At 36.2% G+C, this 140682-nt stretch overlaps 3 protein-coding genes and 1 pseudogene across 3 annotated transcripts; 3 read left to right on the top strand and 1 right to left on the bottom strand.

The window, feature by feature from the left end:
• Positions 1–823: 823 nt before the first annotated feature.
• LOC134744212 (putative inorganic phosphate cotransporter) lies at positions 824–12360 on the top strand (annotated as a pseudogene).
• Positions 12361–28480: 16120 nt separating this feature from the next.
• On the top strand, positions 28481–51064 carry LOC134744232 (putative inorganic phosphate cotransporter). Its single transcript, XM_063677971.1, has 9 exons — positions 28481–28818; positions 38267–38475; positions 40127–40369; positions 43641–43850; positions 44254–44421; positions 46277–46493; positions 46812–46933; positions 48272–48388; positions 49254–51064. The coding sequence occupies exons 1-9, from the start codon at positions 28710–28712 to the stop codon at positions 49485–49487; spliced, it is 1629 nt and encodes a 542-aa protein (XP_063534041.1). The 5' UTR covers positions 28481–28709; the 3' UTR covers positions 49488–51064.
• A 1805-nt stretch (positions 51065–52869) lies between these two features.
• On the bottom strand, positions 52870–115836 carry LOC134743990 (coiled-coil domain-containing protein 96-like). Its single transcript, XM_063677621.1, has 11 exons — positions 115555–115836; positions 115383–115443; positions 100029–100215; positions 85327–85506; positions 58887–59058; positions 58270–58396; positions 58004–58150; positions 56265–56466; positions 53807–53982; positions 53402–53506; positions 52870–53007 (listed from the first exon to the last, which is right to left on the bottom strand). Exons 3-11 carry the CDS (start codon positions 100207–100209, stop codon positions 52870–52872), a joined length of 1428 nt encoding a protein of 475 aa, XP_063533691.1. The 5' UTR covers positions 100210–100215; positions 115383–115443; positions 115555–115836.
• Positions 111825–138607, top strand: LOC134744231 (protein I'm not dead yet-like). Its single transcript, XM_063677970.1, has 15 exons — positions 111825–111966; positions 118876–119023; positions 120627–120779; positions 122496–122611; positions 125997–126111; positions 126897–127002; positions 127330–127390; positions 128822–128947; positions 130670–130784; positions 131446–131561; positions 132610–132701; positions 133324–133416; positions 134396–134595; positions 136986–137123; positions 138467–138607. Exons 1-15 carry the CDS (start codon positions 111866–111868, stop codon positions 138584–138586), a joined length of 1800 nt encoding a protein of 599 aa, XP_063534040.1. The 5' UTR covers positions 111825–111865; the 3' UTR covers positions 138587–138607.
• The last annotated feature ends 2075 nt before the right edge of the window (positions 138608–140682 follow it).

Below are 140682 nucleotides of genomic sequence, written 5' to 3'. Positions count from 1 at the left end.
GAACTATAATACTTAGGAAACATTGATATGATATCGTTTTCTAAAAGTTTATTCTTTTTTTGTATGTTTAAACAAAATGACATGCTTATCGGACATGTAACCAAAATCTTTATTGTGGTTCCGTAATAGCCAACATTATAAGTACATATATTTTCTAATCTAATATAAGGTCAGTGCCTACGTGTTACTGTGGCAGAGGGATAAGTGTTTTGTGCCAGCCTTTATTTACAGAGGCCTGTGTACACATTGATTAGTGTTTAGTGCGAGTTCATAGAATACATTTATGACTAAAAGTAAGTATCAAATGTATTCACACATTAACTCGCAACAAAATCTAATCAATGTGTAAACAGGAACCAAAGTGACGGCCAGCCACACATATCCGACAGCCACACTTACCCATTTTTGGTCAATGGTCATGACTATTTTTACGTATAGTTATCATAGTCTGCATACTTTGTGACAGAAAACTTCTTCTATGGACTTATTGAGACTGATACCTAGATTACATGCGCTCACAACCTCACGCATCTCTGAAATTTAATAAATATTTACCTTATCATGTGTACGTGTAGTGTACCTGACTTAATCCTACGTGTAAATAAAGCAGTGAATATATAAACCCACATAATAAAGTATGTTTACACGGAGAGTGCCATCAGTTTACAGGTTGATAATGGATTGGATTGTTTAGGCTTTGATTTGAATGTTATACAGGTAATTTAATAAACATACAACGCAACTGCCGCGTTTGAATTACATTCCATGTACAAGAGTTTATTAACCTATACAGAAGTGTGGTATATTTATATATAATATCAAGATGCAAAAAGAAGACATAAACCAGGCTCAGGCTCTTAATAGTTTGCTAACTGAAAAGGTACAGACTCAGACCGATTTGAAGACGAATGCTCTTACGAGAATACTGAAATCATGTAAGTTTTGAAAGTACATTTTAATTTACTTAAAGCGTAGAGACGCGTAGAAATGTAGAGAGAGGTGATCATGGGGTTGGTCATGGCTTGGATATGAGGTGGTCATGAGGGAAATGGACGAACGGAAACTGACTAGACGAAAGGGTAACTGGACCAACTAGGCATTTGACGAATTAGGAATTAGACGAATAAAGCAACGGACGAACCAGGTTATTAACGAACTGGGAAATGGACGAACGGAGGCTGACTAGACAAACGAGGAAATGGATGAACGGTGCAGAATTGGACTACAGATAATAAATACATAATTGAACATCTAAACGTCTCCCTTACATGTATGTTTTAATTTTTATGCAACTCCCTTGTAACTGAAACTTCCTGTGTAGTTTTAAAATCTAGTTGACAAATGTATTGTATTAGGATGACGCACTGTCAAAACGCATAATTTTGGAACCTCTTCCCTATTGGGTAATTTTGTGGGTATTATGTGTTACTTTAGAGAACAATAGGTACGTAACAGTCTTAATTTATTTTTCAATAGCTACCTTACTTTTTCAGGTTGTTTTATTCCACAACGTTTTGTGTTAAGCATAATGGGGCTTATAGGAGTGTGTAATGCTTTTACAATGAGGGTATGCCTCAACATAGCTATCACTCAGATGGTAAACAAAACAAAAGAATTCAATATTGAAGTAGATTTAAATAACAATACTTTTGTTGAAGAAGCATGTCCAAATGAAATAGTCAGCACCAATGTCACGGAAATCCAAAACCCGGTAAGTATTTTAGTAATTATAATTATTTTTAAGTTTTCTTCTAATAAAGGAAGGTCTAATTGATACAAATAGCAGTTTTAAAATTTTTAACATTTACAATGGCTTTTTTAACAGTTAATTCAGATTCGTAAATTAAGTTTTAAATTTCTTACTTTATGTTTTTATATTACTTATATTAAAAAAAACCTAAAACTGACTTTTTATCTTTTTTTATAGTATGCCATATTTAAATGGGATGAATCAACGCAAGGTTTAATTCTTAGTGCCTTTTATTACGGTTATGCTATGACTCAGTTTCTGGGAGGATATTTGGCTGAGAGGTATGGCAGCAAGTGGACCCTGGGCTTGGGTCTACTGAGTACAGCACTGTTCACTTTTCTGACTCCTTGGGTGACCAGAGCGGGAGGAGCGATGTGGTTATTTATTCTTCGTATCATTCAGGGAATGGGTGAAGTAATAACAATCTCTAATTAGAGATTATTTTAATTTGACTTGTAAAACACTTAAGATTAAAAATTCTTTAAGAAATCTCATATCGAAAATTTACTTGTATTCGTCGAGTAAGTGCAGTTTCCCCAACTGATCTTATATACTTGCAATTATATCGTTTTAACAGGGTCCCACTATGCCGGCGCTCATGTTAATGCTTTCTAACTGGGTTCCACCGCACGAGCGTTCTCTCCAATGCGCACTTGTTTTCGGAGGCGGCCAGATCGGAAACATTTTCGGTTCGCTCATGTCTGGCTTGTTAGGTACTATCCGGAGGCAGAGACTGGGCTTATGTCTTCTACTTTTATGGTGGATTTGGTTTGATTTGGTTTGTTCTCTGGGTAAGTCATATTCTCTAAAAATTAAATAGGTATAGTAACGGCACCAGTCATGGGACATTTTTATGAGAAAATTTGGAGTATTTTTTTATTTTTCACTGACACCTGCAAAATTTCTACCACTGGATGCGTTAAAAGTTGTATGTCCTTTTCGGCCGTTATGCTATTGATACATTTTTACATGTCAGTGAAACTGCAATTGGTTTCACTCAAACTATGTGTATTCACAAAAACTATGTGTTTTTGCTTCAGTCATGGGATGTTTGACGCTATTAAATTTAAAACTAACAAAAATCAATGAAAAATAAAACTTAAGCATCTCTATGGCTCTTGTTTATGGCACAGTATTACCAGTGTTTATAAACTGAAGATAAATACATATTTTACAGGATTTTTCTATGCCGTTACTATATATAAGGCTTTTATATGCAAGATTTTTTTACCCGTTATACTTACTTGCATAATTTTACATGTAATTAATATTCCAACCCTCCCAAATCAAATTTCTACTCTCTCGGATCAAATTGTATTTATGTTTCTTTTTTAATAATCTAGTGTAGTGTAGTGTGTGTCTAGTGTAGTAGAGTTTTCATTCTCTTCAGACTATTTTCTGCTATAGTTCGCCCAACATTCACCCATTTATAACCAAGAAAGAATTGGACTACTTGAACTCGAAGATCATTAAGTCTGACAGCACGACTAAAAACTCTGTGCCGTGGAAGGCCATATTGAGATCACCACCAGTCTGGGCACTAGTATTTGCCGCGGTAAGTGAGCATTATTAAATAAATTACGAACATCCAATTAAAGGTATTATTTTTCTACTTTATATTACAGACACTACTACATTGTACATTAAAAATGATTCGCCGAATTGCTCAAGTTTGTTGACATAAGGGTCACTTAGGTAATACAATTAGACAACATGAAACAGATCTAGGGTACAATACAAAAATTATATAAGTATAGCGTATCCATACTAATAATATTATAAATGCGAAAGTGTGTCTGTCTGTCTGTCTTTCTGTCTGTTTTCACCTCTTCACGCTTAAAACGGTGAACGAATTTAGTTTAAATTTTGCATAGACATAGTTCGAGTCCAGGGGAAGGCCAGGTTGTAGTATATCTTGAGATAATTTCACGAATTCATTGCTAAAATTGAAAAAATATACTGAAACGTGTATCCGATATCATCCCGTCCCGTTCTACCCCACGGCCATGTTTTGACGCAAATAGCATGCATATTTTCCAACTGGTACTGATTTGAAAAAATAGTATGAAAATTAGATCGAACCCCATTATTTTTCTATTTCTGCGACACACCCTTTAAATGAAGGACAACACGGTGCGCTCTTAGCGCCCTTATTGAATGTCCTCCATCTGTGCTATCTAACTTGCCAGTCGAGTCAGCTATAGTTACGTGTATAATGTTATATAGAGGACTATCTGATTTTACCCACTTTCTGTTTCAATACTCCTTTCCCCTACACTTATTCAGTAAAAAATTAACACCTACTAATACATCTAATGAAGTACCTACGCATTATAAATTAAAAAGAAAAAAATGGTTACATACACAGAATAAATTATTTAACACCGTATTGTTGAGCAGATGCCACATGAGATGCAGAACATAATACTAAAAATAAAAGTGGATGTAAAACGTGATTGCCATAAAATGTTTATGGGTACCTTTGCCTCGAATATCTACATGGAAGTTTATTAGATTATTCGCCGACGCCCTGAAGCAGATGCTGTAGGGCTGAGATGGTCGATTTTGTATCATCTGTCATCATGTCTGTCACGTTCTAATAAGTATGTAAGTGCGAAAGTGACGCATGACATGACAAGTGGTTTAGTTTCGATGTATCTCGGAGAATATAAGCCTCTTTAAATGCGCTATGTGCGAAACTTAACTCTGCCTACTACGCTTTGTCACGCTTAAGACGTACACTTTCGCTGCAGAACCTTATGACAGCATACTACGCTTACTTTCATACTCACCTGAGTAGCGGAATAGACCTGTGGGGCCTAGCAGCTGATAGGGACCGGCCATTCATAATTCAAAAGAAAGTTGTCCGACTAATATGCGGTGTTTCTACGGACGAGCCAGCCAAACAGCTTTTTATTAACCTTGGAGTTTTGACAGTACCATCTCTCTGTTTTCGAGGTCGGCAAGTATGTGAGTAGAAACCCGCATGAGTTCCCTGTGGCAAAGGGAAATTCCGCAAGGAGGAAGCCAGGACTGGCTGTCCCCGCGCATAGGCTTAAAAAACCGGTAAATCTCTTGTTATAATGGGAGCAAAAATTTATAATAAAATACCCGAGCCAATCAGAACCGTTGACACCGACTGTACTTTTGTTCGTAAACTTAAGAATTATTGCACAATGAACGTCTACTATTCGGTAAATGAGTTTCTGGACGAATGAAGTATGTCCAAATCCCCGTAATAAATGTAATTGTGACCATTATTTTCGTCCATCTAATTCTAATGTAATTGTGATTATTTCTATTGTAATTGTAAGTATTTAATTTGAATAATATTTTACTGATTTCCTAATGTAAGTATTAGAATCTCAAAATTGTCGACATTAATTTTTATGTGAATTTAAATAATTTTAATTTATTATGATTTTTGTAATCAATTTTTATTATGTAATTGACAATGTATGATTAATACCGAATAAAAATCTATCTATCTATCTATCTATCTAAAAAACACTGTATTCTAAATTTGGGGCAGCGGGCACTTTATTACATCACGAAATATTTAATTATGCTATCAAAAATATATTATTTTATACAATAATAAGATTACAAGGATGAAAGAGTAGTAATGGTTACACCAAGAGAATGGGATTGCATTAAGTATGTAAAACCTGACCAGGAATATATGATCACGCACCATGTTGCGGAATTTCAATGGAACAATTTTTTTCATACTATACTGAACTGTCACCCTATACATGAAAATAACAGCGCCCTCTTGACAATGATCATATATTACTGGTCAGGCTTTATAATGTATATGTTACCTTAAGAACCCGTTTTAAGTGAAAACGCGTTTTGCCTAGCTAACAATAATTTTCCGTATCGCCTTAGGGTAAACGGCTTTTCACTAGTTAAAACTAGTTTTCCGTAGGTAAGGCCTCGATGATAGCTAGTTTTAACTGGGATTTATCAGTGAAAACTAGTTTTCGCAGTGCTTTGGTGAAAACTACCCGTTTTAACTGTAATTGAAAGTTAGTGTTGACTAGACGATACACTTATATTAAAAAAAACTTTTTTTTTCTCGGCATGCACGCTTTGCTCGCTCGGCTTCGCGCGTTGTTTACTCACGATTAACCTAACTCGCTCCTTCTCCATTCGCTGATTAAGGCACAATACCGTGAAAACTAGTTTCAACTAATGAAACCGTGTTTCGAAAAACTAGGTTTAACCAGTGAAAACGCATTTTTACCAAGGTGTTACGAAAAACTAGTTTTAAATAGGGAAAACGCGTTTTCACTTCAAAACGGGTTTTTACGGTAACAAATATAGTTTGTCAAAGGACTGTCTCATTTCGAACATAGACAGAGCGAATCATACTATCTTTGTCTTACACTAGTACTAGCACCCAAAAGGATGTTTAGTTTTTTTTTGTACTTATTTAAGGACTGTTTGGTTTGGTTTGATATGCATATTATATCTACGTTACAGTCATCATCATCATCATCATCATCATCATCTCCTAGCCGATTTCGGCCACAGCGACTGCGTTCTACCGCTGAGAGCGTCGCTGGTGTGCTCTCAGGTGACTGATATACCCAATTTCTACACATCTTTGAACCGCAAGAACTGGCCGCCTTGCTTGCGCTTTTCATCTTGCAGGGCGCAGTAGAAGATTTTTATTTTATTTTATTTTATTTGAAAATATGTTACATGACTTTACAGAAATCCAATGCGCCATGAAACTTAAAATTAACATTAAACAAACAGGTTATTAAAAATAACAATCAGGTACAAACAAATATTTACAAATAACACAATTACAAATAACTATTACTAATTAAACTTTGACGGATGTAGGCCTCGCATCCATCACCTCACAGAATCTCAGGCATTCATTTCTCACAGACGCCCATCGCCACGCAAACAGGTCGCACTCGGGTGCTGATGCCAAGAGAGCATTCAACTGTGTGAGGGCACGGAGCAGCGGAGAGTTGAGGCGCGACACGGTGCGTCTCTCCGGCAAAGCCAACAGATCGCGTCGCCGCGGTCTGAGGGCTATCCTGGGGATGTCCGGTACATGTAGTCGCACGAGTCGACTCACCAGTTCTGGGCAGTCTGAATCACCGCGCAGGGTCCGACACGCAAACGTCAATAAGCTAAGGTTACGTCTCACCTCCAAAGAGTTGTAACCTAAGGCCCCAAGGAGATACTTCGTCGGATAGAGAAACGGGTAATAGCTAAACATTTTTTTGTATAAAAACCTTAAAAAGGCTTTTTGTACCTTTTCAAGAAGCAAACTGTAGGTAGATTCGTAGGGATGCCAAACGATCGATGATGTCTCAAGCTTGCTTCTTACTAGTGCATTATAGACAAGCCTGATCGCAACAGGATCGTTAAATTGACGAAGGTTGCGTACAACGAAGCCCAGTCTTCGAAAGCAGTCGCTAGCAAGCGTCGAGATATGCTCGTGGAAAGTAAGCCGCGTATCGAAGACCACACCCAGATCTTTAATAGAGCACACGCGGTTTATAGGCTCGGACCCCAGCACATATTGTGCATGCAACGGCATATGAGCACGGCTGAAAGTGCAGACGCAACATTTAGCCGGGTTGAACAGCAACTTGTTTTCGGTGCTCCAGAGAAAAACCGAGTCGATGTCCCTTTGTAACGACTCACAGTCAGTACTCTGCTCCACTCCATATACCAACTTAAGGTCATCTGCATATAGGAGACACTGAGCCGATTGAAGGACTGACCTGAGGTCGTTTACCATGATCCCAAATAAGAAAGGACCTAATATGGAGCCTTGACTGACCCCAGACCGGGTATGATAAGGGGCCGAGACAAAGCATCCATGCTTGACATACTGCTGCCGATCGCGTAGATAACTAGCGAAAAATGACAACAATGCGGGAGAAAAGCCAATCCGATCCAGTTTCGCCAACAACACATCGTTATCGTTTGCGTTATAGATGCGTTTCGGGACTCAGTCCTGGGACATGCGGGAGACGTGACCGCGCCATCGTAGCTGTCGTCGCATTAAAACCTTCGTCTCGATTAAAATTTCTATGTTTTTTGATATAAAGAAGATCTCGTGTTTTTCATATAGTTCAGGCATATCTTAATGAAATCGTACTCTTTTATGTAGGTAACTTATTTTACGTCATAAAGCGTTTTGTCTAAATAGGCTTACATCCTTGCAGGTCGGCCATGATTGGGGCTACTACACAATGGTCTCGGACCTGCCGAAATATTCCGTGGATGTGCTCAAATTCGACATCACAAAGACTGGCTGGCTGACTGCTCTGCCGTATGTCGCCATGTGGATCTGTTCCTTCATATTTGGCATTGCTTGCGACCTGTGCGTTAAAAAAGGATGGCACACAATCAAAACGGGAAGAAGTATTCACACAACCATCGGTAATTAATGAATATATATTAGTCTTAGTAGGTTAGGAAATTGAAGAAATTTCCTTACCTACTAGAAGAAGTTCAGCTACATTTAAATAATATTCTGTTATATTTTATATTTGTTCAATAAACACGTTCAGCAACACCATATATTAATGCAAAAATGTAAAAATTCCCAATTTTCTGGAATATGCATTTGTGTAGATATTCAAGTTTAAAAACGTAAAATTTTAACAATTGTTTTTATTTGCAAAATGTATTCTAATCACTTTTGTTAATTTTTTTCTGCTTGTATACATCTTTTTGTAGTGAACTGTCAAAAAGAGAACAGTTTATATTATTAAATATCTGACAGACCGAGCTTTGCTAACATAATATAAAAACTCAAAAATGCGCGTTTTCCCACAGATAAGACCTAGCTAGAACGAGGTCAGAATGTATGAAAGGGGACCCAAGGAAAAAAGACAAATTTCCGAACCCAACTTTTTACTATTTTGTCATATAACATTTTTAAAAATAAAACAACACTATTTTCGTTGCAAAATAGTAGAAAAAAATAACTCATATTTTCGTTTAGCACCGTATTCTTGCAAAAAATGTCTTACACGTTAAATAATGTCTCCAAATAGTATTTTATATTAAAGCCAAGCTTATTTCTCATTGTACAGTTTTTATTTTTAATGTAAAATTTGTTTAACTTTATAAGAAGAATAATATTAGAATAAGTGAATAATAATAAAAGAATAATAGAAGAATAATATTAGAATACCTGGGAGACCGAGCTTTGCTTAGAAAACATAAAAAATACTCAAAAATGCGCATTTTCCTAGAGATAAGACCTAGCTAGATCGATTTTTCGCCACCGAAAACCCCCAAATAGCAAATTACATCGAAATCGTTAGAGCCGTTTCCGAAATATATATACAAGAATTGCTCCTTTAAAGGTAAGTATAAAATACCTACATAAGTATTGGTAAAAAAGTTAGCTGAAGCCCCTCTTGCATGTAGTTGTGTACAGTTTACAAAAACGCGATAAATAAATTATTTAGCATTGACAATAATTTCTCTTTAATCTTTATGAAAAATTAATTTATTAATGTTGGAATTCATTGAAAATAAAAATTGCCTAAAGTAAATAGTAAGGGGTGCCCAGCTTCGCCCAAGTAAAATATTAAAATAATAATTTTACCAAGAATAAGGTATAATTACTTATCCTTTGGATTCACAATGAATGAATGGAGATGCGTAAAATAATTTTGAAAGTAAAAGACATAAAAAATGTAAAATAACCTGACTTCTCCACCCGTCCTCAACTGCGCCCCGTCATTTTTTTACTAAAACTTATTCCAATTATGATTTAATGATAGTGATGGCTAAGTTAACTAAAGGCGAATTTAAGATGCGTATTTTGCCAACCTTTATTTTTAATGAACTGCAACATTGATAACAGGGTGGGTTCAAAAAAACTTCTTATCTAAGTAAATAATGAATCTGCAAACCTTACTCTCTCTCTCTCCGTTCTTTCTTATATTATCAATTTCAAATATGGAACGTCTATCAATACACATTACTCACACAAGCAAAAGGGGCTTTAGATAAGTTTTTTACCTATAGGTACATACTTGTAAACATTCTTCAATGTTTTAGTGATTTTTAAAAAAGCAGATTTTTTAATTCAAAATGATTTTTTTATTAAGCTTTTCTTTTGTTCTGGTTAGTTAAAATGGTTCTGGTTAAAATATTTTGTTTATATTTTTTTACGTTAAATTTAGACATTTTATTTATATTGACAAATAATTGATTATAATCGGTTGATCTGTGAAACTTTTACATATAATTTTTTTTCTTAATAGACCTCACTTCATCTAAGGGATGATATTTGAGGTGTTTTGGTGAAAAACATTAAATTTGGACTTACTATCATCATGCAAAGCGGCTTGGTTCCATATTAAAGTGCAGTTTCAGTGCATTTTCATAATGAGTTACCTAACCTACCTAATTAAAAGCGATTTCTCTCAAAACTACCTTTGTTAAAAATTGTGATTATTTTTTACAGCTGCCACCGGTCCCGCGATATGTATCATTCTCGCTTCATACGCAGGATGTGATCGAAATGCTGCGATGTTCTACTTTATTCTTTCTATGGGTTTGATGGGAGGGTTTTATGCCGGAATGAAGGTACAAATATAATAAAAATTAATCTTTACTACTTTTTACATAGGTACCAAATTGATTACTATTTAAAGGCAATGTGTCATTACAGTCTCTTTCCCAACATTTCTGTAAAAAGTATTTGTTTATTTGTTTTTAATACGAAGATTATGTAGGTATATCAATTACCTACCTGTAGGCTTAGCACAGGAGCTACGCGACAGTATCTGGCCCGCGAGATAGACTATCCATTTTGTTGTACTTGTATTGAGTAGAGAATATTGGTAAAACAAACTGATATAATTTTACTACTTACCTACCTATCAAAATTTTAAAGTTCTTGATCACGTTTTCAGAATCAATATTTCTATCTCCTTTTAAAAACATTAAATATTGCTAATTTACAAAGTAAAGTGTTGTTCTCTACATACTTCAAATTTTTGCTTTTTAGGTGAACGCTTTAGACTTAGCGCCAAACTTTGCAGGCTCGGTAACCTCGCTCGTAAACACTACTTCTACGTTTACGGGAATGATTACTCCGTTTCTTATCGGCTTATTGACGCCTGATGTGAGTATTAGTTTATCAGTCCCTTATATTTGATTTGATAGTGCTGGTGGAGAACACCGCATCAGAGCTCCAAAAAGTTTTAGACGTATGGGTAGCTGAAATTGAAAAACACGGTCTGCGAGTGAGCCGCACCAAAACGGAGTTTATGGAATGCGACTTTGGCGGAACGGAAGAGGTTGGCTGCAATCTTGTAGTGGACGGAAATAAAATCCCAAAGGTGTCGCGTTTTAAATACCTCGGCTCTATGCTGACACATGACTCAAAAATCGACCTAGATGTGGACCATCGAATTAATACGGCTTGGCTTAAATGGAGAACGCTGTCCGGCGTTCTGTGTGATAGAAAAGTGCCAATAAAAACTAAGGGCAAAGTATATAAGGCGGCCGTCAGACCTACCATGACATATGGTTCCGAATGCTGGGCAACTTTGAGGAAGCACGAGCAAAAGCTCCACACAGCAGAGATGAAAATGCTCCGGTGGGCAGGAGGCGTGACGCGCTTAGATAAAGTGCGGAACGAATATGTAAGAGGTTCCTTCAAAGTTGCACCAATAGCCGAGAAGGTCAAGGAGGGGCGACTAAGATGGTACGGGCACGTCATGAGGCGAGACGATAGCCACCCCGTAAAAACAGTGCTGGACATTAATAGCACGCAGCGACCAAGAGGCAGAGGCAGACCGCCCTCCACTTGGTGGTACACCGTCGAGAGGGACCTAAAAACCCAGAATATCCCATTGTTGACAACCCAGGACAGACTGGCCTGGCGCAAGCGCACAAGAAGGCCCGACCCCAAATGAAGTTGGGATTAAGGGCAGGAAGAAGAAGAGTCCCTTATATTTGATTCCTTTCCATCCTTATCCTAAGCAGATCATGATCCTCATAGGAGAAATCATGTGCTCAGTAGTGGGATGTTTATAGGCTGAATTTGCTGATAAATATGCCGCGGTCGCTCCCGCTGAAGAACTACATTAAGGGGTTCTTCAAAAAGTAATTGTACAGATTTTCAAAATGTCGTCAACGCGCATAATTATGACACCCCAAGCTGCAAGCATCCATAGACCAGTAACCGCTGACAATCAGGTGGGCTTAATGCCTGTTTTCCACCAACGTGATATTATACTTAATTGTAAACACATTAGACAGGTGATAAACTTCTACACTGGCTCATAAATAATATAATGTTAAAATTCGTTAGTCAATGTCACCCTCACAGTATTATTTTTTTGCAGTCTACTGTCAGCCAATGGCGTGTGGCATTTTGGGTATGTTTCGCCGTGCTGGTTGGCACTAACGTAGTGTACTGTATCTGGCTGGACGGCGAGCAGCAGTGGTGGGACGACGTGAGAAAGTACGGGTACCCGTCGGGCTGGAAACATGGCCCTTTGATCAGAGAGGTCAATCCGGAACAACCGAACTCTATCAAAATATCAGAGGAGGATGAGGACAAACAAGTGTATTGAATTGTCAACCTCAAACTAGCAGCTTAGGCCATCTAGTGTAAATTTGAAAAATAATTATGTATTTTGACAGATATGCGATTTTGCGATGCGATGCAGTGTCTCTGAATGTAATATTTAATTTTTAGGGTTTCGTACCCAAAGGATAAAAACGGGACCCTATTACTAAGATTCCGCTGTCCGTCCGTCTGTCTGTCTGTCTGTCTGCCTGTCCATCTGTCACCAGATCTGTATCTCATGAACCGCGATAGCTAGACAGTTGAAATTTTCACAGATGATGTATTTCTGTTGCCGGCTATAACAACAAATATTAAAAACAGAATAAAATAAATAATAAGTGGGGTTCACAGACAACAAACGTGATTTCTTTGCCGTTTTTTGCATAATGGTACGGAACCCTTCGTGCGCGAGTTCGACTCGCACTTGGCCGGTTTTTTTTAAATTCGTTTTACCCCGTTTTCTCATTGCGCTACTTTTGTCCTTTTTAATCAACTCATTGTAGGTACAATTTGTTTCTTTAGGTACTAGTACCTACCCAAGTAACAGGAAGCATTTTAACAGACAAATACCTATAGTAAGCTTATATAGGACTTAAGGTGCGCATAAACACTTATAAAAGTTCACGAAGAATCTTAACACTTTATATCAGCATTTTGAAGCCATTATGGTGCCTGAAACTGTATACTGGTTCAATAATGGCATTTTAAAATGCTACTGTAAGGCCATTAGTTTTAGTGCAGCAAACCACGATTTTGCTGTACAGCTTCTAGCTGTTTTTAGCGTCTTAGGTTCTACAATAACATTATAAAGCAGTAAAAAAATGCCAACAGCAGTATTATAGCATTAATGTTAATCCATATAGGGCTGGCATGTTTAATGATCACCTGAGTTCTATTTTACATCTAACAGCCATTTTAAAGCATTTACGTGAACTACTTTATAGACAATGGCACTACAATGTTAAATCAAATGTCTTCTCTGGCCTCCGGCTCGATAACTGTTCACCTGTAAGTAGTTTTACTCCCGGGGGCATTAATTAGCATTTTTAAAGGTTCACCCAGCTGCTATGGACCGACGCCATTGTGTACATATTTTATAACCTAAAATCATGATTCTATGGGCCTATTTATAAAGTAATATATACGTATATAACCGTGATATCACTTAAGTTAATACCCCATACCAATGCTTAATATGTTAGTTATGCGAGATTCGCCCTCTTGTAGGAATTTACAATTGTTTTGGATATTCCACACATCATACACTCATTATCAATATAATCATTATCTTACACTTTTAATTAAATCCTCAACGTATCGAGGGCGCGTAAAAAAATTCAATTAAACATTTATAGACATTTACAGTAAACTTTATTGCGCACTAATATTTAATAAAATAATAAAACCAATGAATTTCCAAATTAATGTACCTGTTAGAAAAATCAGTTGACGTATTATAAGTTTTAATTTTACTGATTAGTAGCACGGAAAAAATAACACAGTATCTAACCATAGTAACCATGTCTGTATGTATGTTATTTTTCATATAGGTACTTAGGAACTTTATTCAATTTTCGAAGAGATCCAAACCAGGGATCCAACCCATCCTTGCCAGAAAAAAGCCTTTAAATGGCTTAGTCGTTTATCGAATAGTCCCAACGATTGGCATTTACTTTTAATTGCTTATCCGTTCATTTGACTTAGCTCTAGGAAGGGGTTTCCCTTTCAGAGATACCGCTAAAATGAAAGGGAATCCCCCTCCTAATTAAAAAAAATATCCTCCTAATTATAAAAATCCAAATAAAAGGGTTTTAGTTAGCAACGGCTTTGGTAAGTAAGGCCGTACGAAATACATCTTCCAAAACCCTCGAAGGGGCTACCGGACCGATCCCTGATACAAACAATTCAATTGGTATCTGAATTGATATGAAAATATTTTAAAGTAAGGGTTGACTTGGGTATGTCGTAAGTTAGGTGACATAAGAGCTTTGGTCTAACGTAATCACTAAGTGTGCTGGTACAAAAGCGAGTCACGTCTTCACTTAGCTTCTGGGTTTAATTTTTGCCTGATATTTTATCACGAGCAATATCCCTCGGGCGTCTCATTTTGTATTCCTATGTGTGCTATGCTCATGAGGGTTTATTATGATATAGGCGTCAAGAATTATGAACTGCTGTAAGAATGTGGGTTAATGGTATAATCAATAATATCTCCCTACTACAGACATCTAATGGGTATAAGGGTGGTTGTGAAATATGCAAAAGGGAAACCATATGTGGATCGGCGGGTCTGATCCATGTTTGATCAGAAGTTTTGGGACTAAAAATAACCGTTGTTTAATAAATGACCTTCTGTGTTGTTTATTGTAGTCGTTAAGACGACGCGAAGCTACCGCTTCTCCATACAAACGTAGTCCCCATTTTCCTCTCTGGGCATTGACATTTTGGAAAATATTTTTAGACAATCTGACGTATATTAATAATGCCCTTTTGTTAGATTTTTGTAATTATTATAAGAGGTAGCTTTTAAATTTAGAAGAAAAATATTGGAAGTAGAAGAATATAGAAAGTTATATTCGGTGAAAAAAGAAACAAAAACAGGAATTCAATAAAATATTGCCAATGTTTGACTACTTAGCTAAATGGTGATCAATTTGATCATATCACCAATTCACCACTATCATGGTATCGAGGATATTATCGAAGAAGAAGAAGAAGATGAAGTGAGCTGTACACCCTGAAATAAATAACTTAAATGAACTTGTAATTAGTTCAGTGTAAGTCAAACTTGAGTGCACGTTTTTTTCTTATAGGTACTTCACGCCTATTCTACTATCAATAACACTACTAATACCTACTTACTCTTATCGGTCATGATCGAAATAAGTATGTGTCAATGGAATATTCTTGTAAAACTGATAAAGGAACTAATAGTAGGTACCTATTCTGTGCAAAGTGGGGGGTAAGTGAAATATTGGAGACGAAGGGTGATATTAAAGTCCCTAGTTTGCATTTTTACCCTCAGAGTTATACACAATGTTTTGTCATCAAACTTAACTAAATTTTGTTTGTTAAATAAGGTGATATTTCGAACATTCGTCCGCCATATTGTCATTCATTGACAGATTAGACATCAAAAGCAGTGAAGGCACATACCCATTCGTCATTAAACCACGATTGAAAATTGTCTAAAAATATTTTAAATGCCTATTAAATTACTCAAATTAAATATATTTAAACATATACATACAAAAATATTAAATTACAAACGTCAGTATTTTAAAACTAAAACTCATTTATACCTACTTGGTTCGTTTTAATTAGTGACATAATTAAAAAAAAGTTATTTTTTTCACAATCCATAATTCCCACGGGAACAATATAGGCCTTTATCCTTTAGTACACCTGCAGAAAACTTTTTCGAGCAAATGTGATGAAAATAATATATCTTGTCTTCGAGCAGTTTTTTTATCTTGTCTAGACATCACGTAGTATCATTAGTAGTTAAAGTAAATGTAGTCGTCTCTACAAGAAGGTATCGAGTTAAAAACAATTTGATTATTTTAATCCATACTTAATATTATAATTGCGAAAGTGTCTGTCTGTCTGTTACCTCTTCACGCTTAAACCGCTTAACCGATTTAGTTGAAATTTGGAATAGAGATAGTTTGAGTCCCGGGGAAGAACAAATGATAGTTTTTATCCCAGAAGTCATGCTTTAAGGGGGTGAAAGGGGGGGGGGGGGGGGTGGAAGTTTGTATGGGGAATCGATAAAAAGCAGATTGGATAAAAAATAAGCTACCCAAATTACTAACTCCACGCAGACGAAGTCGCGGGCAAAAGCTAGTAGTATTATAAAGCTGAATCGAAAACGTGGTTACATTGACTTGTACAATAGGGAATATTACGCGAGACTGCGCAGGGGGCGCCACTACCACAACCTGAGGATCTATCGCAAAACAAGAAAATCGAAATTTCGTTATCTATTAACATCTCTGTCACTTACATATTCGTGCGATAAAGAGGCAGATAGCGAAATTTCGGATTCGCGTTTCCCGGTACTTTCTCTGTAAACAAAACGCCTTGGTGCATCAATGTCATATTTTATTATCTCAGAAAAATTGTCAAAAACTGTTAAAAGCACAGTACGTATATGTAAAAGGTACTCTATGGTTTACTAAACGGGCTAGTGCTGCACTCTGGTGGCAGAACATTGCAGTAATACCCCGGTATTAATAATATTGTGATTCAATTAAATTACACTAAAAAGATAACGGCTGGACCCAGACAAGATAACAATCATTGATTGAAAACTTCAATCAAAACTAAAATAATGTATGGAAACTTACGCGACTTAGTATTTTTTTTATACCACATCGGTGGCTAATAAGCATACGGCCCGCCCGATGGTAAGCAGTCATCCCGATACATTGTTTCTTTTCGTATGGCGTTTATCGATGTGCAAATATTTTTTATTCGGATTTTAGTTACCGTTATATCATGTTACAAGTGCATTTCCGTTATTAAATTATCATTTAATTGCTTAATATAATAAATAAAAAGTACAAAAATTTGCCCGCGAAAAGCTAGTGAGTAGCCAAACCCGCGAAACGTCACGTGACGTAACGCGTTCGACAGATTAGTTCACATAAGTGTCATTAGTAGCAAACGTCAGCTGGACCGTCCAACGTGTGTTGTCATCACGCTCTGTCGAATTCGGGCCAAAAATTATGAGCGTTTCAACCGCTCAAACATTTTAAACATTTAAAATATTTTTTAATAAAATAATGTAAAAGTTTAGAAAAGTATTTTTATTTTTTCCGGTGTTCAAACGATACAAATTATGATAACAAAAATTTAAAAAAATCATGCATGGAGCTATAGTTTGTCAAAGGACTGTCTCATTTTAAACATAGAGAGAATCATACTATTTTTGTCTTACACTAGTACTAGCACCCAAAAGAAAAGGATGAGTACAGTTTTCTGTGTTCTTATTTACTGCCAATTTGGTTTGACCAACTATAATTGTCATCTTGGTGAGCCCCTTGTGCAACTAAAAGCCGTAAAAATAAATAAAAGACATTGACATTATCAGTGAATCCCTTGTAGGTTTGCTAACTGCGTAACGAAATCACGCTGGACATATTAAATTCATTGTTTAGTTTAATGAATCCCAATCTCACTTCTATTGCGTCGGTAGTTATTTAACCTTGACTGGAATAAATTATGTAAATAATGTTCCGATACTCAATGCACAGTATCTAGTACATCAGTATGATACTTTATGTTCACTTTAATATGTAGGTATTATAGTGTTGAGGCGGTTATTTTTGCGTGGGTTAGTGATGTGATGATGTCACACATTGACATACTGGGTGCACTTTAAAACGTCGATGACAAATGCAACACTTTGATGAATAGCAAATATGTAAGACATAAAAAACCGGCCAAGTGCGAGTCGGACTCGCCCAACGAGGGTTCCGTACAAATTAAACTTTTTTTTTCTTTTTTTCAAATTTATAGTTTTCAGATTTTTCCCTGTACTTGAAGTGTAAGACGATATTACTTGCCAAATTTCAGTTCTATATAGGTCAACTGGAAGTACAGTCAAGGGCATAAATATATATATACATTCCCAGTTTCAAAAATATGAGTACGCTCTTAAGGAGCCCACTGACCATCAGTCCGCCGGACGATATCGGCCTGTCAGTTAGAACAAAAATTTGACAGTTCCGAACAACTGACAGGCCGATATCGTCCGGCGGACTGATAGTCAGTGGGCCCCTTTACACCTTAGACAATAAAGTCGTGTTCACATATTTTTGAGCCATTTGTCTGGATCGATATGTTTGCCTTCGATTGTACCTATAATTATACGTTGTTTGCGGCATAAACCGTCGTATCTTATTTTTACGTTAACTTAGAAGTGATTTTTTTAACAACTTCAAGGGTGTGTAGACTTAGTGTATATGGTTTTAATTTCAACTCAATACCTTCACGCGTTCCCGAGATCGTGATCGTGTCTTGACAGACAGACAGACGGACAGACGGACGGACGGACGGATAACAAAGTGATCCTATAAGGGTTCCCTTTTTTCTTTTTGAGGTACGGAACCCTAAAGGCAAGTCGTTTATATAAATTGGAAAAACATAAGAAACATAAATAGCGCCAGCATCGACTTTAGGTATGTTGTAGTGTTAACGTAGAACAAATTTCACGGAAATACATTTTGGAATAATTAGACGAAACTATTTTTCACCGAGGCCTTACGAAAAACTAGTTTTAATTAGGGGAAATGCGTTTTCACTAAAAACCGATTTTTACGGTAACATATATACGAGTAGGTTATCAAAATAGATAGATAAATAAAAAGATAGTAAATACTTAAATACATAGAAAACATCCATAACTCAGGATGATGAAGACACAAATAAATACCCTTACCAGGATTTTAACCCGACGACCGATTTTTTTTGACGACTGGTCTGGCCTAGTGGGTAGTGACCCTGCCTGTGAAGCCGATGGTCCTGGGTTCGAATCCTGGTAAGGGCATTTATTTGTGTGATGAGCACAGATATTTGTTCCTGAGTCATGGGTGTTTTCTATGTATTTAAGTATTTATATATTATGTATATCGTTGTCTGGGTACCCATAACACAAGCCTCCTTGGGCTTACCGTGGGACTTAGTCAATCTGTTTAAGAATGTCCTATAATATTTATTTATTTATTTATTATTATTTATTAACCCGAGATCTCTGTTTCGTAGACAGGGTCACTGCCGACTAGGCCAGGAGGCCGTTAAGATCACTAAATAAACTGTTTTAGGTATATTATGTGGCCTCTTAAGTGTGTATGCATACATGGTCGGCAAAGGTCAATGTCGTTTAGCGTAATAAACAGACTTGTATAATTATTGGAAAAACATGCACATGGTACAATGAACTCCGTTTCACTCGTCTCCCAGACAAGTAATCAAAATAAACTGTTAACATCTATCGCGTTTTTGTTCATTTATGTAGATACCATCGTCGCTCACCATTTTACCAAGTAAGTAGTAGAGTAGCACTTTGTCTTTCATCCCCAAATCACTAATTAAATCAAGTTGAACAATACAACATGCGGTCACTACATCCGCCAAGACGAGCAAAGCGAAGCGCAAGGGCACTACCTACCTTATCACGAAGCGCTTCGTCGTTTTTTTGAACCCTCATAACTTGGGTTTGGATTACACCAGATAAACAAAATTCTCGGGATGTGATGTCATGCCAATAGTGCTTATTAAGCATAAAAATATTCAATTGCATAGCTTTTATACTTGATTTTATTCATATCTAAAAAAAACGATTTCGTCACTCACGAAGATACGAAATTTCAGGATTTTTAATAGTAAATGAAGTACCCCAACCCTTTAAATTAGGGGATGGAAGATTGTCATAAACAACTTACAAAAAGAAGTGAAATCCCACCAAAAACATTTCATGTAAAATGTTGCCAAGACGAAATCATAAGGCTCGCACTGTCTCCCTCGCTCGCGCTCTACAAAGATCTGATAACTTTTTGACAGTGCGAGCCTTATGGTTTCGTCTTGGCAACATTTTACATGAAATGTTTTTGGTGGGATATTGCTGTCCCCGTACTTACTAGTTAGTTCAAGATGAGAGCGCATCTGCGCACTTTATATTCAAAAATTTTGTGCTAGGGCCAAATAGGGGTTGTTGTATACCTGGTGTTAGAGCTCGTGGCGTAGTATAACTAAAATAAAAGTAATTACAGCAAAAAATATTTAGTGTAAGCAACAAATTATTTGGGAAAAAAACGATACGATACGATAAAATTGCGAAAATAAATTCGCTGATACATTCGAGCAAACCATGTAACGGAATGGCATTCTTTATTGTTTACTTACCCTTACTTGTATCCTGTTTTAACCGGCTCTTATGTACGGTCGTGGTCGCGTGACGAAATTAGGATGTTCCTTTGTGGGAACTTCTTGCACCAGTTTTATTTATATTTTAGTTAGTGTTTTTAAATATGACTCATTTCGGATAAAGCTATATTCAAGCAGTTAAAGTTGACTTAAGTTATCCAATGCATTTTAACCAAATTCAAAAAGGAAAATGTTAATTATGTTGCATTACGATCAGAAGGGAAAACCTTAAAAAACATTGACAAACATGAGTTTTTACAGAAAAAAAGGACCACGCGTTGGACGAACTATTTATAGATAATATCTGGGAGACCGAGCTTTGCTCGGAAAACATATAAAAATTCAAAAATGCTCATTTTCCCAGAGATAAGACTCAGCTAGATCGATTTTTCGCCCCTATGTAGCAAATTTCATCGAAATAGTTAGAGACGTTTCCGCGATCCCCGAAATATATAAATATAACATGTATATAATTATATATGTATATTATACAAAAATTGCTCGTTTAAACTTTAAAGGTAGAGGTAGAGGGAAACGAACCAGGCGTATTCTGATCCTAGTAACAGGTTATGAATTTAATCAGGATTTGTTATATATAGATTTAATCTGTCAGTTCCATAAGTGACATTTCTTCCGGCATGCGCATATTTTCAAAGATATGGTTGTCAAAAGGTATTAAACGAGTTGGTACTTGGGTCAAAATTCTTCTCGTTGTCTTGTTTTTTGTCCCCAAAAAATGTGACGGAGTGGAGCTTTTTTTTATGGGGTGAAATTTAGTTTTAAATTTTTCTCAAGAAAATTATAATCTACAGCTAGAAAGACATGCAATAACACTCAACTTTATTTATTTATTTGATATAAAACAAAAATAGAAGCGTGACAGAGTGGTCAGAAACAAGACAAGGAAAATAATTTTGACCCACTTATGCCAATATAAATGGAAAAGCAATGTGGCATAAGCATTACTCGCCACAAGATTCCTTTTATTTGAAACAATTCATGTTTTAGCGCTGAATGCAAATCCAGAGAACACAATAAAAACACAATAAACACAATACGTTACCCATAAGCCCATAACTCTGAATGACTTTAAACGCGTCAACCGTTTGTCCCCAGCTTACTCATCGGGTCATGAGTATTATTATACATCTGTGACCTACTTTGTTGACTGTGACTTTGTTTTAATAATGCAAGATAACTATTACGAAGGGCGTTCCAAGGCAATGATTAATTTATAAAACTAAAATACATACACATCAATTATGTTCGCAAGGTTAGTCGCTACGAGTAAAGATCCTTGATTACCAGTTAGCTGCACCTAGTTTTTCACTATCATTGTCATTGAAAGTATTTAAATTCGAATTAGTGTCTTTGCGTGAAGTAATACCTTTTGTAACAGTAACATGACGTCATAACCATACACAGGGATGGCTGATTTGGATGGATCTACAACTTATTATTACTAAGAAAATCCATGTATGATGTGACCACTAAGCTTACCTCCTTATTTCTGTATGGTCCTAATATTGTACAAATAACAATAGTTTTATGTCTAGATATATTATAATGGATTTTTAAGTATGGTTTGCGACGCGGCTAGGGGCAATTTGGAACTTTTATACACCCATAACATCGAACCAAATAAATATACAGGATGATGTCTGGGTCGTGATCCAAAACCACTTTTTTGACTGTAAATGATTCACATTATCATATGGTAGTGTTTGATTAATAGATAATTAGTTTTATTTATCTTATTTTTCAAGTAAAATTAATCTTATACTAAGTATAATCATGGACCCTATGACTTTTGATATACGCTGTATGGTAAGCGACAAGACGTCACATTGGGTAGGGTGACCAAATTGTATGCAAAAATATATTTTTTTCTACTTGTCATCTGAAAAATTATCATCATTATTGGTGATAAATAATAATTAACAACATCACAAGGCGCATCTGTGAATTCTGTATGATGTCTTGTTTTCTTGCTACACGACCGTATAGTGGTAAGGGTTTTCCAAATGGAGACTATTTCATTAAGTGATGCTTTAGGAAGACTTATTATTAGTTATAAGTACCTACCCATGTTGCAAATTTTCTGTTTAGGGTTTTTAAGCCTTGATCATCGTTCCGTGGAATTTTATTTTTAGCAATTGATGAAGATCCAATGTAAGGATTAATTATCTAAGTAACTACTTTATCCTAAACAAGCAATGTTAATTCTCAATACAAGTTTTAAAATCGGAAATAGGAAAGTACTAAAGACATAAACAACGTGTAGAATAGTTATTTGTTTTACAAGGGGGCAAAGTTGTTGTTTAACCTCTCTTGCTAAAGCGAGGTTTAGACTAGAAAGAACTTGCATGCAATTTAAGTTACATTGCCGACTACTAAAGTAAACTGCATTCAAAAGTTTGATCAGATACCGCAATGTAACGAAAATTGCATGCAAGTTCTTGCTAGTCTAAACCTCGGTTAATATTGAAAAATGGAATCTTGAGGGTTCGAGGGTTTCAAGGCACGAGGGTTAAACAAATTTTGCCCCGGAGTGAAACCCAAAAATGTTTACCTCACCCACACAAGGAAAATACGAACTGTAAAATATCAAACAAAATCAAAGCAAATCGAATCAAAATGAATGTTATTAAATATTTATCATTCAAAATCATCATTTGAAAGTCAATTCTATCAGCAAACATAAGAAAAACAACTCAAAATTTGCGTTTGGTTACTTTACCTCACATGTGGATAAAATGCAACTTTCTTATCAGTTTTTGAACAATCAAGAGAGCCAGCTGGTGTGGTGAAAAATATATTATAAAGGCTACTCAAAGTTCTACAAACTATTCGTCACTTTCGACACCCAGTACCTACCTAACGACCTAACGAAAAGGCAATGGTTAAGTAAGACTTAGTACTGTTAGGTAGGTACTATTGAATGATTTTAATTTTGACCTGCTTACTTCGACTTGTCGAAATTAATTGATACCCTACTTAAATCATAATTATGAAAAATACGTAAACTATTTTCTGTGAGGCACCAAAAATGGTGGTTAATATCTGAAAGTAGCTAATAATTTTGAGCCCTTATTTGGCTTCAATAATAATAGAATAGGTACACATACATAAGGCAAACGATTCACATAATAATTGAACTGCTTATACACTGCAAAAAGTACCGCCCTGCTTTTGATTTGAATAGAAAAACGTAGCAAGGGAGCGTCATTTTCCTATTATCAAACGGCCCTTTGTGTGGGAAAAGCAAACCATGGGTGTCATACCAATCTCATAACAAGTACGCGCAAGTCGTAGTTATAGAAAAACCGGTACAAGTGAGCACTACATAATTCAAGTTGTTACGTATCTCGAGGCCCCATGGTTTGGCCAATTTCGACTCGCTAGCGCTTATAACGCAATGAGAATGAGTAGCCAGGCGTCCATGGGAACCATAGCGGTTTTATGGCTGGTGCACACTAATAACACATTTGGCCCTGACTTCGCATAAAGCAGGAGGTTAACTTGTACTCCGTTCCCATATTCATTATTTTGTTTATATACTCAACAACAATTTAACAATGATTGACGCGTGCCTTTGCAATAGTTTAATGTGTAATACCTACCTATAAATCTTCACTAACTATTAAGACATCTCAAAAAGAAAAATGGTACCATTCAGTTTGATATTTTAGTTGACTTGGTTTCTACACAGATGCTATGAAATTGTTCTGTAATAAAACTGAAATCAAGAGCTAAAGCTATTATGCATGACATAATTATTTAAACTACATTTTTTAAATAATTAATTATTTTCCGTCTCACCGTGCAGGAATTAGGATGCATAAATTTTGTTTGTAAGCATGTACCCTTTGTGTAAAAAAAAAAAAAAAATAAGCTTGGTAATAAATGTATATGAGGCCTACAAACATAAATGAGTACTTAAATATTTCTCTATAGGTATCTATAAAATTGGTTCATGCAGATATTGTCAATTTGTCATTAAATATATCTACTTGTGGGATTTGATACAATTTCGCTCACCCTCTCCAGGCTCGCATTAGTTTCAAGTAAATATAATATTTTTTCTTGCTAAGGTAAGGAGGACACCTAAAAGCTCGGCATCAGACCAGCGCCGTTCCAGAGCTACCGCGAAAACCGAAATTTGCAGATTGCGGGGATCTTTCTCTTTTACTCCAATGAAGGCGTAATTAGAGTGACAGAGAAAGATGCCCGCAATTTGCGAACTTCGTTTTTCGCGGTTGTAGCCCATCCGCTCGCCCTCTACTAGACGTCAACCATACATAACATATACTAATCTATGAACCATACGTAAGCACGCAACGGAAGCGACCAACGCATAAGAAAATGTAGGCACGGCTACAGTTGGTTGACATCACGCTTGCGGCTGGGCGACGCGACATGTAGCTTTAAACAAAAACGTCACTTTTGGCACTGACATATCCGATCCATATCGTATCTTTAGCAAATTTTTGACCTATCTTAAAGTTTAAATCAGGCCGTGTGTGACAGTAGGGGGAAACCATGGATATTATAAAAATCTTATATACATGGGATCACTATGCTTCGATAACCTATTAACAATTTGCGTTTAATCGTAATTAATGATTAGTAAAATTATATCACGTCAATGGACTGTTCTAGGTAGCTACTTAAATATATAATATAACATGTGATTTATTTTATCTATCTACGTAACTGTGTAACCTTGTTTGTAGGTAAATCTACCGGCTTAATAAACCTAATAATTCGATTGCATGCTCTGTGCCAAAATAACACAATTATCTATGGGTTATATTCGATATAGCTATTTCGTATCAACGAGTATGGGCAGGGTGAGAGTGATACTGTACTGTAGAGAGATTATAGTTAATGATGATTATAGTGACAGGCAGTTAGAGTCGGACCATGGTAACTCTGGCGCTGACGTAAATCATTATATTCTTAAATGACATGGCTGCTTTGGCACGTGCCGAAGACCGCTCTTAAAAGAAACAAAGACTTTTGTTTAACAGATTAAGGTCCGAGCCCGAAAAAATCATCTGAGAAAATTCCTGCTTATAAAATAATATGTCACACAACGAAGGTCGCACAATTATCTCTATCTGACACCGTCTTATTTGTAGAGCCATATATAATAAGAGTGTGTCGCATATTTTTGCGGCCTTCGAAGAGAAAATTTATTATTGCAGTTAACTGATGTACACTAACGTGACACGCGCGATAAGCACAGTGACGTGACTTTTGCGTTGCGTTTTTACCCGACCGACTAATTGTATTCATGATTATATTTAGACTATTTTTTTACTTTACTGATAAAAATATGCATATAGGTAAACTGAGTAAATGATTACCATGGCGTCATATGTAAAGCTGACATTTGCACACATTTCCTATACGTGTCTTAAGCGGTCAGAAATTCCAACACTATTCATGTTTTAGATTTTTTAGTTCTGTGACCCGTTATTTTTTTATTTAAAATAATATACCTATTTTTTTATAATAAACGCGATAGTTGTTAAGATGAGCTTGACTGGATCGGGGTTCAGGTTCATATTATGTTGGTTATTGCGGCGAAGCGATCAGTAAGCGGCGAATCTCTGACAAGGCTACATAGCTAATATAAGGAGGAGTTCTGGCCGAAGAGTGTCAAGTTCCGGCGGTTTCGGGACCGGCTCCCTGACACTGCGGGGTTGCGAACTGCATCGCAGCCATAATTGTGTTTTTAGTTTTAGTTTTAAGATATATTTTATAATAATATGAAGGTATGCTAGTTTTAAGGTATTTATCTATGGGCCAATAGTTGCCTGAAAATTAAGAATTTCATTTTATTTCATAATATGTCAACAATTTATTCAACTGTTTTATATTAATTCTCGTACCCGTGAATGAAGTAACGTATTTTGCTCATTAATATTCAGACTATTTATATACCTACCTAAAAACATTTCCACTCGTAAACAGTTCTGTTGCGGCTCTACATATAAAATAAGAAAAATTTAAATAAATTATTTGCACGCCAGTATTTGTAATTCGGAATGGTACTTCCACTTCATTTCGATTCCTGTAGATCACCACTTAGTCTTTCTCTCGAAAACACCTACAGCTTTAACTCCAATGGTAAAATAAGAATTACAATATGCAAACAAGCATACGGCCTTCCGGTCTGCGCAGCCTAGCAACGCCTGCACCACAGGTGTCACATGCGCATTGCCGACCATGTAGAAACCTGTACACTAATTTTTGGGGAGCTTCACACTGTAATCCGTCAAGAAAACCTCGGCAAGGAGTTCATCCACAGCCGGGGAGTTTATATTTCATGTAAATAATTTAAATAAATAAATAAACTAGTTATTGCAATATAGTTGTGATAGTAAATGATTTATCAATGTAGCTTGAACTTTGATAACTACATAATCGTACTTCACCTCTGATAAATGATGACTTAAGAGGAAAGGAGACGGCCGCTTCTCCATTCATCTCAGTCCCCATTTTCCTCTCTGGATATTGACATTATGGAAAATATTTTTACATAATTTGATGTATATTAGTCATAGCTACGCCCCTACGTTTGACTTTTATTAATTATAAATTCGAAAAAATCAAACGTAGCTGTGGTTGATACACAACCAATTGTAACAAAATATTTACAAAAATGTTGATATCCAGAGAGGAAAATGAGGACTACGTTTGTATGAAAAGGCGATTTCGCGCGAGTCCTGCACTTTTGTCTTAATCGTTTCACACGAATTGAAGTCCAATCAACGAGGAATATATTTAAAAAATAAATATTAAGTAGATGCCTAAATAAATATTAAAAATGGAACAAAGATACTGTTTTATAAAATTTCTGGGACCGTTTTAATGACAGTAAATAAATATAATCTCTTACTTTCTTTCTGAGCCACTTAAAGTCTGTTTTTTTATTCCGTAGACTAAAATGACGTTTCATGTGTAAGACATGACATTTCTTAGTACCACATGAAATTTCATTTTAGTCTACGGGATAAAAAAACAGAATATAGATGATCTTTTTTTCTTAGTCATTCAACGTAATGATATTTCTAAGGATAGGTACATTTTTCTATTAGGTTAGGTATACTTGACTTGAAATATTATTATACAATAGGGGATATTACTGCAATGATCTGCCACAAGTGCGCAGCACTAGCCTTTTTAGTAAACCATAGAGTAAATAATACATACTGAGCCTTTAACAGGTTCTTGACAAGTTTTCAGAGATACTAAAATATGACATTGATGCATCAAGGCGGTTTGTTTACAGAGGACCTACCGGGAAACGCGAATCCGATATTTCGCTGTCTGCCTCTTTATATATAGATAACGAAATTTTGATTTTCTTGTTTCGCGATAGACCCTCAGATTGTGGTAGTGGTGCCCCCTACGCAGAGTTTCGCATAATATTCCCTATTGCCAAACTCTAAAACACCTTGGGGGTTCGGTTTTTTAGAGTGATCCAAATGAGAATCCGCTCTTATACCCAACGGCTTTTAATACTGACCGTACAATATAACAGCGGGCATTGTCCGCGAAATTATGTAGGGGCCTTAACTTGTAACAGGTTTCGTTGACTTCACATACCTACTATACGCTGATATATTGCGGATTGCGGTCACAAGGCACGGGCTCTATTGTATGTATACCTACCTACACAGAGTTAGGAACAGTGTTGCAAAACTAGATATAAAAAAAGTTAAAAAATAAGTTTGTTTAATCTTCAAATAAATAACAATATGTAAACAATTATGTCATCCCCACCTATTTACCTACTGTTCGCAGTCTAAGTAAAGTAAGTACTCATTTAATGTTATATTATTTGCAGATATAAATCAAATAACATAAATTACTTAGGTATTGTATGTAAATTATATTTGATTGTAAATTGCAACAATAAAAAATTGAAATTGTAACTTATTGTATGCAAGTCTACCACGAATCTTAAAAATTAACATAAATTCTTATGGATATAAAAGGCTATCAAAGGTTCATTTACGTAATTGTACATAATTACCAATTTACGCAAGGTCGTATGTATATATTACTCGCGTATACGGTTCAGTCGTTTTTATTTACTACCATAATTAAACGGCGTGGCTCCAAGGTTAGCAGCTTCGGTCTTTACATGATCAAATGTAATCGATGACAATATGCCATGTGCTGGCGCCGGTAAACATACTAAGCTTGGGAACGCGCAAACTGCCAGTGTTCTCTGTCCACGCTGGCCTGTTGGCGTGTGCGAATGTGTCATGTGTGAATAAAAACGTGTAAATGTTGTGTGTGTTAATTATTTAATGAATTTTTAGTAATTTTAGAAAAGAGAAGCGTTCTTTTATAACATTTAATACAACCATTTTAAGAATTATTTTTTTGTTATTTTTGAAGAAAACTGTGATATAATTGTAGAAAATGGACGATAATACAGAAGCTCAAGCGCAGGCGCATAATCTGCTTGGGCAGAAAACTCCGAAACAACCAAAGGTTGTGGATAACGCGTTCACTAGGACTTTGCGATCATGTAAGTATTTCTCTTGGGAGCGTTTCACAATTGCCAAAAAATATTTTTTTGGTATGCTAAATTTTAACATTATTGGTTGTTTGTGTATCTAAAGTTTTGGAGAACAATGTTTTGTGAAACAAAAAATAATCTTTAAAAAAAAGTAAAGCCGACTTCAAGCGGGAAAAAATAAATTATGTTATAAGTATATAAGATCCCCGAAATCATACCTACCCTATTAACCAGTTTGAAATCGTTTACTGACTAGATGCTCTCACGACTCGGTAACTGAACTGATTAATTGATATCTGTCAGCATAACATTGAAGTACAATATGCCATTCAGCACCGCTCTTATCTACCACGCGATAACGTCACATAAAATGTCGAGGTAACAGATTGATATATTTATGTTGGCGGCTACACATAAATATACATGCGTAAAGATAACCTGATAGTGAATAGTTATCCCATTTACCGACTTTAAAGTAAAGTTACGTTAGAACAGGTTCCAATTAGTTCCTCAAGAAGGTGCATGGAAATTTCTACTTAGGCCAGGAAATGAATGACCAAAAAAAGCTATAGAGGGAAATGCTTGGAACACAATTTTTGACTTCGTAGCTTTGTTTGGACTAGTTAGGAGGTGAACATATCAAAAGTCCCCGGCCGTAACCCTGGTGCTGGGGGGAGGGGGGTTTGAAGGTTCCATTTTTCGGTTTTTCGATTATATCTCGGAAACTATGCGTCTGAGATTTAATTTGTTACAAGTTTTATTAAGTCAAGTTTTTCGATATCTTGTATAGTTTTTGAGATATCCGCTGTTGAATGTTTATTTGGGGCTCTCATTTTTATCTTGATTATCTACATCAGTGAAGCTGTTAGGCCGGGTTTGGTATCGTTTTCGTATAAATCGGGGGTGCTGAATTCATTTATGGTATGAACATTGACACCATTCCTAAGTAAAAACTAAATTTTTTTTTTTTTTTACTTTACGCTTAAACCGCTGCAGTAGGTCGAGCACATGATTGGCGCGACAGTATCTCGCCGCGAGATAGACTACCCGTCTTTTACTAACTGTATGAATTATAGAGGGACGGGTAGTCTATGTCGCGGCGAGATACTCTCGCGCCAATCATGTGCTAGCCCGGCTGAACCGATTACGTTGAAATTTGGTATAGAGATGGTTTGGGAATCAATAACCGCTGAACCTATTTAAATAACATTTGGGATGGTCTACATGTTTAATTTAGTTGAAGTGATTCCAAACATGACTTCAAACCTAAATTAAAACAGTATTAACCTCAGGAATTCAAGTTCGGCGAAGAAGCTGAATTCCCCTCACACCAAATTTCACACCATCAAAGTACGATTTTTGAGATAAAAATTATATTATATCCTGTCTCGGGACTTAAAACATCTATTTACCAAATTTCAACTAAATCGGTTCAGCGGTTTAAGCGTGAATAGGAGTTAAAAAAAAGTTATTTGTTTAAAGTTTATATGTTTTTACTTTGGGAAGGTGTCAATGTTGATACCATAAATGAATTCAGCACCCCCGATTTATACGAAAACGTAACCAAACCCGGCCTAGGAGCTTCACTGATGTAGATAATCAAGATAGAAATGAGAGCCCTAAATAAACCTTCAAGAGCGGATATCTCAAAAACTAAATAAGATATCAAAAAACTTCACCTAATACTTAATAACTTGTAACAAATTAAATCACTTTTCATTTCGTATAAGTGGCCATGTCGCTCAGACGCATAGTTTCCGAGATATAATTGAAAAACCGAAAAATTGAACCTTCAAACCCCCCTCTCCCCCCCAGCACCAGGGTTACGGTCGGGGACTTTTGATATGTTCATCTCCTAACTAGTCCAAACAAAGCTACGATGTCAAAAATTGTGTTCCTAGCATTTCCCTCTATACCTTCTTATTGCTTGGCCTAACTTCATTTTATAAAAACTATAAAAATAGACTGTCTTTGTTACTCAATTATGTTTACTGCAACTCGCGTCATTTGCCGTTAGTTCTTTACTTAACTATTTACATACATACATACATATAATCACGCCTATTTCCCGGAGGGGTAGGCAGAGATCACGGATTTCCACTTGCTACGATCTTGGCATACCTCTTTCGCTTCCTTCACTTTCATAACATTCCTCATACACGCTCGCCGGTTTAGGGTGCTCTTCACCTGACCTTTCTTCAGGATTTCCCCGATCTGATCAGACAAAAGTCCGCCGAGGTCTGCCCTTTCCAACTCCCGTTTCTACCTCTTCTTTATACACTCTCTTTGTTAGCCTTCTTTCACTCATTCTTTGCATGTGTCCAAACCATCTCAACATACCTTTCTCAATTTTTGTCACTACATCTTCGTTCAGTCCACACTTTTCCCTTATCACACTGTTCCTAATTCTATCTTGTAATCTCACACCACACACACTTCTCAACGCTCTCATTTCCACTGCATTCACTTGGCTCTGATGCCAAAATGATGGCTCAGATGACTTAATTATTTAACCTACTAAAAATATGGGTATGTACCTATAAATCCTATAGTTATATTTTTTCCTTACACGGAACAATTATGTTCTATAAATCTGGAAGGGGTGCGCGGAGCTGTAGCCAACACTTAACTAATGTCCCTTGCGATAATTAATGAAACGCAAGGGTTGCAGCCGCCTGCAGCTAAAAGAGTTACGGCGCGATTTGGGAAATGAATTAGAGATTCACTAGATATGAAATATTAAAGATATGTGACGTTTCACGGTAAAAGGTACCTTCTGGCGGCTAATAATTTGCGACGCTATGCGACGTAATATTAATAATAGCGTAAGCTCCAACTGCCATAAGGTACCTTTACCCGTGGAACGTCACATATCTTTACTATTTCATATCTAGTGAATCTCTAATTCATTTCCCGAATCGCGCCGTTACTCGACTGAGTATGTGTGCGTGACACCTACGCATCATCTTCATACCGTGTTTTCGATTGAGGGCGACGGAGAACCGAATCGATGTGGCAGTATGCTAAAGTACTAGGACACCTGATACGACAACGATTACCTATTTAAATGAACGAAAAAGGCAAGATTAAAAGAAGACATAATCTTACGTTTAGACACAAAAAAAAACAAGAGTTGTGATTTACCTATCCTGTCAATGTCCGTTAAATCAGGTAACTATAGTCATATAATACAACTATGGTTCAGTTTTTAACGTTGATTATCAACGAGCCCTTTTGATTTGTACTCGTTACATTTATTTTGTTGCTTAGATATACTAATGCTTTTTATATATTAGATACCCATAATAATTTAAAAATTATTTATACATATTTTAATGGAACTTGAACTTGGACCATAGTTGTAAGTTGTCGAGTAAAGTTACCTGATTTTACGGTATACTTACTGAATATTACCCCATATAGGTATAAATTCTCCAAATAGTTACAAGATGTTAAAGACAATGACAAGAAAACTTATTAACTAAATAACAGCCTCCAGTTTTTGGACCGCTTGACAATACCGTGCTGATGAATACAAGCTAACTAAGTTAAGTCTTAATACAGTGTACTACAGCATAAAAACATTATGTGTAAATCGAAATAATTAAATCTCTACCTATTAGGTATATTTTTCCACTTTAATCGTAAATATTTATAATTTATGCATAATTTTAGTTAATGTTCCCTATATCACACGAGTTATAATAACCAATAACAAATCAATTGAATTCAGCACCAAAATCGTCTTAGCAAGCTAATTAACGAACCCTTGAACAAGATGCATGTAACTGCGTCGAAATATCGGGAGCTAATAAACAATACAAAAGGTAATCACGGTCTATAGTCAATATAAGTCTAGTAAAACTAACCTTGAATCATTCAAAACTCTAATACCGATTTATTTTATACTACGTCGGTTATTTAAAATAAGAATACCCACATATTCACAAAGCCTACCCTTTCCGCAAGCGAGTAAATAAATAACTTATCCACTCATTTACTTGATATATTTCATTTGGTACTAACCCTAATGAATAGAGTAATATAGAATCAGTGCAATACTGATTCATTATAATGTTGAATCTGGAACCTTATTCTGGGCTGACAATTAATGTAAAAAAAACCGGACAAGTTCGAGTCGGACTCGCCCACCGAGGGTTCCCTACTTTTTAGTATTTGTTGTTATAGCGGCAACAGAAATACATCATCTGTGAAAATTTCAACTGACTAGCTATCACGGTTCATGAGATATAGCCTGGTGACAGACAGATGGACAGACGAACAAAGGAGTCTTAGTAATAGCTTATGATAAGGTACAGTACGACATATTATTAAATAAAATATATGGGATAGGAATTCGCGGAACTGCTTTCGGATGGCTAAAATCTTACCTAAAAGATAGAAAGCAACTAGTTGAGATAGAACACTTTAACTTTGCAACTGGACAAATAGAAAATGTCAAATCGAATTATGAAACTCTTAACGCCTCTATCCCGCAAGGAAGCGTTATTGGATGTTTGCTTTTCCTTATTTACATCAATGACCTCCCCAAAATCACAAATGATCCCTGTGTGCTATTTGCCGATGATGTGTCACTAATTACAGCTTGCCAAAACCCTGAAGACGTCAATGAGAAACTTACAGCTAACCTAAATGTAATCAGTTCCTGGATTAGAGACCATAACCTCGATATAAATTATAAGAAAACCAAAATAATTGCATTCTACCCATACCAGAAAACGCCACTAGATATAGATTACACCTACGAAGATACTCAGCTAGAAGTCGTGCAAAGCGCTACATTACTCGGTTTAGATATAGACAGTCACATGAATTGGAAATCTCATGTAGAGAAAATTAGGAAAAAAATATCTCAATTTGTCTATGCGCTTCGGGAGGTTAAAGTAATGACAAATTTAGAGACAGCCCTAACAACATATTACGCGTTTGCATATGCCTGGCTAAATTACGGTATTATTCTGTGGGGTAATAGTACCAACGCTCCATTACTTTTTACCCTTCAGAAAAAGCTTGTTCGTATCTTAATAAATAAAACACTTGACGAAATCGAAACCCACAAACCTTATTTTTCTGAACTTGGACTGCTGACCCTTACATCTATGTATATATTAGAAATGTGTAAGTTCGTTCGAAAGCACAGGGAATTCTATATAAAACGAGAGGACCTACCTTCTACACGACCCATACGTAACAAGAATAGACTAATCCCACCACCTTGTAAACTTAAACTGTCATCAGGCCCTTTAGTAATGTCTATTAAAATATATAATAAACTCCCGGACTCTATAAAAGAAGAAGAAAATGATAATATATATATATAAATAAAATTAAACAGTTATTATTAGATAAGTCATATTACACTCTAAGCGAATTTTTTAATGACATATTATAATTCAATAATATCTATAGATTATTTGTTTTTGTTAATATAATACTTAATGTTTTGAATAATAAATGACAAATGACATTGCAATTAAAACTTTCGACACGAAGAGTGTATTTTTGACATTTAAATTCTTATTTTTACATTTGCTTATAATGATTGTATGTTAAAATAATTAATCAAAAATTCTCCTCTCCTTGGAATTGTAAATTATAGTTGTAGTTATAGTATATTGCAGTGCCCAACAGGGTTCACAAAGACCTAGCTTATAAGTTTACCACCTGTACAATTACTTTGTGAATTTGCAATAAAATATTGAGTATTGAGTCCCGTTTTTACCCTTTGGGTACGGAGTCCTAATACCGATATCGAAAACGGATTGACTGATTAAGCTCTATCTGTATTAGAGCTCAGCCAAGTAGAAGTTTTAGCGCAAAGCGAAGGTTAAGCTACAAAGACGAAACTCTACCAGTTAAATAAGATCCATTGTAGTATGTTTATATAGCAAACAAGAACGGTAATAGGTAGTTATTAGGAAAGTAAATGTAGTAAAAGTAAATAAGTACAGGCTGATTTGTAATTCGAGATATTCCATTAAGGAGCTAATAGGTACAGTAATCTGCAGAGATAACTGACCCTCCTACATATAAATATGTTTGTATATGGGGTTTAGTTATCTCCTTAATTATCTCTGCAGCTCACTTTACAATAGTTAGATTGAAACAAATAAGAATTAAATCTCAAGAAATAAGGGCTCAAAAGGAAGTGATTTTCAAGATACATAATATTAAGCTTTTCAGGGTAGAGCTACTTGTTACGTACGTAATGACCAGCGTCCACGGTGTTTAGATTTTAATAACTTATCAATCATTACATTTGTTTTAAACATTTTTAGAAAGCTTCTGCAGTGCTTACCGAGGTTTTTAAAATAAATGTGATAAATAAATGAAATTGAATGATAAATGTCGATTTTTTTCAATAGGAACAATTACTGTAGTTACTTGTTACATAAGTCTAGTACTTTAGACCTTTTATTTATGAAATTGAGAGTAATATGTGCAGATTATTGTGCAGGTTAAGAGACGTTTTCAGTAAAACTTCAGTAGTCATCATCAAAGTTTAGAAAAAAAAAACTTTATTAAAGTTCACAAATTTTCGACGGCAAGTCAGAAACATACAGAAAAAAACTGTTAATATCTTGGAAAAAAAAAATTTATTTACCCCTGGTTTGGTGTTAGTTGAAATTTAACACTAAATAGTATTAGCTCCTTACATATGATATGTAATACCTTGAATTGCAAATCAGCCTATATTCTAAGTAACCAGATATTCAATCACTCGCAGCTCGCGGCAAAAGCTGACTCCCAAGCCTATTGTCGCACTTTAGCTTTACAACGTTAGTTTTCAATAATTAATACTTAAGGCCGTTCCATCGGTTTGCCGCTGTCTTTGTCACATTTCGCAAGAAAGGACGGGAAAGAACATATGCGCCAAGTGTCAATTTTGATCGAATTTTGTCGGTTTTTATTTATTTTAAAAACGTTGCCTTACAATATCGAAATTCTAAAGCTATGAAATTACTATTTATGTTAAGATTGTTTTTTTTTTTTTTTTTTGTTTATAGTATCACATAATAAATAACCGAGTAAAGTAGGATTAAAAGTCCGAGTTAGAGGTTACTTTGGGAATTAATTGTATCGAGCGAAGTGTCATACTTCGTGTATCGGAAGCTATGTTGTTAAAGATAATATAGTCAAGAACTACATATATTTTTTCCACGTCTACAAATATCAACGCCTCTTAGAAAAACATGATCATATAAGGACATATTTCGCCTTCTGGCTCAGGGAACCGCCTTAATCATTATTGTAGGTTAAGTACCTAGTAAATATTGAAAATATTAAACAAAGGGTGGATTTGAACCAGCGTTCCTCTTACACCACGCCACCCCGCGCATTATACCTACTTAGTCCAAATTTGTCGAGTAGGTACAACTATGGAGTTTCTATATCTATATCTTTACTGTCTATCTTTATTATTCTTTTATTTTGTACTTTACTGTACACAAAATTAGTATAAAAAGCGGACTTACTGCCTTTTGACATTCTCTACCAAGTCATCTAAGGGGCAAACAAAAATGCTTCAACGTAAAAGCTAATTTTTGCGTATTGTTTTCTTGCTTGTGCATAATAAATTACTATTTTATAAATATTTCACATTAAAGCCTTATTGCAATTGGTATTGGAATACAATTTTTGTTTCTGAATACGGATCCTAGATAATCAACTTTCGAAACATGGAAAGTGGTTTGTGTGGGATATAACTTGGTTGGCTAAGCCCTTGAGCAGCATTCAGGTTCTTAAAAGGCATAGGTAAAGAGAGGAAAAAAAGATCTAACTAAACAAAAATCTTGCACGATTTTTGTGGCGAGCCGGATTCACGCTCCGGGCGTTCCGTACCACTACATAATTGCTCTGGATGTCTTTTTCTTCTTATCCGACTCATAATTGATCCCACTTTATTTATAAAAAATATAGTTATTTGTTTTATAAGTAGGCAATATTATTGCTTAACACCTAGTGCTAATATTGATAAAAATTGTCATGGACCTAATCCAACTATGAAAGTTTTCGTAGAAAAACCTCTCTTATAGCCTATGTTACCAGCTTAAAAACGAATCGATTGACATTTCATTCATCAAAATCGGCTTAGTTTTAACGCTGCAGTGAAACGCGACACAAACTTCCACACCATTGTACCTATATACTATGTAAATGTAGTCGGGTAAAAAAGTTATGCCCTGTAAGTTTTAGTTCTGTACCTATTTAATTTCATTATCATGAAATGCGATAATTATATCCACAGCGTATTTGTAGCGATAATGTAAATATTGGTACTTACATAGTTTTTCTGACCAAAAATATTATTATGGATACTTAATAATTACATTTGCATAATGTTGAGTCTCTTCATACTCTTAATTAAAAAGTGAGTTCCATTACTGTCTTATCGAATTATTAATTAGCTATTCAATGTGAATGTTTCATATTCATGGACATTTGAAATTCAAACATTGTATCGTGAAACTTGGCAAATGGAAGCCAGGATAAATGAAAACCAGCTGCGTTTACCAAACTTTTTTTACGAAAATAAACGATTTTTCTTGACTCCATAAACCCCCAACTCCTTTGACCCGTGCCTCGATAAGAGGATATGTACTGTAATTGAAATCAGAAATTATTTATTAGCATTGATACAGTATGGGGATGTTACAATACATTAATTTATTTGTTTTACAGTTCAGGTATCCGAGAAAAACGTTTCCGAGAAAATACGAAGGAAAACAATTAGAGACTGCCCCCTTATTCATAAAACTACCGGCCTGATTTAGTTTAATTATTTTTTATCCCTTTCTTACAAATGCATAAGTCAAAATGACAGATAAAGACAAACGATTCATAGCTAATTCAGGCCAGTAAGGCGTTTATGAATAACGCCATAAATTTGTATTCGTATTTGCGACTTTTTTGTTATTAAGTTGGGTTAGTAAAGTTTTTTGTTATTAAGTTGCTAAAATTAATATAATGATCACGAATACTGGCTAAAAATAAAAGGCATTTTTACAGAAATTAAGCGTTATACAGAAATTAAGTGTTTAAGTAAGTTTTAAGATTTTCTTTTCGTACAAAACGAATAATGCGTAAAAATACACAAAAAATGACGTTTCTAAGGATTTTTTATCTAAATTTGTATTTTTTTTATTTTGACCGGCCTGGCCTAGCTGGTAGTGAGTTAGTGACCCTGCCTGTGAAACCGATGGTCGTGAGTTCGAATCCCGGTAAGGGCATTTATTTGTGTGATGAGCACAGATATTTGTTCTTGAGTCATGGGTGTTTTCTATGTATTTATGTATTACCTATATATATATCGTTGTCTGAGTACCCAAAACACAAGCCTCCTTGGGCTTACCGTGGAACTTAGTCAATATGTGTAAGAATGTCCTATAATATTTATTTTATTTATTTAAATAGCCTATTTTTTTCCATTTCACAGGTTGTTTCATCCCTCAACGCTACATACTCGGAGTGATGGGCCTTCTCGGAGTCTGCAATGCCTACACTATGAGGGTGTGTTTGAACTTGGCTATCACTCAGATGGTGATACCGTTCCACAAGAACGAATCAGACTCTAACAATAATAACACTGAACTAATATGCGAAAACGACCCGATTCCTGCCAACACTACTGTCTTTATAAGTCCAGTAAGTAACAAATTTTTCTTTGATCTTCGATTTTTATAGGTGCTCAATTGTAGTTTATATACCTGGGTGGGGGGTGGGTACATTGTAGTTTTTGCGACTGCTACATAATGAAAGCCATTAATTTCGAGAGGATCACACGAGTGTTTAAATCCTGGTTATGTATACTTTTTAATCTACACACATATTAAAAGCTCTGTATGATGTGTTCAGGAACCGCATATTACGACCGGTTTTGCGGCATCGTTGTTCTGTCGCAGATATCAGGTGTCATTTTTTAGACGTTTTTAAACAACAAACCAAACTGATATTTTCACGCATGTTACGCAACCGTATAATTATTTTTTTTGCTTCAAACTGCAATTGACACTTCATTTCGAATATAAACGTCCTCTCGACTGCTATTAGAATAGAGGACAAATTCAATTACTTTGTTTTTCTGAGTTGTTCGTAATTCAAATGTAATTGTACAATCGATAATAATGTTATTACATTAAAATATTATCACAGTTCATTGTTCAAAGAAAACAGTAAGTATATCTTTATGCTTGTGGTATTTTGTGGTTTTTTGTGTTATGTGTGTAGATAAAAAAATTCAGGATAACTCGCGTCGCATGGAAATGTTTTGATTGACAATACATTCTTGTTCATTGAGTGTGTGTCATCTTAATATGAACATATGCAGAAGCGCTCGTAGTTCATTGGGAAAACTGATTCATTAGGTATAGTTACCAGCTGTGCATAAAATACCTACTGTAAGTTTATATTTCAACCAATGCTATTGCGGTTAATACTCGTAGTTCCTGGTATTTGTAATATATAGTTTGTCAAAGGACTGTCTCATTATCATTACAAACATAGACAGAGAAAATCATACTATCTTTGTCTTACACTAGTACTAGCACCCAAAAGAAAGGGATGAGTATAATTTTCCCGGTTGTTACTGACTGACAAATTAGTTTGACCAACTATAAGTTTAGCATTTCAATTTCATCAACATCATACGAGCTCATTGTACAAATAAAAATACAGTCTATGGGCGTAGTGTAGGACTACAGACAGTTTACTCTATATTCTCTATCTCGCCAGACTGAACAATGACTGGCGTGCAACAATTTTTGCCCTACTTACACCAATATAATTCCAAACACAGCCATTGAGCCAAAAGCTACATAAAACGAACATGTCTCTATTAAAAGATGTGTGATATTGCACTTACGGGTCAATTGCACAAAAGATCTTCCTAAATCAAAACGCATCCAAATACATTACGTTAGAGTATTATGGAAGATTATATAAATACTGTGTATAGTAAAATTTTATTTTTAAAATGAGTCAGATTTGCATCAATTTAGTGGATCACACTAGTGACTAGGCTAAGCCTGTTCCGTGACTCCACGTTTGCGCATTATGTTAAGTGCGATTTTTACATATATTTTTACCTAAAGGACGACTTATATTAAGTAATACATTTTAAAATAAAAATAATGTTAGTTTATTGTATGCGGCATTATATTAAAGGGCCAATGCGCTGATATTTAAATTATAATTATTCCTTTTTAATTTACTTAATTTTAAACTCTGTGTTTTGCTCGAATGGTTTTGTTAATATCAAACATATTGCTTAAATAAATTGATGAACGATTGATTTCAGTACGCAACACAAACCTGGGACCAGGCCACTCAGGGTCTAATCCTCAGTGGTTTCTACTACGGTTACGCCGCCACTCAAGTCCCCGGAGGCTATCTGGCCGAGAAGTGGGGCGGCAAGTGGACCTTAGGCGTAGGTCTACTAAGCACAGCTCTGTTCACCTTCCTTACTCCGTGGGTCATCCGTATGGGTAATGGAGGCTGGGGTGGGCTGTTCGCTCTTCGTGTGCTTCAAGGAATGGGAGAGGTGTGTTTTTTATAAGTAAACCGTATTTAAAATTCACCTTCCAATCATCTCTCTGAATGGAAATTTTGTAAGAATTATGTAGAATTACATATTGAAGATATAAATTATCGGTCAAAACTTTTTTCCCAAAAACCTTAAGTTTATGAGTTTTTTTTTAACTTGCTTCTGGTTTTGAAAATCTGGCCGTGTTTTACTAGACTCTTAATAAACTTGTGTATATAAAATTTTTATTTAATTTAACTGTGGTAGAAGTTTTTATCATTATCATTAAGACTTATGAGAAATATTTACAGGAAATAATAAATTGTGTATGACATGCCTTGGATTATTATCATGGCATCAACTTATCTGTTTAGCTGAAATGTTTCAGTTAACACATGAAAGCATAATTGTAAACCTATTATTTGCGATTACATATATACCAAATAATTTGAGACAACGTAGAAATTATGAGTATCCAATACTAAGTTCCTAATACATTAGTGCGTGTCATAAGCTTGCGTAATAATTCATAAGTTTTATAAACAAATACACTACTAACTCCAACGGCAACCTATCTCGCTTGGCTATTGACTAAAATACAACCTTTTATTATTGACTTAAAGTTTATTTTCTTATTCGTTTCGTTGCGTGGCGCCTTAGATACAATCAGCATTCAGATGGTGTTTCTTTATATGCAGACCCTTGATGACAGAATTTAAATTCTAAACAGTGTTTCTTGTAACCATGTTGTGGGTATTGGCCATCATTTATTTAACAGTACTTATGTATAATAAAGTACTACGGAACCGACAAAGTTATTCAGAGTAAACTCAAAGATTGGCCCTATAATGCAAAATTATAGGTGCCTATTTTATTTACATTAATATCACAACTGCTGACTTAAAATAAGGTTAAAAAAGTGCAATCAGTAGATGGGGCCGACAATAATAGTTTTCCTTACCGGGTAACCGAAAGAATATGACATGGTAACCCCAATTTTGCTGCTTTTATTAAGAAACTAGATTTACAAATTATCGATTTTTAAATGTAATTACTATTTTTTCAAGTTTTTATATTCTAAAGGATATCAGTCCGTTTTGCTACAGTTGTAATGGCGAATGCTTTCTAGAAAGGGTTCGACTACTCGTTACATACCTAATTAGGTGGCTAATTAACCGACAGGGAAGTAATCTGACACTTCAACTTATATCCCAGAACATAAGGGTAGGAAGCCGACTTCATAATGTGGCAACACTTGTCCAGCAGCTGCACAGTGATCCCGTATTAGGAGATTGGTTGTCTACCCTTATTTTCTTGGATGAAAATGGGCTTGGCAACTGTCAAAGGTTTACATAGATGGCGCCATCATAGCTTGCCCCTTTCTCTAGTAGAGTTCTATGAGATTTGGCTTAAAGGGCTGAGCATAAAATTCCATTTAAAAAAACAAGAATTTGACAACTGTAGGGATTGACAGGGCAAGCTATACTGGCGCCATCTGCTAAATACTTCGACCCGCCAACCCCATTGAAGTGTCGAGTTACTGGTCCCATGTCGGTCACTGGTGACTCTACGTTATTTAGATTCAACAGAGACCAGGAGTAGGTAAGTAAAGAGGGAAGTGGGGCCATTTTAGATTTACACTGGTGTCGAATCAGTATCTTAGGTCGCAAATTCAAGATTTTCTGTGAAAAAGTGAAAACCAGTTAATGGCGGTTAGCACTATTTGCATTCCATATCAGATGTGTGCATACAAATTACTTTATGCTATTTTTTTATTAGGCACACAAAACAGATAACATTTATTACATGAAATAATTATTTTGAGTACAGGTTTTGGTTGGGAATGCCATCCAAAGCATATATGCGTATCATGAAATATGTACATATTAAAGAGCGAAAACTACAACTATACTAAGGCTACTATACAACTAACTTAATTACACAATAAAACAATTTTAGACACAGAACATAATTCGCATAAAGAAGATAGGGGAAAAATAAAGCAAAGAACTTTAGTAAGTATACGTATGTATACATATACATTAAAGGAAAGTTAGATTGAAACATACCTAAGTTTGGAATATAATTTATTTCTTGTTTATACTCAAATAACCTCTTAGGTATTAATTTATAAACATACAAAACGTCAAATAAACCTATTAATACAGTTTTGAATTAAATTGCGTCTACGGTACCAATATAATTACTCTTACCTAATATAATAGTCATAGTCATAGTCATTTATTTTATAAAGCCAATTTACAAGTCAGTTGCTAAATAACATCAAATTACTATACAGTAAAGTTCATCGATTAAGTTACATCATATTAAAATAACAGTAAAATAACTTACATTAAAAATTACAATAATTCATTAAGTACATAAATAGTAAAGTCACGAATTCATTGAAATTATTATAACATCCATAATAGCAATATAAAAATAATAAAATTCAGCATGATTAATATATAACTATATGTATCTAATTAGAAGTGTAAAAGGACTAGCTGCCCTTATACATTAAATAATATCACCTATATATTTGTCCTGATTTTATGTGTTTCATATACTGTTATTTTTGGAATGTTTAATTGGCTTGTCTATAATGCCGATATCTAGCAGATTACGACGACGTTTTAATAAATGACTGATAAATTGATTTTTTTTCAATGAAATAACTTTGCTTTGTAGTTCGTGTGTAAAATAGGTAACATTATTGGAGTTTAGCAATGTTTTCAAGTCTCGTAGAGACTATGCTCGGTATTTTGTCACGTCTCTGATAACTCTGCGAAGATTGACAACATAACAAATTACTTCCTTCCTGTTACACTGTTGTCTGGTGTTGCCGACGCCGCATAATTTGCATATTTTTTCCCATAATAGATTTCCGTAGCTTATTGTGTTTGCGACGGACATGTGTAACGCGTTTTAATGAGATTAGCCATAAATCAATGATGAATGAACTAACTGAAAATATTTAAAAACATGGTTTTAAAATATTTTTGACTCAATACTATGCATTTCTTTACTTTATCAATAATCAAAAATATTGACAGCATAGTGTAGAAAATAGATACCAATTACGTTGCGTTACTTAAAAAAAAATTGGTTTAACAGGAGTTAGTGTCATATATCATAATCAAAATAATATTTTCAATAGTATTTTCACTAATATATGAGCATTTAAACTTAATCATGTGTCAGCGAATAATTGCAAAAACATTACAAAACATAATGTATCGCGTCAAATAAAATAAAAATATTAAAAAAACTTTTTCATTTATTTCAGGGTCCCACGATGCCAGCTCTCATGATCATGCTGGCCCGATGGGTGCCCCCACACGAGCGCTCGTTCCAAGGCGCCCTCGTCTTCGGTGGTGCTCAGATCGGCAACATCTTCGGCTCCTTCATGTCCGGCATCCTATTGTCAGATGGCCAAGATTGGGCCAACGTGTTCTATTTCTTTGGTGGCTTTGGTCTGCTATGGTTTGTTTTGTGGGTATGTATCACTTTAAATGTTTTGAGGCAAGCGAGGACGGCGGAGATATAGTTAATTTAGAAAATTTCTGTTTTGGCCTTAGTTGACTGGTAAAGAATGCTTTATCTTATTAAGTACGGCTATTGTACTTTTTTATGTGCAATAAAATTTAATAAATAAATTGTAAATCAATAAAATACTGAAGATTTTTTTGTCAATTTTATTAATCGCTTCCATGTTAACTTCTAATTCTTTCTTCCTAAAATTAACACATGAATCCGATCATCCAAGTATTTTGTCTATATTTGAATAGGTTTTAGTATTATAATAGTCTTTTTTTAAACAACAAAGCCATGTTGTCCGCTGATTCTTATACGTCTATTAATTTTGATAGACTATCTTTGAAAAATACTTTTTTTTTCAGAGTTTATTCTGCTACAGCACACCGAACACGCATCCCTTTATCTCAAAGAAGGAGCTCAGCTATCTGAACGCCAACGTGACAACGGCCGACCACAAGGCCGCCAAGGACCCGGTGCCATGGAAGGCTATACTGAGATCGTGGCCCGTGTGGGCGTTAGTTTGTGCCGCAGTAAGTTTACTCAATTTTTTAGTATCAACCATGTATACCGTTTCTTTTATTAGAAAAGTGGTAAACAATCTTAACATGCTTTTTTTATTGAAAATCGCTTTAAAACTAGCTTTAAAATAATAACTATTACTTATGAAACCAGAAGAATGTAAATATACATATATATCGTTGCTATATAATTGTTACATATTTGCTGCATTTCTGTTTGAAGAAATATCACTGTGTGTAATAAAAGGTTATGTATTATGAAGGTTGGTTATAAAGGTTTGGCCTAGTGCCTGCCTCTGAAGCCGATGGTCCTGGGTTCGAATCCCGGTAACGGCATTTATTTGTGTGATGGGCACAGGTATTTGTTCCTGAGTCGTGGGTGTTTTCTATGTATTTAAGTATTTATACATATATTATTATATATCGTTGTCTAAGTAGCCACAACACAAGTCTTCTTGGGCTTAATTAATTTGTAAAAGAATGTCCAATATCTATTTATTTATTTAATATAAAAAACTTCCATTTTTAGGGTTCAGTACCCAAAGGGTAAAAACAGGACCCTATTACTAAGACTCCGCTGTCCGTCTGTCTGTCACCAGACTGTATCTCATGTATTTCTGTTGCCGCTACAACAACAAATACTAAAAAGTACGGAACCCTCGGTGGGCGAGTCCGACTCGCACTTGTCCGGCTTTTTATTGACTCCCTCTTACTGTTGTAATGGACATGGTGTGACTTGTGACATAGAATCTTTGTTTGAAGGAACGGTATAGGTAATTGTCTATCACTGTTGACTGTTGATGTCATGTTTTAACACTTATTATTCAAAATGCATAAAGCTTGTAGACATTGACATAGAAGTGGCTGAAGTGGACGTAATAGTCATTTGCATGGTAATTGCATGGCCATAAATATCTCAATATTCACAATAGGTAAGTATCATGACTTCATGAGCTATGAAAATCGCCATGCTAGGTTTTTTGTTTTATGTAATTGTAACTAATCGCCATAATCGAAAAAGAAATGCAACCTTCATTAAATTTGCGAACATGTGAATGTACGAAAATGAAACAACAAATGAATTCTATAAATAGAAACTGCTGTGATTACGTAACTAAGTTTAATACCATTTAAATGGCCAAGTTTGCCATGAAGGTAACCTTGACTCGCGGCGACTAAACTGGTTAGCGGGCAGTTGATTAAAAAAAAAAGCTTAACATGAACAAAGGGCATGTGTTTCAATTAGTACATCACGTAGTTGAAAAAAAGTAGCAAAAAAACTGTTAATTCAGGGGATTTGGTGGTCGTGAGGGCTTACCGCCAACATCGAAACATCGAGAATCGTTAACTGCCTGTCTATCGCTCTTGTGTATTCAGAGAGCGAAAGAGGGGTAGATATCGATTTTCGATTTTTTCGATGTTGGCGGTACGCCCTCTGGTCTCAATGTACTGCCTTAATTTCTATTGACGTATAAATACCGTAAGTATATGAGAAAGAGCACGACAGAGCAAAATCGGTAGGGAAAAAGATTTAAGTATTTTTTTGTAAAACTTTTATAGTAATATATGTATATTTACATTTTATATAAAAACGTAGGACCTTAAAATTTAAACGCATCTTACTTCAAATATTGTAAAGCTACACTCATTTTTTTATTTAAGCCCTATCCATAAAAATGGGGTTGAAAGTTTTAAGCGGCTTTTACGCGAACGAAATCTTGGGCGGGGCCAATAATACAATTATCTATCTCACTGTTATACTTTCTTGAAATTCAAATTGGTTTTTATATTGCATATACCTTAAGCTGTAAAAAAATGTTTTCTGCCAGTGTTATAAAAAGCTAAGTTTTCAATTGTTTCGTTATAGGTTGGCCACGACTGGGGCTACTACACTATGGTCTCAGACTTACCAAAGTACTCTCACGACGTCCTCAAATACAACATCGCGACCACCGGTTTGCTGACCGCTCTGCCCTATGCCGCTATGTGGATAAGCTCCTTTATCTTCGGATTTGTGTGCGACCTGTGCATTAAAAAGGGTTGCCATACGATCAAAACTGGAAGGATCATCCATACAACTATAGGTATTTATATTTAAGAGCTGTTTATAATATTTGATAAGACATATCCCCAATACCTTTATTATAGGACATTATATTACAGTTCTGACTAACACGTCTCTACTAACTTTTCTTGAAGTCTGTTAAAAATTGACGGAATAGCTTATAAACGCACTGTAAATAATTATATAATACCAATTGCCAATTTAAATAGAAAGAGTAACATAGATATGAAACAAACTTCGTGACTTGAGAAAGCTTATATTTCCTAATCAACACAGGTGTATAAGTTAGGTCATCTGCAAAATTACGATTAGGTAACCTAATAACATGTTATTGCAGCTGCAACGGGCCCCGCGATATGCATCGTTCTTGCGTCGTACGCAGGATGTAACCGGGATCTCGCCATGGCCTACTTTGTCCTCTCCATGGCTTTGATGGGAGGATTCTACAGCGGAATGAAGGTAACTTTTTATAGCACCATAGACTGAATGGAATACATCCTAACTTCATAATTCCGTACACATAGCCTTTTCGTTAAATCGCACAAGACTTTCTTTATTTTGTGATTTGCCGGATACACCGCCCAGCCCGGTGTCCACTACATAAAGCAAAAATTGGTATCAAAAAAATGCAATGAAACTTCTAACAAAACCAGAGGGAAAACGACAATCGACACCAAAGTCTTCGAGTATTTTAAAGAACGGAAGCGCTCAGTAAATGAATCCCTTTAAGCCAGCATCTTTTCAACATATTTTATTATCGAAATTAATATCCACGTGGAAGAGCACTAACCCGCTGTGGGTATGTCTGATTGTTTTCTATCATTATTGAAGTAAAACTTTTTTAGGCGCGACTAGAGGGTAACTCAGATTTTTTTTCGGACGGAAGTAACGCTCAGTAGTGACAAACACACAATAGGCCACACGTCTAAGTGCCAACATAGCGATAAACGTCAAAGAAGTTTAACTTCAATCGCGCGTAAAGATTACACGCACACACTTTTTTTGAACCACTCCACTTCAATTCAGCTTTTTCTTATGTTAAAACAATTTTATACAGTTAAAATAATTATAGAATACTGGCGACCCGCCCCGGCTTCGCACCGGTAAACCCTAACAAATCATATACCTAAAGCTTCCTCAAGAATCACTCTATTAAAAGGTGAAAACTGCATGAAAATGCGTTCAGTAGTTTTGAGTTTATCGCGAACATACTGCATACATACAAATACAGAGTTGAAAGGAAAAATTTCACTTTATGATTTGCTAGTGTTCGTGCACATTTCACGAAAATTGGCTTCATCCAAATCACTAAAATGCTGTAAATATTAGGTTACAAAAAGCAAGATACCAAAAAGTAATTCACCTTCACAAATGTCATGTAACTGAATAGTCACTGTGTTTTCTAAGAACATATGCCAGTTTACTATCAATGCATCAGGTATGCAATTCGTACAAAGTATACAGTTCTAAATAATATTGAAGTATTATCAATTTATCACCGGGTGACTCAATGCAGAATGTCAATAAATACATAATTATTCATATTCTCTATGTACCTAAAACTCCCGTCGTTTTGTAAGATTAATTTTATTGACATAAGGAGCTGTAACAAAAAACATTTTGTCTTCGCTATATTATGAATTGAGTTTGAGTATGTTTGAGGGATTATCCTGAGTAAACCTGCCTCATGGTGCTAACGTCTGGTATTCAAGGTGTTTCTGTATCTTATATGCTTTTCTTTATATCAAATATACCAACCAAGTACAATAGCCTATATTATAAAGATGGTAATTTCAGGTGAACGCGCTAGATTTGGCGCCGAACTATGCCGGCACGCTAACGTCTCTGGTTAACACCACGTCTACCTTCGCCGGGATCGCCACTCCCTTCCTTATCGGACTGTTAACCCCTAATGTAAGTTTTGTACTTTTTTTGTGTACCATATAATGGCGACACGTAACGACTGTACCCTTGTAGAATTGTAGATACAGTCACCATCATAAAAAAATACCAGAATTTGAATGTGGTGATAATAGAGACTTCTTTTCAGATATTTCTGAACCCCTTGACCACTACGATATAGTAATATCTGATGGCAACTGTACCTTCATTATTGTTTGATACATACACAGACCAATGTTCTGTGCGGTGTACATTACGAAAAAAAAATTGAATTCTGAACCACGAATGAATTCCAAATTGTGTATGTTTTGGATAAAGTAGGAATGTAGTATATGTTTTAGTCAAGATTCAGTACCAAACATAGGCTCCTAATGAAATCTATAATAAAGGTCTTGTTACGAGTATGTTTCTCGTACACCTTTCTAAATAACAGAAAAAAGTTAAGTACTATGTGTTCCATATTATTTACAAGCAAGTTAAATATTGCCTTGTTAGTTTGTTAGTGTGGGTCAAATCTTGGAAGCTAAATTTGACCCACTTACCGATTTCCGATTAAGCTGAAATTTTAGTACATATGTAAATGTAGCCATGGGAACTCTGTAATAAAACAGGCAATTGTGTTTGGGGTTATTAGAATTGTCTCGATGATTATTAGTTGCCTGTGGGAAGAAAAGTAAGTGCAGTCAGCGATAAAAACTTGTACCAAAAATTATTTTTTGCCAAAAACTTATTTTCTAATATAAAAGTTTAGTACATAACCGCAAATAAAAGTTTTAATAACGTTTTTATTCAAAAGATTTTTGGTACGCACCATTGACTACCGACAAAGTGGTACACAACTACTCTATAAATAACGTTAATAACCATTTTCCCACAGTCAACTCTAAGCGAGTGGCGCGTCGCCTTCTGGGTGTGCTTCGCCGTGCTGGTCGGCACCAACGTGGTGTACTGCATCTGGGCGGACGGCAAGCAGCAGTGGTGGGACGACGTGCGGCAGTTCGGCTACCCGCCGAACTGGAACCACGGCCCGCTTGTCAGAGACACCGTGCCTGACCAGGAAGCCGTTATGACGAAAATGACCCGCAAGAGTGGCGACGATGACGTTTATTAACGATTACTCATTTGTGGAAACATTGAACATCATTATAATTTACTTTATGACATTCGCCAATGAGGGCTACCGTTTTTGTGCTCACCAGTTGACGCCACTGTAGATGTAGGACCAGAAAAAGAGATCTCAAAATTCTTCTATGTTTATTTTTATAAAATCAATACGTTACACGAAGGTTTTTAACGTCTAAAGTTGCCACTTTTTTTTAAACACTAACATTTTAATAAATAGAAAGCTATACAAGTATCTATTGTTACCCATGAATCATGATTAATCAAATATTTACCACAATTATGAATAAGCAGTGAAAATTCCGGATAAATAAGCTTTAAACCCCCAAAACTTCTATGCATTTGACATTTTGAAAGACCTCCGTCTACACTAGCGCCCCTAGCGGCGAAATTAGACGCGGTAGGCCTCATTAGACGAATGGAAATGCCCCTTACGCAGCGTACTATGTAGGCGAACAACACGCGAACGCGAAGCGAAGCGATGCGGCGCGGGGTGAATCAATCCTTTGATACCTATAGAAGTGTCCTACGTGGGCGATCTCGTTGCGAACGCGAACGCCGTGGGCCCGCCGTTGAGTGGTTCGCTTACGGAAGACGCTGCGTTATTGTTGTGGACACAAAATGATGACTTCAGAGTAGGTATATTACATATTTATAAATAGGTGTAAGGACTGTAAGGTGCGCTGGGGTAAGATTTAAAGGGTTTTTCATGCGGGGTAAGATGAAAAGTCGCCCGTTATGCTTCGGCATACAGACGATTTTTTGTCTTACACCTCATGAAAAACCCTTTCAATCTTACTCCAATGCATAGATTATAGGTATTTGTTAAATACTTTTTATTCCTGAGTCTTGTTTTTTAAGAGTGTCTTTATCTGTATGAGGATGTTGTCGTCTAGTAGCTGCTATACAAAATGTATGTAGTAAAATTTTAGTTTACTGTGGAATTAAGTTACGCGCAATATTGCCATAGATATTATATAAGGGCACATAATCATTACCATAAGGGCACACAGTGCCCCCATCCTCAAGGGGCCCGTAGGACAGACAGTAACTTTGATTACCCATAATAAACAGAAGATCAGAGTAAAAAAATGTTAGTTTTTTCGTTTTCTTTACTTTGCAAAAGGGCCCAAGCATAGTTTAAGACGGCCTTGGATATTCTGTCACCTCTCCTAAGTTATCAAGTGCCAAATTTACTCCTCAAGAACCAACACAATCAATACCTATGTATTTTGTTTGCACTTAAGTATTCGATTTTCAGCGTTCCTTGTTTATTCAGGAACTCTGAGGTAACTAACTCCTTTTTAATATCTACTCCAAAAGGTAGACAATGGGTGCCATGCACAAGAAAGGTGTTAAAATGTATGAATAATACTTATAATTTAGATAACAAAAAAAAAACAAGTCCATTCATAATAGTTCGCGATCAGCAACGCAGGCTTCGTCAAGTGCTTACAAAAACAAGTCAGCTACAGGCCTCGTCAACTACTTATTTAAAGTACTTATTGAGTCAAAGATTAATCTATTCCGTACTTTATCTTACTATTATCTATTTTACTGATAACATTTAGTACAAAAACGCATCGAATTTAATAAGACCGTCAAGTACGCTAGCCGCAGTTTTATTTCAGACTTAAAATAAACGTAATCGAATTTGATGTACCTATAAATATAATTATTCTGCCATTTCCAAACAAAAGAGAACCTTGTTTGTTGTCACTAAGGCTGTAATCGGTACCATTTGTATACATAATAAGAAATTAACCTTACAAAACGTCATCATTTTTAAATAAATTTTTGTACCTACTCATATAATAGTAATTGTTATACTGAAATTGATGAATCTACTCGTAATATTGATTAAGTAACTACAAATATTAAGAAGATATATTTATTATATGTCTCTGTTATATGTTATAAATAACATAGTGAACTAGCCTAAAACATAAGTAGTACAATTAAATTGTAACGAATATCAGTTAAGTTAATTCTTAAAATATTGTACTAGTCAGCGTAGAGAACAAAATTTGACAGTATCAGTACATTTAGTCCTTTAATGACTAACTAAAATGTACCTATATGTTAAAAACTTCATAGTGAAACAAATCATTAGAAAATCGTATAGAGAAATAACAACTAATATTTGGAACATCAATTTTAAAAATTTCTAAAATAGAACCGTTAAACACGGTCCATTTTTATTACCTACAATGTACCCTACTTACCTAAAGGTTATTTTTTTCAAAATGAAATTGACGAAATTCAAACAAATTGAAAAATGTTTAAAGTATTTTTTACGGAAGTGCCAAATTTACTTTCTCTAGAAATGTACCTACCATCCTTTTTTGACACGTTATGCTAATGGATTGTTTCACGAAGAAAACCCGATAAACTTAACTTTTGTAAAAATTTATAAAATAAAATCCCAGTTTTTAATTATTCCAAGTTTTATTTTAACAATTTTTTCCTGCTTAATATGGTTAAATAAAGCAAGTGGTTCGATATTTTGAAATCGTAAGTATTTTATAAATAAATAAAAATATTAAAATAATAAAATAACCTCCCACTATTATTATATCATTACCAAATTATGTGCAACGATAATTCGTTCATACAAAGGCATATTCATACTTACAATGGGGAAGGAAGACAAAAATAATTAGATTACAATCCTAAAGACGGTTCCTTCCTTTGTATGGAATTTGACAGATTTCTCACGTTATAAAGTAGAATAGAATAGAATAGAATAGAACATTTTTATTCAACATCACATGAAATGGCAGAGTTAACAGATAGCGTAGTATATTTTTTACAGATAAACCTAACATAAGTAATTCTTCTTTGACTTTGACACACCACACACACACACATCTGTTTAGATAACCGTGCTTCTGTGTGCCTATACTGTGCCTATAGTACATTTTTGTATATATTTGTACATTGTTGTATATATTTTGGGCAATGAAATTTAAATAAATAAATAAATTTAGTATTATTTTAAAGAAAAAACGTAGACTACTACAACTACGTTAGTAATTATAGGTACTAAATATTGTGTCTGAGTTTTACCGAATACCTACAAAGCAAGTATAATAAAACCTGTTCAGCCTTTCTAATCAGTTCGTAACTTCTGTTTGTATTTATTTAGGATCCTGCACACATTTTTAAGCCACCTTTTTGCTTTTTTTAAACAACAATATTTGTTGCTCTACAATGGCTCATGACACAGTTACAGGTACCTACATTACCACGGAATACATTATATTTTGTTCTGTGCCTACGTTATACCTTGACTTCCCAAACATGTAGGCTAAAAGAAGAAACTGCATGGAAATTTTGCACTATGGGGCACAATGTTGGTTATCCACATTTTAGACAGGTAAGTTTTGCCCAGATGAATTGTTGCTATCGCCATCTGCCTGCATTAGTTTTCGCGCTAATCTTACCTCTTCAGTGGTTTTGCTAATTAATTCTTCTAGGCGTTTTTTCTTTTCCCTCATTGTTTCGACCTGTGTAAATAAAATGTAATAATATATGAATTTATGTAAATCATTTACACCTCTTATATTCATAAAACTTTACAAGCCTCAATTAGTTAATTTTTGTGTTGTCCATTTCCTTTTTTAGAAATTCATACTTAATTCAAAATGACAGATTACGACTAAATATTAATAGCTAATCGAGGCTTGAATAACGCCATTTGACTTTCATGGATTCGCCTAAAAAATAAGAGTGTAACTAATTTAGTTGTACATTGTGAATGTATAATTTTGAAATGTGTAGGTACGTTATGAATGTATTTAATTTTAATTCAATTATTCAATAAAAACGTCCTTTGATTTACTTGTAACATAAATAAATAAGCTTCTACAATCAATATAGGTACTTAAGTACATATCTTACCTCATCAATAGCGTTTTGGTAGTCACGCAACAAGTCCTTTCTGGTAAGAAGGCCCGCCTTCAGTCGCTCGGCCCCCAAGCACCAGCGAAGTTTATCACGCCGGTTCTAGATTTAATAAAACAAAATTAGATCGTAGAAAATAGTTTCAGTGACATGTGGAGTATTTAAAATAAAGGAAAAAATTACGATGTGAATTGTTTACAAAAGCTCAAAACGTCGGAAGTGGTAAAAAATTGAATGTTTTAGGAATAAAATTAAAAGCGCCTTTGACCTATCTGTAATTCACTAATAATTTAGTATTCATTTTAAAACTAAAATTTCCGTTATTTCTACATATAGTTATATAGTACGCATAGTCGATAACAAACATATCCTAACACTGATCACATTATAGTCCATTCTTACTTTGATAACACTCATATCCTCTCGAGCTCTAAAATACTCCATCTCTGCATCCCCAAGATCGCACTCCGTAATGTCGATCACTTGATCAGTGTGATGCATCTTCTCTCTAATGTGTGCTAAGATCTGGTTATGCTCCGTGCAGTTATTGCGGTTCTTGATGAGCTCATCTTCCCGTTCTGATAATAAAAAAAGTTATTCCTAGCTAAGTGGATACTGGCAGCCAGCAATTAGTGACACGTTTATTTGTCAACGGTGAGTGGAAAGTTTGGATGGTCGTAAAAGATTTATTTCACTGTTAGACATCAAAAAGTTTCTTAAATTGTGATATCGTTATACCTCGTTTTTTTGGCATTAAAAGAAGTGTACACAATCTTGACGTGTCTTTCTATTAAAAACACTTTTGAAAAATAAAGTACAGCAAATATGTAACAATTATATAGTAAGGATATATATTTTTACCACACCAGCTAGTAAAGGCTCTCTTAATAGGAAATATTACGCGAAACTCTGCGTAGGGGGCGCCAGGGCGCCACTACCACAATCTGAGGGTCTGTCGTGAAACAAGAAATTTTCTTTATCTAACATCTCTGTCACTTGCATATTCGAGCGATAAAGAGGCAGATAGCGAATTTTCGGATTCGCGTTTCCCGGTAGGTCCTCTGTAAGCAAACCGCCTTGATGCATCAATGTCATACTTTATTATCTCTGAAAACTTGTCAAAAACCTGTTAAAGTAAACCTAAACCTGGTATGTATAAGTTACTATATGGTTTACTAAAAAGGCTAGTCCTGCACTCTGGTGGCAGAATATTGCAGTAATATCCCCTATTGTTCAAAAACTGATAAAAAAGTTGCAATTTATTCACATGCGAGGCATAGTAATCAAATGAAAGTTTTGAGTTGTTTTCTTATGTTTGCTGGTAGAATTGGCTACTAAATGATGACTTTGAATGATAAATATTTAATAACATACATTTTGAATCTATTTGCTTTGATTTTGTTTGATATTTTACAGTTAGTATTTTCCTTGTGTTGGTGTGGTGAAAAATGTTGTGTTTCACCAGTCGTAATAATGCACTGTGGCCATCATGATGATTTTTTATAGGGTAAACTACCCAAAGATTGATCCTATAGACCCATCTTCGTTAAAATCATAAGCTATATTTTTGTATGTATATTTTTCACGATTTCTACACAGTCTTAAATTGTATAAAACGGGACTTAATCGCGTATTCGCGGAGTCTTCTCCGAGACCATGGGGACAACGCCGTCCTCGAAACGTCGGACGTCAATCTTAAAACTTAAATACCTACGCGATTAAGTCCCGTTTTACAATTTAGTAATATATTTATTTGTATGAAAGTCACCACTGTTGCCTTTATTTAGTTAATTAAGCTTGAAGAAAGCTGATACATATTATTCTGGGATGGGAACATGTTTGTGATACTGCAGAATTTGTAATCCATAAGCTGCTGACTTTATGATTTGATTTTGAACGTCCTAGAAATTAAACAATACGTTCGTTACACATCACTTTTTAGGGTTCCGTAGCCAAATGGCAAAAAACGGAACCCTTATAGATTCGTCATGTCTGTCTGTCTTTCCGTCCGTCCGTATGTCACAGCCACTTTTTTCCGAAACTATAAGAACTATACTATTGAAATTTGGTAAGTAGATGTATTCTGTGAACCGCATTAAGATTTTCTCACAAAAAAAAAACATACATTTTTGGGGTTCCCCAAATACAAAATACTTAGAACTGACCCCAAAAAAATTTTTTTTATATCAAACCCATACCTACGTGTTTCTATGGATAGGTCTTCAAAAATGATATTGAGGTTTCTAATATCATTTTTTTCTAAACTGAATAGTTTGCGAGAGAGACACTTCCAAAGTGGTAAAATGTGTGTCCCCTCCCCTGTAACTTCTAAAATAAGAGAATGATAAAACTAAAAAAAATATATGATGTACATTACCATGTAAACTTCCACCGAAAATTGGTTTGAATGAGATCTAGTAAGTAGTTTTTTTAATACGTCATAAATCGTAAACCGCAATTTACCTTTCATTCAATCAACTCGAATAAAAAAATACGGAACCCTCGGTGCGCGAGTCCGACTCGCACTTGGCCGGTTTTTGCTAAAAGAGTTTCGCCTGAAGACATGCGAAAGAGAGCAAAGTTAGTTATTATTGAGAGTGCTTATTTAGAGTTCCGTGGAGGCAAAAGATTCTGTAATAGAATAATAATAAATCTATTATACAATCGAATGGGTCGCTCTGCTCATAATCATTCTTTATAAGTATTTTGAGCATAGTGAGGGACTCTTAAGGCACGGGGTGCAAAAAAACTTTGGTACCTATCGTGTGGCATATATGATCAGCTTCACAATGAGAAATAGTACGCGCTTATCCCAACGCATCTTATAATATTATAGGCATTCCTGGCGTGAATACCCGACCTTCTATTTTGTTCATATAGTTCTCGTAGTCGCAATGCAGCTGCTCGTACTGGGCCACGTAGAGCCCAGGTCCCAGTTTTTCCAGCTTCCTGATGATGCCGTCCAACTCTGAGACCGCGTTCCTGACTCTGATGTAGCGGAGACGGAGCGCAGCCGTCTGCTCCGCCTTTCGACGTTGCAGGGTCAAAAACCGCATCAATGTCTAGAAAATTAATCATCAGCGTCATCACTATTATCACAATTTATCTGTAGTAATTTTCGAATTTAAATTAGATATATGATAGGCCACAAATTGATAGTAGAGTAGTAGGGCTCGCTTGTATGTATTATTTTGTTTCCTAGGAGGTATTATAATAAAAGACAATACAATGATTGTATCTGTGCCTGGTGATATATGTTACATGTGATAATCATAAAGTCAACAATACAAACATGATACATAATATTAAGTTATTTTAAAACGGGTCGCTCACGTCTTATTAAGTCGAATAGCTTTAGCAAGTGACTCAGTGAGTGTTGTGTGCGATCGGACATTTGACAAACGCAATACGGAGGGTAGAGCCGTCCTCGCAACGGTGACGTTGCCGGCACCGCCGACGACGCCTGTCGTGAGTGGCCGTGCGAGTCGGGCTTTGGCCCGCAGTACACGGCGCGCCCTTGAAGACGTGTCGTTGCTCCGTGAAGACGGTCCTCGTAAATTGGATCAAAACATGTCGAGCTATTCGACTTAATAATATCGTGAGTGACCCGTTTTAAAATAATTTAATATGTTTGAGTCTCACGGGAGTTTTATATGATACATAATGTTTACGATTTGCCCTTTATTTTATATATTTTTTTTATCGTAGGTAGGTAGGTAGGTATGGTAGAAAATAAAAAAAAACATAACTAATAGTTAATACCACCTTGCATCTGTCAATCACAAGCTAACTTAAAAAAATCCTTACACAAGTTTTACTAAAATGTTTCTAATAATTGCAAGAGTAGTGACCCTTATAAACCCATTTAATACTATTCATGTTAATCAATATTCGTAATTGGCATTAAACATAACCACAAGCGTCATCGCCACCACACTACGTACCTAATATAGGTAGGTACCTATATAATTATACATATTTGCTAGATAAAATGTTGACCCTTTTAAATTATTGTGTCACGTTTTACGACTCCTGTGGGAACGCAGGGTAAATAGGTACTGATATTCGGAAAAAGGTTCGTTTCTAATACAATAAGTCTGATAATATTTTTATACTATACGATTAATACTTTGTCTACGCCTAGTCGTCTACTATCAGTGAATTTAGTTTTTTTATAAACTGAAATAGATAACATTCACTAAAGAAAAGGTGACCAGAGAGCTTACGCGGCTAACGTCCTGACCACTAGACCACCCGGCCACGGCGTTACCCGTCCCAAATTCTTTGGTGTATCCTATATTTGAAAGGCTAGGCGCCTTGGACCAACTAAGGGCGAGGGTAGGGCGGTGACTACTTAAAAACACAAATCAAAAAATATTTCATAAAATAATTTGATTTGTTCCCTAGTTAGTTTTTTTATTTAATACTTTTATACTTTTTTTTTCTAGTGATGTCGATTACGTGAAATGGCGCAAGACACTAACTCAATCAACTAAACATGACACTAGAAAGTGGTTTAAAAAGAAGAGTAAAGCTGTTGTGTTTGTTTTTGATCATAGATTACACAATACTACGTTTGAGCCTAATAAAACTCCTTACCTTATCCGCAATTGGTTTCCCCTTCTTAGAGTATATGAGGCCAGTGCCTGTACTTTTCTCTAGGGTTTGCAGTCCGTCGAACTTGCTCTCTGCGTAGTGAAGTTTCTCTTCATATTGCTTTTCCACCAAGTTCACTTTGGTTTTGATCTGAAAGATATTTAAATACATTATAAATCAATTGTAATTCGTGCCGTTTGTTTCGAGTTTCGTTTAATTTGAAATGATCATAATGCATTATTGCTTGATTAATAATATATGAAACTTACATCAGCTATTTCTCTTTCGTCTTCGTTCTTGACCTGTTCGTACACAAGTAGTTTTTGTTGGTACTTCTCCTCCAGGTCGGCCACCCCCTCCAGAGGTTGTTTCAGAATGTGGCCTTGTTTTCTTTTTCTTTAAAAGGGGATTAAAATATGTCATATAATTGCCTAGATATGCTAAAATGCCGCAAATCCTCTAAAAGCGTACGGGTTAAATATTTTTTAGCATGAGATCATAACATAAAATAAATAAATAAAAATAAAGAAATTAATACTAGGAGGCATCTTACACAGATCAACCTAGCCCCAAACTAAGCAAAGCTTGTACTATGGGTGCTAGGTGCTAGGCGACGATATACCTATACATACTTATTATAGGTAGATAAATACATAATTATATACATAGAAAATACCCATGACTCAGGAACAAATATCTGTGTTTATCAATCATTAAATGCCCCTACCAGGATTCGAACCCAGGACCATCGGCTTCACAGGCAGCTACCTACCCACTAGGCCAGACCGGTCGTCAATGGACCTTAAAGCTTAATATTTTAGATTGACCCTTATAGACACGTTTAATCCTTCTATCGCAAGCTAAACTAAGTGTATGAAATACTTACTTGTAATACTCTCCCAACCGACGATGCAATAAGCTGTTTTTTAGTTGAACTTGCATGTATTCGTTTGAGAGGTCCCTGTGGGCCAGCATATACTCTTCGCGGTTCACGGCAATGGCTGCCTTGCCCACTCCCTTCCCGATCTGCATATCATCATCATCCGCATCGTCGTTTACTGTTTTCAAAGACAATTTTTTGTGATTCGTTACACGTTAGTGTTAACAACATTTTAACAGATCAGATTCATCAGAACAGATAATAATTCGGAGCCCGGTTTTGGCAACACGCTAATACCTACTTGCATGGTGAGCGCCACACCAATAATTTGAGCGATCAGTACTTTAACCCTTAAATGCATGATTTTTTATTTTTGGAACCCATTTTTTTTTAGGGTTGTCCGTCCGTCCGCTGTCCGTCTGTCCGTCTGTCCGTCTGTCCGTCCGTCTGTCCGTCCGTCTGTCCGTCTGTCTGTCTGTCACCAGGCTGTATCTCATGAACCGTGATAGCTAGACAGTTGAAATTTTCACAGATGATGTATTTCTGTTGCCGCTATAACAACAAATACTAAAAACAGAATAATATAAATATTTAAATGGGGCTCCCATACAACAAACGTGATTTTTTTGCGGTTTTTTTCCGTAATGTTACGGAACCCTTCGTGCGCGAGTCCGACTCGCACTTGCCCGGTTTTTTAGTTTTTATTTTCTGTTGAATCTGTGAGCTCTCCAATGCTTTGTATACATTTGGCAACAATATGCATTTAAGGGTTAAATTTAATAGTGACCCCACAATCTGTAGTCTACGTAATCTACGTAAGTGGGGAGTCTTCTTATACTGGTGCGCGTATTTGAAACGTCTACACGGCCTTTGCGTGAAAACAATGTCGATTAGCATACAACGCAAGCCGATAGACTAAATTCTTGGATGTCAACCAAATTTTACTAAAAAATCTGCCGTTATTCTGCATTTTTGTTTGACAAACCGTAAATATCTACATAAAAAGCGCACCTTTTTGTATACATTTAAAGAGTGCAACAAAACACTATACAATAGCAACAGCCAGCAAGACCCCTTTGTAAGCGTTGGAGTAACGTAAGTGTTGCCAAAGTTTGACCATCTGGTTTAGAGTATACAATTAGATAATTTTCAATTACTTCGCTTTTGAAGTTACGCCAATGAACCTTAGATACTCGTACCTTTGTTTTGTGGGAATTGTCAATCATCAAATTTGACAATCAGAATTACCGTATAATATACAAAGCCGCACAGTACCATCTACATCAGTTACCAAATCACAGTACGAATATTTTTTGGACCCTACAGCTCTTCTATTACAAGGCAATCTTATTAAGACTTAAGACTCACCGCTGTTCGATCCGCTCGAACATTCTGCCGCGGTTGACTTCTTTGACTCGGTATTCTTTTTCTGTTATTTGATATATAGGTTATATACATTATAAGTAGTTAACATAAGCGCATGACTCTTAAGGGGCCCACTGACTATCAGTCCGCCGGACGATATCGGCCTGTCAGTTGTTCGGAACTGTCAAATTTTTGTTCTAACTGACAGGCCGATATCGTCCGGCGGACTGATAGTCAGTGGGCCCCTTTAAAGGACGATTAGATCTGATTATATTGATTTTGTAGAAATTCAATCAAAGATTATTCGTAGGCTAATTATAAGCTATTACTTCGTTTAGAATACACATTCGATACATGTTTTAATCACCGATCGTGCTTTTTAACAGTCATAATAGTATACTTTAAACTTCTCATGACCATTCTAACAAGCCCTAACAAATTTTGAAGACACCTTATACATACCTACATAGTTACCAAAGATAGATATAACTCTGTAATAGATGGATACAGTCTAAGGAAAAAACGTGCCTCGAAAATCAAGAAAATTTGATTCTCGTTCAGAGGGCGCTACTAGTTTTGGCCTACAGTCGTATAGATGGCGTTGACGGTTTCGTTTGTTATTTAACATTTTTAACGCATATCAGTGAAAGAACATGGGTCAAAATCATAAAAATAATTAATGCAAATAAAAAAAATCATTTATCTATATTTAAATACATTTTATCGTAATATTGTCTTCGGTTACCGCGATAGTTACTCATGAAATAAAACTATGAAAACGGATTATATCGCGTATATTGAATTTATAATACATCCCGACGTTTCGAACTCTTTACAGCGTTCGTGGTCAACGGGTGACCGCGGGTATACGCGATATAATCCGTTTTCATAGTTTTATTTACATTTTATCGTATTTTTATAAATCTTCATTTTTAGTTTTAAAGTGTGTCGACAGATGGCAGTAAATTTACTGGGGTTACAAAATTTACTATGACAGTACCGCTCTAGTATAAGTTACTCTATGATAGTTACATACGAATATTATACAAATTCTTTTAAAATGTATATAGGACGATTTCTTTTTCATGAATATAATTTTTAACATATATATTTATCTTACCTTCTCATTAAAGGCAAAATTTTAATATAGCAGACAACAGAACTTTAATACACAACAAAATTTTAATATAGTAGGTAACAGAATGTTAAATAAAGAGCGATTATTGCGCCTTTGCCTTATCATAATACATCACAGGCCCGACTATAAAATTAATATTAAATATTCACATCTTTACAGCCTTATTAAAGATAAAAGCAGACAGACATGAATAAATGAATACGAGGGGCGGAATGCGCCCTTCGTGCCTGCAAACTTTGACGTCCCTACGAAGTCACGTGAGTAACATTAATTTAATGAAACGGTAAGGACAATAACATTGCAGGGCGTACCTTGGTCTCCATCGCGTGATCCAGCCGAATTATCTCTTTATTGATTTGGTAAGCTTAACATTGAAAATAATATTTAGTGTAATTTTGTGAAACGGCACGCGAATTCCGACTGCGTTGCTATGGTGACCGGTAAACAGATATCGAGCGATGCGACCAGTGTCGTGACGGCTGTCATCTGTCATGTTGCATAGAGGTAGCGGTGGTTAACCTTCCAAGTAGCATACGTCATTTTTGGGTTGAAGGAATTTGAATTTTATTTTAATTAATCAAATTCCAAATTTAAATAACGTTAATTGTCCGCGAGGCGGATCCTGTCACTTCAAGGGTTATGTAAACAGTTAGTTGGCACCAAGTTGACACAACTTTAATTATGAAGGTAGAGGTACTCTATACTCCATGCCTCTTGGGTATTAGGTATTTATTTCTAGGTGACAAATTAATAAAAAAAACGATTACTAAAAATTTAATATTATCAAATATTATACTACTAACGATAAAAGATTAAGATACTAAGATTTTTTATTAATTTCTAAACTTCAATTCATTTCCTAACATTATAGTCTTTTCAATAGCCCATCATGTTCTTACCACGGTTCTTACACATTTGTTTCATAATGATAACTTACCATTACATATCCAATCGAATTCAAATACGTGTCAAATACTATACGCTGGTTAGACTCGAAGATCTCCTGCAGATTGAATTATGATATACGTGGTTGCCAAGATGCCACTTGTTGCTCGAGTCGTGTAGTGGTACGAAATGTGTCGCCTAGTGTTTACAGTGATTAGGGACCATCAACTGGACTTACTATCTCGTTATTCAGTGTTGTTTATGACCACTTACGCCCGTCGTTTATTGAGGCAACACAGCGTCGCTGTTACTGAATTATCTTACTACAAGCCTAGACACTATCATCAAAAATTAATTTTGGACATTTTGTGGCAAATACTTCGATTTATTTAATCGTTAAGCATGAGTTCACAGATAAGAAGCCTTATCCACACGGTGTTTTTTCAAAAGCCATACATATCACAGTGTAAAAAGTATTGTTTTATAGGTGAATATTTGAGGTCATACTAATCAATTTTCAATGTCCTATATGGTTCCTATGAATAACCCAAAATTGCGACGAAAAATTGGTTCTTTCATACATTTCGGCCGAACAGATGTTTTCAATCGGACGGCCATTTTTATGCAATTTCTGGGTTGGATCCAAATAAATAGTTGTTCAGTAATTGAAACTTCTCGTCTCACTCGTCTTTAGTTTCGTCGGACCGCCCGAACTGTCCAACTGTGTATTATGTAGTATGTACAATATAACTATACCACCAGTGAAATATTCTAAATACCAGCGTTGAAATTTTGCATTTCTACTAAAACCTAGCTAAAACGCGCTAATACAATATTCTACCATAGAGTAACTTATACTAGAGCGGTACTGTCATAGTAAATTTTGTAACCACAGTAAATTCACTAAAAAAAAAAGTAAATTCACTGCCATCTATCGACACATTTAAAACTAAAAATGAAGATTTTTAAAAATACGATAAAATGTATTTAAATATGGATAAATGATTTTTTTTATTTGCATTAATTATTTTTATGATTTTGACCCATGTTCTTTCACTGATATGCGTTAAAATTGTTAAATAACAAACGAAACCGTCAACGCCAACTATACGACAGTAGCGCCCTCTGAACGAGATCCAAATTTTGTTGATTTTCGAGGCACGTTTTTTCCTTAGACTGTATCCATCTATTACGGATTTATATCTATCTTTGATTCTACGTAAAGCACTGACCTAATTATAGGGTGTTGAATAAAAGTACATTTGTAATACACATACATAATTATTGTACATTTGACATCGTTAATCAGAAATGAGATTTATTCCAAGACAAACCTAAGCTTGAACATAGTCGAACCACGCTAAGTTTTCATGCCAAGTGCTACGTCAAGTATGGCGCTCATATGGGGCATTTATGCTTTGTCACTGCCAAGTCCAGGCAAAGTTAGTGTGGTCGGAGTCTATTTTATCTCTATTTAAATCTTTATTCTGGTTTGGTCAAACGAAATAGCCTGTAAAAAAAGCACTTATTCGAATACACAACGGGAGTGTTCCCTCATTGGCACATTTTTTTAACGTGTTAACCTTTGTTGACGTTGGCAGTGTCAGGCCCTGGGCGACTGCCAGACTCTCGACAATGCGTGGCCAGAAATAGACGTTCGGTAATTTTTATACCGGTTTTCTCCAATCGAATGTTGATGAAACTGTGTATTTCTTTAGGTAAGTAAATAAATGTAAACAATGTTTTTTTTTTTTACATTTTCGGGTACAACATTTATTAATTAACCAGCAAAATACCGTTCTGGCTTTAACCTATTTCCTAAATCGTTTAATGTTTTCAATTACCCTTACATGACTAAAGATATCGTTTCGTTTTAGGTTCTTAAGAGGGCCAGGTAAGAGCAAATATTATAATGATTAATCAAATCGTCCCGATAGATTCCGATGTATTAGTAAAATAAGTATCAACTTCATTGTTACATCGAGTAAGTAATACTATTACTTAGTAAAAACTTCTGTAGTTTTGTCACATTGAAATAATTGATTTGAATATTCTTAGCCAAGAAAATACCGTATTTTTTACATTTTGTTAAATATCTAAAGCAATACACTTTACCTGATATACCTACTTTTATAGTTTTTTTCTGTGTGAGATAAGGTTTTATATTACGTAAAATTGTCGAAGAGAAATTTTACTATACAAGTGTAAGGCGAAGTGCTCTAAACAATCGTTATTTTCTGAGATTATTGTCGTGATGATTCATATCTTATTAGTGCTCGGCTCAGTAGTGTAAAGTGAGTACCAATTATTTAATGTATTTGGTCATCCATATTATAAGTTCTGATTTATTCAAGGATAAGTACACTATAGACCCAAAATAATGGTGCTACAAAACATAATTAAGTAGGTGTATATTTTTTACCACACCAGCTCGTAAAGGCTCTCTTTATTCTTCAAAAACTGATGAAAAAGTAACATTTTTATACTTATCCTCATAGATACTGACTGATGGAATTGACTTTTAGATAGGTACTTAAGTGATGATTTTAAAATGATAAATATTTAAAAGCATTCATTTGGATTCGATTTATAATGTTTTACAATAAATATTTACCTTGCGTTGGTATGGTGAACATTTTTGTGTTGCAGTCTGTAGCAAAATTTGTTTAACTCTCGTGCCTTGAAACACTCGCTACGCAATTTTGGGATCTTTCGCTTTCTCGGGTATCAATATTAAATAACAACTTTGCCCCCCCCCCCCCCTCCCCACCCCTTATAAAACACATCATTACTTCCCTGATTATGTCGGCTATGTACTTATACTAGGTAAGTACTCTATTAAATTAGTAGAAAATTACTGTCCCTAGAAATTAGCCTTTATCATTTACCGTGACAGCAATATTATTGCTGAAACTGTTATTTCCATGGAATGTTTTAATGTGAAAAATTGCTGTTTAAAATATTTTTGACTGAATCACACTACAGCTGGAAATGAATAATTACAGTAAAATCACTCTTGGCCGGCTACTCGTGAAACTTTGCAGACAATAATATTTTTAAACATGGCCTAACCTCGCTTGCTCGCTTTATTTCTTATGTTTTCACAGCATTCGCCAAACGTGTATTTATTCTAACGTACCCTACGTGTGGTACTTTACGGTTAGACTTTTCCTAATTCACCTTAAATTTAATCCTAATGATTGATTTTTTGGTATATTAATTAATTGATGACTTGGCTTTAAAATTTAAGTGTTTATTAATAAGTACCTAAACAAAATTACCGATCGCGTGATACTGTGTGGTTTGGTACTGTAGTTTTGATTTTGGGAAGTAGTTGACAGATAGTTGAGATATTGACTTATGTAGTTTGATTTAACTACATACAGGGTGACCTTAGCCATTGGACAAACCATAGAGTAACTTTTGTAACCCCAGTAAATTTTCTGCCATCTGTCGACACACTTTAAAACTAAAAATGAAGATTTATAAAAATCGGATAGAATGTATTTAAATATAGATAAATGATTTTTTTTATTTGCATTAATTATTTTTATGATTTTGACCCATGTTCTTTCACTGATATGCGATAAAATTGTTAAATAACAAACGAAACCGTCAACGCCATCTATACGACTGTAGGCCAAAACTAGTAGCCCCTCTGAACGAGAATCAAATTTTCTTGATTTTCGAGGCACATTTTTTCCTTAGACTGTATCCATCTATTACGGAGTTATATCTATCTTTGGACAAACCCTGAAATCCCACGTAGGGTAACTTCTCAGGAATGCTCTAACTTTAATATTTTTTTAATTAGAACAAAAGATAAAAAAATAAATTTTCAAACAAAAATTAATTTCAATGATCAACAACAAAAAGAAACATGCTGTATTCACTGGCAGTATTTTTGACAACTTGTTCGAAATTGTGTATTTTTTTCAAAATTTTAGACCTAGTAGTTTCGGAGATAAAGGGGGAATGGTCATTTTTTGTATATTTTCTTAAGTAACTTCTAAACTCTTTATACTAAAATTATAAAAAATATATATTTGAGTTTCTCACAATGAGCTCTTTCATTTGATATGTAACACGATATAGTTTGAAAATTTTTATTTTTTAATTTTTATAATTTACCCCCCTAAAATGGTCCCCATGTTTAAATTTTATTTGTTTACGTTACATGTCCATCTTTGGGTCACAAACTTACATATGTGTACCAAATTTCAATTTAATTGGTCCAGTAGTTTCGGAGAAAATAGGCTGTGACAGATGGACAGACAGACAGACAGACGCACGACTGATCCTATAAGGGTTCCGTTTTTTCCTTTTGATGTACGGAACCCTAAAAATTGTAATTTGTTAATTTCTTCGTAACCGCTACACCGGTTGTTATGATAGTTGGTAGACTGATTCTAAATACCCTAATGCATATGTACATTTCGGCTTTGTTCAATGGCTAAGGACACCTGTATAGTATATCTCCTAGAGGTTAAGCGTTAAGATGACATTCGTATGGCAACGGCTGCATTACTGTTGGGACATTACTGCTGCAGCGTTGATGCCGTCTCTCTACTAGGTCCCTGATTTGTCATAATTGCGGCAGTAATGCGGCGTCGAACTTCACTCATTTTGTCAAGCAAATTGACAGATACAGTACCCGCGTCAAGGCCGCAGCAGTAATATCGCAACAACACAACAGTCACCTTTAATTTTAATCAAGTTATCCTAAGGCCAGTAAATCAGCACCAGAAATACTATTTCGCAAAATATATATTAGTAGCGCTGTACCGTAGCCAAAACCGTCATTTACACGTTTTATTCCTTCTATATATTTGACTTGGCGTTAACTATAGTTGTGCCGTTCCCGAGAACGTTCTCCCTTTTGTATGGGGAATGTTCTTGCTCGAGAATATTTCCCATCGTAAATTGAGAACGTTCTCGAGAACGGCACAATTATGCGTTAACATTATTAAATGACATTTTTAAGTACCTATCACTTCAACTAGATACACAAGAATAAAGTTTATTTTAAGATTATTCCGTACTACATATTTTTGCGTTTCATCTCAGATTAGGACAGATCGATTTTCCCGATCCATCCGTACCTACTGAAACATGAACACGGTCCGTCGGTTTTTTTTACTGCCCGGAAAATTCATGGTACCCTGTCGAATAACGTCAACTCAATCTAAACAACCAACCTAGTCTAAGGTTAAGTTAAAAGTCCTTATTGAAGTTTTTATTTTTTTTAGTACGAAGCTAAATTAAATCATTAAATGTAAAAAAAAAACAGACATTTTTTTTGTCTGTTTAACTTAGAAATAAGCCGTAGCACGTCAACAGAAAGACTTTCTGAGGCAAGCGCAAAGACTGTGAAGGCTTTATCTGGTCAGTCTAGCCCATACGGTAGTAATCCTTTGATCACCAGACACATCTTTAATTTCGTAGCAATTTCAGTGCAGCAATGTTGCGTTAAAGTGACACCCAATTTCAGCTAAAATGAATGATTAGAGTAAAAAACAGTAATATGAACCCTAATTGATAATCTCTCTTAAAATCGTACTTAGCAGTTTTCTCAATTCAACTACGCTACACCGACATTGCTATAAAAGTAACGATGTCTGAAGATAACCAATCCATACTTAAAATATAAATAACGATGAACTTGATTGAATTAAAAACAGCGTCTTCCAAAATATTTTCATTATAAAATAAATATAAACATGAAGAGCTTAAACAGCAGTACACACAATAATGCAAAATATTTAATCAAACAAACCTTAGCACTCTAGGACACATTCCATAAATATTATAACATTTTGCAAGTTTAATTTCAAAGGATTAGCGTCGGGTGGCTAGAATTGTGATACAATACAATACAATACAAATATTCTTTTTTGCTCACCAATATAAAAAAAGGATGACATACAGATTAAGCACTTAAACTATGGTAGACAACAGGCGGTCTTATCGCTAAAGAGCGATCTCTTCCAGACAACCCGGAGTTTCAGTTTGATAATTCTTAAATACTCGTCAATTTTCAGTCCAGTTTGCAAAGGAGTATCCCCTATTTTATTTAAAACACGTTTCCGCGCACAGTTGTGTTAATTTCCACCCAAAACTAATCCATTTTAAGTATTTATTTCTATCAATATGACAGTTTTTATAGAACGATAGAAAAAAACTTGTTCCCAACTGAGCAATATAAGGCAAGTTCTTCCTGTAACCTGTAACTATGAATGCAATTAAATGTAACATGATAATGAGTGGCGCATCGCTAGCCAGCGGGCGCAGACGACCTACATTTTCGATCCAATCTCAATTACTTTGGTCAAAAACGCAATTAAGAATATACTGATTGCGGGCATTCTAGAAGAACGTAATTAAATAGATAGTAGGATCGCAACGTATTCAGCAAGGATGTGCTTGCCTTAGAACTGCGCAAATTGGGTTAAAGTTCTGGAGGCGTATTCTGACTGTAATAACAGGTTATGAATTTGATCTGAATTTATTATGGATATTATGGAAGGTATAGAAAGGACGACAATCTCTTATGGCAGAACTGTTGCAAAAGTGACCAGCAGTCAGCTGTAAATAATAGTTTCTAATCTCTCCGGTGGCGCTAGGTAGGCTCTGGGGTTTGACATGAACCATAGAGGTATAATAATATAGAGATGAAATTGGGGAGGGGCAACAAACAACCCGACCAAATTACGTAGGTTGTTTTTGGTACGTCGTCAGGAATGTTAAAACGTGTTTTAAATTTTGTCGCATTGATATTAAATTGTGCGACCGTGAGGGGCAGAACATGCGTATGTTTCCCACGATCGCACATCTATATAAAATACTAGATCTATGACATTTTCTTTTGGTGTATGGTGGCGCCGCCTTATTACTGTTTTGAGATGGACACTTTTCATACATAGAGCTTTTGCTCCTTTATATAGTCTCCATGATGGATATGATCTATCAGTGTCAAAACTGACATTTCTTCAACCAGAGACGTCACTTTTGACACTGAGAGATCATAATTATTCATAAAAAATCCAAATCAAATTCATAACCTGTCATTACAATCAGAATACGCCTCCAGATCAAAAGAAAAACCAAGGCGCTCGAGTTTACCTTATGAGTTAAGCACTAGGCTATTATTAAAGGCGTGGTTACCTACCCTTAAAAGTAGTTTGGTCAGAATTAACACTATTAATCAGTTCATCACTAAGATATATTTTTTTTTATATTGTAGTCATTCCCGGTTTGTCTACAGTTTTTGATCGTGACCGCTTAATGTGATTTTATTTTTAACTATTACTTCTGTAAAATTATTTACATTCCGTTGTTGTTTTTTCTTTAATTAATCTAAATACTTAGGCCACATTGAACCATTTAAATTCTAACTTGACTAGAAGCTCATATTGACAAAATATTTTAGCTACTTTAAATGCATTTATCGATAACACACGCATAGATGTTTTTATTTTCTGTTTTTATTTTTTCTTCAGAATGTGCTTAATGAAACGGGTGCTTAATTCCGAAAATCATACATAATTAAGATATTAGAATCAGTTTCCGAAATAACGCTACATTCTGAAGAATTCGTAATTGCCCGGATAACTATGCCTTAAACTAGTATCATCAACACCTTATAACAGACACCAAATAGCTAGAAGTATTTTACTTTTGATGTATACAAACTGAGTTCACATATAGCCTGAATCTATGGATAGTTTAAATAAAGCAAGCATTAAAATAAATCTCAAATTATTTGACATATGTATATTATAACATTTTATAACCTCATACTATTTTTTTTATAATATAGTAACAGATTTTGAACTTAAAGTAAACGTAAAATGTACATAATTATACGGTCTTTGGACCATGTTTGTCCTTTAAAAGAGAGTTTAATAAAGCTAAATTGATTCGATTGAGGCCTGTTTACAAATTGATTAATATTTAGTGCGAGTTCATATACATTGGCTACTACCTATACCTATACCTATACACGTGAGCAGCAAATGTATGTAGTTTCACTAATTAATGTGTAAATCAGGCCTTATACTGTAACCTGTTTATCAGACCAGACTAGGTATATATGTAATCAATAACGTTGTAGTTAAACTCTGCACTTTAGAAGTCGATGTAGTCCAACTCCTTTCGACTCTGAAGGACAAGTAATTATAAACACCTGCATGGATACCTAAAATAAGGAAGCCTATGAAACCAGGGGTCTATAACACCTCAATTAGAAATCGGTCACTTCTAAGATTGAATAGTCACATTCGGGTTAGCTAAGACTTAAGACATCGTGCCGGTGTGTTAAACGGACACATTAAGTAATACGACGAATCCGTAGGTATACACAATTTGCCCATGAGTAAGATAGTGACACTCATAAATAATTAAGCATCATTAAGCAAGCATAACACTTGCTTCTTCATACATTAAAAAAAAAGCGGCTAGTCTAGACAGCATAGTTTTATGTGGTAAAAACGTACATCCATCAGGTGCGATATCTGGACATTTTTAAGCAGCCTGTATAGTAAATAATATTTTTAATAGTGACTTTACAAATTAATCATTGAGCTGTATTGTTTCGAACACAATTCACAAAGTAATAAATACTTACTTAACTATTCAATTTATTTATCACATAAAATAAATCTCAATTAATCTCTGCACTAAAAATGACCCGTACTCGGCTGTGATAAAAGTAGGCAGGTATGTATATTTTTAATACCACGTCGGTGGCTAACAAGCATACGGTCCGCCTGATGGTAAGCAGTCACCGTAGCCTATGGACGCCTGCAACTCCAGAGGTGTTACATGCGCGTTGCCGACCTTCATATAATTAATGCTTATATAATTATTAATTTGTATGTGTATAATTAATGCTTAAGAGTTCCCGGCAAGCTCGGCCGAATTGCACCTTTTCATACAAACGTAGTTCCGCTCTCATTTTAAAACTACGTGTTGAATTATAATGAAACTTTGCACATACAATGACATGAGGTATACCTAGGTCTGTAATTAGTTTATATAGCTCCAGTTTATAAATGAAACGAAATAGAGCAAAAACAAATTTTGTATGAAAAACTTAAATTCGCTGTATTTTTTTAACTATGGTATCTGAAGCTACATAAACTAATTACAGATACTAATTACAGACATAGATATACCTTATGAAATGAGAGCGGAACTACGTTTGTATGGAGAAACGAGTTTGCCGGAGACCCTTAAGTATTTTATTTGTAATTCTTAAAAAACAAATTGCAGTTCGCAACAACAATCAAGAGATGCGACCAGAATTCGATCGGGACTGTAGATGAATTTGTGAAAATTATAATAATTTCAAATGGACAAGAATGAAAGTTAAATTTACAAACCCCCGAAAATGTACTCCTACAGGAATTCTTTGGCCGAGTGTCAATTTTTCTGTTGACCACGAACTCGAATGACACTTTCACGAGGTCTTTCACCCTTTAAATCGTATATTCTGGTAAAAGAGATATCGGCCAAAGGTGAACGTGCAGGAGCGCAATACCATACGTCTTCCAGACTTTGAACATTGTTATAGCTATTGGTCTTTTGAGCACTGTTAAGTAAAGAAGTGAGCTCCCTGAGCAACGAAAGTTGCTGGGCTGTGGTGTGACCATCTCGTCATCGTCCGATGATGGTGGGTTCGTCGGCCATGGCCAGCTCGTCGGTGGCCGCCTTGTCACCTTTCCTCTTACGCGAGTACCACAGGAAAGATGCCGCAGCAAAAGCGTTCACCAACACCACGAACACCGCCAGGTAGAAGCTAATGTGGAAGCTGTATACAACATAAAACACTAATGTATTAAATCTATCTATTTCTGTTCAAAATAATCTCTAATCTTTATCGGAAAACATAACGATGGTCAAGATGCAAATTTATAGTGAAACTATTTATATTTATATACACACTGCAAGGAATAGTGTGTACTATTTATGTAAGATATGAATTTAGATAGGTACTAGCAATAACATTTTATTATTTACATAGGGCTAGGGGACGGACAGTTGTTATTAAAGAAAAAAAAATTACTCACTAATGGTACGCGGTCTTAGGATAGATGGCAGGAACATTTTTTTCCAGCACATCTACCGTAGTTGACATCACTTGTACCACGACGAAAGTGCAAGATGCTAAACAAAGAAAAGTTTGCTTTCATTAGTTACTATATTGGAACCCAATTAAAAGTTTCAAAGAAGCACGGCTTGCTAAATAAAAGCTTGTAGAAACTGACATACTATGCATAATAAAATTAATAACCAATATGTAGCTTTATCTTATCATTTTATATCAGTATCTAAGTACGTGAAACGTGAGTCTACTTTGCACTTGATAATGAAATATTAAACGTTGTAATGAAATCTAGCAAGATTTAAAAAGTAATCGAATCCACCATGTTGAGATCGTCCATAGAATACAGCGTTTTCTATCCCTTTTCGTCCTAATAAGTTTATGCGGGATAAGAGAAACATAGTTTATTTTACTCGGGACAAGAGTGACAGTGTTACTCTTGCCCCAGTGTTTATCTTACCCCATCTGACCTTACCTCTAACACCAATTTTCGTTGAGCTCGCCATCGTCAATAAGGGCATATTTTATTGACTCGCTCTAACAATAAGCCCTTTTATATACATACACTGATAGGATATTTACAGATAAAAAAGCTTGTATTTATCATAAAATTAATCAAACGAGTTCTACGATCAGAGGCACTTACTTCAGTAACACCAAAAACAAAACTGTCGGAAATCAAATAAATATTTTAGAATTAATTAAGGCATACATTGTCGAAAAACAAGGTATTAATACAAAACTTACTACTAATAAAATGAATGCCAGCAGCGAGTCTCTTGAACATATACCGAGGATTCCTAAACGTATAAACGGAGAAACCGCATCCCATCGCCATCACGAAGAGGCCGATGATGCCGAATGACGTCATCGTCCGCACCAAGCCTGCATCAAGTTGTTCAATAAATTAACTACCGGGTAAGGCGTCCGCTAGCTCGCGTGTGCATGGAGCGGGCGAGCGGGTTACCGAAAAACAGCGAGCGGGCGCGTGCAGCGGTTTGTATCTACAATTTCACCCGCGCTCGTGCGCTCTCTCCGTGCACCCGCGCGCGTGCGGCGCCCCGCTCCGTGCACCTGCGCCAGCTACCGGACACCGCTTCACGAAAGCGTGCAACCTCGAAGCTGACGCTGGCTATCATATATTTTTGTCTAACCAATAATTGTATGTGGATGGTGTCAGCGTCGAGCATGCATGCTCTGAACGTGCGTTCCGTGGTCCTCGGGTTTAGTATCTACCTTTAAATTTACTATTGAAAGCAAACATGAAATTGATAATTTTTAAAATTTGATCTGAAAATATCAAAGTAGAGCCTACTTACAAATTTTACATCGTTTACCGAATATTATTTAGGTACATGTAAATAAAAAACTTACTCGGGATTTCAGTATGGTAAGCCGGATCACGCAACTTTAGATCTGCCAGCGGCTGGGCCAGGTAGTTTGTGCAAACTGAAAATAAATCTAAATATTAGTTACTAGCTTTTGCCCGTGACTTCGTCTGCGTGGAGTAAGTAATTTGGGTAGCTTATTTTTATCCAATCTGCTTTTTATCGATTTCCCATACAAATTTCCACCCCCCTTTTCACCCCCTTAAATGATGATTTCCGGGATAAAAACTACCCTATGTCCTACCCCGGGATTCGACTCAAACTATCTATACCAAATTTCAACTAAATCGGTTCAGCGGTTTAAGCGTGAAACGGACTGTCTAGTTGCTTTCATATTCGTAATTTAATCGTGTTAATAATAAACCAGTGACCATTTATTTTGTTCAAGGGAAAATAATCACGCCAAAATAGGCATAGTGTAATTTTGTTTGGCATTTCAATGAATTTTTGAATGATGGATTTATTCACATAGTCGCCTAAGTTTCCCAGACTATCTCTATATTTTTTTAGTACAGGTAAAGTTCTCCATCTTTTCCCGAAGGATGCGTACTTATTTTCTGTCATCGAAAGAAAGTACAGTAACAATTTAACAATGAGAAAATGTACAATATATATAAGTCCTAAAAAGTATAATAGGTATATATTTGTAAAATATAAGATGTTTTAAGCTATTTACCACAGCAAGTGAAGTAGGTAGCAATAGCAATTTATTTTGCCAGTGAAATGGATCCGAGGCGATTCAGGCGGTGTTGCGGAAGCGCATAACCCTTACGAACCGGAACATTTGAGAAGTTCCTGAGAAACTCGACGCTTTATCGCATTTAAGTAGAGCAACCGTCGGATCCTTGTGATAACGTTGCGTTCACGGTATATATACAATACTAAGTATCTACCTGTACAACTTTTTTAAGATTTTAGACATTAGAGGTATGATTAAAATTTTGATATTTCTTATTAATATAGAATTTAATCAACCGTCCGTCCATCCGATCCGTATCTAAGCGGAATTTAAGGATTTAATTTTAGTTTATGTGACGGCTACATAATGGAATTAAGTCATTTAAATTCGAGTGTGGGTTTATGAAACGAACGAAGTGAGTATGCTTAGAAATTTATAAATTTCAATTAGTCGTTGATACATCAATTCATAATTCGTTTATTGTCTGTAGAACATGGGTATATACAATGATGGAACATAATGATATGGAATCACCATGGTCTTGCCATTAGGCGTACAAACAGTTAAACTTATAACTACTTACTACTACTTAAAACATAAGTCATGCAAATTACCTTAATTACAAATTACCGTAATTCAATTCGGCATATCAGAGGAATTCCGATTTAGCGAATGAAGCACCTGAGTATCATTTGCCAGCCATTTACTAAATGAGTAGTACGATGTACAGCGTGCGTGCAGATCGGGAAATATTGTGAAATGAAGCGCAAGATGCGCATTAGCCAAATCTGGATGCACCTCTATATGTCGAAGTTAATAAAATATACCGGACAAACCGTAAGTGCTGTAACATACGGTGGAGCAACTTTTTTTGGTAACCTTATAGAAATAATTTTCGACGTCAGGCCCCATCCCATTTCCTCCGTTGGGAGCAGAAATAGTAGATTGTGTTACAAGGGAGCAAAATGACATATTTACGGCGAGGGCGTACATTGAATCCTAAACGAAGCGAAGGATTCTATAATAGAATCCCGAGAGTAACGAGGGATTCTAAAGTAGAATCCTGAGCGTAGTGAGGGATTTAAGTGTGTTACTTTTTTATTAATTATTTTGCTACCAAGTGACACATACTGCTTTCACATCACCTTTGAGGTAATTATGATGTTTAAAAATATTATTTTAGCTAAAAAAATAATGTGCAATTTTTTTTTAAATAGTGTCCTAGAACAGAAAACTGTTACTTTGTTCCCTCCTAGCAGGGAAGAAAAGTGCCACTTTGATCCCTCCTAGCAGGGAAGAAAAACCCCTTTTTCGAATTGGTGATGTGAAAAGAAACTTTTGTGACTGGCCGGAATTTCGCAAATTTCGCGAGAATTCGTAGGTATAAGGGGTGTACCGAAAATAAACTGTAAACTTCAAATGAAAAAAACTGATGCAATTGATAAGGATTTTTGGAATTTAGGATTACTACAATATGAAGCTCCTTTTAATTTAAATAATTATCAGTTTTTTTTATTACAAAATTTTCTGCAGGAGTGATAAGAACCTTTTTTCTAGCGCATTCAGTGGCAGCTTTTTACGGAGCTGTTTTTCATATTTGCCTGCAACATCCCAACACCTGCTGGAGTTGTTAAAGTTTTTTGGCTGTTTTATCATTATCTTTTAATACACTCTTGATTTGAGCACATGAATTATATTACGTTGCTCATCGTCTATTACAAAATGCAACTTTTTGTACGAAGGAAATTGTATGATTTTCGACTTGGCCAGAAATTAATAACGCAAAATTTAGGTTACTTTAGCTATCCTAACTTTTGTACGAATCTTTATACTATGTTTCTTTATAGTTCGTTTCACTTAAGCCGCATACGTACCTACCCCAATTTTTCACTATAAATATGACGGGCATGCGGGTGGGCGCAAATTCTATTACCTAACAATCTTTCTGATGGTCCTAGGGTCACTTGTTCCTATATAGAGGTCTGCCGCTTCGAGACCTCTGTTCAAGAGACAACGTACAAAATTATTTATTCTACTTCAATGTAATTTTAAGTTTATCGAATGCAAGCATGGAAGATGTTGAAAATTTTCTTGCCATTTGGAAAAGATTAAATTTCAGTGATCTCTTCTATTCACAGGTGTAACGTCGCATGGCGTAAAACAAAATTATTTAAGTATATTGGAATAGTATATATAATTTAATAATAGGACTTTTAACTGCGGCTAGAAAGCTGTCGTCATCTTGCTTGGAAATAAAATTACAGCCGTTTGAAATTTACAGTTTTTTTTCGGCACAGGCCTGATGTATAAAGTTACCGACATAATGGTTATGTATATAATGGGCGTGATACTGTTGTGCTGCTCCTGTGCTAGTCTTGCAGAATAGGTATGGAACCTGTTTATCTACTAATTATAGGATCCTCACCGTCTAACAAAATAAAATAAATGTATGACAGCAAATCAGATATAACGAATGAGTTACATGACGCATTCTCTTTCTCGCTCATTAGACGGTGATCTAATGACTGCTCGAAGTGAAGTACCACTGGAGCAAGCAATAAAGTGTAAAGTACCTAAATGTCGTAAAAAGACGTAGTTGGGTATTGGCATACTTGTGGCCAAGTAAGCAAAATTAAGCCTGGCTAACAATTTTTCTATATCGATGGTCGTAAACCACGCCTATAAGTAATAGGAAAACTATAAAAAGCCAACCAAAATAGAACGCTGATTATGGGTCATTGAGCGCACATTTTACAGGCTTCAAAACTAAAGACAAACTTTAAGGTTTACGGAAACGTCCCGAAAATTCGGTTACAATAAAAAACTGTCCTAGTGTGAGGGACTCAATAACATTTTTAACATGATAGACTTAGAAAAACAAAACCGATACCTAGTTAATTTTTTCTTTACGCCAACTCTTTCAGCCAGCTAAAACATGGTAAAAACTTGTAAAATCAGATACATAGGTATAGGTAGGTACAAGCAAAAGTGGTACTAAAGGTGCTATGCAGCCTTTTGGTACGTACAGTGAGCTGTAAAACGGCATGGAAACATTATGAATGAATGGTTAATAAGGTGGCCATGCAATTTTAAGCTGGGCTTAACTGTCTCTGAACAAACATCGCCTTACGTCCGTTTAATTTAAATCCAAATCAATGACGTTTACGATGTTATAAAGTCTAATCCGTTATGATTGTTAAAATGCCTATTCAATCTCAGTCGACTTTGATCCACGTAAGCGTTACTTTTATTGCGAGTAATGAGGAGAGAGAATCGGGTAATTTTTTATTGGGCTATTATCGGAGTAAGAGGGCACATGCTTCAGTAGGTGCTATTTAAGAAATACTTTTTTCGATAAGTCTATTTTAGAAATAAAGTTTTGGCTGACGAAATACAGTTTGACAAATCATCTTATTGTGGTATTTATTTCAGTATTCATATAACCTCTAATTCGAGTTTTGAATGATTCACGGTTAGTTTCACTAGACTTATATTGACCGGGATATAGACCGTGATTACCTTTTGTATTATTTGTGAGCTCCCGATATTTCGACGCAGTTACATGCATCATGTTCACGGGTGACTGAAGATAGCGGGTGGGTGTCAAAGTTGTGTAGACAGCGCTCTGTCTACCCTCATTCTTGCGCGTCGGCTGCGTTCACTTTCAACGTTACCAACGGTCGCATTCACACTTGTTGTTCCGGTCGCGTTCACACTCGTTGGTCTGTCCAAACACACTACACTCACGGTGTCACTACGCGTGTTTGATTCGGATATCACTGGTTTTTTACACAAACAAATCACAGGATTCCACACATTTAACAGTTTAAACCCATCTTCACGATTAAATTTTTTGTATTTGTGAATTTCAACGGCTTCTCTTACCAATCTTGGTATATAGTGGCGTTCTGTCGAAATGACCTTGGGACTATGCAACTCGATCCAGTGATTTGTACCCGACTCAAGGAGATGCTGAGCAATAGCTGACTTGCGAACGTCATTGTTCTTGACCGCAGCAATGTGTTCTTTAATTCTGCAGGCAATAGTGCGTTTGGTCTGCCCAATGTACGAACTACCGCAGCTGCACTCAACTTTGTATACACCAGGTTTTTCCAGGGGAAAATTGTCTTTGGGCGACCGCAGAAATTGTACAATTTTCCTGTGCGGGGTGAAGATAGTTTTTACAGAGTAGTTATTTAGTATTTTTGATATCTTGTCTGTCACACCCTTGACGTACGGCATAAACGCTGGCTGTCTCTCAACGCGATGAGTAAGGCGCTTGGTTTTTGTGTCCCGCTTGCGCGAGCTCGCACCATCATCCCAGACAGTTAAACTCGGTTGTGGCATCACTGACTAATCGAGCACACGCTCTGTGTGACTCGCTACATCTAAACCAGGAGCTGAACCATGTTCAGAGTGTCCTGAGGATGAATGGCTACAGAGTTAACATGGACAAGCGGGACACAAAAACCAAGCGCCTTACTCATCGCGTTGAGAGACAGCCAGCGTTTATGCCGTACGTCAAGGGTGTGACAGACAAGATATCAAAAATACTAAATAACTACTCTGTAAAAACTATCTTCACCCCGCACAGGAAAATTGCACAATTTCTGCGGTCGCCCAGACAATTTTCCCCTGGAAAAACCTGGTGTATACAAAGTTGAGTGCAGCTGCGGTAGTTCGTACATTGGGCAGACCAAACGCACTATTGCCTGCAGAATTAAAGAACACATTGCTGCGGTCAAGAACAATGACGTTCGCAAGTCAGCTATTGCTCAGCATCTCCTTGAGTCGGGTACAAATCACTGGACCGAGTTGCATAGTCCCAAGGTCATTTCGACAGAACGCCACTATATACCAAGATTGGTAAGAGAAGCCGTTGAAATTCACAAATACAAAAAATTTAATCGTGAAGATGGGTTTAAACTGTCAAATGTGTGGAATCCTGTGATTTGTTTGTGTAAAAAACCAGTGATATCCGAATCAAACACGCGTAGTGACACCGTGAGTGTAGTGTGTTTGGACAGACCAACGAGTGCGAACGCGACCGGACCAACAAGTGTGAATGCGACCGTTGGTAACGTTGAAAGTGAACGCAACCGACGCGCAAGAATGAGGGTAGACAGAGCGCTGTCTACACAACTTTGACACCCACCCGCTATCTTCAGTCACCCGTGAACATGATGCATGTAACTGCGTCGAAATATCGGGAGCTCACAAATAATACAAAAGGTAATCACGGTCTATATCCCGGTCAATATAAGTCTAGTGAACCGAATTTAAACTGTTGTGAGACATACTAATATTAAATAATATAATATAATATTTAATATTATTATATTAGGCTCTCCGAAACATGTCGCGCGAGTGACTAAAACAAGTGAGTCTAAACCGTAAAATGATTTAATAAGTCTAGTGAACCTCTAATTCATTTTTGAGAGTGCTGATAGGTAATCATTGTTACTTTTTTCTTTTATAAAAGTACTCTTGAAACTTTTCTGCTAGGTACCTAATAAATACTACCCATCTGGAATACATTTTAGAACTAAACATGAACATGTTACTACTATTTAATTATAGATCACTTCTATTGCTGGTTGCATACTCAACACGGTCGATTAGCGATTACTTTCTTTGCAACTTGCAACATCACACCACAGTCTACGTGATACGTAATGTTTGCCTACGTGATTTATGTATCGTAGGTCCGTTCTGATTGATGCTGGCACCTAATAGCCATCTCGGTTGTCGGCGTCCCCTTTCTGTAGCGGCCACGAACAGTACCACATTGTTTATTTGTTTACACTGCGTAACGCCCCGAAGATAACTGTGGAACTTGAAAGAACTAATGCGGTATTTTTGTCGGTGACTATAATTCACATTGTGTGGGCCGAGCTCGACAGTGTGTTTACTTTTTGTGAAAATTTAGCAGATTTTGCTCCGCTCAGATACGAAACTTTCTGTTGTGAGCTAGGCTATTTACCTATCATCAGTTCAAAAACACAATGCTATCTTTATTTGACGGCAAGAAAGAACTGTTAAATTTGTGTCAACGTTGATATTATAGGAACCAACATAGGTTCAGTACTTATGTATATTACATAATGTATAAGATATTGGTACTCGTAATTTCCTCTATAGTAAAACACTGCTGAATGTAACTGAGGCCACCCGCATTCTTCTAAAATATGTGATTTTGTCAATTTACTAAATACGCATTAGAAATAAAATGTGATTTAAGTATTTAACGTATTGCAAGCTGATAAACTTATTTAAATTTAGTTTCTTTGGCCAAGCAGCCCACGTAATCCCGGATTATGATTTAATAAAATCTGTTCAGTTCAACATCGATTATTGATTATTGCATTACAAGTTACAATGTAGCCTAGACAATGTATTAAACACACCAGCAACGAGAACGCTAGCAAAAAGAAATGCTTACAACATCGCAGAAAATACAATTTAAGCACGACGCTTGAAAGGAAAACATTGTAAATGTCGTGTTTGTCGTAAATGGGCCGAGCTGGCTCCCGGCGGGACGCTGTAACAACGCCATTGGCGTGTAACTAGCACTCAGCGAAGCCCTTTCATGAATAATGGACTTACTGCCCACAAACATTGCAACACTCACATATGGCCTGTAAAACAGAACTGTAACAATTGACGCACAATGACTAAAAGGGGGAATTTAGGGACCGGCGGGCATGTCTGCATAGGTAATCTTTTGTTTATTAGAAAACGAAAAGGCGACTCTAGAAAGTAACTTGTCAGACTTTTTTACATTGTACTTACATGTCAGATTTTAGACACAGTAAACCGCGAAAGGTTTCTAATAAGATATTTTAGTATCAGCCATATTTTGGTGAAATTGTACTAATGGTTGACTTGCGGTCATTTTAATTAAATATATCAGTCACTAATGAGGACGGTGGCTTAGATGGAAGTATATATAAGGAAGTAAAATATAAAATATCTAATTAGATACTGCGACTTGAACCTGCAACCTCCGCAATCCGTGCGTTACTCTTAACCAAGGAGGTTACGGGTTCAAGTCCTGCCGGAAGCGTAACTGTTTCCATTTTTTCCTTTAATATAAAATTTGGAGTATCGCTCGCAGACGTATATGCTAGTTAAAAAAATAGGTTGACTTATGTAAGCACCTACCTAATTCACGTCACGGGTATAATATAGTAAATTAAACTGATTTGCGTAACCATTACATACATATATTCTATATTTATCAATTAAAAATACCCGTCACTAACAAAAATTATGAGTTAAGGTAGTGACGCTGAAACTGAAAATTACGATGTCCGAATGAACGCAAATAAAGTCCAGTCATAACATAAACTACAACGTAGGCGTCGAATTAACGATTGAAATAAACACGCAATCATCACGGAGTCTCTAACATTCAGATAGTTACCATTTAAACATGAAATCATCTAAATGATGCATATCTCTTAGGCACTTGATATTTATAACTTATATCTCACAGGGGAAATCAGCCGTCGATTAGTATACCAGGGGGGGCGATTTTTGTATTTCGAGCGCTCGATTTCGTCACTCGAAAATCTGTGGCAAATGGCGAAATGCTTGAAATACGGGCGATAGAAAATGGGAATCTAGTGGTGAGCACTCGTTTTCAATTCTATTAATAGAATTTTAATGCCTAGTAGTGGAAATATTATTAGAGGGAGAACACGAAATCGAGCGATCGAGATTTTTGAAATTATCAGCAGGTCCGTTGTATCTATAATGAGCCTCTTGTTATAATTCATCTATATACCTATATACTAACCAGCTGCATAATTTAGCTAAACCATTGATAAATTGCAACTTGTCTGTAGTTCTATAAACTTCATCATCTTTGTCGTAAATTCAGCATTCCGCATGTTGAATTTTATAACTAAATCCAGTTGAATAAATAGAAAATTAGCAATTTATCACAATAAATTAGAAACTTAAAAAATATATGGGAATACTTCAGCTGAAAAAAACCTTCCAAATAGGAGATAAATAATGGTACCGTTCGACTCCTTACATTTTATTAAAAAATATATTGTATAGCAATAAACGCAATATTTCATCAACAAAATCGCAGTTTCCTTGTTTTCCACGGCTTCTAACTTCTAAGCAATAGCGACGTTACATGCTGACGTCACGATGTAATGCCAATTTGTTAGAAGCGTTTCGTCAGTAAAGTGCGGGTGCCAGATTTTGACTATCATTTGTGACTTTTGTATTGCTTTAAGACAATGGGTCCCATACAGACATTTGATCCTCAAAACAAACCTGATCGACTGATACCATTAATAAAAATTTGTGGAATATCCAATTCACCAAAATTCGTCCCTTGACACTTATATTTATAGCGGTCTCGGTATTCACCAAATCGTCGATGCACCCATTTAAATAAAATCAACGTTGTCCGGTAAAAAAATGCTGTTACAATCATTTTTTAGGGTTCCGTAGTCAACTAAGAACCCTTATAGTTACACCTGTCCGTCTGTCTGTCCGTCCGCGGCTTTTCTCCATGATCGTTAGTGCTAGAAAGCTGCAATTTGGCATAGATACATAAAGGGTATCGTTGGATAGGTCTTTCAAAACGAATAAGGGTTTCCATCAACCATTTTTTGATGAAGTGATTATTTTCGGAAATAATCCGAAAGAAAAAAAAACATGTGTCTCCCCTTTTCTAACTTTTGAACCATGGGTCAAAAATATGAAAAAAATTGCAAAACAAAAGCTTTACCCAGCCAGTTTTGAGTTATTGCAAAAAGTCTTCTCTTCTTAATAAAAAAGACGTACAAACCGCTGCGAAGGTAGGTACTCCCTTATGCACGTAATGTACATGATACTTACTATGCCTCCATTTAGCCCATTCTGACAGAATGGTAACTACGAAACCCTACTGCTCTTGGCCGATTTTATTTAATAATGCATTGACATGTTCGTTTTGGCATAATTCCTTTCGATAAGTATGATGATGCCAAAATGACGTAGATAGAGTCCAAAAAAGTCTTTTGGTGTTTGCATGTTTGTCAGCAGCAACGTATAATTAAATAAAGTCAAGATATTTATAACGATTTACTGAGGGCCTACCCAAGGTGACAATCGCTCTCTGTAGCGAACGAAACGCAAATGTCTCTGTCGCACTAATATAGTAATAGATAGAGACTGCCGTATCGGTTGCCACCGAGTGAACGATTGGCATCTTGGCTACGCACCCTGACCTGACAAAATAAATGTTACAGTTAACGACATGACAAATCAGAACTTGATAACGAACTGATGACATGACAAATGATAGCTTAAATCTGAGGAAAGTAAGTAAAGAGACGCAGTACCAAGGAATAATTTTGTTACTATTATTTCCTACAATAAAGTGTAATAATAAATATTACTTAACTGCGTAATGATTAAGAAAATTATTTAAATGAGTTATGAATGTTATGATTGTTATGTTTAGGAAAATAATTACAGACCACTTCTTGTTGATAGAAATTTGTCGTGAATGTCGGATAGAGTTATATTAAAGTCAAACATCCCTATATTTCAATTTCAAGAAATAGTTTAGTAACAAAAAGAAATACGTAAATAATTTCTGAAAATTGTTCTTAAACTCAGTCTTTGATGCTATTATTACTGTCTAAAAATACTTAGCTACAAATATCTTACTATTAATAATGTTTATAACTTCACACTCCGTAAACATTGAGGTGAACACTTAACCCTACCGAATTACGTGTAAAGTAAACTCGTACACGATTTAGTAGCTGGTTGCTAAATGCCTAACGATTTCTTTCCAGCTTCGCAGAAATAGATCTGATAACAAAGTAAACCAGCGGGTAGTAATGGACATGCCAAATGAGCTAAAACAGAAGGCGGAGTGAAAATAAACCAACATGTTTTACGAACCGAGAGACGAGAGAAAAGAAAAGCGGGCGTAAATTTCTCAACTATTTCGCAAAAATCTATTTTAAATCGAGTTTATTATGTCACGTTGTACGCCAACAAGCACTTGGCCTGCTTAAAGATAAGCGGTTACCGTAGTCCTTAAAAATGCGGAAGTACCTACCTATTCATGTTATTATTTAAATATCAAAAGCATTAGCAAGTCTATATTATTCACATTTTAATTTTCCCGACAAAATTACAATAACGTCATCTAGTGACAAAAATTATTTAACATCCGTCGTTAATGTTAATAAGTTACAAGACATCTCTGAAAACAACAATCAAGTCGGCCAAGCCAAGCCGGCACGTGGCAGTGGCACAAATGAATGTTCCCATGTAGATACACAAACGAATACATAAACTTGCAACTTAAATGCATATTATACCGTATTCGTTCAGTCGGGGGTAAAATTGCAATAGAGAAATCTACCCTGAAATCTGGAGATAATATCTAGCGCCCATCATGTAACGTCATGTAGACGCTTACCCGTCGGCGAGGTTATCATTTCATCTTATCGCGATCTATTCACACGTTTTCATGAAGAACATAATCTTAAGCATGAAACTTATTTCGTTTAAGAAGCTTTTGTTCATCCTGCAAAGGTTTTCAAGATGAAGGTCTATGTATTAATTTCCCGATTTTAAAAGAATTATTTTATTGCCGTCGAAAACAATGTTGAACACGATATGCATCCAATATGGAACAGTAAATACCTGGGCCTGGGGTTGAATTCCAGTATGAGCGTTTATTTGTGTGAAAAATTACGGTGTGGTTATTTCTTAGTTAGTGAAATCATGAATATAAGTATTAGGTACTAAAGTAATAAGATGAACGTACAAAATCTAGGCTACCTTACAAACTAATCTAAAATACGTCAATTTCTCATTTTTCTGGGAATAACGAGATCAAACCTATCTGCACTTACTTGTATAACATTGTCCAGCAACAGTCCCGACGGCCGTACAGTCGTACGCGTGTACTGTTGCATTGAGTCTGAACGTCGCTTTCGTGGCGTTGGGCACGAACTCATGTCGACAAATTTCCCATACGCCGGAGTCGCTCGAGAGGAAGTACATGGAAGCATTTCTCGCGATGAACTGGATACCTGAAACAAAATGCAGTGTTAACTTCTGGCCAAAATGTGTAGTTTTCCGGCGGTTTCGAGGCAACCTGCCGAACCCTCCACCGGAGCAGACGTCACAACGGAGTCACTCCATACTGTCGCCAAAATCAGAATTGTAGTGTTAATTTTTAAGTAGGTATACTAATGTATGTACGTTGTACGAGTATTATTATATTATATATATCTACGGGCCTACGAGGTTTGACTTACTTTAATCGATTACGGTATATTTTTAGGGTTGTTTCGTGTGTTCACTATGAGTCGATTTCAATGAATGTGGTGTCAATTGATTTTTTTATGGTTTGGTTCATACAGGCAACAGTTTAACTGACTACTAAATAACGTATAATGGATAAGTCTAGAGCCCCTTATGGAGTAGAAAGTAGGTTTTTAACAAATAGGTTACTTAGGGTACTTGCTTAGTGTTGTTGGATTTTTCTCGTGCGTTTGACTGCATAAATATTGACTTGCTTTTATCTAAGTCAATTTATTACGGTGTGGACTTATGGTCACTCTCGTGGTTTAGAAGTAACCTTGCTAGGCGTATGCAGTCAGTTAAAATTGCTAAAAACGATGGCATTTGTTGGTGTCTGACTCTAGACCCCAAAATCGCGGTCCTACAAGGCTCCAAACTCCGTCCCATACTTTTTATTATATATATAGCGCTGACATTGTTAACATTATTGAGCATTGTCAATATGCGGATGATGTCCAGATGTACTACTCGGCCCGTCCGTGTGACAATTAATAAAATTAATGAAGACCTCGAAAGTATCTCCGTTTGGCCTGAACAAAATAGTCTTATGCTAAGCCCTATTAATTCAAAGTTTATGATTTTGGGTAGTAAAACTCAAATTTCTTGAATCTTAGATGGTAGGCATCAACAGGCTAGAGCGAGTAGAGGAGGCCAGAAACTTGGGTATAATAATAGACAACCAGTTAAGGTTTAAAAAAGCAGAGGTAGCCAAATCATGTTTCTTTAGATTGGAAGTAAGAAACCTTCTCGACGAAAAAGTTTGCTTGACATTATGCGAATGGCTCTCAATGTCAAAGTTTAACTACCACGATGTGGTAGGTGGCCGTGTTTGACTCTCTCCATCGCTGCTCAATCGACAATCGCTACGTTGATCTGCTCCGGGAGCTGTATACCTCGGCAACAATGCAAGTTCGGCTTCACAAACTCAGTAACCCAATATCCATCCAAAGGGGAGTGCGTCAAGGGGATACCATTTCACCCAAGCTTTTTACGGCGGTACTAGAAGACGTCATAAAAACGCTTGCATGGGACAGGTGTGGTATCAATATCCATGGTGTCTTCTTGTCGCACCTGAGATTTGCTGATGACATTGTATTGTTTGCCGAGACCCTGGAAGATCTTCAAGGCATGGTTGAAAGCCTTTACCATGCTTCTTTGAAGATAGGTCTTAAGATGAATATGTCCAAGACTAAAGTTATGACGAACATCCCCGGTGAATCGATTCCAACCATTATGGTTGGGAACGAAGGACTGGAGGTGGTCGAGCAATACGTGTATCTTGGACATATTCTATCATTTGACAAAACACATCAGAAGAAGGAGATCTCCAGGAGAATCCAGCTGGGTTGGGCGGCATTCAATAAACTAGCGGACATCCTCAAACCCGTTAACATTCCACAATGCCTGAAAACTCGTCTCTTTAACCAATGTGTCCTGCCCACCATGACCTACGGTGCCGAGACATGGACGCTCACTAAGGAGGCTGTGCATAAAATCCGAGTGGCACAGAGAGCCATGGAGCGCGCCATGCTCGGCATCAAACTTCAAGACCGAGTGAGGAATGCCGAGATCCGACGCCGCACCAAAGTGCAAGACGTCGGATACGTCATTACCAAACTTAAATGGAGCTGGGCGGGACATGTTGCCAGACAGAGTGATGGCAGGTGGGCCAAAATGTTAACGGAATGGTGGCCGCTTTCAGACGAAAGGAGTGCCTGGCGTCCGTTGGCTCGTTGGGTGGACGACATTCGGAAGACTGCGGGTCACTTCTGGATGAGATTGGCTCAGGACCGGGATAAGTGGCGTACGCGAGGAGAGGCCTATGCTCAGCAGTGGGCGATAGAAGGCTGATAAGAAGAAGAAGAAGATGTGGTATACGGGCCTCGTCTGCAACAAAAAACTCGTCTATACAACGAGTTCAAAACGCGTGTAATCGATATTGCTACAAATTTCCTCCAAGGAGCCATATCACACCGTTTTTGAATAAATCTTCGACTCTGAATAGGTATGGCATCACGTAGACATTTACACTTTGTTTGTCATCTCTTTGGCGTTATAAATTGCAAATCACCCGAATATATTTGTTCTAAAATAAATATTTCATCTTTTCACCATCGATACGCCACAAGATCTACTTGACGTTGGATTTTAGAAGTACATCCCCATAGAACGATTGCCTTTACCCGTTGTTTCCGTTATCTTGTGAGCAAATGATGGAATAATATCCCTCCGCCTTTAAGACAGCTTAAATAAGAATAAAAACATTTAATAATCACTAAAAAAAATCTAGTTCAAAAACAAACCGCTGGGATTCCATTCGGCTATTTGGTTGCAGGTTTTAGGATATAACATGGTGGGGCTGGTGTCACACAACCTAGGAAGCTTACACACGGTACACACGGATCAATTTACCTACTATCTAAGTATTTTATCAAAAAATTATCACACAACATGCACATATAATCACACTTACACTGTACGATTGTTTCCGACTTACGTAAATACATCGTAAATATAATTATCTGTTGTGACCTGGGTTCCAGCAGAAATTCAGTGTTTTGCTCGAAAGAGCGAAGCGTATCACTGAGCCGTGACCCTTTTCTCCTGCTGCAACGCACACAGTTTTTACCTACTTTTATTAAATTTTACTTTTGTACCTACTCATTTCTCTCATTTTTATTATGCTATTTTCTTTGTATTGAATTTTCTTTGCTAGTGTAATAATTATTTTGTTTTTTTTTCTGTTATGATGTTTGTAAATTTATATTGTATGTCATTGCAGCTGTCAAATAAATGATCTCTGTATTTATCTAAATAAAGGTCCATACACCTAAGGCATTTTTTCCCCTAATCATAAAAAAAAAAACTTTCGCTCTTAGTACCTATAGGTACTTAGACTATGTGCTTGGTACAAAAAATAATATAGTTAATGTCCTTGAAATTACATGTATTTTTCAGAGTAGTTACCCCATTGAAGATGGGTATCTATTCAAAAACAATGTCGTTGTGTTTGTTAGTGATTCCTTTTGGCGCATCTCCAGACAGTTGGTATTTGCAAATAGGTTCAAACGAGTCGCCGGGAATATTAATTATAATTTGAGACGTCGCAACAATTACTGCGGCTCGTTACTACTGCAATTTACGGAATCTGATATGAGAACACCGAGTTTTACTCGAATTTTGAATAACATCTATATAAATTTGGTATTCCTGCTTACAAAGGATACTTAGATTTTCAATATACCTATGATGATGATGATGTCCTCCCAGACGTATCCGTCGACAGCGACATCCCGACAAGCGTTTTATTTGTATATTATTAATATTATTATTTCTAAAAGGGATTTTATTAACTATTACGCGCATGGGCGCGAGCGTGACTAGCAAATTCAAATTTGTTTTTGAAAGTCCTACAGCACGAAGCACAGTAGAGCTGCCCAGATGAGTTGTAGGTGTAGTTGTAGGAGGGCTTGGGCCAAGGTTTTCGGAGCTGTCGTTTGGCGTCAAGATCTTCAAGCCGGGTGCGTTCAAAGTTATCAAGACCCGTATTGACAGCAGCTTGCCAGTCCGATCTCCGAGTTGCAAGCTCCTCCCACGACTCGCATGATATGACGGTGGCCGACAGGTGGCGTTTTACCACATCCTTGTAGCGCAGGTACTGCCCGCCAGCCTTGTGTTTACCAGAGGCTAGCTCAGAGTAAAACACTGCTTTAGGCAGTCTCGATGGTGTCATACGCACAAGGTGCCCACACCAACGCAATTGGCCTTTCATGAGCAGACACTCCGTACCTGGTATGCCCGTTCGACATAAAACCTCCGAGTTTGGAACACGATCCTGCCACCTCACCCGTAATATTGCCCGGAGACATCGTAGATGAAATGTGTCTAGACGTTTAATGTCCCCTTTGTACAGACACCATGTCTCCGAGGCATAGAGCAGCAGAGGCAGGATAATTGCTCTATAAACGGCGAGTTTTGTGTGCAGGCCAAGATCGTGTGATTTCCAAACTCGTTGTTTCAATCCACCAAAGGCCGCAGCAGCTTTGGCAACCCTAGAGGAAACTTCGGACTCTAGACGATTGTCACTCCGCAAAAGACTCCCTAGGTATCTGAATGTACCCACTTCGTCCAGTGCATTGCCCCTTAAATAAGCAGGTGCATCGCTCGCAGATTTCCCTTTAGCAGGTTGTTTGGCAATCTGGGTTTTCGATGCACTGATTAATAGGCCAAACTTGCGACAAGATTCATCCAAATTGTCCAAATAGCTCCATGCTATCAGCCATAAGACAAACGTCGTCAGCGTATAGGATTTACCTATACAACGTATAGAACTATGTTTAAATTCTGTAAATTTTGTAACATAATATCTGTTATATACCTAAAATGTTTCTTATAATAATAAAAAAAATATAATTACAAAATCACATGTTTTGAAAACCGTTTTAATTAAAATCTGTATTTAAAAGTAGACAAATGAAAACACGTTAATAACTAGAGTCGGACCAAACTAACTCTGCATTGCATTTATAATTGAAGGCATGTTTACAAAAACAACATAACTACACTAGACATGAATTTACAGGAAACGAAAAAAACTAAATGTCTTCTTATATAGGTATTAGTTATTGGACATAAACATTGTATAGGTGATTTTAGTAAGTGGCCAATAGTTCCGAAATATACGATTACACATTTCAAAGACTAGTATTTTAGGAAAAAAATTGAAAAATAAATTCGTCACTTATGCTGTTTTGTAAAATTTTGTTAGTTAAAATTATGTTTTGTATTCTATCAGAGAGGTACAGATTTATCTTACTATATTATATAGGTATATTTTTGGGGACTGATTTTAGACAATTGGGGTCATTTTTGTACACTATCTTTTGCTCTACGTGTAGATCCTGCTTAGACGAATGCTATGATACCAAAAACTCAAATCCGCAAAAAAATGTTAGTTATGTTGTTTTTGTAAACATGCCTTCAATTACAGTCTGGCAATATAGAATTTCTATAATAAAGAATGATGTTTACAATGACACTCCCCCACTTTGATCTATTCAAATCGGTGTAAAGTTAGCATAGATGGACTCTAAGCGCCATGCACTTGCACCATTCCACTAACCCGGGGTTAACCGATTAAACTTACCATGTTAGTTAGTTACCATGGTTACCAGTACAATTTGACACTGAGTTAACGGTTTAACCGTTTAACCCCGGGTTAGTGGGATGGTGCAAGCGGCACTAGTTAGTTAGTTGTTTTAACTTAATCGGGAGCAGTAAGTATTTTTTATTACATTTTTTAATATTAAGTGCAAGAATGAACGAGGTCATAATGTTTGCATAATATAAATATTATGAATCAACAAAATTTGATTCTAGAAATCTGAATCCAACAACACAGTTTATCTACAAGGTGTTCACGAGGAAACCGAAAGATTTTAACGACGCTTTTCTGGGACCAAAAGAAGGAAAAAAATGTAATAAGTTTAGGTCAAATTCGATTTTTCAGATGTATTTGTACATAAAAAGTAAATATTATTGGTAAACTTGTCACTTAAAATGGACTTTAACTTTTTTTTTCGTAAAACGTAGTTAAATGCGTTTTGCACTATGTAACAATAAAAACTTGTTTTTTTTTTAAATTGGTCTGAAACTAGGCAAATTACAGAAAAGTTTATAGAACGTTTTGGTCTTTAAATATGATCAGCAATACGCTGTTAAAATTATTCGGTATCCTCAGGTTACACCGTGTATATGTGCAAACAGTATATTGTCTCTTAATATGAGAGCACGTTTTTGACCTCCAAACTTGTAGGATGATATTATGTTTTGATATCCTAATAATAGATAGCAGCGCCACCTATAGATAGCAGCGCCTAGATATAGAAACTCTTTGGTTCTGGGTTCTATTAGAACTATGTGACTGTTGTCTAATTTGAATATGGAATATTTCAATATATTGCTTTTGCTATTCTGCACACGATAATGGTGGTTTCATTATAGGTTATGGGCCCAGTAAAATTGTATTTATTCTCGCAATAAACTTGCATTTTAGTGCTGGATAAGTTTTTGCAGTTTGAGAATATACTGCGCTAATAAATTAGTGAAAAATGTCGACTTCGAATACTAATTATGTCGTGAGTATGCCAAAACTTAAAGGTCGTGAGAATTATGCAGAATGGGCTTTCGCCGCGCAGAATTTTTTAGTTCTGGAAGGGTCTTCAGAGTGCATCGTAACCACGAAGACAGAAGAAGCTGTGACTGACGCGAAAACCAAAGCCAAATTAATCTTAACGATTGACCCGTCGCTTTACGTGCATATCAAAGACGTACAAAATTCGAAGGAGCTTTGGGTAAAACTAAAGCAGTTGTTTGATGACTCAGGATTCACAAGAAGAATCAGTTTGCTGAGAAATCTCATTTCCATTCGTCTAGAAAATTGTTCGTCGATGACGTCTTATGTCACGCAACTCATAGAAACCAGTCAAAAATTAAGTGGAACGGGCTTTAACATTAATGATGAATGGGTCGGATCGCTACTTTTAGCAGGATTATCCGACAAATATTCGCCGATGATAATGGCGATCGAGCATTCAGGTATTTCTATAACAGCTGATGCGATCAAAACCAAACTGATGGATTTAGAAGAAGACAGTGGCGACGTAAGTGGAGCTTTTGCGATGTTTCGTAAAAATAAGTTTGGTCACAACACTAGCGGGACCAGAGACAACAATGCTCATACGTCAACGTCAAAGCCAAACTCAAATTACTCAAAACAAAAGGCGATTGTTTGTTACAAATGCAAGATGCCCGGCCATTATCGTAATCAGTGCACGGAAAGAAAAGCTGATAAAAGTCCGACAAATACTAAGTCGCGAGAACGCAAACAAACAAATGCGTTCAGTGCCGTTTTCATGAGTTGCAATTTCGGGAAGGACGAGTGGTATATAGACTCGGGCAGTAGTTTTCATCTTACTGCGAACGAAAATTGGATCAGAAACATGTCAAGCGAGCTTTCGACGACAGAAATTGTAGTCGCGAACAAACAAAAACTACCAGTGAAGTGCTGCGGCAACGTAATGATTACGACTTTGACAGATAAATGCAAATACGATGTCGTTGTTGAAAATGTTTTGTGTGTCCCAAGTTTGACAACGAATCTGTTATCCGTCAGCGAGTTGATTAAAAACGACAACACAGTTGAGTTTACTAAAGTTGGTTGCAATGTTTACAACAAAATAGGAGAGCTTGTTGCAACAGCGTGCTTGATAAATGGAGTATACAAGTTAAACGTCAATCAAGTGTTGGGAGCTGCTGCAATGGTGTCGGGAGAGACGTGGCATCGCCGTCTCGGACATTGTAACAGTAATTACTTGAACAAGATGCAGGACGCCGTGGAAGGGCTCACACTTGACAGTAAGGCAGATATTTCTAAGTCATCATGTACAGTGTGTTGCGAAGGAAAACTGACACGTTTACCTTTTCCACAGAGTAGCAGCAAATCTTCAGAGCTGCTCCAGATAGTACATACTGATGTCTGTGGCCCCTTTCAAAACATATCCCTTGGAGGTTCCAGATATTTTATAGTCTTTGTGGATGACTACAGTCGCATGGTCTATGTTTACTTTGTGAAGAACAAAAGTGAAGCCTTTGATTGTTTTAAGAAATATAAAGCTTTAACAGAGAATCAGATTAATAAGAAGATCAAAATTCTAAGAAGTGACCAAGGTAAGGAATTCTGCAATAAAGAATTCGATAGCTTTTTGAACAAAGAAGGAATCATACATCAGAAGACAAATACATACACACCAGAGCAGAACTCGTTAGCAGAACGCTTTAATCGCAGCTTAGTTGAAAAAGCCAGATGTCTCTTGTTTGATGCAAAACTGGAAGATAAGTTTTGGGCAGAAGCAACTAATACTGCAGCATACTTGCTTAACAGGACAGTAGCATCAGCTCTGAATGGTAAGACACCTTTTGAGATCTGGACAGGCAGAAAGCCAGACATAAGCCATCTCAGGATTTTTGGGAGTGTTGTAATGATGCATATACCCAAGGAGAAGCGGCTTAAGTGGCAAAAGAAGGCCGAAAAAGGGATTTTCATGGGATATCCAGATGCTATTAAAGGCTATAGAATTTATCTTCCTAGAACCAATGATATCACAACTAGCCGAGATGTGGTGGTGATGGAGAACCCTGTACCAGCAATTACCACAGTGGAATTTGAAGGAAAACCCATCTTGGAGAAGGTTACTGATAGAATGTCATTGGATTCAGTAGGGGATGTTCCCAATATTTCAGGTGGTGAAGAGTATAATGATGGTGATGACATTTATCAGCCAGAAGAAGAGGGATCTTCAGACTCTTCAGCCAGCAGTATGGATAGTGTTCTAGAAGTCGCTGAGATGAGAAGGTGTTCCCAGAGGCAAAGGCACCCACCAGACAGGTATGGCTTTTCAAACACTTGTGTAGGTGGAGAGACCAGTGAAGATACCTGTGAGCTTTCACTTGAAGCAGCGCTGGAAGGTCCAGAAAAAGCTCAGTGGTTGGAGGCGGTGCATGATGAATTGCAATCCTTTGAAGACAATAAGGCATGGGAACTCGCCGATGCACCCAAGGACAGCACCATTGTAAAATGCAAGTGGGTATTACGTAAAAAGTATGACAGTGACAATTCAGTGAGGTTTCGTGCTAGACTTGTAGCAAAGGGTTTCACACAGAAAGCTGGTGTAGATTACACAGAGACTTACTCACCTGTTGTCAGGCATACAACTTTACGGCTATTGTTCTCTTTAGCAGTACAGTTAGGACTGGACGTTACCCATTTAGATGTGAAAACAGCTTTTTTAAATGGTGAGTTAGAGGAAACTATACATATGCAGATACCTGATTGTTTCGATTCACCTGAGAGTTCTAAAAAGGTCTTAAAACTTAAAAAAGCTATTTACGGTCTAAAGCAGGCTTCAAGGGCCTGGAATAAGAAAGTAGACACTTGTTTAGTTGAAAATGGTTATGCAAAATCCAAAATAGAGCCTTGTCTGTATACAAAGCTTGATGGTGACCGCAAAACCATTGTCACAGTGTATGTAGATGACTTCTTTATTTTTTCAAATGATGATAAGGAGTGTAAACAAGTCAAAGACATGTTGTCAAGTCACTTTCAAATTAAAGACTTTATTAATTAAGAATTAATTAAGGACAGGTAAAGCAATGTCTAGGAATGAATGTTACATTTAATAAATTGGAGGGTTCTGTCACATTGAGTCAGGAAAGATATATTGACAGTTTGTTGAACAAATTTCAAATGACAGATTGTAAAACTTTTGATACTCCAATGGAGAATAAGTTGCATGTGGATGTAGGTCAAAATGTAAACAACCAAATACCATATCAACAGCTCATAGGTAGTTTAATGTACTTATCGGTTTTGACCAGACCTGATATAACTTATTCTGTAAGTTATTTAAGTCAATTTAACAATTGTCACACTGACGAGCATTGGACTTATGCGAAACGGATCTTAAAATACTTAAAGAAAACTAAGAATCTTGGTATTAAGTATTCTAAGAATGGGAATTCTGAGATAAAAGGTTTTGTTGATGCCGATTGGGCTAGCGACACTCGGGATAGGAGGTCATATACTGGGTTTTGTTTTTTAATGTCAAATGGTGTCATTTCATGGGAGTGTAAAAAGCAAAAAACAGTAGCTTTATCAACATGTCAGGCAGAGTATATGAGTATTTCAGAAGCTTGTAAAGAAGCAGTGTATTTAAGGAACCTGCAATTTGAAATTACTAATAAGATGTATACTTTGAACCTGTACAATGACAATCAGAGTGCACTTAAGCTGTCGTCAAATCCTGTGTTCCATAGAAGGTCGAAACACATTGATGTGAGATATCACTTCACTAGAGAGTGTGTTTCTGACAAAATAGTTAAGTTGCATTATTTGCCCACAGCTGACATGCCCGCTGATTTGCTCACTAAGAGTTTATGTGCAAAGAAGCATTATACTTTTATAAATGCTTTAGGCATGGTTAAAATTTAATTTGTTTTACTATTATTAGTTATAGTAGGGGTATTATGTTTTGATATCCTAATAATAGATAGCAGCGCCACCTATAGATAGCAGCGCCTAGATATTGAAACTCTTTGGTTCTGGGTTCTATTAGAACTATGTGACTGTTGTCTAATTTGAATATGGAATATTTCAATATATTGCTTTTGCTATTCTGCACACGATAATGGTGGTTTCATTATGTTACACCGTGTATATGTGCAAACAGTATATTGTCTCTTAATATGAGAGCACGTTTTTGACCTCCAAACTTGTAGGATGAGAATAGAATATGCTTTTTAACTGTTACCATTTTATATACTGTTGCACCGGAAATTAAATATTTGATCTGGGGGCACGGTAGTGCCCCCGCCAAGCCGAGAGTCGAAAACAAAGAGGCACGGCCGTACCATCCTTTTCTCGAAGCCACTCAGGCCATTTTCAACATACTGTAATTTTGTGATAGCTAAAGCTAGAACCCTGAATTTTCAGTGACGTATAGAAAGTCATTATAAGTATCAAAATAATGAAGGTATCTAATATTCTTACGGTTTTAACACCCCCTGGCACTGACTAAAATAACCGACTTAGTTTTACATTACATCTCAAAACTTTTTTGTAGTAGAAGAACTGCGTTTCGAGACTTGCATCTTTTTACATGTAATGTTTTTGATGGTTTAACTTTAGTCTAAAAACAAAAGAACAAATAATAAAAATCCTATTAGTCGATGCGACAACAAATAGGTAGACGGAGGCCCATTCGAATTTACAAATGAATGACAATTTGATCTCTATTTGAAATCACTCGCTCGTCCTTAGTAATCAAAGATAGATATAACTCCGTAATAGATGGATACAGTCTAAGGAAAAAACGTGCCTCGAAAATCAAGAAAATTTGATTCTCGTTCAGAGGGCGCTATTAGTTTTGGCCTACAGTCGTATAGATGGCGTTGACGGTTTGGTTTGTTATTTAACAATTTTAACGCATATCAGTGAAAGAACATGGGTCAAAATCATAAAAATAATTAATGCAAATAAAAAAAATCATTTATCTATATTTAAATATATTTTATCGTATTTTTATAAATCTTCATTTTTAGTTTTAAAGTGTGTCGACAGATGGCAGTGAATTTACTGGGGTTACAAAATTTACTATGACAGTACCGCTCTAGTATAAGTTACTCTATGTGGTAATGGACGTTCGTACTTATAATGGGGTGAACGAGATACACAGCGAAGTGCGACTAATATCATATCAATAACTTTAAGTTTAAGTAACAGTTTTATTTAATTATCATTTCGAAATAACATAATATTAACAACGCTTTAAAAATTGTTTTGCAATTTAAGGCCTTGTTAGCATTTTCTGATACCTATTAGTAAATAACCTATGTTATTTAAAGCCCTTTTCCAACATTTCAGAATACTACACAATAAGCATGCTGAATACGCAACACACACAAATAGCCCGACGGGCAGCGACCCCAATGCCATACGTCCGTAATTAAAAATAAACTTACCGGGCACATGCTTCGCGTAACCTCGTAATGTGGCGACGTGTCATCTTAACTTTATGCGTATCGGTTTCACACTGTCAATCATCGCAAACGCGGATCGGGTACCGCCAGTATCAATGACATTAATTTTAAGGAATAACATTACTATTATCAGTGTACTGATTGGAATGATAATGTATAAATATAATGGAACGCAGAAATGACAATACATATTACATAAATTAGTAATTTTCACCACACCAGCTAGTAAAGTAGTCTCTTGATTGTTCAAAAACTGATAAGAAAGTTGCATTTTATTCACATGTGAGGCAAAGTAATCAAATGCTAATTTTGAGTTGTTTTCTTATGTTTGCTGGTAGAATTGATTTTTAAATGATGATTTTGAATGAGAAATATTTTAAATTAAATTGTTCGTTTAAAGGTATAATATTTCTCTTTATTTAACTATTTTAGATTTTTTATTATTATAAGAGTTAGGCGCAAAAAATAAATTTTATACAAATATTTAAAAGCTCCTAACCCTTACATAATAGGTAATAAAATCAAACGAAGGGGCCTAGCGTTAAAAACATAATTTCTATAAAGTTATTCAGAGAGGAAATGAGGATTACGTTTGTATGGGGAAGCGGTCGCCCCCTTTCCTCTTAATGCTGCATTTGAGGCCTCATCACAACTGACTCGAGTGCTGCTTAAAATACAACTAAAAAACAGTAACTAATCGTTTCATGACTTATTTGCTCATTAGTTATTCATTATATAATTGAATTAATTGACGGACGCTTTTACGTTTGATATCTTTTCGTTGGTTCGCATTCCAAGATTGCCTAATTGGTGGCACAGTGGCCATTTGTCTCTTGAAATGGGCCACTGCACGCGTTTGTCAACGAAACGCTGAAATTATGGCTACATCTTGCATAATATGTTTTCTACGTCGTTTTCCGGCTTTAGCTGACATCATGTTTTGTCTTGACTATCCGCAACATTTGAAACGCGACAGTGGAAAATTAGTTACTAAAATAAATTTAGTCTCATTGTTTTCGAATCAAATAACTCTCTGTTTCTGTGTCTGTTTTTCGATCTCGTACGAAATTAATTATAACTATGTACCTACTAAATGCATCCCAGGTCATTTGACGTCATTTTGCTACCTGGGATATTAAACTAATATTATATATATACCTTTGCCACCCAATTTTTTGAATTAATTGTATTAATTTGACATGTAATGTAATGTAATAATAACTATGTTTTATGAATAAAAGCTTGAATCTTAAATCTACTAGAATATATCTCATAAGTGCAATAAATATGTTTAGGTAAAAACGTAGGTGCTAACATATTAGGTACATAGCTACCAATATTTTTACAGCTGATAGTACTCGGCACCTGGAGTATATTTAAGTATGAATTATAGGTTTTATCTTGAGATAATTCAATGAGACCTAATTGAACAGATTCTAGAACCTCTTTTACCAAACAAGTAGGTAACTGGCCACTTCCTGATGATAAATCAAATGATACGTTTATGGATGGTATTTTGATTCCCTATTTACCAGTTTTTATCAAAACGTCAAAAAAACGCGTAATAGCTCAACTTCAACCAATCGATTAGGGTTATTTTATTGTTTAAGTCTTCCTTAAATTATGTATCTTTAGTGCAACCACAAACATAACTTCAACATATGCCCCACATATTACAATTCAATACCTAACAAACAAATTCCGCAATATCCAAGAAATATAATAGAAAAATTCAATTCCCACTTGCGTTTGGTATGTAAATGCCGAGGAGGAATGGGCATGAATAGAGTACAACGACGACGGGAGGAAGGAAGCCACATAAGTATATGTATGTATTATTATGTAGGATGACTTTATTGTTGAATAAAAGTTACTTCATACATCGTGGTAAAGTGAAGGTTCGTTTTTGAACGTCACCAATGTCACTGTCACTGTCTGTGTCTTATAAGTATTTTTATGTTTCTTGCAATTAAACGAGTAGTTCCCCCGAACTGAGAACTCGCGGTTTGCCAAAAACTATATAGATAGAGCGATTGGATTTGTTGCACCTACTTTGTTGGCAATGGATCGAAAATCGCGTGCCATTTATTGAAAGGTCTGTGGAGCCTGATAGATTTAAGGCACCATAGAAATTAAAATAAACTGTCTGTGGTATATAAGCCGTAATGGTTCTTGTCAAATATCAAATACCTATATTATGTTTATTTTATTTCGTTTTTATCTTGCTATTTTTTTTAAATTAATAACGTAAATTAAATTAAATGCGCTCACTATTGACTACCTGTTAGTGGATACCTTCATGTGCACATAGCTGATATCAAAGAGTAATGTTTACGGCACGTATACAAGGTAGCCACTGAGTTATTATTACTATAGAGACGACAGACAAAACAATGAAATTGTCGCAATCACAATCTGTAGCACGCGCCCAGAACATCGTAAGCGCCGTAAAATTCATGGCGCTTACGCGTTTAGGTCGCGAGATTCACGCTCCGCTTCGCCAAAACGGCAGTAACTCATGGCGCAAAATACTGGTCCTCTGTGCCGGTTCTATACGTTAGTAATAATAGTCCAATCAGGGTAGCGCATCATGCAATTCGCAATATAATCTGACTAAATATAAATACGGTCCATACCATGAATATGGACTTACCAACACCACCCTCTATATGAACCCATTTGCTCGTGCACACGGCCGTGATCCAAAGGAATGTGCACAGCCCGACGAGTATCGTGCAAGCGAAGAGAATCCGCCGCTCGATGATAAGGGCCTGCATGAGGGGCCGCCGCTCGGCGCCGGCCGACGATGCCGTGGACATCTTGTCGGTCTCCATATTGATCTGGAACAGAAGAAAATGTGGTCATTCAACTATCGTCAGTCATATAAAGACAATAAACCACTACCAACCACAGGTTGAGAACAGGTCATGGCCGCTGTAATTATTCTCAACATAAGTGGGGTTGGAAGGAGTCTCCCCTCTGCGAGTGCGGCGAAGAAGACAAAACCACTGAGCACATATTTCGGCGCTGCCCGCTTCACTCCTATCCTGGCCTAGCTGAGGACCTAGATGCCCTGACACCCGACGTGGTTACCTGGCTTAACAACCTCAAAGCTGTTCTCTGATTGCCTAAACATGCATGCCATACGATTAAATAATAAACCACTCGCGAGAAGGTTATTTCTAATATCACGTTTGAACTCACGTGTTCTTAGTCACTCGCGCGACATATTTCGGAGAGCCCAGGACTCCATTTTCAAGCACTAACAGTAACACTTGAAGACTACCAATACAAACTACCAGAAAAATACTTGAAGTAAAAGATTTCAATAGTAATAATTGTAATAAAAATTAATCGTAACTAAAAAACTGCGCGTCTACCACAGATCTAAAATGACGTTTACGTGACGGTTAAAGAGAATTGAAGTGTGTGATGATTTTTGAGATAAAAACTATCTTATGTACTGTCTCGGGACTCAAAACATATCTATACCAAATTTCAACTAAATCGGTTCAGCGGTTTAAGCGTGAAGAAGTTTAAAAAAAGAGGTATTTGTTTAAAGTTTATATGTTTTTACTTCGGAATGGTGTCAACGTGATACCATAAAAGAATTTGGTACTCCCGATTTGTACGAAAACGATACCAAACATGGCCTAGTAGCTTCACTGATGTAGATATCAGGACAAAATTGAGAGCCCCAAATGAACTTTCAATAGAGGATATCTTGAGAACTATTCAAGATATCAAAAAATTTGACGGAATGAAACTTGTAGAAAATTTCTAATTAGACCAAACAATGTTACGAAGTCAAGAATTGTGTTCCAAGCATTTCCCTTTATACCTTCTCGTTGCTTGGCCTAACAATATAGAGACAGGGCTATAAACTAGGCAACCAATATTCTCTTCGTAGAGCAATGGAAAAGGTAACGTCACAGACTTAAGAATGCCTACTACAAAAGATACGCCACTCTCAAACCAAAACGAAAATTTCAATTGGGGACGTTTATTTTTAACGTCTTTTTTTAAACATTTACACAAAGGCCAAACTGAAAACCTCTTTTTTTTAAGGCGGTAAAAATGGAAATTATGCACATGCTACAAGTTTGTGTTATGACTTACTAGTTTATGGCAAATCATGGGCAAATCACAACTTCGCAAAGTAATCAGTGCCCATAGCATACAGAAATATAATATATAAGGGTTATATAAGTATAGTTTGTCAAGGGACTGTCTTATTTCGGGCGTAGACGGAGAGAGTCATACTGTCTTTGTATTGCACTGGGGCTGGCGCCCAGAAGAAGGGGATGAGTGTAGTTTTTTTTTTGTTCTTATTTACTGAGAAGATTTGCTTGACCAACTTTAAATAAGGGTATTCTGACGCGTTGTCGCGTAAGTACTATTATCACCTACATCTACCACCAGATCGGCACTGACATAAACGCTAGCGTACTTACCTACTTACTTCCTATGCATCTTGCTCGTAGGTACTGGCCTATTAGTGCGAGCGAGATGTATAGAAAGTAAATTACGTAGACGTTAGTGTATATGTCAGTGTTGACATTGTCAGTGACTCGTGGTAGGGGTACAGTTCGTATTTGCTGTAATGTTTAATCTGTGGCAGGTATCGTCCCGTCCTTCAGGATTGAGAACATATATTTCACGCAATTGATGGTCCCGAGTAAGTCCCTGAGGATTAGCGCGTCTTATGAGCTTAACATAGCCGTCGGAGCTTTGGAAACTTTCCTATCACGCAGTGTTTTCGTATTATGCCATTATGGGAAATAAGGCAAGAAAAATATACCGATTATGATTATCATTCTTAGCATTAAGTGGTCTTACTTAAACGAACATAATAAAATTATACACTAGGGGTCTAACATGGTTGTGGTTTTATCGTTTAATTTTGTAGACCAAATAATATATGCGGTTACGGTTGAATTAAATACAAACACGATTATAATACTAAATGCCCCTAGAATGTGCGTATTACGAATATGTTTCTAAAAAACCCTGGCGAATTATACGTTTCGATATAAGATAGCGTATGCTAATTATTTATTAACTAACAACTTTATTCTACTGTGTAAGCAAGCCAAGCACAAATTAGTACCTACTAACTTTAAAATTATGAATCCTTCTAGAAGTGATGAATCGAATCCCTACCTAAATACCTACTAATTACTGAAATGCTTGGTATAATTGCGCATCACATTATTGATTGCATGTTATTAGTCTGATGCCAACATTTCATGCATATTTTATTTGTAGTCGTTATTTATAATTTGGTAAAGTCAAAAGTGGTAGTTTGTTTTATTATAATATTCGCTTTTACTATTGTTTCATTCGTTTTTAGGGTTCCGTACCCAAAGGGACAAAACGGGATCCTATTACTAAGACTCCACTGTCCGTCTGTCTGGCCACCAGGCTGTATCTCATGAACCGTGATAGTTAAGATTTTCACAGATGATGTCTGTTGCCGCAATAACAATAAATGGTCCGACTCGCACTTTGCCGGGTTTTGTAGCTCACGTTATTATTCGATTTTTTTTACGTAATCTGCTATAATAAACAATTCTGATTCTGATTCTGATTCTGATTCTGATAAGGCATATTGTAGAACATCAACTGGCCTGGTATATTTTAAGAAAAAAAAAAGATATGATTTCATGGTTACAAAGATAGATACGTACATACTCACGATCTCGCTACAACATTTATTGGTGAATAGTTATTTTAACTACAACAGCCATATAGCTAACTACATTACCTAAAATTACCCTACGTAACCTTTACATGTATTGTGTATTTCGTCAATATTATAGCTGAGATTTCATTTAGTGTAGGTATAGGTATTGTAACTGAGCCTCTGTATGGGCGCAAAGATTATTTACCTACTAGTAGTTTCCCCGCGACTAAAGGTTTCTTTAGCGTCAAAATAGTCATGACTCATTCATAAATAGGTACTAGTTATTTATGTTTAAACTTAACGTGCTATGTTTTTGGATTTAACGGAGTTTTACGAGTCAATGTATTTTTCACGACTCAGTTAAATCACGTCATTATGTGGCTGCCGGTCTGTGTTTAATTTTATTATTCCCACGGTTCAAATAATAAAGTGTTATGTTTTATTTTACCAAATTATTTCTTTTATAAACCGCCCTACATTAATTATGGTTTTACGACTATTTTATAGAACAATAACATTCTGAAAAGAATGCTTCGTATAAATTTATCCACATACCTAATAGTACTACATTATAAATTTATTGTGCTTGTTAAATGTCAATAGCAATGAAATATTGCTCACCTTGACGTGTTTACTTCTGTTTAATATTTAGTTGGCTGAAATAAATTGGGTGTCAAAATTCCTTTCAGATTCAGAAGTAAAGTGCCGCTTATAAATATAATAAATAAATAAATATTATAAGGACATTCTTACATAAATTTACTAAGTCCCACGGTAAGCTCAACAAGGCTTGTGATGTGGGTACCTACTCAGACAACGATACATATATAATATACAAATACTTAAATACGTAGGAAACATCAATGACTCAGGAACAAATATCTGTGGTTCTCACACAAATAAAGGATGACTCGAGCTAGACCGGGCCGGGTCCGGGCCGAGGCGTACGACATGCCATTTTCTATGACGGCTGATCGGTGATCACGTGATACTTTCCATAGAAAACGAAGTGCCGGAAGCTCCGTCCCGGCCCCGGTCCGGTCTAGCGTGAGTCATCCTTAAATACCCTTACCGGGATTCGAACCCAGGACATAGGCAGGGTCACTACCCACTAGGCCAGACGGGTCGTCGCTTATGAATGCAAATAGCAATACTTTTCTAAATTTTTCTTTATTTATCGTATGGCATTATAGTTACTGGATTTAAATTAAATACCAATCTAAAGATTGAGGTTTGCACTCTTCAAATACTCGATGGCCCTTTCACTGAGGTTCGCGAGGTCTTCAATCCGTCCCTTGAATTTAGTGAGAGGGCATTCCAGAACAATGTGTTCGACCGTCTGCTCGGGGTCACCACACATGCACTGAGGGGAGTCACACCAGCCCCATTTATGCCAGTGGTAAGCACAGTTTCCAACGCCTGTTCGAATGCGGTTTAGTTGACTCCATACTCGGCGCGGTTTGTCGAAGCCAGGTGGGCGTCTATTTGGGTTAAATGTGAAAAGTTGTTCACCAATTGATTGTTGGGCATTCCACTCAGCCATCCATGAATCATGTATATCCCACTCGTTGTGGGATATGAATAAAAGCATTGTATACTGAGTTAAGTAAATCATTTGCGCCTGAACCAATATAACTTATCCCATCAAAATCATTACATTTAAAAAGATGCAAGTCTCGCAACCCAGTTCTTCTACTACAAAAAAGTTTTGAGATGTAATTCCAAGTCGGTTATTTTAGTCAGTGCCACGGGGTGTTAAAACCGTAACAATATTAGATACTTACCTTTATTTTTTTAATACATATGATGACTTGGCAATTAAATCTTTAAAACGTGACTGATATTGCAGTATTTTTAAGTTTTTATTGGCTTAATACGCTAAAAACTAATTACGTTTCAAATTTGGAGCTTGTGGGTCTGCTAGAAATACCTTAGAATTATGATGATCGTGAGTGAGTGTGTCAGTGACAAAACTAAGGAACTTTGACATGCAATATTCTTAAACTATAAGTTCAAATTGAATGTTCTTGGGAATATATATAAGCCATATCATGCCCTATATGTCACTGAAAATTCAGGGCTCTAGCTTTAGCCAGTACAAAATTACAGGACGTCGAAAATGGCCTGAATGGCTTCGAGAAAAGGATGGTACGGCCGTGCCTCTTTGTTTTGCTCGACATGGCGGGGGCACTGCCGTGCCCCCAGATATAACCATTAAAATGAACTAATAATACCCTGCTAAAGTATCGATATCAAGCGAAGCAGTGTCACTTCCACTTGGCTCAGTGTGCTCGATAGTCCATTGGTTGCTTTTACTTTAGGAAAATATCATTAAGTCCTTCGTATATTTTTCTAAGAAATAATTACTACCAATGAAAAACCACAACCATGACACCTAATGAGAACGAAGTTTTACTGATCTCGACGAGTTCGGTATTAAATAAGTTTTGCCGCGACAGGATATTACGACCGACTCCTCGGGCTTCATCGTCTCGCCAAAATAAGTACTTGTAGTAGGATACGTGATAACTGAAGTAGGGATTGTAAGTCGAAGGTATGACTGACCGATTTAGAGAGGTAAATACGTATAGGTAAGTACGAAAAAAATGGAAGAGGAAACGAGTCACCCCAATTTGCGGTTTTCCGTTTTTTATATAGGTATTGTATTCGAAAATATTTGTAGTACACAGTTTTAGTTGTAAACTGAAATGAATGATGTTAATTCCAAAAATTCGCTGCAAACCATCACGACCGATGTCATCACAACGCAAAGCTTTAAGCTTGATAATTTCATTATTTCTTAATAAACAAACGTTTTCATTATTAGTGTGAGAGAAGTTGCAAATATCATAATTATCAAATCTAAACGCTGTTGCTTTTGGTAAATTCCACGGTAACCGGGAATGTTAAATGTCCATAATAATATGCTGGAGTGTGAATTTTCAGCTTTTGATGCCGACCGCGCAAGTAGGTACACTAATGCGGCAGTTACATTAGAACGGTCGGTCTCCGCATGCAAACCTAAGGTTACCAAGCAACCGACATATCGACCGCATTAGGTGAACTAAGTTACACCATAGCTGAATCGACTGGATAAAATATATTAATATTTACACTAGATACAATGGTACAATGCCTCAAGGGCCTATTTTAGATTTAAGCTAGTTATTAATTTCGTTTACGTAGTACCACTGTATATTACTACTTACACTAGATTAATATATATAATGAAACAGGACTTAGTTACAAGCCATCTACAATCTCATCTCCTAATAAGTTAGCCGATAGCCGAAGTTGATAAGGTTGTTAATTAGCCGAGACGAGGCGTGAGGCGCCGGGGCGCCGGCGACGGGCGGGCCAGGCGACGCCACCAAGTATTTGTTTACTGACTTATCCTATAATAGCTCCGATTACTTGTCGCCGAGATTTTAACACCGACGTCTTTAAGTCCCGTGGAAACCTTTCACACACTCAGAAAGAGTGATTTGGAGTGTTGTGAAGTGGAGATTTGTACAAACCTACTTTGAAATCTTCTTCTTACACTGGCTAGTCCTAGAGATTTTTAAATCCTACAGAAAAATAACGCTTTATAAAATTAAGTAAAAGTGCTAAAATGAACTTTCTACATTGCAAATTTGGAGGTAATAATTAAGTAGTTATGTCCGTAAAGACTTTATGACGACATTCATGACGCTTTTGGGTCACCAACTTGATATTAAAAAGCTAAATGCTAGACGCTTTGCTCTGTACGGACATTACAAAAAATTATGACCTGTCGTTGAATAAATTTTGTAACAAATGCAGCCCTCAATATTTAAGTGTAAGAATATCTGTTGAATAGATGTTGACTTGTTGAGCCCCAGCGTTTTAGATTTCACGATTGTAAGTAAGTAAATAGTCTATATTGCACTAATAATATTAAATTTTGCATGTAAAACTTGTATATTGTTTTCTATTTGCTAAAGTAGCCTAGAACCACTTAAATTGTTTATATAAATCTTTGGTTTAGAGACTTTAGAGTTACCAATATATATATGAACTATTCTTGCATGAAGCTTTTCTCTAGTGCCATATACAATAGTTACAGGCTTATAGGCATATAATATGCCTAAGTAAATTCTTAATGAACACTATAGTTAATTGATAACAGAATGCAGTGGTCTACAAAAGTTTTTATGAAACTTTTAGTTTTGAAATAAATGTAACATTTATCTGAATTGACAATTTCACTTATTTGTTTACACCAACCTCTCTTTATGCAATGCATCTAGTGATGGGCAGCGGTAACATTCCCGCTACCAGTAAGTTTCCATTTGGGAATGTTACTAGTAAGTTACCAATGTTACCAGTAACATTCCCAAAAGCCGGTAACATACGAAACTGATGATAGTGATGACTTATATGAGATAAAATAAGGTTCAAAACTTATTTTTTTAGTACAACTTACTCAAAAATATGTCCCATAGTTCTTAATTCGCTAACATAAGAGCTATGGGATCAATTTTATAAATTTGGTATACAGATAGTGAGTACCGGGGAAGGACATAGGATACTTTTTTATCCCAGAACTCACCCCTTAAGGTGATGGAAAGGGGAGTTGACACTTGTATGGGGAATCAATAACCGCTGAACCGATTTAGATGAAGTTTGGTATGGAGATAATTTGGGTCCTGGGGAAGGACATAGGATAGATATTCGCGGGCTTGGTTTCCGCAACTCGATGTCTTACTATTGCGCCTATTTTGCGTTAGGGACACAGGATAGGTTTTACCCTAGAAATCAACCCAAAAGGGGGTGAAAAGGGGAGTGAAAATTTGTATGGAACCCAATAAAACCGATTTAGATGAAATTTGATATGGAGATAGTCTTAATTGTTGGGGAGGGTGTAGAGTAGTTTTTATTCCCGAAGTCATCCTGTTCTCTTCTCCACTCTTCTAACACTCACTCAAAGTGCCGCTGGTAATGTATGATGGAGGCAGCTCAAGACCTGGAACACCTGGAGTGCTCCTGGGTGCAACGGGTCAGGGGTAACAATCGCTCAACGTGCTGCTGGTAGTATACGATGGATCAAGCTCAAGACAATGTGGAGTGCTACTGGGAGCAAAGGGTCAGGGGTAACACTTGCTCAACGTGACGCTGGTTGTATATGATGAGGAAAGCTCAAGACCTGGAACACCTGGAGTGCTGCTGGGTGCAACGGATCAGGGGTAACACTCGCTCAACGTACCGCTGGTAGTGTATTATGAGAAAAGCTCAAGATCTGGGACACCTGGAGTGCTGCTGGGTACAAAAGGTCAGGGGTAACACTCGCTCAACGTGTCGTTGGTAGTGTATGATGGAGATAGCTCAAGACCTGGAACACCTGCAAGACTTTGGTGACCAAGTTTCTGCTGGAGACGCTGCTGATCTGCCACCAGGGGGCTACCACAAGCTATTCAGCGGGTAAAATTTAGGTAGTAAACAGGGGTGGAAGTTTGTATGGGGAAACAATAAATCTAGCTGATTGTTTAAAAATAAGCTACCCAAATTACTAATTCCACGCAGACGAAGTCGCGGGCAAAAGCTAGTATTTTGTATAAAACTGTGATCATTATTTATTATCCCTTTACTACTACTACTACTACTTTAATTTCAAATTTGATTAATTAATATAAAATCGAAATTCCAACAACTCAAAAATGACGTTTGTCACTTGAAACGTTATACGAAACTAGCTTTTGCCCGCGGCTTTTTGTCTAATGTACAGGGTGCGGGGGAGGCAGGGGAAGGAGAAAATATGGTTTTATAACTACTTACAAAAGATGGTTTATATAGTATATGGTCGTAGGTAGAATACATATATATGTACTTACGATGTTTTGCATTTTATTTAGAATGGAAACCTAAACTTATAAGAAGCAAACAGACAACCACCTTTTTGTAGCACCTTGAATGTACTCATTACGGATGCAGGAAGTTTCCCGATGACGTACTCCTTCCGCCCCGTCCGTCCCGCCGCGCCGCCCGCACTCGCCTAGGTACCGATTGACGACGATCGAGATGGCACCAAATACAAATTTAAAAATCTATTAGGATAACGCGGGTCTCCATACCTCAAAAGCAAAATTAGAACCCTTATAGGATCACGTGTGGCTGTCTGTCGGTCCTTCTGTTACAACCGATTTGCTCCGAAACTACTGGACCGTTTGAATTGCAATTTGGCACAAATACGAGTACTTTCAAGAATTTTCATGAGCACATTATTCAATTTTTAAAATCGATGCGATTTTCGTAATTAACGTCCCAAAAAACCATAAAAACGACACCCATATTGATATTTAGACATTTCAACCCCATTGCACCCCAACAGGGGAGATGGTTTTTCACGTTCGTCACGTTGGATTTTAAAATCGTCCTTGTTTTACTAATTAGCAACCTGATAAACCATAGAAACAATACCCATGTTGATTTTTAGACTTTGTCACCACATTTCCCCCTATTAGGGGGGAATTTGCAAAAAAACCTGTAACACGTGTTTATTCATTTATCGTTAGGAATACTCCTGTGAAGTTTCGAATATAATAGTCTAACTAATCTTGTTTCCCCATACAAACTTTGAACCCCCATTTGAATTTAAAAAAAATCATTTCTTAGTGCACCCCTAGACCTTATAAGAAACCTACGTGCCAAATTTGGAATCTCTAGAACCAGCGGTTTGGGTTGTGTGTTGATATGTCAGTCAGGCAGTCAGTCAGTCAGTCAGTTTCTTCTTTTATATATTTAGATGTTGATTGGTTTATTCTAATAATTAAACTGATTTATACACATATTTTCTTTTACTTTATTTCCAGTCTTCACTTTTAATCATTATTTCCAAATAGTAATGTTCCCAGTAACTTTGGGAAAATACCTGGTAATATTGGGAATGTTACCGGTAACATTGGGAATTTACTCTTTCAGAGATTCCTTGACTGTTTTGTGACTGTAAATAATAGCATTATTATTTTCTTAAGTATTTAACACGAAAAAAGCATATACAATTCTAATATTTTTTTCAAAGTTACTCAATGTTACCGATCTGGGTAATGTTACTGGTAGCATTACCGGGAATATTCCCACTTTTGAGTAAGTTACTGGTAACGACCCATCACTAAATGCATCTAATTAGGCCTTGACATGTCCGATGTCGAAATATTAAAACAACAACTCATCAAATTTTTTATTTTACATCATACATACGATACAAAACAGAAAATACTTCTTAGACTTTTTTTCTTAAAATAACGCTTCATTCATTTGTCAAGACCACGCGCATGAATATTAACTTCTGACAACTAATAATTTATTTAAGTTTTACTGTAAATAAAAAAGCAAGTGAATATTGGAAGGAATCCTAAAAATAGTTATATGACTGTCGCCGTCTCTTAATAAGATCTAAAAATAAATAACTTTGCGGAATGTTTCTTTTAGACTAATACGTGTCTAAAATAAAATCTGACGTTCAATGTATTCGCGATTGAAGTAATAACGTGTTAAAGAGACACTAACATATATATTATTAGGTGTTGAATCATGAAATAACGGATGACTCACGCTAGACCGGACCGGGGCCGGGCCGAAGCTTCGGGCGCTTCGTTTTCTATGGACAGCACCACGTGATGACCGATCAGCCGTCATTGAAAAGGGCATGTCTGACGCCTCGGCCTGGGCACGGCCCGGTCTAGCGTGAGTCATCCTAATATATCGTGTGTTGTGAAACTCCTTATGTTATGATAATTAATTTAATCCGTATAATTTCCGAATGTTTTGATAATAAGCAGTTTTGGGTGCGGAAATGTTATACATTAGCCAAAAATATGTAAATATAGTAAAAACAGAGACTACTTCAACATTTCTAAGCTTATTTGATGCTAAATACCTACCTATTTTTATTAATAGTTTGGTAACTATTATACAATAAACAAAATTAAGTATAATTATATAATGTACCTACAAGAAATCATTCCTGCACCCAAAACTCAGGGGTATGATAATGAGTCATCTTAAACTTATATTTTAATAAAAACTCAAAGTATGTAATGTAATTGAAATGATGATAAATAAATTCATTTTGTTTACAAAGATACAAGTTGCTAGTTGCTACGTTACCAATCGTTTATTGTCTTTTTTGACAGTTTTATATAAATAATCTAGGATGAACTACCGTTACCTAGTTTGCGTTTGTAACAGCGTCATCTTACATGAAATTTGGACATCAAACTAAACACATTTAATATCGAACTACTACTCCAAATCGTATCTATAAATATTTATTTTTTATTTTTATTTGAGTTTATTATTTGATTTAATTTAACTTTGTAAATAAAAGGATTTACCACTGTGTGTGTATTCGCAGTGCAAGTGTTATTTATACGTCATAATTTCATAGAAGTATGACGTTTAAAATAACACTTGCACTGCGTGTGCTATCAAAATCGTTGCAGACTTGTCTTGGTTTAACTATAAGCATTCCTTAAATAAATTGTTATTGTACTGGTATCAATGCCACTACAAACTGCTACTTCCGCTGCTGCTCTGCTGCTTCATCCGTTGAAAGTATAGTGTGACCCATAATTTTTATTACTTTAATTAATTATAAGAAAATACTAAAAATTTAAATAATTTAAATATTTCTGAACTACCCGTAACGCGGCGTAACCAACTAGAACTAAATAGTTTAAGTAACTGCGTCAATATTATGTTATGAAATAATAAAAAAGACTCGACTACATAATTAATAAATAACGGTAGCCCTATAGATACGCGAAGTAAACAATCATCGCAATATGGCCGAAAATTTCCCTGAAAACGATCCAGCTTCGCAAAACGAGGCTGGAACTTCTGATAGCAATGCTGCTCAACAAGGTAGTTCACCTGATACTGGATCGTAAGTACATTATTACAGTACGCATATTGCAAACAGTGCGCCAATTCTGGCATGATAATTTGATGCTGGGATGACTTGAATAATAGGTAAAGTGTACTGGGGCAACTTTGAAAATAACAAATAACTACTTGCCTAACTTCTCTCCGTTATTTATTTTCTACCTTAGCAATAGTAAGCAAGATGCCTTGCTAAGTGTTGCAGTAGCTTAAGACGCTATTCATTTATAACGTAGGACGGTAGGACGTTTTTGAGGTCAAAAAAAGCAAAAACTGCTATCTTACGAGGTAGGTACCTCGTAAGATAATAGAAGAATATGCCGACGCCTCCACTCTGTTTACTATTTATTACGTAAGAATCTAAAGTAATTTTTTGCAATGTTCAATCATTTCAAAGTTTTTCTTTATCAATATCATTCATCTTTACTTAAGGCCGTTCCATCGGTTTGCCGCTGTCACTGTCACATTTCGCAAGAAAGATCATGCGCTTGACACTTGGCGTCAATTTTGACCGAATTTTGTCGATTTTTATTTATTTTAAAAACGTTACCTTACAATATCGAAATTCGAAAACTATGAAATATTATTTGTTAAGATTGTTTTTTCTTTTTTTTTATAGTATCACATAATAAATAACCGAGTAAAGTTAGATTAAAAGTTCGAGTTAGAGGTTATTTTGGGAATTAATTGTATCGAGCGAAGTGTCATAATTCGTGTATCGGAAGCTATGTTATTAATGATAATATAGTCAAGAACTACATATATATTTTCCACGTCTACAAATATCAACGCCTTTTAGAAAAACATGATCATATAAGGATATTTTTCGCCTTCTGGCTCAAGGAACCGCCTTAAGAAGTTAAGATTTTGATCAGTCCAGCTCAAAACCCACTCGGAAAGCGGATCTTGGGGGGTAAATGAGAAAATTAAAAAATAAACTTTTTCAAACTATATCGTGTTACATATCAAATGAAAGAGCTCATTGTAAGAATCTCAATTTTTTTTATAATTTTATGATAAACAGTAGAAGTTATTCAAGAAAATAGGCAAAAAAATGACCATTCCCCCCCTTTATCTCCGAAAGTACTGGGTCTAAAATTTTGAAAAAAATACACAAAATAGATCTTTACCTATAGATTACAGGAAAACCTATTAGAAATGTGCAGTCAAGCGGGAGTCGGATTTAATTACTTAGTTTTTGATCCGGCCCCTACGGGTTTTTTAAAGACATTTCACTCACGTTTCACATAAAAAATACATTGTTTAAATTATGTCATGTACGGAACCCTTGGAACGCGAGTCCGACTCGCACTTGGCCAGTTTTTTAGGTATAATCTTAACTTTAGGCATCTTTGGGATCTTACGTAAGAACTACTTATCAAAACACCCTACCGCCCCCTTGTCTTACGTAATAAATGAATGACGTCTAAGTGATGCCAAAATATTAACTGCTTTTGGTTTAGTACATCTATATCTGATTTAGGCGATTTTTAAAATTATCCCTTTTTCGAAGTTACCCCAATGCACCTTATTCTTCATATTCTATTTACGTTGACAATTTAAAGCTCACACCAGCGGGAAAGTGAAACCATAAATTGTAGGCAACAGTTTATCTACGAAGAACTTTCCAAAAATCTTCCTCTATAGTGAACATAACATGGGTATATAGGTTATTCACCCCATGCATATGCAAGCTGCTGCGCTGATGTGAAATGTATGAAAACCTTAAACAGTGAATAAGCAGATTAAATTAGAATTTAATTCTAATTACATTGCATGTTGATTTCAGCTTACACATTGAAAATGAAATCCCATATAGGTATGGTCTAAACTCTAAAGCAATAAGTTGATTTTTGCAGTTTTGTAAGGAATGGCTTGGTTTCTTTCTATTAAAATATTAAACATTATTTTTTGCACTCCTTGAGTCATTACAATGTATAACTGTCAGCACTAAGTAACTTTTCATTTACACATCAGCATCAATGGAACCCGACTTGAAACCCGAGACCCGAGGGAGTAAACTAAAAAGTCCGCTTTTTTATATGTTTCTTGTACGTACTGTACTAATTTATAGTCTGTCGGCGGGTAGTTGTTTTATCAATCCCACTCTGGAGATCAGATATGATTTGATTACCGGCTTTTAGTACGATACAAGCTTTATTATTTTCAAGTGAAATTATTGTAGGACATAACTTATTAATGATACGGGTTTTGTGAGTAGGTAAATTATTAAACCTTTATAAAAATAAAGGTTTTACAGACAAATGTGAAGATCGGTAAAAGCTTCACGTAAACAAACGTAACTATATAAGTTCACGTGGATCAAGAGCTGTTTACTTTATATCGGAAATGTGACAATGCATAGATATTTAGCAGTTGCCTTATAAACCTGAAACAAATTCGTCCTTCGGATTTAACAACTGGTACACCTACAATGGAAGAATTTAATTTTCGACCCATTTCGTACCTTGCCACAGTGACAATTGACAATCAATATGTGACAAGGTACAAAATGGGTCGGAAATTATTTTTTTTGACTGTACGAGTCGTGGTGTAGTTCTGATGTTCTGATTAACAAAAGTTGACATTTGCCAATCCAATGGTCGCAAAATATAGAGCACCATCTATTTCAACAGTCAAACTAGGCGGCACGATCTTTTCTTAGATATTACATCTCGTCTAAATACTATCGATAAGTCTTTACTATTATAGTCAATAAATTTCATCTAGGTAATCAAACTGTAACATGAGTCCGCGATATATTAATCTAGTCAAGACTTACGGGTTAAATTAAGGAATGATCTTTTTTTTCTACAAAGGTCAGTTCAGTTCAAATCCCCTATAGGGGGAGCTAGCTCTTAAAGTCACTACTCAAATCCACAGTCTCCGAAAATTCATGGCGCTTACGCATTTAGGTCGCGAGATTCACACCGCTTATGGTTTGATGCCAAAACGGCAGCAACTCATGGCGCAAAATACTGATTATCTGTGCCGGTTTTATACGTTAGTTAAAGTCAATCCTAGTCAATCTGACAACTGCCTGTTTCAAACATTAATTTTTACACAGCCGGCATTTTTGTAGAGTAAACTGTGAAAAACGCAGATTTTATAAAGTAAATACTATCAAAAGATTTATAAATTCTATACCTGCAGGCGCCACTTGTTTACAAATCCTCAATTATGATTAATTGTATCACCTAAGAGGAGTGACGTAGTAACTATAGAAAAAATACAAAGTACCAGCAGGATTGGATAATTAGCTGACTGAGATTGAGTTATGATCGATTCTTAAAGATAGAAATTGCTAAATGCAATTTCCTGAAGAATATAAAGTCTCGTTTAGCCTATTTGGTAGCTTTGCCTTTGACTAGTAGTTCTTTAATATATACAATTACAAACAAAAACGCAAGCTTTACCTACCAGAGGTTTTTACGGCGTTACAGTCGTTAAAACGAATGTAAATCTCTGTTTTCTTCCAATCCTAGAAACAATAAAATAAATTAAAACATGCTTAATCCTTCGCTGTCACAGCTGCCAAACGGGATGGCTCATTGGACATTTTCAGCGTGTATAACAGCTAGTTAAAACTAACCTGTTGATAGAGCCGTGCAGAGCTGCCAGATCTCTCCCGCACAAAGTAATCATAAATACTTTATAGCTTTAGTCATCTTTCATGTAAATTAAAAGTTGCGATTTAACACGTTAACGAGTCATATTGAACACATGTGAACACAGGCTGGTCGGGTTGACGATGTCAGTTTTGTTTCGTGTAGCGGGCGGGCGAGAAAGTCGACGGCAACACACTGCTCCGCCCAGCTATCGCGCGGGAACTGACTGAAACCGCACGCGAATCGGCAGTCCTATTCCACGCGCTTTTCTTGCGCAGTCAAGCTTTCGCCTGATCTCCGATTATGCATAGTTGATATGCATCTCTAAATTTCTTTTTCGGTTGTGACGAACGCTCACCTGCCTTTAATAAGCGATGCGAATAACAGTCCAGCTACACGCCTAGCCTGTTGCTGGGCTACGAGCCCACCAACGCTGCCGCGCCTAACAATTCTTTTACCCTAGACAAACAGTATAGTGTTGCTTGCAATTTGCCATCCTTTCTATACCATCCATAAACAAAGGTCAGTAAGCGGTCATTGTCGTTAAAAAGTAAAGCAAAGAAAAGGTTGAGAATATGGATGGTATAGAAAGGATGCTAATCTCTTATGGCAGAATTGTTGCAAAAGTGACCGCTTTCCGCTTTAAATAATAGTTCCTAATCTCTCCGGTGGCGCTAGTTAGGCTCTGGGACATGAGTATAACATGAACCATATAAGGCAACAAATAACCCGACCAAATTACGTAGGTTGTTTTTGGTAGTATTTCGGTGTATGGTGGCGCCGCCTAATTACTGTTTTTTGATGGACACTTTTCATACATAGAGATTTGGCTCCTTTATACAGTCTCCATAGTTGAGAAAATGGGAACACTGTATGGAGATTGTATACGTATTACATACACTTGCACTGTACTCTCCTATATATTATACTACTCTTTGCACTGTACCCGTTTTTCTGAATCTTTTTACATTAATGTTTTGTTAGGATACTTTATGTACCCGCTTTTATTGCTCTTGAGTTTTTTTATCTCATTAAGCGTTCAGTCTTAGGCTGCCTGTCCACAGGAGCGGAGCGAGGTAGCGGAGCGATGAGCGAGGAAAAAATCCACCGATTGAATGGCATAAAATTTCCGCTCTGTAATTTTAATGAAATTCTATTACTGGATTTTTTCCCCCTCTTACCGCTCCGCTCCAGTGGACAGGCAACCTAACTTTTAGAACCATACTCTAGCGTCCATATTTACATTTATTACTCTAATTGCATTACCTATGGTTAGTAGATGATAATATCAATAACTTAAATCTATAACAAAAGCCAATTTTGTTTGTTTAATAGAGCGATGTCTCTGTAGTTAGGTAGGTTATTTTAGTTATTTTTTGTGAAAAGATTATTTCTTACTCTTTAAAAATAAATACACTATGAAATATATTATTTATTTATAGGATGAAGTTGGCAGCGTCATGGCCCTTGCCAAAACACAGTAAGCGTCGTAGATTACAAGTAAAACATTTCACAATACAAAGTGTTAAGAGTCCCCGGCAAGCTCGGCCGCAATTGCACTTTCCCATACAAACGTAGTTCCGCTCTCATTAAAACTACGTATTGGATTGTAATGAAATTTTGCACATACAATAATATGAGGTATATCTAGGTCTGAAATTAGTTTATATAGCTCCAGTTTATAAAACAAACGAAATAGAGCAAACACCAGTTTTGTATGAAAAACAAATTCGCTGTATTTTTTTTAACTATGGTATGTGAAGCTACACCAGGGGTGCGAAACTCCTCGCTTCGGCCAAACTCGGCTCCATTCGGCTCAGCATTGCTCCGAGCAATTATTAGGGTTGGCACAACTTGACGTCCCCGACTTTGCGTGCACGACCACAGATAAGATAATGACTTGAACTTTGACAACCCTAAATAGCCGAAAGGGATAGTGCCATATATTAGAAAGGGACAGCATCATTCGACCCTGATCCGCTGCCAAACTTCGGTTTTGTAGGAAGTTTCCTTTCTGTGCGGTGATACTATTATTTATTATTGACATGTATATATTGCAGTGTGGTCAAACGAAGGACTTTACATCAATATGGACGTTTAGTCTAGGGCTCCTAGTTGGCTCCTAGTGAGTAGGTATTATATTCTTTGGTCTAGGGCATCAGTCAAAGATTAATATATTTAAATCAAAACAGAGCCCAGACCAAAGAATATAATACCCCCTAGACAGTGGTGAAGCACCTTGGTCCATTGTGTATGTCGGCCTTTAAATTTTAATTAGTCTATAGCTATACTACTATATGATTATATGAAAAATAAAAGTTACATAGTCTCCATGAATCATCCATGAATAAAAGCTTAGTGTCAAAGCGGTGTCAAACTGATATTCAATATCGTCTGTTTTATTTCAAATTATTTCATCAGACGCGCTGTTTTAATTGCTAAAAACAGAAATGTAAGTAAAATAAACAGCTTATATCTATTAATAGAATCTTCAATTGGCAATGGTATTAAAAATAGGAGTCTTTGAATTTAGAGGCCGACTCCATTATTAGGTAAACCATTATTAAGTAAAATTTTAGACTCGAATCCTTAAAAGCACAGAATGTAAAATAATGCGACATCTACATATACCTATAGATAGATTCGCGACATAGGTTACTACTTTAGACTAAGATTTCAGTTACGCGATAGAAATCAGAAGTAGGAGACATGCAACTAAATATTTGGGCAATTACTAGTAGGCGCAATGATTCTTGTAATGGATTACGAAACATGAAGTGGAACTTTGAAGTTATGTTCGAACTTCGAAACAACATTTGAAATTTACTAATCGCTTTTAGGATAAGGTAAACCGTGTCTAAACTATGTGAAGTCCCTAACCCGCTCTGGGTCAGCGGAAAACAATATAGCCATGGAGACTATACCGTCTATACCGTCCATAAATATAGCCCAATCCTCTCGTGCATGACAAGAGACCTGTGCCTAGCACACATACATATAGGCCGAATTATTGTGTGTATGTCGTTCCGGACTTTGGGAGGCTTGCGCCAAACTGAAGCAAGGACATAGATGTATTTTCGAGAATTTAATGATGTATAAAGGGATATACCGGGCGGGTGCTGCTGCAATTGCGCGTGTCATTATTTATTGTCTTAGGTTTATCCACGCCGTAGCAATCTAAGTGCCCCAATCTTGTTCATTGTTTTCGGACAGAATCGCCGCTATAATACCGTCCACTTTTATTTGAAACTCGAAAAGAGTGTTTGTTATTTTTTGCCCAATGATTAACAGCTGGTTGCTTGTAGGTTTTTTCGGAAGTCGGGTATAGATCCAGATTCTCCAGTTCCCGTATCTAAGAAACTCAAGCTGTTCTTTTTCACTCACTACAGTGGCGTAGTGGCTTTTGTAGTGCCATTAATTTTTCTGCCGATTCTTTCGCCTTTTCCACCAGAGGTAAGCCGATCGAGGAAACCGATTAACAGGCCAATGGGGTTGGCAACTGTCAAAGGTTTGCATAGATGGCGCCATCATAGCTTGCCCCTTTTTCCATGAGATTTGGCTTAAAATGCTGGCATCCAGGGCATAAAATTCCTTTAAAATAACAAAATTTACACAATTCTAGGGATTGACAGGGCAAGCTATGCTGGCGCCATCTGCTAAATACTTCAACCGGCCAACCCCATTCGAGTTTGCTACTCGATCCGTTTCCAATATGATTGATCTGACAGTATCAAAAGTGACGATTTTGGTTGTAGAAATGTCATTTGTGACACTAACAGATCAGGGTGCGTAGCCAACGTGTAATCGTTAGCGCTCCGTAGCAAACGAAATGCAACTGTCGCTGTAGCACTAGTGTGGAGGACTGATAGAGAGAGATGACGATACGCTACGGGGCGTTAACGATTGGCACTTTCGCTACGGGGCCAGTACCATATAGGAAACAGATCGATTAAGTAAAACTCGAATTGGCCTGTAAGTTTATAATTTGTAATTATTAATTTCTTGTTTCCACCTTATAAAATAAGTATAGAATACATAATTACATATTTCTTGTGTTCAATCGCTGTTTTACACATACAAGTCTGAGCGATGATGTAGCTGTATTAAATACAACCCAAAAGCCGGTTTAGAATCACCTTGATGACCAATTGACGTCTAAATACGAGTATTTATTCAATATAGGTAATTTAGCTGTATGCAGTTAAGGCAGCAGGAAAGTGCTTAAAATTTTGTATTTATTAGACACATTGTGATAAATCAATTAAAACCTGCAAACTACATCTCCTCGTCAAAATATTAGTTATATGATATGATATGATATACCTCCCTCGTGGGATCCTATTGATGTCATTTTTTTGCGAGATTGATGAGTAAGAAATTTACAGTTTCCACGATTTTGTATCTTTTATGAGCATCGATACAACCAATTTAAACCAATGCCGAGAGTTGGGTTTCGGGAGTTTCCTGGCAACTACGAGGTATTAACACATTCATTGCCCACAACGCATATGTGCGTTCACCGTCATACAAGTTTGTTCCTAGGCCACGCCCCCTGGCAGTGAATGCGTTAAACTAGACTAAATTTACTTATTTACGAGTACAAAATATTCCAGCTTCTTATTTGCTGGAAAAGTTGGATCCTATGTTGGAATCCACATTTTGAAGCGAAATAAAGATATTTGTATTGGAATTTAATAGGGGTTGCAGGAGAGATGCTCTGCAGCAACCCCAACTTCATTTTGCCTTTACTCCCTTACTCTATTACTCCCTAACTATCGAGGTATTTTTAAGTAAGTACAAATTCATTACCAATAGTGTACTAATAGTAAATTTTCACATAAAAAAAATCCAAACGCAATGTGGTGTCACTGAAGAGCATGATGTAAAATTAGAGTTTTGAATGATTCACGGTTAGTTTCACTAGAAAAAAAAACAAACAAAACAAAAGGTAATCAGTGTAATCACGGTCTATATCCCGGTCAATATAAGTCTATTGATGCAAAATGCCTCGTAAGTACTTTCCTTCAAATAAATATATATTTTTATCTATTTCCAGAAGTGGCAATGGTGTGCATACACTCTGTGCGTGATGGCTGTGTACTGGGTATTCGAATGCATCCCGTTGCCCGTCACGTCTTTCATTCCTGTCATCATTTTTCCGCTAACCAACATCATGTCTACGCGGACAACTTGCATGGCTTATATTAACGTAGGTTTAGTTCTATCAATTATACATTTATTAACGGCTAATAGTCTGAACATATTAAGTAAAAGTCCGATAAATGGACAAAACTCGATATTGTTGTGTTGACATTGAGCTGAACAAATAAAAAAAAACCGACCAAGTGCGAGTCGGACTCGCGGCCAAGGGTTCCGTACATTACACAATTTTTAACAGTGTATTTTTTATGTGAAACGTGAGTGAAATGTCTTTAAAACCCCGTAGGGGTCGGATCGAAAACTAAGTAGTCAAGTCCGACTCACGCTTGACTGCACAATTCTAATGGGTTTTCCTGTCATCTTGTAAAGAACTATTTTGTGTATTTTTTCAAAACTTTAGACCTTGTAGTTTCGGAGATAAAGGGGGAGAATGGTCATTCTTTGCTTATTTTGTTGAATAGCTTCTAAACTGGTTATCCTAAAATGATATAAAAATATATTTGAGATTCTTACAATGACCTCTTTTATTTAATATGTAACACGATATAGTTTGAAAAACTTTATTTTTAAATTTTTTCAGTTACATGTCCGTCTTTGGGTCACAAACTTACATTTGTATACCAAATGTCAACTTAATTGGTCCATTAGTTTCGGAGAAAATAGGCTGTGACAGACGGACAGACAGACAGACGCGCGAGTGATCCTATAAGGGTCTCGTTTTTTCCTTTTGAGGTACGGAACCCGGAGAAGTAGCTAAGAAATAAACGTTGATAATATCACTGACCCAATGTAGAGTCACCTGCAATAATATACTATAGGTATTATGATACTCTTCGAAGGCCGCAAAAATATGTGACACGCTCTTAGGGCTCTGCAAAAAAGATAGTCATATATTTTTGCGGCCTACGTTGTGTAACATATTATTGCAGGTGACCGTACAATTAGGTTCCTACAGTAGATTAGATCTACTTGAAAATTTTCGACCAACACTACTGTGATCTGGGTGGCCCAGTGGTTATGGTGGCTGCCGCGAATGCAGAAGACGTTGGTTCGAGCCCAACTCTGGACATTGACGGAGACATATGACATCTATGCCAGTTTACAATCTTGTTTATCTTGTTTAGGATAGGAAAACGCCTTTCAAAGCATTTTTAATTCATTCATTCATTTTCACTTGATTTATTACTCCATCTAAATTTGTTATATCTGTTTAGTATAGAAAAAAAAGCAGAATTATACACCGTGTTTTTTTTATTTCCCTTAATTTTAAGGGGAGATTCTTCAGGTTAAATAAAGTTAATTTCTCTAAGAAACTAGTGTTTTAACTCTTACGGTTTTTGAGATATTCAATAAATAAATTTAATTGCTGAACCTGTGTAAAAGATTCTTCATTGCCTCCAAATTTTATTTATTTTTTAAGTTTCGTCAGTAAAGAGTTTTCCATTGATAGCTATTCACTACAAGAAGGTTACTGAGGTGAGTTTGACAATTCCGACATTACCTACTTTTCTTTCATTATGTGTCACACTAACTGTTACGTAACTCTAAAGGACCTTTTACAATGCAATATTCATTTATTTTGTATGAAAAAGGAAAAAAAAAATATTTTTTTTATTTTACAAAAAGCGATATACAAGGTAGCTTTTATTAATGTACCAAGAACCGTGTCAAATTTAACAGAAATAAAAAAAACACGGTGTATATACGTAAATATTGCAAAAAGCTACAAACCTACCGCCGTAATTTAACTCAATCGATGTTTCAGGATACTGTAATTATGTTCTTGGGGAGCATTATGCTCGCGTCGGCGGTGGAGCAATCCGGTCTACACAAGCGCTTGGCTCTGTACTCCATCAAGTTCATCGGATACTCGCACTATAAGTAAGAAATCAATGAAATACATGGTGCATAAAGGTTTTTTTCTACTCGTCGAGTATAATCTGTGTATTACAACTTAACATGCAACACTACAACCTTACTCTTTTCAACGTTGGATAGTCTATGGAACTTCCGACTCAAGCATAAGAATTTTATCGATACGGTTTAGTCAATTATATAATTTTTGAAAATAGAACTTCATACATTTCGATAAAATATTACTTGTTTAAGGAGACTCGATTCAATGCAAATTAGCCTACTTAAACACGCTGCTGCGTCGCATCTGCTTTGTGATTGGCTGGCCAACAAAAACATTTTATTTTATGTTGTAGTAGAAATAATTGCTTCACAAGTCAGAAACGCGCATGTGACACCCTTCATATAGCAACATCCATACCCTACGAAAACCGCTTAGCGTTGCTTGTTAGTCTCCATAGGCTACGGTGGCCAAAATCGAGAAAAAAACTGCCTTAAAACTAAATTTAGCAAGGAGCAGGTACCAGGGCCTCATGAGTTACGAGGAGGTGTCGTTGATCAACCCGCCGGGGGCGCCGGGCCCGGCGGCCGGAGCGCGTACGAGTATGAAGGTATCGCGGGCTGCGGCAGCTCGCGTATCTTAGCTGTATACTTTTGTTTTGTTTACCTATATGATTCTACTAGTTGAAAGTATTATTTTTTTGTCTCGTAGAAAAAGTATTGTATACAATAGTGATATAATCAGGCTTTTCAATCTCGTACCTTAACTTAAGCAACTCAGCAAGCTTCGTTGCTTAAACACGGTACTCGACTGAAAAGCTCTCTATTATATCACGATTGTATAAAATACTATTTACTCGATTCTGAAAAATGTGGCCACCATTTGCCGTTTAGTTGATGAAGCGAAAAAATTAGCAAAATATACTATGTGACAAAGACCAAATGCTGAGGAATCGGTAGGACAACAATATTAACATACTGATTGATATGGGTAGGTAAAGTTTTTTGAAGATAGGCAAATTATATTTTTATCCGATAGTATTCGTCATAACGATCACGGAAATGCAGCTCTTTTATTTTTATTTCGTATTATTTATTAAATATATTTTTTTAAGTGACCGAGATGACGTTTGTGAAATTTAATAGCAGATCAGGCACTAATGCCTGTGCACGTGATTTAATTGATGAGATAGAAAAAAAAAACGATGTCAACTGTCAGTGTCACTTAGCTGTCATTGCCGAAAAATAACAGACATAAGGGCCCAACCCTTTCTGTTACCTTGCGATTTAGTGTTATCATATGATTATCATTGAGATTTTTGACGACCTCAGCACGACCCAAGGACTTCTGATTCCCCACGACATCTGCGAGTATTTGGACAAAGATTGAATCTACTTTCGACAACTTGGCACTGCTTGTTGGACAACGTTTTCTTCCCTTACGACGACCCGACCCCTGCGCTGACCCTTGGACTGAGTTTTCCAAAAAGGATGAGCGAGTTTATGCGAGCAGATTCTACAAACTTGCCCCACATGGACCTAGTTATGATTTTAAATTATTATCATAACAGTGATAAGCACAACGCCGCCGAAATTAGAGGAACGAAGGCCCTCCTGTACGTATCCGTGAAATACATACATTAAACATTTTGTTATTGACATTTTTCCGCAATGACAGCTATGTGACATTGACAGTTGACATCTTTTTTTTTCTATCTCGTCAATTAAATCACGTGCACAGGCATTAGTGCCTGATCTGCTATTAAATTTCACAAACGTCATCTCGGTCACTTAAAAAAATATATTTAATAAATAATACAAAATAAAAATAAAAGAGCTGCATTTCCGTGATCGTTATGACGAATACTATCGGATAAAAATATAATTTGCCTATCTTCAAAAAACTTTACCTACCCAATTCCCTAATGAGGACGCCACTAGGCGGTCTACGCAGTCTTAATAGAGAAACGTAGACAGCATTTTTAGACAAAATTTTTATTTTATTAATCATGTAGTCAGGGAACAAAAAAATATGGAAGACTAACTTCAAAGAAAAAATCAGCTTATAAGAAACTATACAATTGAGACACGCCTGCTCACCAGCGGAACAATTGCAAAGCCAAAGTTTAGGATGGTTTAGGTATGGGTTTTCTTTGACCAAAATTATGATTGGTCAATTTCACCGACCCGAAGTCGCTCTGATTGAACGTAACCATGCTTTTTGTATGATAATTTATTATTTTATTTTTAAGTGTAGATAATTTATTATTGGCCATGTCGTTTGTCGCACGTGTTTAATAGTTATTTACAGTACATATGGCACTAGTGCGATAATTAGCACATTACGCAACTATGTCAAAAATTTACGCAACTCGTGTCGATTTAACCTCCTAAGTCCTGCGGTACCAAATTTTGTACATAATAAAATTCACCTGTCAGTCCTAGCATCAAGTAAGTTACTATAGTAATAAACACCGATAGTACATATTTCGGTACAATTTTTTTAGATGCCCCCCGCTTTCAAATTTGAATGCTCGCGCGGAGTATTCTGACAGTCCATAGGGTTGTAAATAGTCCGTTCAGGACTGACAGCAAATATTTATTATGTTTAAAAAAAGGAACAAGAGGCCTCTAGGACTATCACGTTTAAAAAAAGCTGGGACTTAGGAGGCACCACACACTAACACGCCTGCTGCTGCTGGAGGTATAACACTGCCTTCGGTCGTGTTTTAAAATTCGCCACTCATTTATCGCGAATTACTTATTCGCACGTGTATCGTACAACGATTTACAGTACATACCTATGCCCTTTAAATTTTCGACATAATTACGTAATGTGCTTATTATAGCACAGGGTGTCGTAATGGAGCACCAGATACACCCATACCGTAGGTGTACACGTTATTTCGTATGAAATTTAAGGTTGATCGTTTTGAATTTTGTGTTAAAGCACGTAAGCACTTGAATAAGATGATTATAAAATGTAAATTTATTTAATTTCCTCTCAGATACTTTTTGGCGAAAGTGGATTAGATGGAATCGTAGCTTTAGGGCTCCTCGTCCATTTATTAGTCACTTTCTAGCCTTTTCAATAATGAACTACTTACATATTTTTAATCTGACCGCGTCTCTGGATCGATGCGCGTCCTATTGCATCACGAGAGACGGGTATATAGTCACTTGCTTGTCAAATAAACGGTCGTATCTGTCCCTTCCACATCAGATTAAGAGACACCGTGGTTTGCTTAATAAATAAGGTTGTACAGGTCGTTTTATCAACTTTTAACTTTTAACAATATTATAATTAGGTGAGATGGCGTTTGTGTGCTGTCGGAATGACAATTCAATTCAATTCAAAATATTAAATGTCAAAAAACACAAATCAAACATTTGATAATTAATATATTTGCAGAATGCTGTTTGCTGTTGCTTTCGTGACTATGTTCATATCGATGTGGATCACGAACACCGCCGCTGCTACAATGATGATGCCCATAGTGTTTGCTTTGTTAAAAGTTTACGAAAGTGTAAGTGTTCATTTGGATATGTGTTACTAAAATCATAATACATATTTTATTCACTTAAGTCGTCAATTTTATTCGTTATGTCGAGAAGAGGAATAGTTGTTCTTGTGGACGTATACGTATAGTCAGAAATGAGTAAGAATAGTCAGAAACCCTAATGGTCAGAAAATTTAAAAGAAAATGGGTACCTACACAACAAACTAATGCTGTCTTGGTTCGGACAATTTTATTCTGTGGTTCTGGTGTGGTGGTGGCTGAAAAGAAAAAATGAGTCGATTAGCTTTAAACTCTGATAAACCTATAGAAATATGAATATAAGGATAAACCCCTACATTTATGTTAAATCATAAAGTAGCTTATATAATACACGTAAGAAGGTGAATTTAAGCGATTCTTTTGTCGCACGCTAAACAGTTAGGTACCTATTTAAAATGCCACTTATATACCTAGTAACTGATAAAAAAAACCGGCCAAGTGCGAGTCGGACTCGCGCACGAAGGGTTCCGTACCATTCCGGAAAAAAACAGCAAAAAAATCACGTTTGTTGTATGGGAGCCCCACTTAAATATTTATATTATTCTGTTTTTAATATTTGTTGTTATAGCGGCAACGGAAATACATCATCTGTGAAAATTTCAACTGTCTAGCTATCACGGTTCATGAGATACAGCCTGGTGACAGACGGACAGACGGACAGACAGACGGACAGCGGAGTCTTAGTAATAGGGTCCCGTTTTTACCCTTTGGGTACGGAACCCTAAAAAAAGTTTATATATCTTTTTTTCCAGCAAAAACTCTATAAAATGTACGATGTAAATGCCAAAACGGGAGAAAAAAAGGCAACGCCCCTAACAAGCTGTTACTTTTGTTGTATCACATTTGCAGCAACAATTGGTGAGTAGGTATTATTAGCTATTTGCGCAATTGGTGCTGAGGGAAATACCTACAAGGGATGCCAACGCACGACGTGTTGAAAATATGATCTTTCGTGGGACGACGTGGGGACGACATCGTCCTCATAATATTTGGCAGCTGCCAATTGCAATATGTCCCACACTCACCAGGACGGCGCCACAGTTATGCATGGAGCGAATAATTGCACGGTGTGCCTGTGCACTTGTGCAGGCATTAAAATTATTATTTGTGTGATGAAACTAATGGAATAAGTTTTATAATAATAAAACTTATTTCATTAGTTTCATAAATTAATCATTGTTTTAGGTGGAATTGGAACCCTTGTTGGCACTGCAACAAATTTAGTATTTAAAGGGCTCTTCGCTACGTGAGTTATCTAATGTACACTAAATTAGTCTAAATAAAGTTAGTATTACCATATTGTCAAGCGCGAAAAGGGCTATCTGTGGCCGTAACTCGTAGTAACGAGTTGACATTTAAAATTTACGTTAAAGACTGCGTAAACTCGGTAGCATTCCCTCTCTATCGCACGAATCCATCAGTGCGAGCGAGACGTACTGCAATCGAGTTCACGCAGTTGCTAACATAAACGTCAAGTGTTTACTGGTTGTTACCGTATAAAAATAGGGTAATAGTGCCTATTAACGTGGTAAAAAGGAAGTTTTCAAATAAGTAACTACAAAAAATTTACGTTATCAAAGCTCCTTAACGACCGAGAATATTAATTTTTATTTAAGACTGTGTATTGAACTTTGAACTCAACTTGGTTTATTTTATTTGATAAAAAAAGCATGGAAACCAAAATACACAAGTCTTCTATTACCGCGGTAATGATCAAGTTGTTCCTATTACCGCGAATTGAAGAATATTTAAAAGCAAGCGAAATTTTAAAAAAAAATTGTAATGCAGTTTTGATTCTTTTTGAAAATAAAAGAATGTTTCCTTTAAGTAAAACGACCTAACTTAAGGTTTTAAGGCACTTTCCTTCGAGGGCCCATTAATTTTTTCCACCCTGTATGTCTGACTATACTTAAAAACACAAATCAAAATATTATGTATAATAAAATAATTTGATTTGTTCCCAAAGTTATTGTGGGTATATTAGTCACTTCATTTTTGTGAATACGTTGTTTACGCGTGAATCTTACATTTAATTCGTATTGCGTCAAATAATTCTATTAGATGTTATATAACACTTTAAACTCTTGCCGTTTGTACACATAGTTGATGTCATTAGGTACAGTCGCCATCAGATATATCGGAGCGGCCGAGGTGCTCACAAATATCTGAACACGCCTCTATTGTCAAGGCGCTAGGTGCGTGTTCAGATATTTTTGAGCACCTCGCCCGCTCCGATATATCTGATGGCGACTGTACCATACCACCACACAATTCTAAATTAAGTATATGAATGAAAACGTCTTTGAGGCGTATTCTAATTTTATTAATAGGTTCAGAATTAAATCTGGATTAAATACGGATCATTTCTTCAGTCACTTTTGACACTGACAGCTCAGATATATTATATCTAATCTAGATCTAATTGTTAACTTGTTATTAAATCAAAATACTCCTGTTTATCAAACAGCCGGTACAAAACGCGCCGCTCGTCGTTCGTTTCTATTTGCTATAGTTTCCCTTTTCTGACACGGAGGGAAGAGAACCAACCGGCGGGTGGCGTGACTGTCGCATGGTAGGCGAGAGCACGGCGTTTTTTCTGCGCTATTTGATTTATGTAGCCGATAAATGTGTGTTATATTACTGAACAAATTTAATGATAAATAATTATCCTTTTCAGTGCATATCCTAAGGCGCCGGAATATATATCTTTTCCCCTGTATTCTGGATTTGCTATACCATACATGATTGTGATAAATTTGTTTATGTATTTATACCTTGCGGTGTATTACATGGGACTTTTCAGGTAAAAATAAGTTGGTTTTCCTTTTTTCCGTGCACTGTATATAAGTCTATCACTGGAGCAAGCACAGTAAAACCCGCTTTAAAAGACTTAAGCGGAACCACCACGCTAAAAACGCGTCTCTAGAGGCAAAGCGTACCTACCACTGACACCTACCTAGGTACCTAGGTGGCGTACCTATTGACGACCGGTCTGGCCTAGTGGGTAGTGACCCTGCCTGTGAAGCCGGTGGTCCTGGGTTCGAATCCCGGTAAGGGCATTTATTTGTGTGATGAGCACAGATATTTGTTTCTGAGTCATGGGTGTTTTCTATGTATTTAAGTATTTATATATTAAAAAATTGCCCTTAGAGCTGGTCAAAGATGCCTAGTCTTACTAAGATGGCATATAGTTGAGAAATTCGGACGGGCACCGCCGTGGCGGGGTGGCCTAGGGGTTCATGGCGTCAGCCGCGATAGCTAAAGACGCCGGTTCGAATCCGGCCTTCACCACTTTTTATTCGGGCTTCGTCACTTTTTATTTAATATATGACATCTATTACAGTTTTTAATTTATATATAGTAGTGTGACTACTTAAAAAAACACAAATCAAAATATTTAATAAAATAATTTGATTTGTTCCCAAACTTGTTCATAGATGGCAGCACCAGTCTCTCTCGCTACAACGTAAATCCGTAAGGAGTTCGTTTAGGAGGTGCAAGCGCGCATTGCTTGTCCTTAGAGCTGGTCAAAGACGCCTAGTCTTACTAAGATGACATATAGTCGAGAAATTCGGACAGGCACCGCCGTGGCGGGGTGGCCTAGGGGTTCATGGCGTTAGCCACGATAGCTAAAGACGCCGGTTCGAATCCGGCCTTCACCACTGGAGGGCTTCGTCACTTTTTCTTTAATATATGACATCTATTACAGTTTTTTTTATTTATATATTATATATAACACAAGCCTCCTTGGCCTTACCGTGGGACTTAGTCAATCTGTGTAAGAATGTCCTATAATATTTATATATTTATTTATTTATTAACCATGAAACAAATATTTGCAAAACAAGTTGTAGCCGCAAGTGTAAAAGGGTGTGTTATAGTCGAAGCAACGTAAGAAGTTATTTTTAACAGTGAAAATCAAATCAATCAATACTCATCCGATGACAACACCCGGTGTTCTCGAATGTGAAATATCTACCTAAATAAATTATTCTGGTACCTACCTAGTTGACAACCTCTGAATTTATCAATGGCGGCTTGTGGATATATTTTTTTTGTCCTTTGTTCATTAATGTTGTTTAAGATGTAACATTGATAGGAAGCTTATTAAGCAGTAAACTAATGTGAAAATGTGCAGATAATAAAGAATTAATCTTGAAACGCGTTTAACCATTCTTTAACCAACACCCGGCAGTCCATCGTGGCTGTTTGTAAAGTCACGCTATCACTTTACAAAGAGCTTGAGGTATTAGCATTATGTTAGGATAAATACCAGATTTGGAAAAATGCCGTAAAAATCAGATTTCCGCCAAATTTGGCTTTACTTTTAATATTAAACTACGGTTATTATTTAACGATATACTTACCGCATACTTCAATAATCTGATACGTACTGATATTGGACAAAATGCATGGTCTTTCAACTAATCTAAAATTCATCCGTCATTTTATTACCTTTCTGGGGCAGCCATAGAAGAATGGCCAGTAAAGAGTTTCCCACCTAATTAAACTTTCCTAATTACAGACCAAACAGCCCTGCTGCTAAAAGTGTCAAAATAACCGCTGAGGGTCTAGCATCTGCTAAAAAAAGAGTCGAAAGTAACATTAAGGATCTTGGCCCAATATCATGCCATGAAATTGTAAGTTGATGAATTTTAATAAATGCTATTAGGTCCAGATTGGTGAAAAAACTTTGAAAAAGCTACAACATTGTTCATTGTTGGTAAAGTTAATATATTTAGGTGTGGTATAGTAGCGCCTTCTCGAGTAAAACCCAATAAGTTTCCTTCTTATTACTACACTTTCGGTGCATCGATAAATAAATGTGCTTGCATACATATACTGCATATACTACTTACATATACTGGGTAAGTAGTTTTTTACGACCACCACTTTTTTTTTCACATTCACACTGGCCTAACTAGATTTTCGTGCGATGTACTACTTATAGTTCGAAAATTACTCGAATATTTTCGTCCTGGTATGAATTTTATTTGAATGTCACAGTTTTTAGGAAAAATATTTTTAAAAAAGAAGAGAAAACTCGGGCAACATCAACAAGATAAATTTATAGAGTTAGACCAAGCTAAGTTGGCAGCGATTTTGATAGCCTACTCTATTGTTAACTACTTAATTTGCTGAACTTGGTGTTGGTTGAACTTTTAAAATATTGTTGTAGTACGGGAATTTCGTTGGGTAGTTTTACGGTACCTACCTACCCGTAGTCCAAATAATTTTTGATCAAAAATCGAATAACCTGGCTTTAGTAGGCGAAACGTTAATGTGTAGGGTCTTTTTCAGATGGTACTTTGTCTATTCAGCTTGGCGATGTTGCTGTTTTTTTCACGATCACCTCAAGTTTTTCCTGGATGGGCCGACAGAATAAGAAACGCTTATGGGATTGACAATGCCAAATTGTATGTTGGCTTAGTTATTATGCAGAATTCCATCAAAAGGACAGGTTTATGTGCGCAGTTTAATGTGGATATAAACCCGTTTTAAATGGCAAGCTACTAGCATGACCTTTATTATTTGAGACTACTGCCACGGTATTTATATTTGTTACCGTTTTTATCACATTCTGAAATACCTAAAACCCGGGCTCCTATTACCTCCGCTAACATCTCAGTAGGGATTCTAAGATAACAGTGGAATAGTGGATGATTCTCAATGAACGTGATAAACACTAAAAAACACCGACTATTTGGTAGGTAAATACAATATTTATTAAAGCATTATTAGGTTCCCACTAACGGTTTAGGTCTTCAGGATTTTAAAAGTTCAAAGGAAAAACGGCAACAGAAATGATTATTGTTAACACTTTTACTGTCCCTCGCTTTCAACAATGACATGGGTCGATACGTCCGTGCATTATATGTGATGCATAAGCTTACAGAGCTATCCATTTCTGATGTCACGTAGACGTGACAGAGATAATTAGACAGCGAGCTGTACAATATGTACATTACACCTGTATTAAGAGTACATGGCAGACATTTAGACGTTATCGTGAGAATTGTCCTAGAGGAGGTTGCACTACCGGGGGCGATTTCTAGACTCAAAATTCGAGAATTGCGGAGATACTTGATCCGAATTTCTGTAAAGCTTGTGCAGAGGAATGACCGCGCCTCAATCGAATTTTGTAGCTTTAAAGCCAAATTTTACACAATAACAATAATATGACTCGTCTTTATTATTAACTCATAGTATAATTATAATCCAGTAGTTCATTAGGCTGCCTGTCCACGGGAGCCGAGCGGTGAGCGAGGTAAAAATCTAACTATTACGCAAAGAGGAGCGGAGATTTTATGCAATTCTGTTGGTAGATTTTGTGCAATTTTGTTGGTGGATTTTGTGCAGTTAGTGGATTTTTCTCGCTCGCCGCTGCGCTGCCTTGCATGCATGCTTGCTTATGGGAATTATTGACCCCGTAAGGTATTAACGGCCTAAGTTTGTGTGTTTCAGTATCAAAGATTCAGCAGTGGCGACATTTGTTATATTTCTAATGCTGTTGTTACCATCAACCTCGACCTTGTTTAAGAACTTTAAAGTAAAATGTAACTATTTAATATTTTTTTATACTTTTACATTTGTTTGATAATACGAGTGTATACTTTCGCCATTAGATACAGTACCGGCCAAAAATATATCACCTTCAGCCTAAATGTGATATATATTTTGGCCCCTTCAGCCGCGTACGAAACCGGAAAAGGCGAGGGATCAGTGTACGAAATTATTCGTGTTTAGCGCCACTTGCACCATCCCACTAACAGGTTAACCGGTTAAACCTGGAGTTACTATGGTTACCAGTACAATTTGACACTGGGTTAACGGTTTAAAGGGTTAACCCCGGGTTAGTGGGATGGTGCAAGTGGCGCTTAACGTCCTAAGTGTAAGGCCTGAGTGGACGCTCGAGTTGGGCGTGCAGCGGGGCGGGGAGTGCGGCGTGCATGTTAAACAAATGCAAACGTATAGGAGCGGCCTTAGTACACGCTGCTCACAGTGCTCACATCACTTCACTTGTGAGCCCGACGCCACGCTGCACGCCCCGCCGAACGCTCCGCTTCGAGCGTACACTCAGGCCTTACACTAACTAGTAAAAAAAGCTCACGATGCTGAGTAGAAATAAGTTTTAAATATAATTATGAAGTATATTGATTTTGTTGATGTTTTATGCAGTTGTCGACGAACTTCCAAAGGGGCGAATTCCGTCTTGCCTCAACTGGGAAGTGATGAATGCTTCTTTGCCGTACAGTTTTTCATTTTTACTAGGTTAGTATATCTGGTGCTTGTCTATAATGTTTTTATGATTACTTTAACTGACCTTAATCAAATTTTATCGTGATTTTACATGTAAAATGTATTGTTATTGGAGCAATAATAGTACATTGTGCAACGAGGGGGTACGTGAAATTTCGAAAACGAGGATAGTAATTTCCGACAGCCGCAGGCTGGAGGGAATTAAAGACTCGAGTTAGCAATATTCTTACCCCCGGTGTTTTTCATCACACTTGCGAAGAAAACACTAAATTTTAAACGATTTGCCACACTGGATGCGTTCTGCGGTCAGCGGTCAGGTCAAACCCGCATTATGTATGAAAAACATTGACAAACAACCTGTGAAGTTGAAGTTTGACCCGACCGCTGCACGCAGAACGCATCCAGTGTGGCAAATCCTTAAGCGAAATAATTCTTAAATACAGTGACATATCAAACATTCGTCTGCCATATTGTCATTTCTTGACAGGTTCGGCATGGAAGCCAGATACCTATCTATTCGGCATTCAGCCACGGTTGAAAATAATGTAAAAATATTTTAAACGGCTATTAAATTGATGATGATGATCGTGTCCTTTTATCCCTCATCAGGGACTTAGGGCTCTCATAAGGGATTTCCATTTTAATTAAATTAATCAAATTAAATATTTTTACACAAAAAAAAATTAAATGAGTGAATTGCAAAAAAACTGGGAAAGTATACCCTTTTTTGCAATTCAATCAAATTATAAACGTCAGTATTTTAAAAGTTAAACTCATTTACACTAAGTACTTGGGTTGTGTGAATTAGTGACATAATTTTAAAAAAGCTTTTTTTTTTTTTTCAAAATCCATCACCCGCGGGAACAATATACCTACTTAGGCATTTGTCCTTCAGTACACCTGCATGAAAATAAGATCTTTTTCGAGCAAGTGTGATGAAAAATAATGTACCGCTTTCAATAATACAGGTACCAAATTACTTTTCCTTTAGCTGGAGGTTTTGCCTTGTCCACTGCGGCAGGCAAGGAGTATTCCGATTTGAATGGAAAAATTGGAGAAACTTTACAGAAATTGGATGGCCTTCCCAATGCAGCTATTCTTTTCATAGTCATCCTTTTTACAATCTTTATTACTAATTTTGCCTCGAACGTAGCCGTTTGCAACGTGATCACGCCAATAGCAATGCAGCTGGTAAGACAAACATTGTATAATATTAAACATTTCTTGTACCGTAGAATATTTAGAGTTAGACCAAGGTAACTCTGCGACGATTTTAACAACATACTGTGCAAGAGACATTTATACGTCATAATTTTATAGACTTTTAACGTTTAACTTGCACTTGCACAGTCTGGGCTATCAAAATCGCTGCAGACTTGTATTGGTCTATCTCTAGGTACCTTTCTGCAATAAATAACTTACTATAGTAGAATAAACAATCGGCCAAGTGCAAGTCTGACTCGCCCACCGTGGGTTCCGTACTTTCTAGTATTTGTTGTTATAGCGGCATCATCTGTGAAAATTGCAACTGTCTAGCTATCACGGTTCATGAGATACAGCCTCGTGACAGACAGACGGACAGCGGAGTCTTAGTGATAGGGTCCCGTTTTTACCCTTTGGGTACGGAACCCTAAAAAACAAAAGACTATACCTCGTTGTTAGGGTTTCGTACCTCAAAAGGAAAAAACGGAACCCTTATAGGATCACTCGTGCGTCTGTCCGTCTGTCACAGCCTATTTTCTCCGAAACTACTGGACCCATTAAGTTGAAATTTGGTATACATATGTAAGTTTGTGACCCAAAGATAGACATGTAACGTAAACAAATTAATTTTAAGCACGGGGGCCACTTTTGGGGGGTAAATGAGAAAATTAAAAAAGGAAGTTTTTCAAACTATATCGTGTTACATATCAAATAAAAGAGCTTATTGTGAAAATTTCAAATATATTTTTTTTAAAATTTAATGATAAACAGAAGTTATTCAAGAAAATAGGCAAAAAATTACCATTCCCCCCCTTTATCTCCGAAACTACTGGGTCTAAAATTTTGAAAAAAATACACAAAATAGATCTTTACCTACAGATTACAGGAAAGCCTATTAGAAATGTGCAGTCAAGCGTGAGTCGAACTTAATTACTTAGTTTTTGATCCGACCCCTACGGGTTTTTAAAGACATTTCACTCACGTTTCACATAAAAATACATTGTTTAAATTATGTCATGTACGGAACCCTTGGAATGCGAGTCCGACTCGCACTTGGCCGGTTTTTTAGTACCTATTAGAAAAAAGGTAAATAATTTTGACGTGTCTTTTTATTGACAAACACTTGAAAAATAGATACAGCTAATATGTAACAATTACCTACCTATACACCGTGTTTTTATTGAATTTCGTTAACTTCAGGGTATGGTTGAGTACGTTTAAGAAAACTAAATGGCATAAATAATTTAAAAAAAAATTTTTTTTTTGTTAATTAAAATTGCATATAGCGTTGTTACATAATACGGGCATTGTATTTAACTCAACCAAACAATTGAAACTGTGACATATCAATGTCATTTCGAACATTGATCGTCCGAAATAGTACTTAAGTTTAGTAGCAAATGTACGAACTCGTACTAAACACTAATCAATATGTAAACATGCCCTAAGGCAAGTGTATACGCTCGTAGGGACCTTATCAGAAAAATAAGTTATTGATTATCTCCGAAACGGAGTTAATAATACCCGTGTCTGAGAAAGTTACTTGATTTAAGCTTAGGAATGCACCCATGAAATTAACGGAACTAAAAAACACGGTGTATAGCAAGGATATATATTTGTTTACATTCTTTTGGTTTCATAAGAAATAGTTACTATTTTTTCAAGCGTTTTTTTTTGTAAAAAGACCTGTCACGATTGTTTACCTTTTGTCTAATGCTAAACAACCAGGTATAGTATCTAAGTAGGTATATCTATATTCAATAAGGATAACCTTCCTGGCATGTTTTTTCACTAAGTATAAAACCGCCTTGAAATAGAGTACCGTATTTTTTAAATATGTATGTTACCTGAGAACTCGGTCATATGTAAACCGGAAAATTCTTTTCTATCTTGGTTGCTTCTAATTAACAGGCGTATTTTGATTTTAATAACAGGACAACAGGTTGTGAATAAGATCTGTATTAGTTATGAATATGATCAATTATGTACGATTAGTTATGAATTCATAACCTGTTATTAAAATCAGAATAGGCCTGATAGTGACTAATTATTGTCAACTACGTTTGCACGTACCATGTATGTAACAATAGCCGATGAAAGGTAGGGTACCTATCTGTCACCGTGGAATATTTTTCTCTACAGCTCGCGTTCAAAAGTACCTGCTGTCGCCATCAAATATATAGGAGCGGCCATGGTGTTCACAAAACCTCAACACGCAATCTAACGCCTTGACAATAGAGGCGTGTTCAGATATTTGTGAGCACCTTGGCCGCTCCGATATGTCTGATGGCTACCATACAATCGTTTTATTGAAGCTGTTAGAAAATGGTAGGTACTTTTGACGCTATTTTTGATACTGACTAGTTATTATGTCGCAGGCTACGAAGGTGAATGTGAACCCGCTGTGGTACAACGTTGCGTCTGGGATCGCCGCCTCGTTTGCCTTCATGATACCGGTGGGGACTCCAGGGAACCTGATTGTTCAGAGCGCCGCAAATGTACCCACTTCTCATATGGTATGCCGGCTGTGATAAATTAGTTGATTCTAGCTCTTTACAACCAAGAAATTGAAATTTAATAATGAATTCTAGTAAAATGTGTTAAAATTGACATTGAACTGTAATCAACCCTCACGATCGTATCAGACCGGGTGTAAAGGGCCGGAGCATAGTTAGTAGGATACGTAAACGAATATCTAGCCTGATGTAAGACCAAATCAATATGTTAATTTCATATATAAATTGGGAAGTGGCAGTTGCTTCAAGATTAACAACCAATTCGAACGTGCTCTGACATCAAACCGATATTGATATTCAAATCATATTAGTTAGCTGTTATTCACGAGTTCATTAAGTTCATTTCTCTCAGACTATAGGTACTAAACTAGGACACCTAATCTACCCAAACCTGTATTGTATTATATTGTGGTAGTTATATATCTACTATGTTTTTTTTATCTTTACTATATGTACGTATATTATTTAAGTACTTTTGAGTTTCCGATATTTGGTTACAGTTTCACATGCCATCTTCTCAAAGTAAATGCAATAAGTAGTATTTGTTTAAATTGTGGACCAACCACACACAGTTGCGATCCACTCTCAAATTCGCTTGTTTTACACGCTAGGTACTTAATTGCCTGGGTAGTGGGTATATTTTCATAGTAGTTATAATATACTTTTTCTCAAAAATGGACGGCAAAGTCGACGTTGCCGGTTAAAAAGTAGGTCGCGAAGTGCGTAGTTTATGGTCAGTCAAAAAATTAAAAAGTAAAAAACATTGCAGTCTCGATTTCGGGACTGCAATGTTGCATACAAATTCCATTATTTGTCGAGTTCCAAACTTTTTAAAAGTTGAAGTGGCCATATCAAATGAAGGCATAGGTCCATTAAACAGCCAAACAGATGATCAGTACTTATTATTACAATGTTGGTACCGCGACTATTTTGGTGTCTCAAATAGGTTGGCGTATTTTCAGCAGAAAAATACACTTCTATTTTTAATTAAAAAAATAAAAAGGCGGCAAAGCAAATCTTTTTACTTTTTTCTGTGAAAATATATACATAATAACGTTGCTTCTGTAAAATATTTCTATTATATTTGTGTTTATTGCGCTATTTTTGAGAAAAGCACTATATATGACTCGGCTGGAAGGCTACTTGCTGGCTTCGGATTCAATTAAACGGACTCCCAAGGTCGTCCGTTTAAAACGAATCCTCAGCCAGCAAGTAGCTACTTCCGAGCCTCGACAATAATGTACTATTGTTATCTTGAAATTATGACCATGTTAGCTTAAAATTAAAAACTGGACTAGTTTCCGTTGAAACACATGCAGTTGAAATAAAAAGTTTTGTTTCAGGTCATAGCAGGCGCTGGTCCCACTGTCACTACACTGCTATTCACTTGGTTGTTCACTTATTTCTACGCACCGCTTATATGGCCGACTTTGAAAGAGAACAAACCGGAGTGGGTGGCATAATAACCCAATCATGGTCATGTCACTTTTGAAACACAATGATACTCAAATATGTATAACTGTGTTTGTTATCACTTATAAGGTTTTCAACAAGAAATTATATTTTGGTTTTGTTAGTATGCTAATTTAATTTGAAACTATAATAAGATTATTAATATATTCAGCTTAACATTAATGTTTATAAACTGAAAGAAAGTTTAATGTATGACGGTACTTGTTTGTTTGTATTGCAACAACAAGAATAACTGTATTTAGCATTTTGTGTGTAATGACGATATCTAGGGTACAGATGTAGTGCATAATTATTTTCCTTCGTATTTTCACGGAAACGTACGAACGTGTCTTGCTATTTCAGTCAGTCTCGGTACAAAAAGTACTGAGGTTGACTGAAGTAGCTTGACAAATACGAAGGTTTATTATTATTATTATTTTAGATAGGCAGCTGATGCTGGTACGTCTAAATCATAGTTCACTTAGCACGATAGCAGGCTTCCGAGAAAATACGAAAGAAAACAATTATGCACTACATCTGTATATGTGGCGTCTAATAAATAAAACTATTATGAAAATTAAATGTTGTTTTAAACTGAAATAAATGTCATATACTAAGAAAAAGTGACCAAGGCATCCAGTGCCCCAGGCTGGAATCGAACCAGCGTCCTCTGTTATCGCGGCAGGTGCCTGTGCCATTCGGCCACTGGGCCACAGCGGCATAGGTCGAATTTTTTTTTTCAAGTATATGCACTTGTTACTGAAGGCTATGGCGCCCCCAAATAAACAATAAGTAATAATGATATGGGGTAAATGTTGTTTTGTTAAGATCCTAGTTAGTGACCCAATGCTGAGCAAATCTCTCCCTCTCTTTATTCTGCTCATCTCAGCAAATGAATATCAAAACCGTAGCAGATTTTAACGTCTGAATACTGCTACAAGTTTGAGCACATAATTTGCTTTATCTTTGAAAAGCAAGCTCATGGAAATGCAACCTTGCAGTAAGCTTAAGGAAGGTACATACTTACAATATTTACATGAAGAAAGGAAGATAATTACCTACACACCTGAAGACTGGTCTGGCCTATTAGTCGGAGTCCCTCTGCCTATGAAACCGATGGTCCTGGGTTCGCGTCCCGGTAAGGGCTAGTAGTCATGCATGTTTTCTATTTATTTGAGTACTTGTTTATATCAATATTATATTTTGCCTCATACTGCCATTCAGTACCATTCAATATTCGTTCATTCAATTTAATTGCGCAATATAAGCTGTATATGTTTTTAAGAGGTAAAAAACAATACAGTAAAACGATTTTGCTTACTATTTTTAAGTAGCAAGGTACCCTTGTTCGAGCTGCTGAGGTGAAAAATATATTATGCACTCGTAGAAATTATTTCGTAGATGAGGGTTCAATTATTTATAAATGGGGAAGCTACATGATATTATGATTAGTCTGAAGATAACTTCAAGCGTATTTGTAGGAAGGATGAGCATGACCATCGATTCGGGAGGAGAGAGTTAAAAAAAACTATTATTTGTTCTCGTAATCAATTTCATATCAATAGTACATGCAGATGTCAACCACAATGCCTCCCGACCACACAACAATACGTGGTTGTGTTAAATAGGATGTTGGATGTGGTACGTCCCACAATAAAAAAGGAAATAAAAGTATTAACATGTACATATCAATTTGTAGCAATTTAACGTGCCTCCATTTTTAGGCAATTGTTTCGTGGAAGTTATTTGTAATGCTTACTGAAGTAGCTTGACAAATACGAAGGTTTATTATTATTATTATTTTAGATAGGCAGCTGATGCTGGTACGTCTAAATCATAGTTCACTTAGCACGATAGCAGGCTTCCGAGAAAATACGAAAGAAAACAATTATGCACTACATCTGTATATGTGGCGTCTAATAAATAAAACTATTATGAAAATTAAATGTTGTTTTAAACTGAAATAAATGTCATATACTAAGAAAAAGTGACCAAGGTATCCAGTGCCCCAGGCTGGAATCGAACCAGCGTCCTCTGTTATCGCGGCAGGTGCCTGTGCCATTCGGCCACTGGGCCACAGCGGCATAGGTCGAATTTTTTTTTTCAA

This window comes from Cydia strobilella, chromosome 9, assembly GCF_947568885.1.
Source record: "Cydia strobilella chromosome 9, ilCydStro3.1, whole genome shotgun sequence".
In the NCBI taxonomy this organism is placed as follows: domain Eukaryota; kingdom Metazoa; phylum Arthropoda; class Insecta; order Lepidoptera; family Tortricidae; genus Cydia; species Cydia strobilella.
Note: the sequence above shows the minus strand (reverse complement) of the source record. Positions and strands in the feature narration are given on the sequence as shown.

Bases quoted from the DNA above. Each gene is read 5' to 3' on its own strand.
- LOC134743990 (XM_063677621.1), bottom strand. From the start codon at position 100,209: ATGGAGACCGACAAGATGTCCACGGCATCGTCGGCCGGCGCCGAGCGG. The intron at 58,151-58,269 runs GTAAGTTTCATA...AATATCTTTCAG, and splicing joins ACGAAAGAGAAATAGCTGAT to ATCAAAACCAAAGTGAACTT. The intron at 53,507-53,806 runs GTAAGAATGGAC...TATTAAATCTAG, and splicing joins AGGATATGAGTGTTATCAAA to AACCGGCGTGATAAACTTCG.
- LOC134744231 (XM_063677970.1), top strand. From the start codon at position 111,866: ATGGCCGAAAATTTCCCTGAAAACGATCCAGCTTCGCAAAACGAGGCT. The intron at 127,391-128,821 runs GTGAGTTATCTA...TATCCTTTTCAG, and splicing joins TTTAAAGGGCTCTTCGCTAC to TGCATATCCTAAGGCGCCGG. The intron at 137,124-138,466 runs GTATGCCGGCTG...GTTTTGTTTCAG, and splicing joins ATGTACCCACTTCTCATATG to GTCATAGCAGGCGCTGGTCC.
- LOC134744232 (XM_063677971.1), top strand. From the start codon at position 28,710: ATGGACGATAATACAGAAGCTCAAGCGCAGGCGCATAATCTGCTTGGG. The intron at 44,422-46,276 runs GTAAGTTTACTC...GTTTCGTTATAG, and splicing joins GGGCGTTAGTTTGTGCCGCA to GTTGGCCACGACTGGGGCTA. The intron at 48,389-49,253 runs GTAAGTTTTGTA...ATTTTCCCACAG, and splicing joins TCGGACTGTTAACCCCTAAT to TCAACTCTAAGCGAGTGGCG.